A 120527-nucleotide genomic window follows, 5' to 3' on the forward strand; every position below is an offset into this window, starting at 1 on the left:
GTTTTGTTTTGAGTTTAGTTTTTTTTTGTTGTTTTTAGTTCCCTGACCAAGGACTGAACCTGGGCCCTGGCAGCGCAAGTCCGAGTCCTAACCACTGGACCACCAGGGAATTCCCCAGATTTCTATTTTGAAACGATGACTCTGGTTGCTATAATGAAAATGAATTTGAGGGGGCAAGAATGATAAAAGAGAGGCCTTCCAGTATTGTTAGAGATAGTGAAACAGTGAAGTTGGAGAGAAAAGTTGGGTATCTTTGCTATTTAGAAAGTAAAATTGATAATGGGTTGGTGGTGGGTTTTATGTAGACACAAAGCAAAGGTATCAAAGATGATGACTACATTCCTGACCTATATAACCAGATGAATTATGTATTTCCATTCACTGAAATATGAAATAATGAAAGAACCAGGGCTACGTGGTGACCCTGCATTCAGTATGTTGCATGTGAGATACCTCACAACATAGGTCTGGGCAGGAGAAACAACGATGGGTATAATTGGCCTAGAGATGGTAGGTGAATTCATGGATGTGGATAAAACTGCCAGGGAAGAAGGTATAAGTGAGGAGGAGCCCAGGAGACTTAGAGTCCAGGAGAATTAAAAGGAACAGTCAGAGATGCAGGAGGAAAACGAGATGATCATGGAGTCAATGGCAGAGTTTTTCACAGAGTATTCACAATGCTGGTTACTTAAGACATCAAGGAGAGCAATTTCAGGTAGTGGTGGGACCCGTACTGAAAAGCTTGAGGAGGTGAAGAAATAAAGACAAACTTAGATGTCTTTTTAAAAAGGTTAGGCTCTGGGGCTTCCCTGGTGGCGCAGTGGTTGAGAGTTCGCCTACTGATGCAGGAGGCACGGGTTCAGGCACGGGTTCGCGCCCCGGTCAGGGAAGATCCCACGTGCCGGGGAGTGGCTGGGCCCGTGAGCCATGGCCACTGAGCCTGCGCATCCGGAGCCTCTGCTCTGCAACGAGAGAGGCCACAACAGTGAGAGGCCCGCATACCGCAAAAAAAAAAAAAAAAAAGAAAAAAGGTTAGGCTCTGAAGAGATAAAGGATTGAGTAGAGACTGAGCAAGTGGAGTGAGAGACAGCCAACCACGTTTAAATGGATCATCCAGTTGAGAGGAGACAACAGAGAACTCACAGGAGATTCCTGAGAAGATGGGAGAAAATAGGATCCAAAATACACGTGGAGAGACTAGCTTATAGTTGGAGGAAGGCTACCTTTTGTAATTTGACAGGTGAGAGGGAGAGGAGTTACGTGGATGCAGACCAGTTATAGGTTTGGTGGTAGGAAGGTAAGGGAATTCATAGCCAAGCATATGTTTACTCATTAAGTAGACAAAAAGTTTGCAGTCCTGTGGGACACCCAAGGCCCCATCTGAGATATCCAGCCAGCAGGTGGAGTTCAGAAGAGAAGACTGGGCTGGAGATAGATAGGAGTTTGAGCATCCCATGCTGAGAGTGGGAAAAAGTCTCGGAATTAGGGGAAATCATCTGCGGTTCCTAGCAGTGGCCTTGAGGGTGCTACGTAGCTAAGTGCAGTGGGGAGGAAGGACGTTGGCAAGGTCATTTAGAACAATAGATTATTGTCCTTCAGTCTGATTTGTAATTCAGTACACAGGTGAGTGGGGCCTGAGTGACAAGGATGAGAACTGGGGTGCCCTTTGCCCACAGTGCTGGTCACATGTTTGCTGATTATGTTCCCAACATGTAGGAACCTCAACAAAGAAGGTGATGGCCGGGGGCAACAAGAGGACAGGCAGACTAAGACAGCCCACACCCCTGCCCCCACAAAAGAGCATGCAAACACACTGCTGGGCAGAGACAGGTATTAAGAATCAATTAAGTGGCCTTTCTAATAAGAATGGGGTGAGGACAAAAGGGCTCTCACGTTTAACTTTATCAGGGTTAGTTTCTGAGTCTCCCTGTGTGCTGTGTTGGTGGACAGGATTCTGGCATCATGCCTGACAGGCTTGACTTCCTCTTCAGGGGAAGAAGAGAGCCTCTGGTAACCCCAATTCAACCCCAGGACTGATCTTGATTTTTTGGTGCCACGGTGGAGAAGGTTTGGGAGCTTCGGGGTTTTTCAATACCCCAGTCCTCTTCCTTTTGCCCCACCCCCCCCCCCCCGGCCCAGCACCCCCCTCCATAGCATGAGAACAAAAAGGTGCTTTATTGCAATGTCTTTATTGTATTACTGGAGCAAGTTGGCCAGACTGTCCCCACTTGGGGAAGGTAAAAAACAAAAAGACCAAAAAGTATCTCCCCTCACCTTCCCCCCACCCTCCCCCACAACTGCACAGCAATGTCTGAACACACCTGGTGACAAGAACAATTTGCAAAAGTGGTCTAGGAACTACATTATGAATTGTCCCAACACAAGACATACAGTTGGCTTCCTTGTAAATCCGATATTTTTACGTAACTACATGAATTTTTTTGACTACACCAAAGACAACAGAAGAATAGGTTTTTCACGAGTAACAACAGGGCACCAAAGTCACATGCTGGAGTTTGTAAGGAAACAAGGTTGTCTGTCACAAGTGGCTGGAGTTAGAGCAAGGCTGAGCAGGTGACAGCAGAGGGCCCAGCCAGGCCCCCATCTGGACCCTCTGCTTTGAGGCCATTGAAGCCTCAAACAGATCTACTAAGGAGTCTTAACTGGCAAGAGACCAACTTGAAAAACCAGTAATTGCCCAGATGCAATTCTTGGCCCAAGAGGACCCATGAGGCTGGTTCCTTGCTGCAAGAGGAGACTGGTGGAAGACACCACATTGGCTCTCAGAGCTTCTGCAAAGCACTTGAGGGTCCAAAATAAGCGGGGATTTCATCGAGGCCTGGAGACAGGGTAGGGGCGGTAATCAGAAGTCCTCAACCTTGACCAAATCAGTGGTAAGGACACCACTAGCCTATACAGGCCTGAGGCATGGCCAAGGCTTAGTTAGCATCTATGGCCAGATGGAGACAGAGCATTGTTCTGTGATGAAAGCTCGACCTGGAAAAGATAGGCCTCTGACCAGTGTCCAGCCAGCCCCAAGCTGCTTCCGTGTTGGTGGCCAGCTTCTCTAGCCAGGAAAACAAGGAGCCCCTCTGGTCTTGGTCTGTCTCTTTACCCTCTGCCTCACTGAGGCTGCAGTTAAGATGCGGAGAGAGAATCCCAGGGCCCAGATCATGGGATAACACACACAGCTAGGTTCTGAGGAAGGAGGCCAAGACCTGCTGCCAAGACCATGGAGTAAAAGAGCTGCATACTACCCCTCTGAGTGGTTAGCAGACTGGTCCCTATGCCATTTCCACTGGTCAAGATCAAGCAAATCACATGGCAACTACTCAGAAAAGATACTTTCCAACTTCTCAAATGATCCCTAGGTCTTAGTTCCCACAAAGCAACAAATTCAGTAATGAAAAACAGGAAAGAAAAAAGTGAAGGAATGTATGACTTAAAAATGAGTAGCCCTTCTCCACAAGCCAGCCCAAGTGTAAACGGTAGATGGCGCTTGCGCTCTCCCTGCACACCCTTAATGCTGCCTGATAAGGAGCAACACATGGTTCATCCTCATTCTCCTTTTCGTTTAAGAGATATCCAGGACACACTAAATTTTAGTACCAGAAAGAAGGGATTCCTTGCACCCAATCTTGAGCATCTAGCTGCTTAGGCAGGTTCAACAATCTGGCAATATGGGGAAGGGATTTCAGCTGGCTATCAACTAGTTAAGGGCTTAGGTCAGAACAGTGACACTGGAGGGGGTTTCATCTGTCTGCCTCACTCAATCCTGAAACTGCAACATAACCAAGGAAAAGCCAAAGATATGCCCCTTTTCTTTCTATCTTCACTGTCAGTAACTCTGGAGGTTCTCCCCCAAATTTTTAATCTATTTCTATGTCATGGTCCATTCTAGATCCTGCCACCAAGATAGGTGCTCAGGGAAAGCAAAATTTGTTTCTTTCATCCCCAAAGCTAGAGTTTCCCTAGGTGTAAACCTTATTTATTCACCAAGACTCAGATATTGACTTCTGTAGCTCAGCCAGGATGCCTGACTGCACAGCTTTGGGCTCAAACAGCTGACTCATTCGAGCCTATTATGGCTCTAGGATTGGCTCAGAGGCAGCTGGACTCTATTTGTCAAAGGAGTGTTGACTGAGGAGGGTGGGGCATAATGGAGGTAGGAGTAGAGGCTGCCTCCAGCTCCATTTGCCCAGCTTCACTCAGCTGGAAGGCTTAAATCACATGAAGCAGAAGATTCCTGGCCTAAAATCAGGGCCACTGGAGCATGAGGACGGTCTGTGCACATCATCTTAATGGCAGGATCACAAAGAAGGCAAAGAAAAAAGCTTCCAGATGGCTTCGGCTAACAGTCTAAACTCCAAGCCATCCCTTCCTCTCCTTGCAAAAGTTTCAGAAACCACTGTATGGAAGCACATGGGTAATGTGGTATGACCCTCGCCCTGGAAACCAGAGCCCTTGGGCCTGTGATTTACTGAAGTCCCTGACCGCAGTCTGGCTCCCTTCCAGCTACAGCCTTAGCCACCTATGGTTCCCCTGGGCCCTACCCAGCAAACGACAGGAGATGACGGGAAATTAAACCATGTTGACTATTTCTGCTGGGCATTTAAACTTGGGGAAGCACATATAAGAATGTTGTTCTACATCATTATTTGGTATATCAAGCCATCTAAAAGCACTGGATTGCACCTTTTCTTTACTCATACACACAAGTTACAAAGGTTTCAAACAACAGATCATTCTTTAGGCTAAGGAAACACCACACAAGTACCAACTTCATTTTATGATTCAAAGCTCACCAGCCCACGAAAAGAACACTATTCCTCACCTCAGAGAAACAAGGGCAGGGCAAAAGGAGTTACACTGACCAATTTTAGTGTTTGCTAAAACTAACAAAGTCTCTAGTTTTACTTTCAAGTTTTGGTACAGAAGTGTGCATTCAGATACTAGTGCCGCCTTCTTCCATCAGACCTTAGTCTGGCAACAATCGTTTTGCTGGGATCAATTTGGTTTCTAAACATAATGCTTCTTTAAAGGGAGGAGCTACTGAGATGCTGACGCCTAAACGATGTTGGTTAAGTACCTTCGGTTGAAAGTTTTTTACCCATGGATTAAGATTCTTTAAATGAAATCCCAAGCCTCCCCATTTTCCTTTGGTTGTCTTTTTCACCAAATGCCATTCTACCACCAAACCAAGACCACCGCCTTGTTGGGAGGAAGAAAGAGGGGCCATGCCCCACCACACTCTCAGAGCAACATGGCCTCTCAGAAGAGGACATGGGCTCCTCAGAGGCTTCCAGATATAACCCTCACCCCCATCAGGCCTAATGTGTTCTGTTGAGGGTGCCTGGCTAAATAAAAACCCCAATGAAACAGACTTTCCAAAAAACAGCATCCGCTCCCAGCTTCCTATGTCAGTGCAGCGGTGAGTCACAGAGAACCCCAGGCCCTGTATGCCCCCATTCTGGCCGGCTGCTGCTCGGCCTCTCCACTTCACATTCACAGAATCACTTCTTGTGCAAAACAAGCAGTCTACGTAGAAAGAATGCCCTCATAGTCTAATAAAAACTGTATAAAAATCGCTAGAGAGCCACCGCTCTTCCCACTCCCTCTTTATCTGCAGAGCGAGGGCATCTGTGCGTGGACAGGGTAGGCAAGCCTGACGTTGAGGGAGTCATTGTGCTGGACGAGGGATGTATGCTGGTAATGGAGCACCAGCTCCTTCAGTGAGCTGTACAGGTTGTAGGGCTCTGCAAAGCCATAGCCCCGAGCAGTGCTGTAGATCACGCAGTGCTTCACTTCCCCATCAGCACTGCAACGATACAACACACAAACACCACAGGGAATTAAGGCAGATAGCAACAGATAAAGGGACCCTAAATGAACAGAAGTCTGAGAGCAGTTGTTCTGCAAAGGAGAGGTAGAAGCTTTTTGTCAATCAAAGCTTGTATGATATCACACCCATGTGTCCCCCCACCCCTACAGACTTGTCACAGAGATACCCTTCATTTCCCAAGACCTGGTAGCTAAAATGGATGGCTGCATTTAATCACTCAGCTCTGGACCTCCATTAGGCAAGAATGCACTGCAGGGGGCAAAACAAACCAAAAAAAAAAATTAAGTGTGCAAATCAGTGGTTTTTAGAATATTCATAAGGTTGTGCAACAATCACCACTATCTCACTCCAGAATATTTTCATCGCCCTAAAAAGAAACCATGTATCCATTAGTAGTCACTCTGTATTCCTCCCTCCCCCTAGACCCAGGCAACCACTAACCTACTGTCACTATGGATTTACCTATTCTGGACATTTCATATAAATGGAATCATACAGTATCACTCAATCTTTTTGGTCTGGCTACGTTCACTTAATACACCATTTTCAAAGTTCTGTGTGGTAGCATGTATTGATACTTCATTTCTCCTCATGGCTGAGTAATATTCTATTGTATGGATATGCCACAATTTGGTTGTCCATTCATCAATTGATGGGACACCTGGATTGTTAACACTTTTTGGCTTTAGTGAATAGTCATGTACAAGTTTTTGTATGGACATGGGTTTTCAGTTCTCTTGGATATATACCTATGAGGGGAACTGTTGAGTCATAAGTTAAACTTCTTGGGAATTCCCCAGAGGTCCAGTGGTTAGGACTCAGTGCTTTCACCACCGTGGCCCTGGATTCAATCCCTGGTCGGCGAACTAAGATCCCACAAGCTGCGTGGCATGGCACCCCCCAACCCTGCCAAAAAGAAAGTTAAACTTGAGAAACTGCCAAACTGTTTTCTGAAGTGGTTGCACTATTTTAAATTCCTGCCAGCAGTGTATGAGGGTTCTAATTTCTCCACATCCCTGTCAACATTTGTTATTGTCCATCTCTTTGATTACCATCATCCTTGTAGTATCTCATGGTGGTTTTGATTTACAGTTCCCTAATGACTAATGACATTGAGCATCTTTTCATATGCTTATTGACCATTTATATATCTTCTTTAAAGAAGTGTCTACTTGAATCCTTTGCCCATTTTTAATTGAGGCACTTGTCTTTTTATTGTTAAGAGTTCTTTATATATTAGACACTAGTTGCTTAGATATATGATTTGCAAATATTTCCTTCCATTCTGTGGGTTGTCTTTTTTACTTTCTTGATAGTGTCCTTTGATGCACAAAGTCTTTAATTACGGTGAAGTCCAATTTATCTTTTTCTTTTGTCGTCTGTGTTTTTGATGTGTAAGAGACCACTGCCTAATCCAGAGTCACAAAGATTTATACCTAATCTTTTCTCCTAAGTGTTTTATCTTTTAGCTCTTACATTTAGTTCTATGATACATTTTGGTTTTTTAAAAAAATATTTATTTATTTATTTTTGGCTGGTCGGGTCTTAGTTGCAGCACACGGGATCTTTTCGTTGCAGTGCATGGGCTTCTCTCTAATTGCAGCACGCAGACTCTAGCTGTGGTGCACGGGCTTAGTTGCCCTGCTGCATGTGGGATCTTAGTTCCCCGACCAGGGATCGAACCCACGTCCCCTGCATTGGAAGGTAGATTCTTAACCACTGGACCACCAGGGAAGTCCCTAAGATACACTTTGAGTTAATTTTTGTATATGGTGTGAGGTAGGGGTCCAACCTCATTCTTCTGCATGTGGCTCACCAGTTGTCCCAGCACCATGTGTTGAAATGACTGTTTTTTCCCCTTTGAATGGTCTTGAGACACTTGTTGAAAACCAACTGAACATAATTGTAAGGGTTTATTTCCTGGCTCTCATTTCTATTCATTGATCTACATGTTTAATCTTATGTTAGTACCTCACAATTTTGATTACTACAGCTTTGTTGTAAGTTGTCAAATTGGGAGGTGTACTTCAACTCTTTTCTATTCTTTCAGGTTATTTTAGCTGTTCTGGATCCCTTGCATTTTCATATGAATTTTAAGATCGTCTTGACATTTCTGTAAAAGGCCAGCTGGTACTGTTTATAGGGATTACACTGAACACATAGATCAATTTGGGAAGCACTGCCATCCATGAACACGGATGTTTTTCCACTTATTTAGGTTTTCTTTAAGTTCTTTCAATGATGTTTCATAGTTTTCACTGTATAGCTTTTGCATTTTTTTAAGCCTAGGCATTTTAGCATTTTTTATGCCATTATAAATAGAATGTCTTCATTTCATTTTCAGATTGTTCACTGCTAGTATATAGAAACAACTGATTTTTGGTATCCTAATCTTTTAACCTGCAACCTTGCTGAACTCATTTACTAGCTCTAATAGTTTACTTCTTCTTTTCCAATCTGGATACCTTTTATTTCTTTTCCTTGCCTAAATGCCTAGCTAGAACCTTCTGTACAATGATTAGAAGTGGTGAGAGCAGACATCCTTGTCTTCTTCCTGATCTTAAGCATTCAGTCTTTTACCACTAAGTACGATATTAGCTGTGGGTTTTTCATACCCTTTATCAGGCTGAGGAAGTGCCCTCCTGTTCCTAGTTTATTCAGTGTTTTTTAACATGTAAGAGTGTCAAATGCTTTTTCTGAGTCTACTGAAATAATCAGTAGATTATTGTCAGTTGATTTTTGTCCTTAATTCTATTAATATGGTTTATTACATTGATTTTTTAATGTTGAACCTCTTGGCATTCCTAAGATGAATTCTACTTAGTCATGGTTTATAATCCTTTTTATATGCTGCTGGAGTTACTTTGCTAGTGTTTTGTTAAAGATTTTTATGTCTATATTCATAAGGAATATGCCTTCATAAAATGAATTAGGAAGTGTTCTCTCCTATTTTTTGGAAGAGTTTGTGAAGGACTTGTGTTAATTCCTTTTACAATATTTGGTAGAATTCACCAGTGAAGCTAATTTCTTTACTTGTTATAGTTCTACTCAGAATTTCTACTTCCTCTTAAGTCATTTTTGGTAGTTTGTGTGCTTCCAGGAATTTGTCCATCTAGGTTGTTTAATTTGTTAGCATATAATTATTCATAGTATTCCATCATTTTTTTTTTATTTCTGTAAGGACTACAAGTAGCATCCCCTCTCTCATCCTGATTTTAGTAATTTGTGTCTTCTCTCTCTCCCGTGTGTGTTTGTGTGTGTGTGCGAGACTTTAACTATTTGTTCATCCCAATTTCTGGTTTCACTGATTTCCTCAATTGTTTCCTTTTTTAAAAAAATTTTATTTATTTTATGTATTTATTTTTGGCTGTGTTGGGTCTTCGTTGCTGTGTGCGGGCTTTCTCTAGTTGCGGTGAGTGGGGGCTACTCTTCGTTGTGGTGCGTCGGCTTCTCATTGCGGTGGCTTCTCTTGTTGTGGAGCATGGGTTCTAGGCGTGCGGGCTTCAGCAGTTGTGGGTCATGGGCTCTAGAGCGCAGCCTCAGTAGCTGTGGCGCACGGGCTTAGTTGCTCTGCAGCACGTGGGATCTTCCCAGACCAGGGCTTGAACCCATGTCCCCTGCATTGGCAGGCGGATTCTTAACCACTGTGCCACCAGGGAAGCCCTCCTCAATTGTTTTCTATTCTCTATTTTATTTAATTCAGTTCTAATCTTTATTATTCCCTTCCTTTTGCTTGCTTGGGTTTAGTTTGTTCTTCTTTTTTTAGTTTCTTAAGGTGAAAGAAAGGTAGGTTATTGATTTGAGAGCTTTTTTAATATAAATGCTTACAGTTATAAATTTCCCTCTTAGCACTGCTTTAGCTGCATTCCGTAAGTTTTGAATTTTGTGTTTCTCTTTTTAACTCGAAGTATTTTCTAATTTCCCTTGTTTTCCTTTTTTGATCTACTGATTATTTAGGAGTGTGTTATTTATTGTCCACATTTGTGAATTTCCCAAATTTCCTTATTTTTATTTTCTAATTTCTTTCCATTGTGGTATAGACAACATATTTTGTATGATTTCAACCCTATTTATTGAGACTTGTGGCCTAACCTAGAGTCCAGCCTGTACAATGTTTCATGTGCACTTGAGAAGAATGTGTATTCTGCTGTTGTTAGATGGAGTGTTCTAGAGATGGCTGTTAGGTCTAGTTGTTTTATAGTCTTCTGTTCCTTGTTCAAGTCTTCTGTTTCCTTGTTGATCTAATTGTTCTATCCCTAATCAAATTTCTTACCCCAAATGGCAATAACAGTAAGGATCACAAGTGCTCACTACCTAACTCCTTAACCTAGTGAAACACATATATTGTTGGCTCTAGCCTGAGAAGGCTGTAGAGTTAAGCAATTTCTTCTTAGGCTTCTTTATAATGTCATTTACAGAAATTAAAATGGAAAAACAAGTGAGTTTTATGCCTTGACTTCCTACTACATGATCATTTTTTTTTTTTTTTTTTTTTTTTTTTTTTTTTTGCTGTACGTGGGCCTCTCACTGCTGTGGCCTCTCCCGTTGCAGAGCAGGCTCAGCAGCCATGGCTCACGGGCCCAGCAGCTCCGCGGCATGTGGGAATCTTACCGGACCGGGGCACGAACCCGTGTCCCCTGCATCGGCAGGCGGACCCTCAACCACTGCGCCATCAGGGGAGCCCCTACATGATCATTTTAATTTTGCTATGAGTCTCCTTAAAAACTGAACTTATTCACATCCCTAACTTCAGCAAATGTCCTGAGTAAACTGAGAAACCACTGTAAGCAGGCTTTCTGTAGCTGGAGTGGCCAACAAACAAGTGGAAGTCTGTGATGCCAGACTCTTTTGCTTCCAATCTCTCCAAAAGTGAACCCCAATATGATATATTACTGCAGTTGGTTTTCATAGGCAACAGAAATCCACACTGCTGTGGACTTGAGTCTGATTAAGTCTGTGGCTAAAGGAAGGAGAAGGAGAAAAAGAATACAGCTCCCCAAGATAGTCAAGCTGCTCCTTGGTCTCCCAGGAATTAGCTGAGCTGCTGAGGAGCATTTTCCACCAGCCAAGTCTTTAACCCACAGGCTGCCACCCAACGACCTAGATAAGAGTGAGGGACTACTAATGCACTGGGCTTATTGTCTTCCTTCTTTTTATTGTTCTTAAAAGATCTCAGATCCTGCAAGAGCCATCTTCTCCTGCCATTTCCACTCAAATAAACTTGAGTATCTGAGCCCAGGTCAGAGAGAAATGAAACGTTTCAAGTAGCTCTATCTTTGGATAATACTAATCCAATTCCTGCCTTACTTTTTGCCCATAGATGTCCCACTATTCAATATCCTTTCAAAGTCCAGTTCAAACGCCACCTCTTCCACAAAATCTCCCAACCCTCTTTCTCCGTCAGAATTAGTTCTTCATGCACACAGCCTACTAGTGATACCTATGTCACAGTGATTTTATTTATCTTGGATATTTAACTGTGAAATGAGAAAGTGTGGTGCAAAAGAAAAATGCGGGCTTTGAAACCAGGTAAAGTTGGATTCAAACTCTGACTGCATGACAGAGACAGACCACTAAGGACAAGATGATCATGTAAAGCACCAAGCATTCTGTTAATATGAGTGTCTTTTGTCTGTCGTCATCACTTTGTCCTCTTTGAGGGCAAAATCATTTTGTCATCTTTGCCTTCTGGCATGTCCATCAGCAGCATCATTATCGTAATAATATTAGTAGATAACATTTATTTAGTGTGTTCCAGCACTGATCAAAGTATATTAAATCACACATATTAACTCGAGTAATACTTTAAAAACCCTTAAGTAGATATTATTATTATCCTTATTTTACAAATAAGGAAACTAGGCAAAGAAAGTTTAAGTAACTTACCCTAGGTCACATATCTAGTAAGTGGTAGAGTCAGGATCTGAATCCTGTATATCTGGCCCCGAAGCTTGCTCTCATGACCATCATACTGTACCTCCACTCTAGGTATGGTCTTTGTCAATGAAAACAGTTGCCTTTTTAAGGAATATATATACAACACTTTGGCAAAATCTCACTGAGGCATGATTAATTGTCCCCAGAACTTCACTTTCCATTAAAAGGAAAATAGGCTTTTCCAAACAAAGTCATAAGATCATCTTACAGAACACATCTAACATTTTCTATCACAACCTCAACAGAATACTATTTAAGTACAAATTTTAGATCGTTTTTCTTCTGAAGTAAAAACAGTTGTTTAATCAAGCCTTCCTTAATATGACAATGAAGGCCAAGTTAGGCAAGCAGGAGACTACTAAAGAATTAAGTGATCTTTTCAATTGAAAACCTCAAATTACTTTTCATAGACACCTAAAGTCCAATAGCAACAATGCAGGGCCTAGTCTGCTTACCATTTAAATTAAAATCCCCGAAATAATTTCAGATGGTATTTCTCTTAAAGCAACTAACTGTTTTCTTTGTACTAATATTAATGGTCTAAGCCATGGTTCCTCATTTTATTGTACTTCAACTAATTTGATCTGAACTTTAGGAGGGGTTGATTTTCTATTAATCAATGAGGAAGTTTTCAAAAGGTTATACCCCCAGAGAAGACTTACACCACAGAGCAAGCATAACATCCTTTCTTGCTACTCTCACGAATTAAGAATGCACCATCAGGTTTCCCATAAAGCAAGTCCTCTGCTTGTACTCGATTGATATCCTCAACAAACCAGGTTTTCTCATCATAATGGGGCAGGTTTTCATCTTCCTCATTGATAAAATAGGTCCTAAAAATTAAATGTTAAAATATTATTCTAACGATCAGTTTACTTATATCTAAAAGCAAATTCACGAATAACACTCTCTTCTAAATCTTAAACCACAAAATGACAAAGTGGAATTGCAATTAGTTGGATTTTTTTAACAGCTTTATTATTTGCTATTATGCAGAAAGCACAGAATTCACATGTTTCATCCAATAACCTGACACATGAATGTCTGAATGAGCAATGCTTAAGCATCCAGGTTTCATATGGTTCATCAGGTCTTTGAACTCAAGTGCCTATAAGGTATTCTTGAGGCAATTCAATTTAAAGAGGTGCAAAGTTCTTGATTCAAATGTCCTCAAGTAACAAAGAGAACCAGCACTCAGTATGTATTAAGAAGTCCCATGTCTTATCCTGGAAACAAAGCCCTCTGACAGAAAGGTACAGAGAGAACTTACTCAGCAGCATCCTCATTCTTGATTCCCAGCCAGGCATTTAGGCGCTTCTGTCTTACTCCTTTGTGATTGAGCCACCTGCCAGAGGGAAGACACCAGTGTCAGCGTCTATGCAAACTCTGCCTGGACAAAGTAGACACGTCCAAGCCAACCAAACTTCCAGGGTCCAGGAACTTATTTTCCCCAGTCCTACTAAGAATGGCCAGAGATTTCCCTAAACTTGTTTCTCCATTACTTTTCCTTCAACTTTTTGCAAAAAGGCAGAAACACAGAAAGCTACTTGAAATTAGGCACTTCTCTCACTTTTCACTTTCCTTTTCTAGAAGGTTATATAACCACAAGCACACATATACTTGCACTCAAACACAATGGGACACTTGTTTCTGAAATCATTAGTTAGGTAAGCATGGTGTCACATTTGCAATCTCCACTAAACCAGAGTATGCAATCCCTCACTGGCCTACTACATTGAGTTAAATTCTAAAACAGAATTTCAAGGTCTATTTTTGCACCTAAGCAAGCCACAAGAAATTCCGGGTGGCAATCTGAGTAATTAATACAAATCTACTTCGTCACCAGGTAAATCACAGTATTTCAAAATATACCAACATTTTAGACGTAAAATAAAATAAACCATTTCATCTCATTCCACTGAGATGGATGATAGCCTGAAACTTCAGTGGAGTATAAAAACTCATTCATCACCATCCTCCAACCAGGCCCCCGATCATTCAGGTGTCATCATAAACATCTCAGGGAAGACTACCCTAAATTGTCCCAACTAAGGCAGTCCACCAGTCACTCTACACTTTTCTTTATTTTATCATCTTCATAGTACTTGCCTGCAATTCATTTTTTTTAATGGTTTTTTTTTTGTTTTTTTGGCCACGCTGCGCGGCTTGTGGGATCTTAATCCCCAACCAGGGATTGAACCCGGGCCACAGTAGTGAAAGCGCTGAGTCCTAACCACTGGACCACCAGGGAACTCCCTGAAATTCATTATTTTCACTTGGTTATGTTTGTCTCCCCAGCTAAAATGTAAGCTGCTTTAAAGAAAGGGATCTGTCCTGCTCATGGCTATTCCAAATGCTGAAAACAGTGCCAGCACATGGTAGATATTCAATAAATAGTCAGTAAATATCTGTAGATGGGCCACTTTTAACAAAGTCTTCAGGGTCAACTCCAAGGTCATCTTGTATCTCCCTCTGACCCCAAGTACACTAGATAACTTGGCATCGCACCTAATTTTAAAGTTATTTTAAGACAGATTACACAGCCTTTCTCAATAAGACATGTTCTTCAGTTAACCTGGATTTCATTTTGTATGCTTAGTGAAACTGGAAAACAACTAACATATGATCTTTATAGAATTTATTTAGTAACAAACCCCATCCTACACTATCACTTCTCTTAGCAAAATATCCAGATACCCTCCTCTAAGCACTCTTAACATCCAAAGTTTTCTATCCTTGAAGAACTGATCTTTCCTTTGTTAAATAAAGAGACAAGCACACTGGGTAAAAGGCTTAAAATGAACAAACTGCACCACATTTTCTCTTGAGTCCCCATTTTCTTGTAAACCACCAACCTCTGTAAACTGAGCTTCCCTTTCTGCCACAAGGAATGTTAAGACACCCAGGAAAATCCAGGCGAAAGAGAAGAATATTTTGGTTCACGCTCCATCTATGATGGTCTCTGCCTTCTGACACAGGCAACTTTTCTAATCTCCCAAAAGTCCATTTCAAATACTACTATATAGTTCTGACTCCTTAACCATCTAATAACAATGCCAGGAACTGACTAGCTTCTAAAAATGATTTTTAAAAAGCTCAAGTAAATTTAGCATGTTAATTCATATTTAACTTACTGTTATTGAGTAATGCCACATATAAAACAGTACATTCTAGGGGAAAAACCTGAACAAAGCATCAAAGACCTAACATCCAATTCTCATTCTGTCACTAACTGTGTGGTTTTTTTCTTTGTTTATTCTAAAAAAGATATGAAGTTGAAGTTACAACATAAATTCAGTTCACATAGGATGAACTTATTTTCTTTATGTTCAATTTTATCTTCAACATAAAATCCCTCATCAAACTATCATTTTGTTTACTGTGTACTATGACATTTCATACTATGACATTTCGCCTAATTTGTATCAGTTAGGGCCTTGGCTAGAAGCAGAAGGCACAGTCAAACTGGTAGTTGAGGAGAGTTTACTATTTACAAAGGTCTTGAGATGTTTTAGAGAAACTCCCCGGGGCTAGCAGTAGTGGGAAGACATAACCTCTCCTAGAACTGAAGAATCAGTTGGAGACAGCAGTGACTTGAACCCAGAGAGTATCCTATGGAGAGTGCCACCTTTGGTAGAGAATGAGCCAACTCACTGTGATCACACAGAGAGGAAGCCAGAAAATAAATATTCTTACTTCACTCTCCTCCTGCCCTCTCATCTGCCAGTGCCTCCAAATGGCCAAAACTAATTAGAAGCCAGAGGGCAAATAGATCCGTTTTCTTAGGCACAGAGCAGGGTAGAGAAAGATGAAGAGTAGAAACTGAGAGGGCAAATGGAAAATTCCAGCACACCCTTTGAAATGGATTAGCGGTGTTTTTTTTGAAATGGATTAACTTTAAGTGGACTTTTTTTTCCAGGACCTATTATCCTCAGATAAAGAGATGGCTTCCTGTACTCAAGGAGTGTTTACCCAGCATAAGAGAATGGGACTTTTAATGGCTTATTTAGGATACATTTTAATGTAAGATTAAACTAACTTTTGTAGTCACAATGTGTACCTTTACCGAACAATTACTGACACAGTAATAATATCCTTCAGAATTCCTCATACACACAGCTGCCCCATCTTGCCTCTCCAATTTTACTTTCAGGAAGTTGACTTTTTGGAGCTATGTGTAAGATGACATTTATTCAAATTAAGTTCTATGATATTCAATTTGGATCATAGTTTCAGTCTCCTGAGATCTTTCTGGAGCCTGATATTTTATCATCTATCTGATCAGGTACTTATCCCAGCTTTTTAAAATATGATCAGCTGCTAATGACGATCCAATCACTGATAATAATGTTACTTTGGGCATAGCTGTGGATGGACTGACACACACTACACAGAGCCTACTTTAGGGTGGCAATAAGTCATAGTTTATTAGTCAGGAAGACTAAGTTGTGTTATGGCAAATTATTCTTTATTTTGCATTCAGGTTTATGAATACCAAGAAAAGTAAATGGTAATCATGAAAACTAGCTCCTGATGAAAAAGAATTGCAAATGAACTCCTTTTTTTGAAAAGGAATTTTAAAGGCTTTTAGGGAATTCCCTGGCGGTCCTGTGGTTAGGACTCGAGCTCTCACTGCCGTGGGGCCTGACTGGAGAACTAAGATCCCGCAAGCCACATGGCATGGCCAAAAACTAAAAATAAAGTAAAAATAAATAAAGGATTTTATATTTAAGAAATATTTTATTCTATATTTAAGAAATGAAAATCTGCATTTAGGCATTCAAGAATATTCTAGAAACAGTACATTGGAATCTCAGCAGAAAATCTCAAAAAATCCTTATGGGCTATACAGCGGGAAGTCAGGGAAATGTCCACACGCAAAAGGGACCTGATAAACTAATGACAGTCTCTCGTTGGATGCTGCAGAATTCCAACCTATTCCAACTTCAACACAGGACCAAAGACAGATCATATTCAGTATCATGCAGCAATACAACCAGTCTCTTTCAGGACTGACTGTACAATTTCAGCATTAGAGCAGATCAAGCCTACCAATCCTAGTATTGTCTTTGTTAGAAACATCAAAGCATGGACTATGGGACAGTGGAAGCAACACTTCCAAAAGAGGCAATGGTTTTCTGTGTCTCCCTAAATATCCTAGCAGGATACAAGCAGGTCATGGCTTATCATCCATGATAAATTCTAAATATAGAGCTAAATTCTCTTATATTTAGCTTACATAACTTGTTAAAGGAACTTTCAAGGTCTAGTTTGCCACCCTTAGTCATGCACCTAGGAATGGTAGGTTTCTTAATATCTCATCACTTTTCAGGGCAAAGAAGTGCTTCCATTCATTCCTTTGGTCCATGGCACAGCCTTCTTGGGACTTTCTTCAGCTTCATTATATGACCCAAACCATATAAGCATTCCAAGAGCAGACACATCCTGCTTTTACACAAAGGCACATCCCTGCCTTGCTTCCAAAGCTCTTCTGTATGCTATGTGTACTTCCTTGATTTTTTTGGCCACAATAGCAAACTGAAAGATCTCTAGAGAGGAGTGCTACTAAAAATTACTCAGTATAGTGTAGTTATAATTGTTTGCTCCCAAAACAATCACCTTAAATTTTCCTCTACTGAAACTCAACAGCCAATGTTCCAACCTCTAAGCTTGTATTTTATTCCCTCCCTCTTCCTGACACAAAGAAACCCTCAGAGGTCTTTACTCTGTCTCCTCCTGCCAAGAGTTTGAACTGAGTGTGTTACATGCATGAAAGTCACCCATAAACATATTACATAACAGTCTATTATTACCTAGAACTAAACCTAATATATTTTCCTTTCTCATGGATTTTCTCCTTCTATGAAGCAGTCATCTGGCCTAAACCTCTTGATCCACACATCTTGTTCTGATAATATATCTTTCAATCTATATTTAGATAATATCCCTATATCTAGCTAAATCACAGTTTTCCATCACTCCTCAGGTGTGCCATTTTTCATACCTGCTATCAACAGTAATATTTCTATTACTTAAATATAGAATCTTATTTCTTAAATATAAAAACCCTTTAATAGACTATTCTGTATACTTCTTTGTAGGCCCCCACTATTAGTGCCCTTGCCTTTGAGGGGTAATTTCTGTTTCTGTGGTTCTTCTATGTAGCCGAAGATTCTGGGTTTTGTGTTTTAGGCACACATTAAGGAATCTGTACCTTTAAAACTCAACCATTTTGCTCATTTGTATGGATTACAGTCTTACCTTCTGACTGGCCCCACACACTTGACTTCAGGTAGACTCTGATACCGCGACTACTAACAGGACTGCTTTCCTAACTTCTTACAATCTCACTGGCCAGTTCTCAATGACAAATCTCTTCTTCTACCTCTAAGGTCTCTAGCACAGTAGGAATCAGGTGGTGGTGGATCCCTCCCACATAGTCCCAGAATACTCACACAAGGTGCTGATCTCGGATCTTGCGCAGCTGGATCAGGTCAGGTTTGATACTGTTCATTTTTTTATCTATTTCCCGGTTGTCCAAAGCTTGTTTCTTCAAATCCTGCTCTAGACGCATTTTGCTATCATGAATCTCACCCAGACGTGATTTTAATTTGTCATAGTTCATCATAATTCTGTGAAAATATTTGACATATTAAGGCTAAAACATGAACCAAGCAGGAGCTTTCCACAGTATGAACACAGTCCTAACACCTGAAGTGTGGTGGACATCTGCTGTTTTTGCCTAGCACATATCCATTCCTACTCTTCTGGAAACAGCACCCTCATGTTCCCTGCCCCCTTCTCAGATTCACAGGTGAACATCCATACCACCCAGCCTGGCCAATAAGAGTGTTCCATTCCTGGTGGCGCAGTGATTAAGAATCCGCCTGCCAATGCAGAGGACATGGGTTTGAGCCCTGGTCCAGGAAGATCCCACATGCCCTGGAGCAACTAAGCCTATGTGCCACAACTACGGAATCCTGCATGCCACAACTACTGAAGCCTGCGCGCCCTCGAGCCTGTGCTCAACAAGAGAAGCCACGGCAATGAGAAGCCCGCACACCACAATGAAGAGTAGACCCTGCTCACCCAAACTAGAGAAAGCCCATGCGCAGCAATGAAGACCCAACGCAGCCAAAAATTAATTAATTAATTAATTAAAAAAGAAAAAAAAGAGTGTTCCATTCCATCCTATCCCTGCCTCAGGCCACAATGACTTGTTCAGAAATGGGAATAATACCCAAACTGACCCAATGAGAGTCAAATCTAGGACTCTTACTAGAAATATTGTAAACAGAGATTCTCTCTTTCCACTGGGACTAAGTTGTGAACATGTGATTCTAGGACTCCCAGCAGCTAATATTGCTACCTCGTAGGGAAAGCCTGCCTGAGGATGAAGCCAACACAGAGAAAAACTGAGCCAAAAGACACAGCATGAGGGGAATCCTGATGAACTTGTTTGGGCCCTGGATCCAGCCATGACTGAACAAGTAAAGCTGGGTTACTGTGTGAATTAATTGTGGTAATACATGTAAAAGGACTAAACTGTGCCTGGGACATCTTGGTAAGCACTCAGTAGATGACGGCCCTAAGCTCTTCCAGCACACAAAGTTTTGCTGTGCTCTGAATCCTAAGGCAACAACTGTCCACATTACTCACTTGTCACTCAATAATATGTAGTTTTATATTACTATTAAAACATCATCATGATACTTTAACTCCCTTTGCAACTAAACTACAAGTTCTTTTCTATTTCTTCATTATTAGTAATAACTGTCACTTACTGATACCATATGTCAAGATACACACACACACACACACCCCTACCTTTCTCTACCATAAATGTGTGTGTGTGTATCACTTAGTCCTCATAGCATTTCAACAAGGTTTTATCCACAGTTTTATGGAGGAAGAAACAGGCTCAGAGAGTTAAGTAACTCACTCAAGGTCACACAGCTAGTAAATGGTTAATATAGCATTTAAGCCCACAGTTTTATTCATTAAGCTATACTGCCTCACAGCACTTAATACTATTCTTAGGCACACAGAAGTTCACTAACACTTTGGTGCTAATATGAGAAATAATTTTGCTTTTCCCTTGCATGTGACTCATTTTTCTTTATGATCCACTTTTTCACGCCTCAACCCCATGTTATTTGGCTCATTTTCTAATACTCCACTAAATTTGCTTTGATAAAGGTTCCCAGTATTCTTTTAGTTGCCAGATCCAATACTTATGCTTCTCACTCTCTGTGTAATCTCATCCTTAGCAGCTACCATCACCTACAACACCTTGGCCTCCCAAATGCTTTCTGTACTGTGAGTTCCAAATCCAGATAACCAGCCTCTCAGACAACTCCATTTGGGTTTTCACAGGAACTTCAAAACTCATTGGTTCCAACCCTGAACTCCCCTGATGTACTTCCCATTTTGGTGAATTATACATCCCTTAGTCACTAATATCAGAAATCTAGGAATTATCTTTGGCTTCTCCCACACCTGCCAGATCTGGTCAGGCACCAAGTCCTTAGCATTTCTATTAACTACCCCTCCTTTCGTGCCATTGCTCTGGTTCAGGCCTTCACCATCTTTTAACCTGATGACCACAAAGACGCAATCAGTCACCTGCAACATGCAGGCTGGTCTTCCTGCCAATGGTCTTGCTCTGCCTTCAACTAATTGTCAGACTGCTGCCGTTGGTTTTCAGTTCAACAAATATTCCATGGGCACCACTATGTACTCTCAGGCACCATAAAACCTGCTGGAGCTATCAGGGAAAATAAGCTACCACCCTTACTCTCAACAAGCTCAAAATTCAGTGAGTGTGACTTTCAGTAAATGTTACACTAGGGATCAGGATAGATGCTGCAGGGGCAGGTATAAAAAGCCCCTAAACCAGTCTAGGGAATCAGGGAAAATTTTCCAGTAAGTTGTATCTAAACCGAGTCCTAAAGGATGAGTCGGGGTCAACAATTTTGGAGGACAGAGAAAGAATGCAGAAGAGACAAAGTTCAGCTTGGTGCCATTAGTGGGAACAGCAAGTAATTCCATATGGCAGGACTGTCAAGTTTGAGGGCGTAAAAGCAAACATGTCAGAGATTATTGGAGAAGAAAAGACGTCTCGGGTCACTGATGCACTTGTAAGTATTAGGTAGATTTACCGTTCAATTTCCTTTTCATTCCCCTCTTTCCGAAATCGCTCAATATATTCTTTGCTATGTTGTTCTTGTGTATGACACTGCTCTTCAAATATTTTAATTGTTTCATTAAAAGCTTCAATTGCAGTCCTCTTCATCTGTATTTCCTATAAAAAAAGAAAACACACACTTCATTATCTTTGTATTTTTTGTAACCTTAGGCTTAAAACAAATCTTACAATTCTTGTTACGATTCCATATAATATCAAATTAAGGGGACCAAAACAAACCCTTCTACCCATATTACTTGTATATAAAATACATCATTCAAACCCTAAAATAAAAGAAAAATAACTATTACCTGAAATATAGCTGAGAAACACAGAAAGGCCTCTGAGTTGCTAAGAGAGATTAACCCTGAACATCTTGAAGACAAGGATAAAGTTCTGCCTTTGTAACTAATGTAGTGCTGACCCCCAAAAGGTGCTGAACAAGTGAAGAGACAGAGCAGAGGAGTTCATGCACCAACATGCAAAGCCTTATTTCCAGAAGCGCCCTATAGAGTCTACTTATACTTACTTTCATTTCTAAAGCATGGCGTTTTCTAAACAGATTCATTAGTAGATTAATCTAATTAGAAGCAGAAAATGCAAAGGGGAAGAATAGCTGCTAAAACGAGATGGAGAATAATATGAAAAACTAAAAACTCCACAAAACAAAAGCCCAGGAGGCTAACAGAAGCCCAGGAGACTAAGCCGTTCACATTGTTCACCATATAGGGTAAGTGGTCCTCCGCATTCCAATGAGCTCTGAATATATTTGTACACTTTAGCTTCTGAATCATGATTCTCCTAAAGTCTTCAAAGAGGGTTAAATTTTGTTCAATTTACTTTAGAAAATCAAGAAATATGTGTAAAGGTCTAGAAAGATTGCAATCCTGAATGTTTACAATTTTAAAAGTTCTGGTGCTTATGGGATAATTCAACTATTTAGCACTGATTAATTTCAACAAATGATTATTGAGAATCCACTGTTTAGAAAGTACCACCTGGTGTTAAAGAGATTCATAAAAAAAAAAAAAAAAAAAAAAGAGATTCATAAAACATGGGGCCTGCCCTGCAGGATTCAGAATATACAGGCAAAATAGATTTCTGAACTTTTATAAGGTTTTGTTTCATGTCATGATAGAGGCAATAAAGTGGGGCAATAAAGTTACTTACTGCTTTACAGAGACTTCATGGACGAGGCAACATCTGAGCTAGGTTTTAACTGAGAAGAAAATTCAGCATTGCACATAGAAGGCATGGCATGACATATACATGAAATAATAGTGGATGTTAGGGATCAGCAATTGCTCGGTAGGGCTTGAACATAAGGGGATTAGCAGATATGGGACACTAGAACCTTGTGATGTTTCACACAGCTGAGGTTATATCATACATATCTCAAGTAGTATTGTAAACTTATTGTAATGCCCATATCTAAATATCTAGCTATAAATTCTACAACTCTCAAATTCTACAACTCTCAAATTATAGTCTTGGCTCCCTTGCAAGGTTAGAAATTACCTATTAAAAGTTCTGGCCCTGTATCTTCAAAGGAAACACCAAAAATTTGACTTTACTGACACTGTTGTGTGTGTTGGTAGGTAGGGCAGCAAAGGAAAAAGTATTTGGTGCTGCTGCCAAAGCAGCAGCTCCCCCACAAACAACGCCATTATACCTACCACCGAAACTGTAACCCTACCTTTATTTATACCTGCTCTCCTTCTCTTCTCTTTTACCTACATGTGCTCTGGGTCTCACCTCCTTTTCCTTTCTCAGGCACTTCATCTCATCACATCAACTAGCCCCTCTTACAGCATTCACTCCCCCAGTTTAAGGTTCCTTCTCATCGGCATACACACAAGTTCTAGTAACACCACTTTGAAAAAAAAAAGTTCCTTAACCTTAATTTCTCTTCCAGTCACAGTTAAGCTTCTTAAAAAAGTTGTTTATATGGGTTCTCTCTCTTTCCTCATCTCTCATTCATACTGCAACTCGCCCTATTCTGGCTTCTGTACTCACCATTCCACAGAGACTGCTCTTTCCAAGGTCACCAATGATCTCATTGCTGAATTCCTGTCTCTAATCCCAAACCATCGCTAAATCCTATCACTTTGCCTCCTAATTATATGTAATCCGGATGCCAAATATCCCCACATACAGCCTATTCTCACCCTGTGCCAACTCTGATTCAGGATACACCATCTCTTCCCATTCTCTGGGAAGAATTTGATTACATTAAAGCAATCTAGATTGTATCTAAGATTTCACAGAAAAAACAGGGAAGGTCTATAACACTTAGAAACACTATGACACAAACAGAGGTCAATTCTTTAATCTCCCTTTAACACTCATTGTCCCAGCACATCTCCTAAACTGCTAATCATTGGATCCCTTTGGATCCCGCCCTCTCTTCCTCTACCTCCCAAAGCATTAAGCCTCCAAGGCTCTTCTCTGCTCAGCCCCATCTCAGGTCTTGCTGTCAATTCTCACACGGAGGAATTAGCCCTCTTCTAGCTTTGACCTCGTGGCTTTTTTGGTTGCTCCCATCCACCCCCATTCCCAGCTCCCCAACCAGGGATTCCAATTCCAGAACCCAGTCTCTTAGCTGCTCAGAACTCATATTCTGCTGTTAAAGCCCCCATATTACTGGGCATGTGTGCAGCACGTGGAGCTTTCTCTGCTTTCTCCAGTCATGACAAGAAAGCAGAAATGCAGCTCTACACAAACCAAAGCCATATGCAATAGTGGCCATTTTTTCTTGCCTCCATTCACAGGAGGGTTAGCCCTCCCCAAGATTCCAGTCCATACCATGAGTCTGACTTCACACCCTTGACAAGGGTGGAGTGCTTTGGTTCATTATCTTGCATAAATTCATTCAACAAATAATTGAACACTAACTATACGCCAGGCATTATTTGAAGCATTTGGGATATGTAAGTAAACAAACTTAAAGATTTCTGCCCTCCTGGAACTTATAGTTTAGGGGGTTATACAGACAATAAATAATAGAACAAGTAAATAAATTACATAGTTTTTTAGAAGGTAAGAAGTATTACGGAAAAAGAAAAGTAGAGTGGGAAAGGAGAAGTGAAATGTGAGCTGGAATTTCGAATAAAGTTGTCAAGTGAGCCTCGCTGAGATGACAACATTTGAGCAAAGCCTTGAAGGAGGTGAGGTGGTTGGCCAGGTGCCTATCTCGGGGAAAGTGTTTCAGGCAAGGAAATGGCTGGTGCAAAGACTCAAAGATAGGCAGCAGGTCTAGTATATTCGCGGAGCCACAAGGAGGCTAGTGTGGCTGGAGTATAGTGGGGAAGAGACTTATAAGAAATGAGGTCAGAGAGAAAGAGGGACACAGATCATACTGGCATTGTAGAGAGAATGCTGGCTTTCACTCTATGTAAAACGTGGAACCAGAGGTGGGTCTCAAATAAAGGAGTGCTATGATCTTACCTATGTTTTACAAGTATCACCTAGCTGCTATGTTGAGAACTGACCAGGGCAAGGGGAGTATAGATAAGGGCAAGAAGACCAGTTCGGAGGTTTCTGTGGTAAATGACTGACAGTGGCTTAGATCAAGGTATTAGCAATGGATGTGGTGAGAAGGAGTAGGATTCTGGGTATATTCTAAAGGTAAAGTCAACAGGAATGCCTGATGGACTGGACGCAACATGTAAAAGAAAGAGACTTCAGGGCGTTTGACCTGAGTAAGAAGAATATTATAATTCTCAACTGAGATGGGGAAAGCAAAGGGTAGAACAGCCTTGACGTGGAATATCAGAGTTCAATTTTGGATATGTTAAGCTTGAGATATCTACTTAAACATCCAAGTGGGGCTGTTGAATAGGCAGTTGAATATATGAGTCTAGAGTTAAAAGAAGGCAGAAGAACCAGAGATAGGAATTTGGGAGTTACTGACATATAGGTGGTATGTAAAGGCCATGAGACTCTTTGAGATCACACCAGAGAGTGAATGACTATCCAGAAAGGAGAACAGAACAATGGTCAAAGAGGAGAAATCAGCAAAGAAGACTGAGAAGGAACTACCACGGAGGTCAAGCTCTCAGCTGTCTCTGCTTATTTCCAGATCCAAAAGTTCCATTTATGATTATTTATTATGGGTTTCTCTTCCACCTCTGATCTATAGAAATATTCACATTGTTTTTGCATACAGCCATGGGCTTTTAATGTTTATCATTTTTTAGCACGAGATATAACATAACAGTAAAGTACATAAAAAATACACAGCTTAACAAGTTATTATAAAATGAACATCCACTACCAGCACCCCAGAAATTCCCTGTGTATGCTTTCTGGATCACAACTCCCTGCCTTTTCCCACTCTACCTTCCCTGCCTTGGTGATAACATTATCCTGCCCTTTATGATGATCATTTCCTTGTTATTCTTTATGGTTTTACCACTTTATGCTCACAGCCAAAATTAAAAAGTTAACATTTGCTTGGTTTTGTACCTTATAGAATACACTCATATTATATATATATTCTTTTGAATCTTTTACTCAATGTTTTTGTGAGATTAAACATAGTGTTATACGTTGCCCTTTAAATAAATATACACACACAATTATAGTAACCCATCATAGTTTTATTTGATGCAGAGGAAAGGGATTAAAGTATGCTATTTTGACTAATGCACATTATATTTAACAAATATTGTCAGAGCACTTTGCACTTTTACAAAATAGGGCCTCATCTCTCCCTCTGTATTTCTAGAGTCAAATATAGTTTCATACCTAGACTAGGCATTCAATAAATGTTTTTGGATGGTTGTGCTAACCTTTTATACCTGATTCTCTCTCTCTCTGTCTCTCTCTCTCTCACAAACACACATTCACACTCAAATATAGCTGTAGTTGCCAGTATCTGCATCTTATAGATGGGAACTTGAAGCATGGACAAGTGATGTCTCTCATGGGACATCACTAGTTTTTAACATAACCAGGATTAGAAAATAAATCTCCTAAATTCCAATTCAGTCCATTTTATATTTTTTAAAAAGGTAATACATGCACAGAGAAAAAAATAAATCAAACAATACAAAAGAATAGTAAAGATTAAGTTCCCTACTCCTGCACCCTCACTGCCTTAATTACCTTCCCCAGAGAGTATGTCAGTTTTTGACCAGAGATATTCTGAGTACATATAAATATATAACATCTTCCAAATTCTTTTTTAACCATAAATGACAGTATACCACATATATTTTTCTTTTTTTTAATTAATTATTTATTTATTTATTTGGCTGCATCGGGTCTTAGTTGCCAGCGGAATTTTCATTGCAGCATGTGGGATCTTCTGTTGCAGCACACAGGCTTCTCTCTACCACATATATTTTTCTGTACCTCACTTTTTTTTTTTTTACTTAATATGTCTTAGAAACCACTAAAAATCAGTAAATGTAGACTGCCTTATTCTTTTTGATGGTTAAAGAATAATTTCATTTCATTGTTTTGTTTTTTTTAACATCTTTATTGGAGTATAATTGCTTTACAATGGTGTGTTAGTTTCTGCTTTATAACAAAGTGAATCAGTTATACATATACATATGTCCCCATATCTCTTCCCTCTTGCATCTCCCTCCCTCCCAATCTCACCCCTCTAGGTGGTCACAAAGCACCGAGCTGATCTCCCTGTGCTATGCGGCTGCTTCCCACTAGCTTTCTATTTTACGTTTGGTAGTGTTCATTTTGTTTTAAAAAGAAGAAATGCCATTTTTGTTACAGAATAATACATGCATATTATTTTTTATTATTTCCTTCTTTCTATTTTAACTGTATTTTCCCCAAATCTCTCTAATTCTATCCCCAAAACATCCCAGAATATTTTTATAAAGTCTTCTCCCTTCAGGCGAGTAGGTACACCCACAGCTGAAATCACGTACACACAATTCTAAATGCTGTCTCCTTTACCTGAAACTACATCATTAGCATTTCTCAGGTCATCAGGAATTCCTAAGAAGCACTTAATAACAGCAGTTGCCTCTGGGGAATGGGGACTTTTACATTGTGTGATATAATTCATAGAATTCAGCAACATTTATATTGAATTTAACATACATATTTACATAACTTTTTCACTTTTTAAAAATCAAGAAGTTTTAAAATAATTTCTGAAAACTATTCTAATAGCTGTATAACCTTCTATTATATGTATGATAATTTCACCATCCCTAATGTTGACCACATATGTTGATTCCTCAGTAACTTTTTCCCCATTCTAACTCAAACACCAACCTCATCACAGATAATGCACCTAGAAGAGGTAAAGGAATACAGAAAAGCTGAAATTTGCAGTGTAAAAAAAAGCATACACACACAGGCACACCACAGACACAAGTATCAGAAAAGGGAAAAAAAGTTATTAAAATCATTCTGAATAACTAATTAACTAATAAAAGAAAACCTGAAAATAAAATGAAATCAAACATCTCACATAGAAAAATGGACCATTACGGCAATTCTGGCCACTGTAATCCCACACCTTTCCCCAGTCAGCACTATATCTCATACCTAACCTATAATCCTCACAGGCCAATATTCCCTAATAAACTCCTCCAGTCCTGAGGTTCCTGGTGCAGTCTCTACCTTTACACTGCCCACCACAGACACTAGCTTAGAAATAAGATCAAGGGCTTTGGGGCTGAGAAATCAAGAACATGAATTCTAGGGTCAAAACAAGGTACCATGAAGCACAGTAATACTGGAATACCCTTCACAGTTAACAATTATAAACTATAGACATATTAAAAAACAAGTATTTCACATTATAGTCCAATTGTCAAAACACAAAGAGAGAATTTTGAAAGCAGCAAGAGAGAAGCAACCTGTCATATACAAATGACCCCCAATAAAATTAATAATTGATTTCTCATCTGAAACATAGAAGCCAGAAGGCAGTGGGTAGGCATATTTAAAGCCCTGAAAGAAAAAAAAAACCATCAACCAAAAATTCTATAACCAGCAGTACTGTCCTTCAAGAATGAAGGAGGAGAAATTAAGATATGCCCAGATAAACAAAAGTTGAAGGAGTTTGTTACCACTAGACCTGCCCTACAAGAAATGCTCAAGAGACTCCTTCAGGGTGAAATGAAAGGACACTAGACAGTAACTCAAAGCTACATGAAGAGGGACTTCCCTGATGGTCCAGTGGCTAAGACTCCAAGTTCCCAGTGCAGGGAGCCTGGGTTTGATCCCTGGTCAGGGAACTAGATCCCATGTGCTGCAACTAAGATCCCACATGAGGCAACGAAGATCCCGCGTGCCACAACTAAGACCTGGTGCAGCCAAATAAATATTAAAAAAAAAAAAAAAGCTACATGAAGAAATAAAGAATACTGGTAAAGGTAACTGGATAAGTAAATATAAAAGCCTATATGATTTAAAGGACAAATGCATAAAACAATAATTATAAATCTATGCTAACTGGCAATGTATAAAAATGTAATCAGTGGTAGTAACAATATAAAGGGGGAGGAATAAAGATGTATAGGAGCACGGTGTTTATACCCTATTGAAAACTTATTCAATAATAAGTTGGTATTATTCAAACCAGTTTATTTGATATTAAAAGATATTAATATGAAAAAGAATACGTATACATATGTATAACTGAATCACTTTGCTATACACCAGAAACTAACACAACATTGTAAATCAAGGATACTTCAATTAAAAACAAAAAGATATTAAGACAGCTTAAACAACAAGGTCCTACTGTATAGCACAGGGAACTATATTCAATATCTTGTAATAACCTATAATGGAAAAGAATCTGAAAAATAATTTTTATATATAAATATATATAAGAATTTATATATGTAAATCAACTATACATCAATAAAAAATAAATTTAAAAACTTTTTAAATTAAAAAAGATATTAAGACAGCTAAAGATTGTCAGGTGAATTATAGAAAATTTAAAAATTATAGAAAATCCGATATAACTATAATACTTATTGCATACTTATTGGCCTAAACAACAAAAATATACTAACCTGGGATGTTCTGGTATATTCTTCATATAGCCTGTCATACTCTTTACTCTTTTCCTGATACTGAGAGTGATACTCTTGCAGTTTTTTACCTACTGCATCAATGTTATCTTCTTTTACCAACTGATCCTATACAGGTAAACAAAAGAAATAAAGAATAGGAAACATAAACAGAAGTATTTTTATATAAAGTTAATAAACACATACAACAAGCTATTAAGGAGTAGTAGCCACAAAATAAGTTCTAAAAATATCTTAAATCTTAAGTATGAAATTTTAAACGTCTAAATTTCTTCTTTTTTCTAACTGATAAGCCTGGTAAGTCAGAATCAAATGATGTTGTTAAATAATGACTTGCCAATTAGCTATCAAGAGCTTGTGTAATCATGGGACTTCCCTGGCGGTCCAGTGGTTAAGACTTCACACTTCCACTGAAGGGGGCACAGGTTCGATCCCTGGTGGGGGAACTAAGATCTTGCATGCTGCACAGCACAGCCAAAAAAAAATTGTGTACTCATACCTGTTGGTATCTGGACACTGGGTACATCAGCTTCACATCAAGTTTGGGATTGTACTGAGCAAGAGATTCATGATGATAGTGGCTAATGAGCTCCACCACAGAATTAAATGTCAGAGGATCAGAAAAGCCATATTTACCATCTCGATGATATATCTTTATTAGCTTATTATTGCCTCCCTTCCTGTGAACAAGACAACAACTGTAGATTTTTTTCCCAAAAAATTCTATTGAAGTACTACTTTCACATGGAGATATGAAAGCTTGGTATTACATTATAAACAAGTTTTTACTATGTTAATGAAACTGGAATGGGTAAAAAGGCACATGTTATATGTGTAGAAGTATACATAATATCATATTTTTTTACAACTATTTCTTTTGTCTATAAAATATCTTGGTTACTAAAGGTCAGCATACTCACACAGCTTCCAGTATCAACAAATTTAGCAAAAATAATCACTAAAAAAAATCAAAACACAAGTAAATTGTACCTTTTGTTTATTTTCTGAATGAATTTTTAAATTTAAATTCTATATCAGGAAGAACAGGGACAATCTCTTTGGGATCTAAAGATACGTGGTTGTGTGTCTGTGGAGGGAAGCAGAAGCAATCTCTACATGAAGGGGGATGATAACCATTTGTCACACATACACCAACACAGCACTCAAGGTTTTATTGTTAATGCACAAACATAATTAAGCTCCTTGAATGATTTATAACTGAGCAATTAATCTAGCACCTTACTTTATTTTTTCTTTTATATTTGCTTATAATTCTTGGAAATGACTATTTATCTAGGCTATCACAATATGTAAATGATTCAACTGTCATTCAACTGTTTTACAAAGTACAGCTTTTGAAGAGTCATTTATATTAGATGGATGTAATCTGATGCTTGAATAGTTTAGACCACTTTTGCTTACTGAGTCATATCCAATGGTCCCTTAAAAGATAATTTATAACCAAAGCTTAAAATGGCAATGTTTTACAAGTCCCATAAGGTATAATCTAAAACCAGAGCAGATGTATTCATTATATCATAGCAAAATACTGCACCATTCCCACTCAACTGTTCTTATAGCAGAATGCAGACTTAATGGGGAAAAAATATGCTTCTGTATCTCTTTATGCCATGCCATTACACATGATAAATGAACCACTGGGATTTGTGAAAGGTCAAACACAATTGGTTTGAATCTATGGATTGATTTAAATTTAATGCTCAGAAGGTCAGTGTTTAGATGGATGAAGAACTATTCCTGTAAAATGTACATTAGAAGGACCACCTAATCATATGCAGTTTCTATAGGTGTATATACCCACACATATACCCACAATAAATGCAAGCTGGTCTTTCTGCTAGAGAAAAGCTAAAAAGCACTCATTCATTCAAAAAAAAAACTTATTGAACATCTACTATGTGCCAGGAACTGTATGAGGCACAGTGGACATAATGATAAGCAGGCCAGATATAGTACATGCTCTCACAGAACTTCCAGTTCAGCAGCATGAGGAATGTATCTCCATATTTATAAAGAGGATAAAGAATTTTTCATTAAGATAGAACATATAAAATATACAACTAGATATATCAACTGGTATTAAGTCCTTTGGAAAAAAAATAAAGCAGAGTAAAGGGAAGAGATCATTCTGGGGGTGGAGAGATTGCTATTTTATACATGTTAAACAAGGAAAACCACTCTGTTCAGGTGACATTTAGCAGAGTCCTAAATGAATTGAGGGAGCTAGCACAGCAGATATCTGGGGAAGAAGTTTTCCAGACAGAGGGAACGGCAAGTGCAAAGCCCCTGAGGTAGAAGCAAGCTTGGCATATTCCAGGCACAGCAATGAGGCCAGTGATGCTGGGGCTGAATGAGCAAAAAGGAGAGTAGTGGGAGACAAAGTAAAAGATATAAAATGAGCTTAGATCATTTAATAGCCTATGGGTCATCGTAATGGCTTTGGATTTTGCTGAGTAAGACAGGGAAACACAAGAGGGTCTGAGCAGAATGATATCATCTATTTCGTGTTTTAAAAGGCTCATTCTAGCTGCTAGGTTGAGGTGAGACCATTCAAAGTGGGAAGGGGTAGAGTGGAAAGATAATCTAGGCAAGACATGATGGTGTCCTGGACAAGGGTAGTAGCAGTGGAGACACTGAGAAATGGTGGGATTCTGAATATATGTTGAAGAGAGAGCTGACAGGATATGCTGTGGCCTGGATATGGATATGAGAGAAAGAGACAAGGTAAAGATGATTTCAAGGTTTTTATCTTAAGTAGCCAGAACGTAATTGTCATTTATTGGAGTGAAGAAGGATATATAAAATAACATGTTTAAAGAGGAAAAAACATTTTTGTTTTAGACATGTTACATTTGAGATGCCTAGTGAACATCCAAGAGCAGAGGATCCTGCAGCCTATGTGAAGAATCTAAAGTTCAGGAGAAAGTTCTGGGCTAGATGTATTAAATCAGGAATTGTCAGCCTATAGATGTTATTTGAAGATGAACATAGTTGAATAAGAGAAAAGGTCCGAGGTCTAAGTCCTGGGGTACACCAATGTTTAGTGGTCAGGGAGATGACAAAGGAAACCAAGAGAGGGGAATTAATAAGTAAATGGTATCCAAAAAAAGCAATTAAAAAAAAAAGCATTTCAACAAAGAGGAAATAATCAACTGGGTAAATGATCTTGGGGCTTGGCAAAGTAGAGAATCACTAAGTGATCTTGACAAAATGGTTTCAGTGGAATGGTAAGGATGGAAGCCTGACTGGAATGGATTAAAGAGAATGAAAGAAGAGATAGAAGAAATGCCTATAGAGAACTGTCTTGAGGAATACTGCTGTAAATGGGAGCAGAGAAATAAGGAAATAGCTGAAAAGAGAAAGAGGGTCAAGGGAGTATTCTTTATTTACTATTCCTAAGTGAGAGACAGTATAGCATATTTATATACCGATGGGAACGGCTCAGTAGAGAGACAAAAACTGTTGATACAAAAGAAAGGACAAGATAATTCCTAGGGTGATGTCCTTGAGTAGGTTAGAGGGATGGGATGGGATCCAGTCCACAACAGGATCTTGGACAAGGACATGAATGGAACAGGAAAAAGGCAGAGTATTTACATTCATGTTGACAGCTATAGCAACAGGAGCATGATGGAATTATGGCTTCTAACTGCTTCCATGTCCTCAGAGAAACAGGAAGCAGCTTGTTAAACGGGAAGGAGGTGGGTTGTTGATCTGAAGAGAAAAAAAAGTATATGTGAAATCATCATCTAGGTAAAGTGAGAGAGCAAATGGATTGCGGAAATGCAAATTTAGCTGGGCAGTACTAAATGCCCACTTAAGATTAGCAGTCACAAAGTTAATGTGAGACCAATCAGCATGATGTATTTTTCTCCACATTCAGCTGCCCAGGTATAAGCAAAAAATAGATGGAGAGTTGAATTTAACAAGTGTTGGTATATAGTTAGACGACTACTATGAAGGGAGAGAGGAGCAAGTTTGGAGAGAGGATATATTCACAAGGGTAACTTTAATAGTGGACCATGGACCCTAAACAGAGAAGGAGGGAAGTAAAGACATGAAGGAATTTTGGTGGTGGATTTTTAATTATGCCTCTCCCTCACTGTAATCTTCTTGAACAGAAGAATCATGCTATTCCTTCTTATATCCTAGCACCTGGCCCAATGCCTGGCATATATCAGATTCCTAAAGATTTGTTAACTATCCAGATTTTCTATAATAAATACTATTTGCTGATTTTTTAAATGGTTACTGAATTGAAAAACCACTACCTTCTCATCACCTACTCTCTGCAGTCTGACTTCACTCTCATTCCTCTCATTTGAGGGTCACCAAATTCAGACTCTGCTCACTTCCTCTATCCCAGGCTCAGATTCTTTGCAGTGACTGAAATTTCCCTACTCCCTTCCTTCCCTCCATCCCCACTTCCTTCTTAATATTTCATACTCCCATGACCTCTAGGACATTACTCTTTTCTCTCAACCTCTTAGACTGCTAAACACAGTTGTTCCCTTAAAAAATTTGCCTTCAGCCTCTACCCATTTTTTCCAAAATAAACTCTTTCTTTAAAATTCCAATTATTCTATATAGATGGTACCTGAATCTTTTTCTGGCCCTATACTCTCTCCTAAGCATTAAACCTAAATTTCTAGCCATATTCTAGATATTTTTTAACCTGGAAGTTCTGAAGCAGCTAAAAATCAACTGCTCCTGGCTCTCCTATTTCTATAAATGGCACATTCATTCTAAGCCCCGCAGGGGTCAAACCAGTCACTTTTAACTCCTCCTCAACCTCATACCTTTTCTATTATCAAATTCTTTTAGCTCTTAGCTCCACATTGCCTCTTACTTTGATTCCTCAACTCCATTCCTAGAGCCACCATCCTACGTAATAGTTCATTTAATCTTTCAATCATGTCATTTTCCTGCTTAAAACCTTTTATTAATTTTTTTTGCACTCAGAAATAAAGTTCAAATTCCCTACCATGGCTCATCAGGCTCTCTGCATTGGGCTCTTCCCCACTTTCAACTTCATCTCCTACCACTCTGGTTCACACTGGAAGCCAGGCACAGCAGTCTCTGCATTCATTGGATCCACCAAATCTTTTCAAAATCAGTGTCTTTGCATTTTCTGTTCCCTCTCCCTGGAACACTTTTCTGGCTGGCTCTTTCTAATCCTTCAGTTTTCCAAAGTCATATCCTCAGAGAGGCCCTCATGAAAACTATGTGAAATTCCCTTTCCTCATATTCTGTTATCAGATAACCTTATGTATTCCCTATATAGCACTTCATACACTGTGAAATTATCTTTTCTTTTTTTTTTATTGAACTAAGTTGATTTACAATATTGTGTTAGTTTCAGGTGTACAACAAAGTGATTCAGTCTCATTTCTTTTTTGGCTGTACCTCGCAGCTTACAGGATCTTAGTTCCCCAACCAGGGATTGAACCCAGGGCCATGCCAAGTCCTAACCACTGGACTGCCAGGGAACTCCCTCATTTCTTTTTTATGTGTTTATTTTGTCTCCCTCTCCCCCAATAATACCCCTTCCCAAATATAAACACTATAGACAAGAGACCATGTCTGACTTGTCCATCATTTCCTTTTCCTAGAACAATGTGGGCACTCAATAATATTAAATGATTAAAGAATAAATCTAATTCTGGATGATCATTCCCTCTCAATTAATAATAGCCTTTTAACTCTTTACTAGTCTCTATCCTCTTTTATTTTTTTCTATTCAAATATGGTCTGATCATATAACTTCCCTATTTAAAAAATGAAATGGGGGACTTCCCTGGTGGCACAGTGGTTAAAAACCCACCTGCCGATGCAGGGGACAGGGGTTCAAGCCCTGGTCTGGGAAGATCCCACATGCTGCGAAGCATCTAAGCCCGTGCGCCACAACTGCTGACCCTGTGCTGTAGAGCCCGCAAGCCACAACTACTGACCCCACGTGCCACACCTACTGAAGCCCACGTGCCTAGAGCCCATGCTCCGCAACAAAGAGAAGCCACTGTAATGAGAAGCCTGCTCACCGCAGCTAAGAATGGCCCTGCTGGCTGCAGCTGGAGAAAGCCCACGTGCAACAACGAAGACCCAACGCAGCCAAAAATAAATAAATTTTTTTTAAAAATGAAATGGTTCCCCCTCCTCCCTATGATAATAAACACAAACTCCAAATTTTAGAATTCAAAGCCCTCTTCAACATGACCCTTTTCCAACCTTCTATCCCCTACTGCTTTTTCCTCTTTTCAAATGTTACCCTCTAGGCAAATGGGATTGCATCTCACAGAACAGGACTCTAGTTCCTCACCTTCATATCTTTGTTCCTATTGTTACCTAATCCTGCAAATCTTCTCTCCCAACTTTCTACATATCCAAATCTGTTAGGAGGTAACTATGAAATATAAGCAAGAAGATGGTGGCTTAGATTTGGATGGTAGAGAAGTGTTAAGAGATTATGGATGTAGATTTGGAGGTAGAGTTGGCAGGGCTCGTTTAATGATGGATTGGATGTGAGGCTGAGGGAAAGGGAGGAAAAAAAAGATTTGTGGTTCTAGTAACTGTAGAGATCGTGGTTCTGCTTCTGAAAAAAGGAAAGACTAGAAGAGAAACAGTCTGGGTAGAGGAGATGCATTAGAAATCAAGAATTCTGCTTTGATTATATTAAAATTAGTATGTCCTCTAGTTATCTAAGTAGCAACTGGATATATGCATCTGGAATTCAGGAGGTCAGAGCTGGAGATAAGGTTTATGAATCATCACCATGAAGCTGTATATTAAAGCCATGGGAGAGGACAAGCTCACCTTGGGAGAATGGAGAAAAGGAGGCCCAATTCTGAGCCCTGGGATATTGAGCAAAGGAGTTAGGAAGGAAATTAGGAGAGGGTGATGTCACAACAGCCAAGACAATAAACTGTTTCTAAGAAGTGTCTATGACTAATGCTGCTAAGAGGTCAGGTAAGGTAAGAGAGAAGTGGCCATTGGTTTAGCTGTCCGTGTAGAGTAGTAGAGACAGAAGCCTGACTGGAATGGGAAAAAATTAAGCTGAATGAATCACTGTAGAACACTAATTATTCCTCAGCACAACTGAAGTCCTAAGGTATTAATGTCTTTACTAGAAACTGATATAAACCCCAAATTTCTAGCATAAAATATGGGATTATTTTTCCTAAAGATACTAGGCTGGAAAGGCAACAAAGAGATAGATAAGTCTGGATTTGAACTCATCCTCTGCCACTTATAAGCTAAGTGTCTTTAGGACAAGTTTCTTAACAAAGTTAAGCTTCAGTTACTTCATCTATAAAATGGAAATATTAATAATACCTACCTCATAAGGTTGTTTTGATAAATAAATAGATATTGAATGTAAAATGCTTAGTACAAGGAAGTTGTTATTGTCACTATTGTTATCATTATTCTTTTCTTTAGATATTCCTTTAAAAAAAAAATCACAAGACTTTATTGCCCTTAGGCTATGTTAATTGTTAAAACTGAATGTGGAAATATCTAATACAGTATTCCCAACCTATTTAAATATATATCCCATCTGGGCTTCCCTGGTGGCACAGTGGTTAAGAATCCGCCTGCCAATGCAGGAGACACAGGCTCAAGCTCTGGTCCGGGAAGATCCCACATGCCACAGAGCAAAAAAGCCCATGCATCACAACTACTAAGACTGCGCCCTAGAGGCTGCGAGCCACAACTACTAAAGCCCGTGTGCCTAGAGCCCATGCTCCATAACAAGAGAAGCCACCGCAATGAGAAGCCTGCGCACCGCAACGAAGAGTAGCCCCCACTCACCACAACTAGAGAAAGTCCGTGCACAGCAACAAAGATCCAACACAGCCAAAAATTAATTAATTAAAAATATATCTATAGGGCTTCCCTGGTGGCGCAGTAGTTGAGAGTCCGCCTGCCGATGCAGGGGACGCGGGTTCGTGTCCCGGTCCGGGAGGATCCCGCATGCCACGGGGCGGCTGGGCCCGTGAGCCATGGCCGCTGAGCCTGCGCGTCCAGAGCCTGTGCTCCACAGCGGGAGAGGCCACAACGGTGAGAGGCCCGCGTACCGCAAAAAAAAAAAAAAAATATATATATATATATAAAGTTTTTTTATAAATATATATACATCCCATCTTTGTAAATATAAAGAATGATACATCCACGTTATGAGATTCTAATACGCCCACATGGATGGCATGATATAGGCTGAGAATTGCTTTATCTTCTACATATCCTCATCAGCCTAAACTATGTTGAGTTTTACTCTCTGAAGTTTGTTATTGGAGGGGTGGATTCCCAGCACATCATTAATAACCTTAGGCTGTGCCCATGACCTCTCCTTCACTCATAAGGTCAACAGTATATTTCTTACTTATTACATTTAGGAATTTTAAGCCTTTTTGTCTTATTGCTACATAAAAATAAAAACTGTTGCCTTTTTAATATTATATTTAAATATTTAAATGTGTAGAAAAAGGACGGTTAGCCAAACTAAAAATTATGTATCTAAATTAAATAAAAATATGAAAAAATTTGTATGTAAAGATTTAAATAAAATACGGGAATCTTTGTATACCCAGAAATAAATAATCCTAGTAGAACCCTAGCCAAAATGCTGAAAAATACTCACCGCAGAGTCAAAGTGTAATCTCCCTGCATTTTTGTTGAGGCATCTCTGACCAAGAAGGTACCGTCTGGCATGTCCCGTAATTTGTCATTTACCTCCTCCCTGAAGAACAGAATTATAGGAAAAATGAAAAAAATGTAAGTGTTGGTTGTTCTTTTCACATATTATCACTAAGACTAGTTGGGAGGTAGGTACGTCTAAGGTTATTGAATCATGGGGGCTGCCAGAGGTCACTTAGTTCCTCCCCGTAGATATTTCTTTCTGTTTTGATTTTTGGTGTTATGCAATCTAAGGAAGGGTATTTGATTTTTAAACTCTTCCAGGTTTCAACTGTCTGTAGGGAATAGTGTTTCCATTAAGCCTTTAGGGCTTCCTTAGGCAGGTATGAACTTGTAGAGTTTCAGAAAAAAACAACAGCTGTTTAGAAAGAAGATTAAGTTTAAGCAACAGCGGCAGCTGGGTCAGATCAGAGTGGAGATAATTTACTTAGTTCACAGCCTTTAATATAATATTCTCCAATTTGAATTTATACTGATAACAAATTCCTTCTGCAGAGCTGGTTTAGGCCTTTAAGGAACAACACTAGAAGACTCAAAGAAAATGGCAGAGCATAAAAGAAACTTGAATTATAGAACCACATGGTCTTAAAATATAAATTAAGTAGTATTTAAATATAACAGATCCTTTTATTGTACACTGCTAAAATTTTAATTTTCTGATCAATTTGAATATGAAATATATTAAGTCTTCCTTAAAAAATTAAATAAGGAGGGGCTTCCCTGGTGGCGCAGTGGTTGAGAGTCTGCCTGCCGATGCAGGGGACATGGGTTCGTGCCCCAGTCCGGGAAGATCCCACATGTCGCGGAGCGGCTGAGCCCGTGAGCCGTGGCCGCTGAGCCTGCGCGTCCGGAGCCTGTGCTCCGCAACGGGAGAGGCCACAACAGTGAGAGGCCCGCGTACAACAACAACAAAAAAAATTAAATAAGGAATTACCATACGACCCAGAAATTCCACTTCTGGGTATACACCCAAAGAACTGAAAGCAGAAACTTGAACAAACATTGATACACCAATGTTCACAGCAACATTATTCACAATAGCCCAAAGCTGTAAACAATCCGAATATTCACCAAAGCCAAATGTCCAGATGAATGAATAAACAAAAATGTGGTATGTACATATAATGGAATAGTATTCAGCCTTAAAAAGGAAATTCTGACACACGCTGCAACATGGATGAACCTTGAAGACATTATGCTAAGTGAAATAAGCCAAACACAAAAGGACAAATGTTATATGGTTCCACTTATATAAGGTACCTAGAATAGTCAAATTCATAGAAAGAGAAGGCAGGATGGTGTTTGCCAGGGGCTGGGGAGAACAGGAGGAAAGGGGAGTTAGTGTTTAATTGGCATAGAGCTTCACTTTGGGAAGATGAGAGTTCCAGAGATGGATGGTGGTGATGGTTGAACAATAATGTGAATGTACTTTATGCCACTGAACTGTATATTTAAAGATGGTTAAAATGATAAGGAAAAAAAGAGAAATGAGTGCTACTTTGTAATGGGAGAGAACAGACAAGAGAAAGAGAAGGACAAGCATATTGAGCAATATAGAAGCAACCTGGAATCTGACTTGGCAGAAATGGATAGGACTTTTTAAAAACAAGAAAATACAATGTTCAAATTTTAAAATATATATACATATATATTTTTTCCTTCTGTAAGTTCAAAGCTTCCCAAAACCACATTTTACCCAAAAAGCAAATCTATACTAGAGTCCTGTTTCTCAAAAGGAGGTGTGTGAAGGGTGCATAAAAATCACCTGGGGAGGTTATAAATGCAGATTCCTGGACCCTACCCCATGATTCTTATGCATGCAAAGACTGTGGAACCATTGCCTTAGAAACAGAAAAGTAAGGAAAATTAAGTATAGATAAATATCTTTTATCCTAAAACACATGCACCTATCCTAAATGTATGTTTCATTTATTCAGAAGTCTATCCTCAATACAGTATTAAAAGTAATAATCACAGCCATAATTGAAAGATTTTCTTGTCACTTTTTTTTGTGGGAAGAAAAGCGTTTAGAAAATTTGAAAGGTTCTCCTAAACAATTTTTTAAATGGTAATCTTTAAATGACAACTTGTGGGGCATTAAAAATGTTTTATTTTAACTCATAATCTCAAAATTATTTTTTTTAACTTCATTCAATTATAGTACCCTTCTAGTTACCTTGAAATATCCCCCCAGTACCATTCTGCATCCTGAAGAGAAACAGAACCGTCCTTCATTCCATTTGTAATGGCTGAAGTCATTGGCTTAGGTGGCTTTGGTGGAAGAGCTAGAAGAGAAATGAATATTATTATTTTGTAGATGTAAATTATTATTTGTTTTCTAATTTCCTCAGTCAAACACAGCTCATTAACCAATGTACATTAAGATTCAAATAATTATAAATCAAATTAAGAGTTATTTTATATTAAATGTTAAACATTAGCCAAAGAAAGAGTCCTTTTAGAACTCTACCAATAATTGCCTGAAAAACTGAAATATTCGAGCTATTTGCGTTTACTTCCTTCTTATAAAGTACTAGCTTTTCGTTGGATTCCCTTCTCCTAGACCAGGGGTGGGGAAAAGAGAATGTCTGTGCCACCATTCTTTCAAGGTGGCATTGTGAATGAGCGGCACTCCTTTCCTCCATGCCAGGAATTGGTCTCAAAATCCACGTCGTTTTTTCTTTATGCAGTTTTTTTTTTTTGCCCCACCGCGCGGCCTGCGGGGATCTTAGTTCCCCAACCAGTGATTGAAACCGTGCGCCTGCAGTGGAAGCGTGGAGTCTTAACCACTAGACTGCCAAGGAAGTCCCCTCAAAATCTGTGGCATTCATGCTTCCAGGCATCCATGCTTCCAGGCATCCATTACCAGTCCATCAGAGTGAGATAAAGTCTGTTTGTCATCCCTGCCTTAGGCAGAGGAGTGAATGAATTGCATGAATAGACACCACACAAAATGGCTTCGAAAGCAGTGAGCTGATTCAGCTCAGTTCCCTGGTTCCCAGAAATACGTACTAAATGTCTATCATGTGCAAGAAAGTACTAAGAAGTGGGGATACAGACTTGCGTAAGCCACCGTCCCTGGCCTTGAAGAGTTTACAGCTTTGTGAAAATGTTTGCCATGATGGTTGTAATTAGACTGTCCATCTGGAGCATGCCCACTTTTGTCAGGCGCACTGAGGCTCCCTGGCCTTCCTGCCTCTCCAGTCCTGGCCCAATCTGCCCCCTACTTTATGATTTACTGACAGTTATCATGAACCAGCTCTTCTCTAAATTTGAACGTCACATCCTATGGTTTTGGTTTTTTGTTTTTCACAGTATGCTCTTTCTCACTACTTTCCATAGTCTTCTCTGTACTTCATTTTTCAGAAAAGGATGATATGAGATCTGCTTTATTTAAAAATACTGACTAGGCACCACAGCCTCTGTAGCTGAGGGCTCAGTAGCTTGATCCCATGAAAAAGAGGAGCAAGGCCAGGCAAGTGGTTATTGGGAGAGAAGTAAGCTGTTCACATGTGCGTTTATACCTATGCCTTTAACATATTTCCATAAAAAGCATTAATAAAGAAATGGACATTGAGACACTAGTCCTGACTAAAAATCAGTTGATTCTGCCTCTGTGATAACTATCAAAGGGTATGTTTCATTCACATAAGAGTACTTATTTTTCATTTTCTGGTGTTAACTTAAGAACACAATATAAAATACACACCAACTGACACAGACTGACTTCTGCACTTGACATAACCATTTACATCCATTCCTTACAGGAGACAGATTAAGTGTAAAAGATGGTCAATTTTGAGTTGCAAAGGTTGCAGAAATGACTTTGGTAGGGTTGGGAAGTGCTTTGTCAAATGGATGTCATAGTTTATTACTAGTAAAGAGAAGGGAAATGTAGTTTGCATTACTGTGTCATTTTTTCTAAAAAAAACTTAATAGGGGCTCTATATTTAGTGGTCATATTAGGAAAAATGATAATCTGTAGAATGAATAGTTATGTTTTGTTATAACATACTTTCTTTGTTAAAAAGGTTGTATTGGCCATAAAAAGGAACGAAATTGGGTCATTTGTAGAGACATGGAGGGATCTAAAGACTGCCATACAGAGTGAAGTGAGTCAGAAAGAGAAAAACAAATATCGTATATTAACGCATATACGTGGAACCTAGAAAAATGGTACAGATGAACCGGTTTGCAGGGCAGAAATAGAGACACAGATGTAGAGAACAAACGTATGGACACCAAGAGGGGAAAGTGGTGGGGTGTTGGTGGTGTGATGAATTGGGAGATCAGGATTGACATATACACACTAATATGTATAAAATGGATAACTAATAAGAACCTGCTATATAAAAAAATTAATTAAATTAAATTCAAAAGAAATAAAGGCTAAAAAAATGTGTATTTGTACACACACACATAATAAATTAAGTAATTTTAAAAATAATAAAAAGGTTGTATTGGGACTTCCCTGGTGGCGCAGTGGTTAAGAATCCGCCTGCCAATGCAGGGGACACGGGTTTGAGCCCTGGTCCGGGAAGATCCCACATGCCGTGGAGCAACTAAGCCCATGCACCACAACTACTGAAGCCCGCACACCTAGAGCCTGTGCCCCGCAACAAGAGAAGCCACCACAATGAGAAACCCGCGCACCACAATGAAGACTAGCCCCTGCTCGCTGCAACTAGAGAAAGCCCACGCGCAGGAACGAAGGCCCAATGTAGCCAAAAATAAATAAAAATTTTTTTAAAAAGCTTGTATTGAGTCTTCAATTTCAAGCGTGGCTTAAAATGTAAATATATCACATGATGCATTTAAATACAATGATGCCTCTGAAGCAGTCAAACAGCATTCGTTTCGTGTTTAGAACTACCGAAGAAAATCTCTTCAAATAAAATAGTTCTAAATTTAAAAAAAAATAAACTTTTAATTCTAAACAGATGTCCAAAAATCTTCTCTCTCAAAAGACAACATGAAGCCCCTTCACAAACAATTCAGTCCAAAAGACATTAAGGGAGAGCTGATCATGATGGCCAAGAGCTGGTGTCAGAGCCCAAAGCAGGTGAGGGAGGACTATGTCCATGTTTGAGGGCAGCTACACAACAAGGATCTCAGAGCTCCAGCAGGGTGAAGAGGGAATCCTCAAGAGGGCAACTTGGCGTGGGGTGTTGAAGGTGAGTGAAGAAGAAGGGCAGTGGCCTGGGAGCCGGGTGGCACAGAGTGCTGGAGACCAAGCTAACAAGGACACAGTCCTAGGAGGTGGGCATCCCAACACAGTGAGGCAAAGCCAGATTAGGATGCAAAGAATTTCTAATTGGGCAGGGGATGGGAGGGGGTAGACAGAATGTAGCAATAACTATGAAAGACTGGGTAATACAGAGAAATGGATCAAATAAGTAGAACTATTATAGATAATAGGAGCTGGGGTTCTCACAGTCTAAAAAGGAAGTTACAGATATGGAAAGGTAGAAAAATAGAATGAACCCCCTGGTTTGGACTGCAATTGCAGCTATTGATATGAACTCATGGAATTCAACAGATAGATAGATAGATAGATATAAATGTCTGTACTTATAGAAAATACAACTATTCCCTAGCTCTGTCCCCTGAGAGGTCCTGGGATCAGCAAAATCCTAATATGCACACCTAGCACCCAGATCTTGGTTTCTAATGCCATTCTCTACTAAAAGGAACCAGGGCTCTTTGGAGAAATGGCTGAGGTTGGGCAGAGCAAGTACCAAATGTACCTGGAACATTATGTTGTGCTAAAAAGTAACCAAGTACTCAAAGAATGAGGGGCCATGACAAAAGAACAAAGAAGCCAGCTTGAAGGGGCTCCCACTACCAAATCTGGGATAACTGGAGCATCAATACAAATAACAATAGTAAGGGAATATAAGCCATTAAACAAAATAGGAATCTATGTGTCCACACAGATATAAATAAATAAATGAAAAAATTGAAAGATTAATGAGGAAGACATAATTTCAAAGGCCTTCCCACAAATGCTTATTAATCACAAAAGTATTGAAAAAGACTAATAGTGGAGAAACCTGACAAATATACCTTAATCAAGGTTACTACCAACAGTAATGGTGAGATCATGGGCCCCCAACAGGATGCATCACGGACACAACATCACTTCTGCCAAATACCTGCCATATATGCATAAGCTGAATCTAATCATGAGGAAATCATACAAACCACAGACAAATCATCAGACAAACCACAACTGAAAGACATTCTACAAAATAACTGGCTTGGTGCTTCCCTGGTGGTGCGGTGGTTAAGAATCCGCCTGCCAATGCAGGGGACAGGGTTCGAGCCCTGGTCCAGGAAGATCCCACATGCCACGGAGCAACTAAGCCTGTGCACCACACACCTAGAGCCTGTGCTCCACAACAAGAGAAGCCACCGCAATGAGAAGCCCACGCACCTCAACGAAGAGTAGTCCCCGCTAGCCGCAACTAGAGAAAGCCCACACGCAGCAACGAAGACCCAACACAGCCAAAAATAAATAAAATAAATAAATTTATTTTAAAAAAAAGATTCCCTCTAAAAAAAGAAAAACAAAACTGGCTTGGAATCTTCAAAAATGTTAAGGTCATGAAAGTCAAGAAAGACTGAGGGACTGTTCCAGATTGAAGAAGACTAGAGAATCATGACAATTAAATACAATGTGTGAGTCTGGACTGGCTCCTTTTGTTATAAAAGACATTACTGGGACAATGGCAACACCTGAATGGGATCTGAGGATGAGATGGTAGTAATGCATCAATGTTAATTTTCTGATTTTGATAGTTGTATTGTGGTTACGTTGGAGAATGTTCTTATTGGTGGGAAATACACACAAACATGGTCATCATGGACTATCATGTCAGCAACCTACTCTGAATGGTTCAAGAAATCAAGTTCTTTGTATTGTACTTGCAACATTAAGTTTTAGATTGTTTCAAAAAAACTTCTTTTTTAATTAACAAAAAAGTTATAGATAATACTGTGGGGAAAGGGGAACAATGTGAATGTAAGAATGCAGTTGGTCCCCTATCTCACACCATATATGCAAAAATTAACTCAAAATGGATCAAAGACCTAAATGTTAAGAGCCAAATGATATATCTGGCAAAAAATTGTATCTAGAACACATAAAGAACCTTGCTACTTAACAGAAAAAAAAGTGACTAAAATTAAAAATGGGCAAAGGATCTGAATAGATATCTCTCCAAAGAAGATATACAAATGTCCCACAAGCACATGAAAAGATATTCAATATCATTAGGCATCACAGAAATGAAAATCAAACTGCAATGAGATACCAATTCATACCCACTAGGATGACTATAATCAAAGAGACAGATAATAACAAGTGTTGGTGAGGATGTAGAGAAATTGGAACTTTCATACACTGCTGATGAAAATGTAAAATGATGCAACTGGTTGGAAAACAGTCTAGTAGTTCCTCAAAAGGTTAAACATACAGTTACCATATAACCCAGCAATTCAATCCTAGCTGTATATTTCAAGAGAAATGAAACATACAACCATACAAAAACTTGTATATAAATGTTCATAGCTGTATTATTTATAATAGCCAAAAAGTGGAAACAACCCAAATGAATAAATAAAATGTAGTGTGTGTGTGAATACATATACATATAATTAAATATATTTAATATTTAATTATAAATTAAAAGGCAGTTAAAAGGAATAAAACATGCTGTAACATGGATAAACCATGAAAACATTAGACCAAGTGAAAAAACAGTCATGAAAGACCACATATTATATGATTCCATTGTCCAGAACATGAAAATCTATAGAAGACAAAGTAGAATAATGGTTGAGTTGAAGGGGAAAAGGGAATGACAGTTAATGTATGCAGTTATGTATGCAGGTTTCTTTGGGGGGTAATGAAAATGTTCCAAAATTGCTTGTGGTGATGGCTGCACAACTCTGTGAATATATTAAACACTACTGAATCATATACTTTTTAAGTGGATGAATTGTATGGTATGTGAATTATATCTCAATAAAGCTGTTTTTTTAAAAAAAAAAATCAGGCTTCTGAAATCACTAGATGAGGGAGAGCTTGCTATAATCCATACTTTTTTTTCTAATTGGCTACTTATTTATACTTATCTTCTTTGAAAAGGATGTGGCTTATAAAAGTAGCAACAGTTGGAACTATAATTTTTTAGAATTTAAAATTCTTCTACGTATAAGGGTTAACAGTTTAAACGTGTGCTATACAAAAGCACTTTGCTATCACTATGAAAGGTACAAAGACAAGGCACTCAAAAGAACAAATCTAGAGGGAATGACACTTAGAAACACCTAACCATAATTCTCAGCAGAATGAGGTAAATAACTATAATAAAAGTAAAGTAAGGTGCAATGAAAACCCAGCAAAAGGAACAACTGATCCCCTCCTGGGAAAACTTCAAATTCAAACACTGGGCTTCTCAAACCTAGTCCTTACTGAACTGAATGCCATGACCAGGAGGTCCCAACAAGAACCAATTCGCCTCCTTGAATCAGCAGGTAGGTTACAACCTAATCACCAAAAGGAGCCACAGAGACTTGCTGCTGTCTATATTCCTTCTCTGGGGGAGCTCTATACTGAACTGAGTTGACCAGCAGCTTGGGGAATCTGCTATTTATGGATAATGACAGTTTACTGATAGCTCCACCACCACCAAACAGATAATGACCACGTCACATGTATTACAGAGGGCTCCCATAGCCTCCTTAAAACCTGCTTTTCTCATCTGCAGAAATATAAGAAGAATGAAATGATTATAAAGCTGTTCCTACATAAAGTTGCTAAAAGAACACAATTAAGAATGAATGAAATACTGGCCTATTTCTACATTCTCATCTAATTAAACAAGTATTTATTGAATACCTTCTATGTTCTAAAAGCTGGGAATACAGCAATGAACTAGACAGACACAGTCTTTATACTTATGAACTTTATAATCCAAAAGGATAAACTTCAAGATAATTCATCATTCTTAAAATCATGAGTATGTTCAAGTTTAGTTCAACTAAACTAACATGAGTCTTCAAACTAAACGTTTTGCTTTCTCTAGCAGTTGATCTCCCTTCCATGTAAATTATAGAATTTACTGGACGAAAGTAAGTAAAAATTTACCTTACATAACCTTCTTATTACATGGAGATAAGCATATTTTTATCTATATGTCACTTCCAGATTATGATATTATAAATAAAGGGAAAAATTACAAATCACATACATTTTAAGTAGGTCAAGTGGAACACATAAAGGGAGAAGCTAATTAGGGTACATTAATTACCTTTCAACCGCTTGACAAAGTGATTCTTGCACTGAGTAAGCACTGCAGTGCTGAGTGATAAATTAAATGCACCTGAGCAAATACTGGGCTGGCCAAAAAATTTGTTCAGGTTTTTCCATAAGGTCTTACAGGAAAACCCAAAAGAACTTTTGGCCAACCCAATACCTTCCTACATAAGTATTCATAAAATACCTAGCACTTTTGTTTCTATCTAGTAGACAATGAACAGTACTTCTCTTCCCATTTTGAAAAATTATATTACAAGTTTTAAAATATTAGCCATACTTAAAGATGTTTCAAATCCAGTTTTTAATATGTAGACATAAGAACAAACATATACACATATATGTTTGTGTGTATGTATATACATGCATAAAAACATCTGGAAGAATACACAAACTGCTAATAGTGTATACAACAGGAATGTTGGGAGCAACACAGGAGAGCACTTTACCTATATATGCATGCTTTATTTATGTATGTTTAAAAAAAAACCAAAAATAGTTATGAATAATTTTTCATTTTAATTTGTTGTGTTTTCTGACTTTTTAAAAAATTTTTTCAAAAATTCACTTTGATTTTTTTAATTAAAGAAAGTGTTCAGGGGCTACAATGCTGTAAAAAATTTATTTCTTTGGTCATAATCTACAAATAATGTACAAATAGAAGATTAAAGTATTGTATCAAAGTTAAATGTACTGGGCTTCCCTGGTGGCACAGTGGTTAAGAATCTGCCTGCCAATGCAGGAGACATGGGTTCAAGCCCTGGTCTGGGAAGATCCCATGTGCTGCAGAGCAGCTAAGCCTGTGCACTACAACTACTGAGCCTGTGCTCTAGAGCCCGCGAGCCACAACTACTGAGCCCACATGCCACAACTACTGAAGCCCATGCACCTAGAGCCCATACTCCTCAACGAGAAGCCACTGCAATGAGAAACCCACACACTGCAATGAAGAATAGCCCCCGCTTGCCGCAACTAGAGAAAGCCCGTGTACAGCAACAAAGACCCAACACAGCCAAAAATAAATTAATTTTAAAAAAACTACTAGAGCTAATAAATAAGTTTGGCAAAGTTGTAGTGGTCCAAGGTCAACACATAAAAGTCAGTTATATTTCTATAAACCAGCAATGAACAATCTGAAAGAAAATTAAGAAAACAATTCCATAAATAAGTGGAAACACATCTTAGGTTCACAGATGGACAAAAGCAATCTACAGATCCAATGTAATCCCTATCAAAATTGCCATAGGCTTTTTGTAGGACTAGAAAAAGCTATGAAATTCATATGGAATTAAAAGGGACCCTGAATAACCAAAATAATCTTGAAAAAGAACAACAAGGTTAAAAGATTCACACTAACCAGTTTTAAAACTTACTATAAAGCTACAGTAATCAAAACAGGATGATACTGGCAGAAGGACAGACACACAGACTAATGGAACAGAACTGACAAATCAGAAATAAACCCTCATATGTATATGGTAAACTGATTTAGGACAAGAGTCCAAAGACCATCTTTGGGAAAGTCTTTACAACATATGGGGCTGGGGAAACCGTATATTCATATGCAAAATAATGCAGTTAAACTCCTACCTCATGCTATAAAAAAAAAAATTAATACAAACTGGATAAAGTTCTAAATGTAAGAGCCAAAACTATAAATATCTGAGAAGAAAATATATAGGGAAATCTTCACAACATTAGATTTGGTAATAATTTCTTGGATTTGACACCAAAAACACAGGCAAAAGGGAAAAAATAAACTGGAATTCATCAAAATTTAAAACTTTTAGGGACCTCCCAGGCAGTCCAATGGTTAGGAGTCCACGCTCCCACTGCAGGGGGCACAGGTTCGATCCCCGGTTAGGGAACTAGATTCTGCATACTGCAAGGTGTGGCCCAAAAATAAAGTTAAAAAAAATTTTTTTAACCTTTGTGCATCAAAGGACACCATCAAAAAAGTGAAAAAGACAACTGACAGAATGGGAGGAAGTATTTGCAAATCATATATCTACAAGGGTTTAATAACCAGAATACATAAAGAACAAATCAACCAAAAACAAACAACTGAATTTAAAAAATGGGCAAAGGGGGCTTCCCTGGTGGCGCAGTGGTTAAGAATCTGCCTGCCAATGCAGGGGACACAGGTTCGAGCCCTGGCCCGGGATAGATCCCACATGCCACGGAGCAACTAAGCCTGTGCACCACAACTACTGAGCCTGCGCTCTAGAGCCCGCAAGCCACAACTACTGAGCCCACGTGCCACAACTACTGAAGCTCGCATGCCTAGAGCCCGTGCTCCACAACAAGAGAAGCCCCTGCTCGCCACAACTAGAGAAAGCCCGCATGTAGCAATGAAGACCTAACACAGCCAAAGATAAATAAATAAACTTATTAAAAAAAAATGGGCAAAGGACTCGAATATTATTGCTCCAAAGCAGATATACGAAAGGCTAAAAGCACATGAAAAGATTATTATTAGTTATTAGAGAATTGCAAATCAAAACAACAATGAGTTATCACTTCATACCCATTAGGATGGCTATTATCAAAATAACAGAAAATAGCAAATGATGGCAAACATCTGAAGAAATTGGAACCCTGGTGCATTGGTGCTGGGAATGTAAAAATGGTACAGATGCTGTGAAAACAATTTGGTGGTTCCTTAAAAAGTTAAACATAAAATTACTAGATTATCCAGCAATTCCACTTGTAGGTATATACTAAAAGAATTAAAAGCAATGACTCAAACAGATACTTGTACACCAGTGTTCATAGCAGCATTATTCACAATAGCCAAAGGCAGAAACAAACCAGTGTCCATCAATAGAAGAACAGACAAATAAAATGTGGTATACACATATAAAGGAATATTATTCAGCCTTAAAAAAGAATGAAATTCTGATACAGGTTACAACATGAATAAATCCTGAATGCATAATGCTAATTGAAATAAGCCAGACAAAAAGGATAAATACTGTATATTTATCTCAACTTATATGAAGTACCCAGAATAGGCAAATTAATAGAGACAGAAAGTAGAATAGAGGTTACCAGGAACTGTGGGGTGGGGAGAACGGAGGAATTATTGTCTAATAGGTACTAAGTTTCTGTTAGCGATGATGAAAAATTCTGAAAATTCATATTGGTACTGGTTGCACAACATTATGAATTTACTTAAAGCCACTGAATTACACACTTAAAATGGTTAAAATTGGGCTTCCCTGGTGGCGCAGTGGTTGAGAGTCCGCCTGCCGATGCAGGGGACACAGGTTCATGCCCCGGTCCAGGAAGATCCCACGTGCCGTGGAGCGGCTAGGCCCGTGAGCCATGGCCGCTGAGCCTGTGCGTCTGGAGCCTGTGCTCCACAACGGGAGAGGCCACAACAGTGAGAGGCCTGAGTACCGCCAAAAAAAAAAAAAAAAGAATATACCACCCCAAAATATGCCACTTTGGCATGAGGATTATTTTGAGCTGAAGGCAGTTAAGAAACAGAAGACACAAGAGGAACTCTCTGCCCTCCCCTTTTCTGTCTAAAGGCAGGGCATATATTTCTATTTGCAAAGACATCTCCCTCTCCCATACCAGGAAGATGAGAATGACTCAATCACCAGAAATGACTTTTATCACAGGAGACAGCACCAACTGGAGTCTGCATAAACAAACCTTACTAAAATGACCCTTATCTTCCATTAATTTCCCCATATATTTACCTTCCCACAATTTACTACCCCTAGAATCCCAAATCCTTTTAACTTTGTCTAGTCACTTCTCCACAATTTATCACCCTTTCTTAAAATGGTATACAAGCTCTCACTGGTTTTTCAAAAAGATTTTAAAAATAGACAAATATTTAGCTAGACTTACCAAGAAAAAAAGAGAGAGGACTCAAATAAAATCAGAAATGAAAGGGAAGACATTAGCACTGATACCACAGAAATACAAAGGATCATAAGAGACTACTATGAATAATTACATGTCAAAAAACTGGACAACCCAGAAGATATGGAAACATTCCTAGAAACATACAATCTACTAAGACTGAATCATGAAGAAACAGAAAACATGAACAGACCAGTTACTAGCAAGGAGATTGAATCAGTAACAAAAATCACCCCAACAAACAGAAGTCCAGGGCCAGATGGCTCCATTAGTGAGTTCCACCAAACATTTTAAAAAGAATGAATACCAATCCTTCTCAAACTCTTACAAATAATAGAAGAGGAAGGCCAATATCTCCAATGAACATAGATGCAAAAATCATCACCAAAATATTAGCCAACTGAATTCAACAATACATTAACAGGATCATACATCATGATCAAGTGGGATTTATTCCAGGAATGCAAGGATGGTTCAACATCCATAAAGCACCATGTTGTGATATACCACATGAACAAAATGAAGGATAAAAGTTATATGATCATCTCAATAGATGCAGAAAAAGCATCTGACAAAATTGAACATCTGGGCTTCCCTGGTGGCACAGTGGTTGAGAGTCCGCCTGCCGATGCAGGGGACACGGGTTTGTGCCCCGGTCCGGGAGGATCCCACATGCTGCGGAGAGGCTGGGCCTGTGAGCCATGGTTGCTGAGCCTGCACATCTGGAGCCTGTGCTCCGCAACAGGAGAGGTCACAGCAGTGAGAGGCCTGCGTACCGCAAAAAAAAAAAAAAAAAAAAAAAGCTGAACATCTATTAATGATAAAAACTCCCAACAAGGTGGGTACAGAGTGGGGACTTCCCTGATGGTCCAGTAGCTAAGACTCTGCACTCCCAATGCAGGGGCCCCAGGTTTGATCCCTGGTCAGGGAACTAGATCCCACATGCTGCAACTAAATGTTCAATGCTGCAACTAAAAATCCTGAATGCCACAACTAAAGATCCCACATGCCACAATGAAGATCCCACATGCCACAACTAAGACCTGAGGCAGCCAAATAAATAAATGCATTTTTTTAAAAAAATGTGGGTACAAAGGGAACATACCTCAACACAATAAAGACCATATATGATAAGCCCACAGCTAACATCATATACAATAATAAAAAGCTGAAAGCTTTTTTAAGGAACAAGACTTATTTATTTATGTTTGCATTGGGTCTTGTGCTGTGCGCGGGCTTTCTCTAGTTGCGGCGAGCAGGGGCTACTCTTCGTTGAGGTGTGCGGTCTCCTCATTGTGGTGGCTTCTCTTGTTGTGGGGCACAGGCTCTAGGCGCACAGGCTTCAGTAGTTGCGGCATGCAGGTTCAGCAGTTGTGGCTCACGGGCTCTAGAGTGCAGGCTCAGTAGTTGTGGCACGTGGGCTTAGTTGCTCTGTGGCATGTGGGATCTTCCAGGACCAGGACTCGAACCCATGTCCCCTGCATTGGCAGGCGGGTTCTGCACCACTGTGCCACCAGGGAAGCCCAACAAGACAACTTTTATTCACCACTTTTATTCAAAACAGTTTTGAAAGTCCTAGCCAGGGCAATTAGGCAAAAAGAAAAAAAAAAGAAAAGGCATCCAAATTGGACAGGAAGAAGTAAAATTGTCTCTATTTGCAGATGACAATATATTACGTATAGAAAACCCTAAGGACTCCACCAAAAAAACTGTTAGAACTAATAAACAAACTCAGTATAGCTGTAAGATACAAAATCAATATATAAAAACCAATTGCATTTCTATACTAATAATGAGCCATAAGAAAGAGAAATTAAGAAAACAATCCCATTTACAACTGGATCAAAAAGAATAAAATACCTAAGAATAAATTTAACCAAGGAGGTAAAAGATCTCTACACTGAAAACTATAAGGCACTGATGAAAAAAACTGAAGAAGACACAACTAAATGGAAAGATATTCCACACTCATGGATTGGAAGAAAACTGTTAAAATGTTCACACAACCCAAAGCAATCTACAGATTCAATGCAATCCCTATCCAAATTCCAATGGCATTTTTCACAGGAATAGAAGAAACAATCCTAAAACTGGCACAGAACTACAAAAGACCCCAAAGAGTCAAAGCAATCTTGAGAAGGAATAACAAAGCGGGAGGCTTCAAACTTCCTGAACACAAACTATATTACAAAGCTAAAGCAATCAAAACAGTATGGTATTTAGCATGAAAACAGACACATGCGTCAATGGAATGAAATAGCCCAGAAATAAACCCACACACAAGGTTAATTTATGTCAAAAGAGCCAAGGATATACAAAGGGGAAAGAGCAGCCTCTTCAATAAATGGTGCGGAGAAAACTGGACAGCCACATACAAAAGAGTGAAACTGGACCGCCATCTTACACCATACACAAAAATCAACTCAAAATGGATTAAACACTCAAATATAAGAGCTGAAACCATACAGTTCCTAGAAGAAAACAGAAGGTAAGCTCCTTGACATTAGTCTTGGTGATGGTTTCCTGGATTTGACACCAAAACCAAAGGCAACAAAAGCAAAAATCAACAAGTGGGACTACATCAAACTAAAAAGCTTCTGTACAGCAAAGGAAGCCATCAACAAAATGTAAGAGCAACCTACAGAATGGGAGAAAATATTTGCAAATCATATATCTGATGAGACAGTAATACCTAAAATATATTAGGGACTTCCCTGGTGGTCCAGTGGTTAAGACTCTGCAATCCCAATGCAGGGGGCCCAGGTTCAACCCCCAGTTAGAGAACTAGATCCTGCATGTCGCAACTAAAGATCCCGTGTGCCACAACTAAAGATCCCTCATGCTGCAATGAAGATCCCACACATGGCAACAAAGATCCCTTGTGCCGCAACTAAGACCCAGGACAGCCAAATAAATAAATAAATAAATTTAAAAATAAAAAATAAATAAAATATATTTTAAAACTTATGCAACTCAATAGCAAAAAATCTGATAAAAAATGGGCAGAAGGGACTTCCCTGGTGGGACAGTGGTTAAGAATCCGCCTACCAATGCAGGGGACACGGGTTCGAGCCCTGGTCCAGGAAGATCCCACATGCTGCGGAACAACTAAGCCTGGGCGCCACAACTACTGAAGCCTGTGTGCTCTAGGGCCCACGTGCTGCAACTACTGAGCCCGTGTGCTACAACTACTGAAGCCTGCGCACCTAGGGCCCATGCTCTGTGACAAGAGAAGCCACTGCAATGAGAAGCCCGTGCACAGCAACGAAGGCCCAATGTAGCCCAAAAATAAATTAATTTTAAAAAATGGGCAGAGGAGCTGAATATCCATTTTTCCAAAAAGACATCCCAATGGCCAACTGTTACATGAAAAGGTGCTCAACATCACTAATTATCAGGAAAATCCAAATCAAAACTACGAGATATCATGTCACATCTGTTACAATGGCTATTATCAAAGACAAGAGGGAGGCTTCCCTGGTGGTGCAGTGGTTGAGAGTCCGCCTGCCGATGCAGGGGACACGGGTTCGTGTCCCGGTCCGGGAAGATCCCACATGCCACGGAGCGGCTGGGCCTGTGAGCCATGGCCGCTGAGCCTGCGCGTCCGGAGCCTGTGCTCCACAATGGGAGAGGCCACAAAAGTGAGAGGCCCGCGTACCGCAAAGGAAAGAAAGAAAGAAAAAAAAAAGACAAGAAAGACAAGAGGGGCTTCCCTGGTGGTGCAGTGGTTAAGAATCCACCTGCCAATGCAGGGGACATGGGTTTGAGCCCTGGTCCGGGAAGATGCCACATGTCTCAGAGTAACTAAGCCCGTGCATCACAACTACTGAGCCTTCGCTCTACAGCCCATGCACCACAACTACTGAGCCCGTGTGCCACAGCTACTGAAGCCTGCACACCTAGAGCCCGTGCTCCACACAAGAAGCCACCACAATGAGAAGCCCGTACAACACAACGAGGAGTAGACCCCGCTCGCCACAACTAGGGAAAGCCCACACGCAGCAACAAATACCCAACGCAGTCAAAAATTTAAAAATTTTAAAAGGACAAGAAAAAAAAAAAAAGGACAAGAAATAACAAGTGTTGGCAAGGATGTGAAGAAAAGAAAACCCTTGTGTATTGTCAGTGGGAATGTAAATTGGTACAGCAACTATGGAAAACAGCATGAATGTTCCTCAAAAAATTAAAAATAGAATTAATGTACGAACCAGCAACTCCACTTCTGGGTATTTATCCCAAAAAAATGAAAACACTAACTCAAAAAGATATATGCACCCCCATGTTCACTGCAGCATTATTTACAGTAGCCAAGATATGGAAAACAACCTAAGTGTCCACTGATGGATGAATGGATAAAGAAAATATATACAATGGAGGGAATTCCCTGGAGGTCCAGTGGTTAGGACTCGGTGCTTTCAGGCTTTCACTGCTGTGGCCCAGGTTCAATCCCTGGTCAGAAAATTAATATCCCAGCAAGCCACGCGGCTCGGCCAAAAAAAAAAAAGAAAAAAATATATATACAATGGAATATTATTCAGTCATAAAAAGAAGATAATCCTGCCATTTGTGACAACATGGATGGACCTTGAGGGCGTTATGCTAAGTGAAATAAGACAGAGAAAGACAAATACTGTATGATCTCACTTATACATAGAATCTGAAAAAAAAAGAAAAAGAATGAAAAAAACAGAACTCATAGAACAGATTGGTGATTGCCAGAGGAAAGGGATGAGAGATGGGTGAAATAGGTAAAGGTGGCAAAAAGATACAAATTTCCAGTTATAAAATTAATAAGTCCTAGGGATATAATGTACAGCATGGTGACCATAGTTAATAATACTATATTGTATATTTGAAAGTTGCTAAGAGAATATATCTTAAAAGTTCCCATCATGAGAAAAAAAATTGTAACTATATGTAATGATAGATGTTAACTAGACTTGTGATCACTTCACAATATATACATATATCAAATCATTATGTTGTACACCTGAAACTAATATAATGTTATATATCAATTATAGTCCAATTTAAAAGAAAAGAAAATTTAAAAAATATGGCATACAAGCTCTCAAGCCTAACTGCTTCTTTGGGTTTTCACTTCTTTTCTGTGACATTCCTGTGTATATATGAGGAGTAAACCTTTTCTTTTGTTAATCCGGCATTTGTCAATTTAATTAGCAATCCCCAGTAACTAAACCTATGAGGGTAGAGAAAAAGGTTTTTTTCTCCCTCAGAGGTGATATAGTGGGCACCAAAAATATTTATTAGGCATTCACAGGATATTTCAGTAATCACTAAACCAGACCTAAGTAACATATGCAGAACCAAAAGGCAAACATAAAAGCAGTCATCTCTGTACTACGGAAAAAGTCCTTAGCACCTTTGGCTTAGTCAGCTGTTACTGGTAGTTTAGTATAACTAGAGATGGCAAACTAGTAGATCAGAAATTGTTTTTAGGGCTTCCCTGGTGGCGCAGTGGTTGAGAGTCCGCCTGCTGATGCAGGGGACACGGGTTCGTGCCCCGGTCCAGGAAGATCCCACATGCCGTGGAAGCAGCTGGGCCCATGAGCCATGGCCTCTGAGCCTGCGTGTCCGGAACCTGTGCTCCGCAACGGGAGAGAGGCCACAACAGTGAGAGGCCCGTGTACCGCAAAAAAAAAAAAAAAACGAAATTGTTTTTATTTTCATAAAGAAAAAGAAAAAATAAACTACTAATTCATGTTTACTCTTTACAGTTAATTCATTTAAGCTATATTTAGATACTGGTTCTGATCAATCAACTAAAAGTAAAAAAGGAATTTGCAATGCTCTCTTAAAATCTTTCTGTATCAACCTCTTACATTTTTTTTAATTCTTAATATTTACCCTCTAAATAGTAAATCTTATCTTCTACAAATATCCTTGACATAAAAATTCTGTTTAAGAAAAGTGTTTCATTCATATAAATCTTTGCTGTATGGTACTGAGGGTACTGTGTTTAAGTACTAAGTAAATAAAGAAATTATCCTGTTAAGTGTAGTCAAAGGCAAATGATGTTATCAAGTACACATAACAAACCTGAAATATTTCATCAGATGATAAATTCTGACTACCTGAATAGAAAGTGTTATCCATGGTACTTTAAATGACCATTTTATTAAAAAAGTACTCTGAATTTCTAGAAACATCAAACTAGCTGTTACTAACCACTGCTAAGGAACCAGGGAACAAGAGAAAAATTCCCAGTACATATATTTGTGAATAATCTGAAATTATACAAGGTTTTAAACACAAAAGTTATAAAATGAAATAATTCTATTAAAATACAGTTCTAATCTCATGAACCTATTTCATTTTAGAGAAATTTTTAAAAAAGAATTAGAACTACTTTGGATGTTGATATAATCTTAGATAAAGAAAAATGCTTAGAAAAGAATGACTGGTTGATCAGGCTATCCAGAGGGAAAAAACAACTATATTCAGAGGGAAGGAAAACTTTTACTTAAATTAAATCTTCAGCTTTTTGAAAACCTAAAAATAAAATTATGGGAACATGAGGAGAGAAAGAAACAAAAACAACATTTCATCCTTCTAAAAGAAAAACAACTGACACCTTTAACCAACCTCTTTTTCAAGGATAAGGATTAAAACAAAATTTCGCCCCCAGCACCAGTGAGCTGCCACATTCAAATCCAGACTTCACAGACTATTTGGCATACAACAATGAATTACAAAACAATTTTGCTCACGTATGGACAAATGCTATTTTTCTCCACTGAAATTATTTCTCTGTAGTATACTCATTAGTAACACTGACCCTTTCCTATGTCCCAATAACCAACCTGCTTTGTGAGCTAAATCCCAATTCCAAATCAGATGTTGCTGGCAAAACTAATCTCCGAATGAAAACAGTACATAAGCCAGTCACAACACAGAATTTGGTTTGTATGTTACTGACATTGAGACAGAAAACTGCAATTTCCAGCAGGTATTTTTAGTTGAGCTTCTTGGCTCAGCAAAACTGAAGCTATGATCTTATCTTTAGAAACATATATGTTATTTTCTTAAAATTATATTGCTGATTTTTTCTTTGAAAATATATGTTTCTAAAAGACTGTCTCACAACCAAAAAAATGATTTTAACAATTGATAAAAGTAACATTTAATTAATAATTCAAGGTTAAAACACTTAGATTGAAATAGTAATGTGATTTCCCCTCCCTTTGTGCCTTTCCCCAAGCTAGAGACAGAGTTCCTTCTGATTTCAATTTTTTTTTAAGATTTATTTATTTATTTATTTATTTATTTTAGGCTGCATTGGGTCTTAGTTGTGGCATGCAGGATCTTTCATTGCGGCGTGCGGGCTTCTCTCTAGTTGTGGCGTGTGGGTTTTCTCCCTCTAGTTGTAGCGCGGGCTCCAGAGCACGTGGGCTATGTAGTTTGCGGCACGCGGGCTCTAGTTGTGGCGCGAGCTCAACAGTTGTGGTGTGTGGGCTTAGTTGCCCCATGGCATGTGGGATCTTAGTTCCCTGACCAGGGATCGAACCCACGTCCCCTGCATTGGAAGGCAGATGCTTTACCACTGGACCACCAGGGAAGTCCCTCAATTTATTTTGACACTGCCTTTTTTTGTCCACTCACATGATATAATTTAGGTAAACAACAGTTTCTTCAGTTAGTTAACTGTTTTGAAGATTCTAATAATAATAATATCATCTTCCTGATAGCAATGAATTCATTATATTTTCAAAGACTTCTCCAACTGGAAAATACGATAATTACAATATGATAAGTTTTAGACATATTTCATTCAAATAAATAGAATACTGTTCCTTAGTATTGCTCACAAACACACAGAAAACTACTGGTCTAAAATAAAATCTCCAGACTTGGCCATAATCCAGCAATGTAACTTTGAACAATCCTCTTAAACTCTCATCTTCTTATCTATAAAATGTTTGATTACGTCTAAATAGTTCCTCCTGTCCTTATATTTGGCTATCCAAAAGAGACAGTATCTTAGGCAGATTTCATTTAAAGTTTGCTGTGTACCATGAGTCATATTCCCAACTGGTAAGCTAAATGCAATTATGAAGACTATATTTCTAGGTGTTCAAAAAAGAACAACCAGAACCAAAAAAATAGCATTAATATTTTTTAAAGTGAACAACGGAACTGAAGAAAACTAGGATTAGACTTTAGGGGGAGAGAGGGATTAGCAAAACAGAGGAGGGAACTCCTTCCAACTCATTGTATGATGCCAGTATAACTCTGATACCAATACCAGAAAAAGACAACACAAGAGAAGAAAACTATAGACACAATATCCCTTAGGAACACAGAATCAAAAATCCTCTACTAAATACTAGCAAACCAAATCCAGCAACACATAAAAAGGATTATATACCATGACCAAGTGAGATTAGTTCCAGGAATGCAAGGTTGGTTCAACAAACAAAAATCAATCAATGTAATACACCACATTAACAGAATAAGAATAAAGGTTTGGTCATCACAGTAGATGCAGAAAAAGCATTTGACAATATCAAACACCCTTTCAAGATAAAAACACTCAACAAACTAGGAGTAGATGGGATTTTCCTCAACCTGATAAAGGGCATCTATGAAAAAACGCACAGCTAACATGATACTTAATGGTGAAAGACTGAATGCTTTCCCCTAAATCAGGAACAATACAAGGATGTTTTTTCTTGCCATTTCTATGTAATACTACTGGAGGTTCTCACCAGAGCAATTAGGGAAATAAAATATATAAAAGGCATCCAGATTGGAAAGGAAGAAGTAAAACTATGTCTATTTGCATACAGAAAATTACAAGAAATACACACACCAAAAAAAACACTATTAGAGCTAACAAACAAGCTCAGCAAGATTGCAGGACACAAGATCAACATACAAAAATCAATTGAGGGGACTTCCCTGGTGGTGCAGTGGTTAGGAATCCGCCTGCCAATGCAGGGACACAGGTTCGAGCCCTGGTCCGGGAAAATCCCACATGCCGCGGAGCAACTAAGCCCATGTGCCACAACTACTGAGCCTGCGTTCTAGAGCCCACGAGCCACAACTACTGAGCCCGCGTGCCACAACTACTGAAGCCCATGTGCCTAGAGCTCACGCTCTGCAACGAGAAGCCACCGCAATGAGAAGCCCACACACCGCAATAAAGAGTAGCCCCCACTAGCCGCAACTAGAGAAAGCCCGTGTGCAGCAAAAAAGACCTAATGCAGCCATAAATAAATAAATAAATAAACTTATTTTTTTAAGAAAATCTATTGAGGGACCTCCCTGGTGGTCCAGTGGTTAAGACTCCGTGCTTCCACTGCAGAAGGAGCAGGTTCGATCTCTCATCGGGGAACTAAGATCCCACATGCCGCATGGTACGGCCAAAAAAGAAAGAAAAAAAAAAAACTTGTAAGCCTCTATAATCATATCCCCAAAAAACCCACTATTAACGATTTAGCTAATAAACCTTTGCTTAAAAAAAAGTCAACTGAATTCCTATACACTAGCAATTCACAATCAAAAATGAAATTAAGAAAACAATTCTACTTACAATAGCCCCTGAAGAGAATAAAATATTGAACATACATTTCAGCAAAGAAAGTATACAAATGTCCAATAAGCACATGAAAAATGCTCAACTTCATTAGTCATTAAGGAAATACAAATCAAAACCATAATGAGATACTACTTCACATCTGCTAGGATGCCTATAATAAAAATGACAGATAACAAGTGCTGATGAGAACGTAGAAAAAGTGGAACCCTCATACACTGCTGGCAAGGATGTAAAATCATGCAGCAGCCACTGTGGGAAACAGTTTGGCAGTTTCTCAAAAAGTTTAATATAAAGGTATCATATGACCCAGCAATTCCACTCCAAGGTATATACCCATGAAAATTGAAAAATTTGCACGTGAATATTCATAGCAGCATTCTTCATAATAGCTGAAAAGTAGAAACAACCCAAATATCTATCAACTGATGAATGGATAAACAAATGTAGTATATACATAAAGTGGAATATTATTCAGCCATAAGAAGAAATACTGATAGATGCTATAAATAGATGAACCTTGAAAACATTTTGCTATGTGAAAGAAGCCAAACACAAAAGGCCATAAACTGTATCATTCCATTTACATGAAATGTCCTAACCAGGCAAATCCATAGAGATGGGAGTAGGTTAGTTGTTGCCATGGGCTGGGTTAAGCAGAATGGGGAGTGACTGCTAACAGCTACAAGGTTTACAACATTTTTTAATGTTCTGGAATTAGATGGCTGCACAACTTTATGAATATACTAAAAACCACTGAATTGTATGTTTTAAAAGGATGAATATAACAGCATGTGAATTATATCTCAATATAAAAGAGAGAAAGAAGGCAAACCAAGGTACTTTTAAAATTCCAATTTAGGGGCTTCCCTGGTGGCGCAGTGGTTGGAGGTCTGCCTGCCGGTGCAGGGGACGCGGGTTCGTGCCCCGGTCCGGGAGGGTCCCGCGTGCCGCGGAGCGGCTGGGCCCGTGGGCCGTGGCCGCTGGGCCTGTGCGTCCGGAGTCTGTGCTCTGCGACGGGGGAGGCCGCAGCGGTGAGAGTCCGCAGTGGTGAGAGGCCCCCGTACCGCCAAAAAAAAAAAAAAAAAAATTCCAATTTAAAACAGACTTTTATCAGACTTTTTCAATAGACGTTTTGTAACCTCATAACAAAGAAAGTATAAAAATACATACACATAGAGACCAATCACAGAAAGAATAATGTGTTTCAGTTCAAGGCTTACCTTCAACCCAGTACCACAATTTTGGAACCCCAGTGCACTGTTGGGGGAATGTAAAATGGCCCAACCACTATGGAAAACAGTATGGAGGTACCTCAAAAAATTAAAAATAGCGCTTCCCTGGTGGCGCAGTAGTTAAGAATCCACCTACCAATGCAGGAGACACGGGTTCAAGCCCTGGTCTGGGAAGATCCCACATGCGGCGGAGCAACTAAGCCCATGCGCAACTACTGAGCCTGTGCTCTAGAGCCCGTGAGCCACAACTACTGAGCCCGCATGCCACAACTACTGAAGCCCGCGTGCCTAGAGCCCGTGCTCCACAACAAGAGAAGCCATCGCAATGAGAAGCCCACGCACTGCAACAAAGAGTAGCCCCCACTCACCGCAACTACAGAAAGCCCGTGCACAGCAACAAAAGACCCAACGCAGCCAAAATGAATAAATAAATAAATAATAAAATAAATAAATTTATGAAAAAAATTAAAAATAGAAATATCATTTGAGGGACTTCCCTGGCAGTCCAGTGGTTAAGATTCTGTGCTTCCACTGCAGGGGGCACGGGTTCGATCCCTGGTTAGGGAACTAAGATCCTGCATGACGCACAATGTGGCCAAAAAAAATTAAAATAAAAAAAAGAAATACCATTTGATCCAACAATCCCAATTTGGATATATACTCATATATCCAAAAGAATTGAAAGCAGGGTCTCAAAGAGACACTGGATACCTATGTCCACAGCAGCATTATTCACAATAGCCACCAGTGAAAACAACCCAGATGTCCCCTGACAGATGAATGGATAAACAAAATGTGGCATATACATAGAGTGGAATATTACTCAGCCTTAAAAAGGAAGGAAAACCTGTCACAGGCTACAATATAGATGAATCTTAAGGATATTACATGAAGTGAAATAAGCAGTCACAAAAAGACAGAGACTATACGATTTTTCTTATATGAGGTATCTAAAGTAGTCAAATTCATAGAAACACAAAGTAGAATGGCGGTCACCGGGTGCTAAGGGGAGGAGGAAAAGGGAGTTGTTTAACTGGTACAGCATTTCAGATTTGCAAGATGAAAATGTTCTGGAGATATGTTCTATAACAATGTGAGTATGTTTAACTCTACTGAATTACACATTTAAAAAGGGTTAAGCTGGTAAATTTTTTTTAAATCATGATTTTTAAAACTATATGAACCTGGAATCGTTTTGGTAGGTAGATTTTTTTAATCACTAATTCAATTTCTTTTATGGTTAAAAGACTATATAAAGATTTTTAATTTCTTCTCAAGTCAGTATTGGTAAGTCATTCTTAGTTGTTTTTAAACTGTGCTTTCCCTATTGAAGCTACGTTTTCACAGCTCATTAAATTGTCTGTTTTATCCTTACTTTTTGTAGTTACCAGATGAGCCCTATTAAAAAGTATCAAGTACTCATTTGAAGCCATAATCTATTACATACGGACTTGATCTACAAATGAGACAGATTACAATGGTGACTACTTCTTGTAGAAATTTACAGATGGCAATTATAGACATCTCCAAACATAAAACCTGATAAATAACAAATCCACAAAGAGCAAACCCTACTTTATGAGTAATGTGAGATCATACTTCCTAAACTCCTTCTGATATGTTCTTGAAGATTCCTTAAGGTAAAATATTCTACATTCAAATGTTTCTTCCACTAAAACCACAGAGGAAAGTGTCAAGACTGGGGAAAAAGGAAATTTAAACTACTATCCTTAAAGAGTCCTTATTTTTGCCCGTTTCAATTCAGCATGAAAGAACTAATTTTCAGTGGCCTTTTCATTGTTGTTTCAAATGAAGTGTTTTCTTCTGTTAACCATAGTAAAAATAATACCCAAATATAAATGACTGTGTAAAGAGAAAAATAACTTAAGATCAATATACAGATAAATAGATTGATTTATATTTGAAACCTATTCTAGAAGGCCTACCAAGGAATTCATGAATCAACTAGCAAAGCTGATTGGAAGCCATTATTTCTTCCATTCCTTCCAAAGGAGTCTCAAATGTGATGCACTCAAGATCTGGATATTATGTTGAGTCCCTTATGACATCTATAGATAGCCTTGGTCTCTTCATTAAAAATAAGCAAGAATAATATTTTTTTTTAGCTGAGCAAAAGGCTCCAGAAACATGATATAGTAGACTATTATAGAGAACCTTTTTTTAACGTGGAAAATGTAAATCAAAGAGACCCACTGCAAAAAAAAATACTACCCTACCTATCCTTCATAGTCCAAGTTCAAACACCATCATTTCCAAAGTCCTTCCTTCCACTCTAGCCCGCAATCCCCCCCTTCTCTTGAATTTCTAAAAGCACTTGTTGGTATCACATTTTTATAGTTATCTATTGCTCATATTATTACTCTCTGCTGAGTCTGTTTCTTTAACTGAGAAATGAAAATTAGAGCAATATGTGAGGAAAATATTAAATAAGACTACTTAAGTAGAACAATGCTTAACTACCCAATAAGTACTATAATAGTTATTACTCTGCCATTCATCAAATCTATGACTCTGAATAGTCACCTTTGCTAAATCTCATTTTCTTCACCTGTAAAGTAGACATAATAATCCCTGTCAAATGATTGTCTGTGTGTGAACAGGGACAACCAATACTCTTTTGGTTTTGAGAGTATTTATTCATCATTAAGCCTAAGACAACCCCTAGAGTATTACAGTTGATCATTACTAAACCTTTGTACAACATACAGCACTCTTATTACCTTAATACTATAAAATAAGCATTTTATAAACATAAATTTTAATAGCTGCAAAAGAGTTTATATGAATGTGTCATAATTCACTTAACTATGCCCTCAGTGTTGAGCATCAACCACTCTCTTATTGATATATCTACCCAGCTCCTTGTTGTTCTTTTGCCACACCAGCCCAGTACATCTCTCAATCATGGGGAATTATCCAACCACCTGCTTCCTGTTTCCATACCACAAGTGCTGAGTGCTGCTGAAGAAAAGCACAACGAGCATGGAATTTGTGCCACTGCAAATTTGCAAGTCTCTAATCTTCACTGACATTAACTATCTTATTAGTAATTCATTTATATATCAGTGGCCCTTTCCATCCCACACAGCAATCACTCTACACACCTCTTCTTTCACAATTGCCCTCTACCAGAAAAAAGAAGTCTGACCTCACCCAATTTTCCAACCTACATTGTTCTTCAAATCCATCTCCCCCCTTCTAAGTGTTAGACAAAGGTATCTTTCCTCCTCCCCTGGGATAATAATTCCTCTTACTTCCAAACACATCACTTTCCTGTTCCATCAAATCACACCCCCCACCCATATATTCAACCTTATCTCTGCTTTATTATCTCCACCAAAATATAAGTTGTTCAATTTTTCTGTCTTTGAAAAAAAAAATTCTGTTTCTCAGGTCTATGTCTCTCTTTTGCTACCTCTCACTTTTCTTTCACAGCAAGTTTTCTAAGAGTGGTCTATATATTTATAGTCTATACTCTCACCTCTCATCCACTCTTCAACTTACTGTAATTTGATTTCTTCTCAATAACAAGGTCCAGCAGAAACTTTTCTATATTTATTTCACAAAATCACTTCAGGTTTTACAATGTAAGCCATTTCTAAATTTTATTTATTTATTTTTGGCTGTGTTGGGTCTTCATTGCTGTGTGCGGGCTTTCTCTAGTTGCGGCGAGTGGGGGCTACTCCTCGTAGCGGTGCGCGGACTTCTCATTGCGGTGGCTTCTCTTGTTGCAGAGCACAGGCTCTAGGGGCGCAGGCTTCGGTAGTTGTGGCACGCAGGCTTGGTAGTTGTGGCTCGTGGGCTCTAGAGCACAGGCTTAGTAGTTGTGGTGCAGGGGCTTAGTTGCTCCACAGCATGTGGGATCTTCCCGGAGCAGGACTTGAACCCGTATCCCCTGCACTGGCAGGCGGATTCTCAACCACTGCGCCACCAGGGAAGTGCCTGTAAGCCATTTTGTCCTTCTTGAAAATCTGCCCCTGAGCTTCCCAGAGACCAATCTTCTCTTCCTACCTGCCCTGCTACTTTTGAGTCTTGAATCTAATCATATTGCTTTAGCATACTATGCTTCAGGAGTTCTGTACTACCTGTAAGATAAAGTCCAAATTCTTCAGTGTGGAATATAAGGCCCTTCAGGGCCTGGCCCTGCTTACTTTCCTCCTTTTTTTTTTTTTTTTTTTGCGGTACACGGGCCTCACTGCTGCGGCCTCTCCCGTTGCGGAGCACAGGCTCCGGACACGCAGGCCCAGCAGCCATGGCTTACGGGCCCAGCCGCTCCGCAGCATGCGGGATCTTCCCAGACCGGGGCACGAACCCGCGCCCCCTGTATCGGCAGGCGGACCCTCAACCACTGCGCCACCAGGGAAGCCCTCCACTTACTTTTTTAAGACTCAGGTCATACATAGTTTTATCCATGAAACCTTACCTCACATTTTTAGGCCTAGGTAAGCACTATCTCCTCTTTGATTCCATAGAGCTTTGCTAACATTCTAATATAAAGCTTATCCATTATCGTATAGCTATTTACCTGTCTTTGTACTGAAACTGGAGCTCCTTCAGGACACACCTTTTCTTATTTATCTTCGTGTCTCCAATGCTGAGTGTCTCACTGACAGAAGGCACTTGATAAATATTTGTTGAATTAATGTATGAGATGATCAGCATTTAGGCTTACCATAGAGAAAAAGAGAAGATCCAAGAATAATTATGCCGAAAAAACAGCAGTAGACTTTTATTGCAGGCAGAAAAAGAAAAAAAGGTCAGCCTGAAGACAGAAAAACATTTTTGAAATTTCCCATAGAAAAAGGTAAAATGAAAAAAAAAAAAAAAGAAAAAGGTAAAATGAGCCATAAAAAAAGAATCATGATCAGTGACACTTGCTACAAATATTAACCCACTGTTTCTCTTGTCTCAAAAGTTTACCCATCCTGACCTTAGAGCCAAGCACACGCTAGAGTCAGGCAGCTTCTAGCAACTGAGATGTGCAGCTGCCTCTAGCAAAGCTTCCAGCACAAGCCCCTCACCTTAACCTCTCTAATATTTCCCTATCAGTATATCACAAAAGCACTGACTTTCAAGAAAAGTGAGTACCTGCTATATGCCAGATACCAAGCTAAGTATTATTTCATTATATGTATATTTGTGTATGTTTGTATATATATATTATAATTCTTATAAAAATCTTTGTGAATTAAGTACGACTACTCCCACTTCACAGATGAAGACCGTTCAATGTCACACAGTTGTTAAGCAGACCAAATTCAAACCAGTCTTCTAACAAAGCACAATCCTCTTTCTCTCAAGGCATCAACTACATGAAATGTGACTTAAAAGTTCCTAGCAATCTTTCAGGTACTCCTCACATCATGCGTAAGGCTAACTCTAAGCTATCCCTCTATGGCAGATGTTGTAGAATATTCAAAATTAAGATAAGACATTCACCAAGCTCCTTCTCTGCTAATGAGGGCCCTCTCTCTTTTATCTAAACTTCTAATTCCTCATTCATCAAACCCTAAGAAACAGGATTAAGTGAAATTTTTATTCTCAAATTTAGAGTCTGCAGTAGATAGAATAACAGCCCTCCAAGGATGTAGACATCCCTAGAACGTTCCTGGAACCTGTGAATATGTTACATTACATGGCAAAAGGGACTTTGTAGATGTGATTCTGTTAAGAATATTGCGATGGGAAGATCATCTTGGATTATCCAAGTGAGCTAAAGAAATCACAAACATCCTCATAAGAGGAAGGCAAGAATATCAGTCAGAGAAGGCGATATGACAACAGAAGCAGAGGTCAGAGAGAGAGAGAGTTTTGAAGATGCAATGCTACTGGCTTTGAAATAGAGTAAGGGGCCAGGAGTCAAGGAATGCAGGCAGCTTCTAGAAGGTGGAAAAAGCAAGAAAATGAATCCTTCTCTAGTGCCTCCAAAAGGAATACAGCCTGCCAACACCTTGATTTTAGAACTGTTGATTTCCGGAACTGCAAGATAATAATATTTTAAGCCACTAAGTTTATGGTAACTGGTTATGGTAGCAACAGGAAACTAATACAGAGTTTCTATGTATTAATGCCTGAGAGTAAGAGGCAGCTCTGAGATTATCTTTCTGAAGACTAATTTTTTTAACTTAACTGTAGTATCCACTTGCAAATCTTTTCTCTTTTTAAATGTACTTTTAACATTGTTTTTGATATATAATAACAAATCTAGGACAAAAATTATCCACAATCCCATCATTAAATTATTCTTTTCATTCTATCGTATTCTAGTTCTCTTCCTTCACCATACTCCATTTTTACATATTTGTAGTAATAGCAAGGAATGGATTTTATAGTCTACATTTTTACTAGGAACACTCCATGAGTTTTGGGGGGTTTTTTTGGTTTTTTGTTTTAATTAATTTATTTATTTATTTTGGCTGTGTTGGGTCTTTGTTGCTGCACGGGGTTTCTCTAGTTGCGGCGAGCGGGGGCTACTCTTTGTTGTGGTGCACAGGCTTCTCACTGCAGTGGCTTATCTTGTTGTGGAGCACGGGCTCTAGACATATGGGATTCAGTAGTTGTGGCTTGTGGGCTCAGTAGTTGTGGATCGCGGGCTCTAGAGCTCAGGCTCAGTAGTTGTAGTGCATGGGCTTAGTTGCTCCGCGGCATGTGGGATCTTCCCGGGCCAGGGCTTGAACCTGTGTCCCTTGCATTGGCAGGTGGATTCTTAACCACTGTGCCACCAGGGAAGCCCCATGAAATTTTTTTTTCTTTTCATTTTGCTTCATTTTTTTCTGAGATCCTCCTACCCCTCTCTCTTCCAACCTCAGGTAAGCATCCTTTGCTGCTCCTACATTTCAAAAATACTCCTGCCTCAAGGTCTTTGTATGTTATTGTTGCTCACTCTACCTGTAATACTCTTCATTCAGCTAACCCCATGGCTCATTCATTCATTTCCTTTAGGTCTCTGCTCAGAATGTCACCTTAAGAGAAAATATCTGCAATACATGTACAATAATAAACAAGGACTGACACCCATATCTATAATTCCTACAAATCTAAGAAAAAGAAAAAACAGGGGACTTCCCTGGTGACGCAGTGGATAAGACCCCATGCTCCCGATGCAGGGGGCCCGGGTTCAATCCCTGGTCAGGGAACTAGATCCCACATGCATGCCACAACTAAGGAGCCCTACAGTCACAACTAAGGAGCCCACCTGCTGCAACTAAGACCCAGTGCAACCAAATAAATAAGTAAATAAATATTTTTAAAAATAGACAATCCAACAGAAAAACAGGCAAAAGACATGAAAAGGCATTTTATAAGAAGATAACCAAATGGTCTACATACGAAAAGATTACCAACCTCATTAGGAATAAGGAAAATGCAAATGAATTTAAACCACAATGAGATACCACTACACACTTATGAGATTTACAAAAATGTAAATGTCTGACAATACCGAGGGTTAGAGTAACATATACTGTTACAAAAGGAAATAGTTCGGCATTCTCTAGAAGGGCTGAGATACACATATTCTATAAACCAGAATTCTGAATCCTAGATATATCCTACAAAAATGCATTGATGTAAAACAAGGCATGTGTGCAAAAATGTTCATAGCAGCACTGTCCATAACAGACAAAATAGAAACTGCCCAAATATCTATCAACAGTAGGAATAAACTGTGATACACAATGAAATACCATATAATAAAAAAAGAAGAAACTACAGCTAGGTCAAAACAACATAGATGACAATTCTGAACAAAAACCACAAGAGAATACATATGGTATAATTCCACATATCTGAAACTCAAAAGAAAGGCAAAACTAAAATATATCATTTAAGAACAGGGAATTCCCTGGAGGTCCAGTGGTTAGGACTCGGTGCTCTCACTGCCAGGGGCCTGGGTTCGATCCCTGGTCAGGGAGCTAAAATCTCGCAAGCCGCGCAGTGCAGACCAAAAAAAAAAAAAAAAAAAAGTCAGGTCAATGGTTACCTCTGGTGGGAAGAAGAGAAGGGGGATATTAATCGGAAAGGGGCATGCTTTTAGCTTCAGGGAAGCTATCTTCAACATCCTTAACTAAGTGGTGGTTACAAGGTTGTTCACTTTATATGAAGTCAGTAAACTGTACATTTATGTTTTATATACTTATTAATATGTATTTTATGTCACAATAAGGTTAAATCACCATATTAGTGAGGCCTTCTCTGATTACCCAAAATAAAACAGTAATTCCTTCTCTGACTTCCATCTCCCTGAGCCAGTAGCTTTTTTTTGTTTTGTTTTTTCCTTTTTTTTTGGATGTGTCACATGGCTTGTGGGATTTTAGTTCCCCCACCAGGGATTGAACCCGAGCCCTCCACAGTGACAGTGTGTAGTTACAACCACTGGACCACCAGGGAATTCCTAAGCCAGTAGTTTTTTTTCCTCTATAGCCTTTGTCTTCACCTAACATAACTATGTATTTACTTCTTAATTTGTTTACTGTCCTATCTCCTCCTGCATAAACAAGCACTTTGTTTTGTTCATTGCTATATTCCCAGCCATTAGAAGAGTACCTAGAATAAAATACACATTTACACTTCTCTCCATATGATCCAAAGCTGTCCTTCCTCTTTAAATTGTGTCTCTTAGTTTATGGTACCACCATCTCCCAAGCCAGAAAACTAAAAATCATTCTAGAGTCTTTGATTTTTCTCAAAATAGTCTCTAAGTCCCATCAATTCTACTTTTTAAATAACTCTCATATTCATTCTCTCTGCTACTACCTTACTTTAGGGGTTTTTTGGGGGGGGGTGGGGGACAGGTAATTTCCACTTATTTTTTTTAAATGATTAGAAGATAAAACAGAAACATAATCTCTAGTTACAAATATAAAGTGGGTATGTATGTAGAACTATGTGTCAGTAGTTAAGATTGGCTAAGGCAGTCTCTGTTGCTAAAACAAAATTAAATTATAGTAAAAATCTCCATGAGTCCACATGAGTTCTTATGCACAGGGTCTCCCCCCAACCTCCATATTGTTCTTATTTTTTTTTCCATTTACCTTAGGCTTTCATAACATCTTTCATCTGTACTGAAATAGCCTCCTAGAGAGTTTACTTTCTTCAATCTGGCTTTCCTCCAATCTGTTTTTCACTTTGCAGCCAATATATTCTTTTCCCTACTTGAAACCAATCAGTCAGTGGCTCCCCAACTGCCCATAGGAAAAAATCCAGCCTCTAAGTGTAGCATTCAGGGCCTTTCATCAATTGGCCCTCACCTATCTCTCCAGGTTCATTTACCACCACTTCCTACCTCACACTTGTTTCAACAAAACTGAATTAGTTACAGTTCCCAAATACACCAAGTTGTGTGCATTTACTCAGGCTGCTACCTCTCTACTACCCCACCAGTAAACCAATCATTCCCTCTTCTTTTTATACATTTTTCTATTACTATACGTAAAACATTCATTCAATCAATATTCACTGAGTACCTCTATGTGCCAGAGACAGTGCTAGGTACTGGAAACCCAGCAGTTAATTAAGGACTCAGCCCTTATCCTGATGGAACTGATAATCTAATAAGGACTAAAGATGCTAAACAACTAATTATAACTGTGGTTAAGGATTATAAAGTGGGTAATACAGTATACAATGGAAATGTATGTTAGATGATAAACATGAGAAAGGGAGGAAGTTATAAAGAGAAGTACTACATGCATTTGTTTACATGTGGGTACTCCTTAATTACAGTCTGAGCTCCTTAAGGACAAGGATTATGCCATCTTTATATCACTAGTCAGGACAGTAAATAGTAACGTATAGTAATGTGCATTGACTATATTACAAAGATCACTGCCCTGTTAACTCCTAGGCTAATTCCCCTGGCCAGGCAAATGCAGTGATCTTATTGGCCAGGCCTGGGTCATGTGCCCACCCTTAAAGCCAATGGCTTAGATCAATTCTACCTAAGCCACACTGATTGCAAATAGGGGAGGAATGGTTCCAAGACAAAAATCAGGAAGCTGTTACCCAAATAAGAGGGAAGGAAAAACAAGAAAAAAAAAGAGGGAAAGGAAGCTGGACAGGCAAAAAACAGCCAGCAGTCCTCTCTTTAGTGGACATTGTAATTATCTCCTCAAAACCTGTCTTGTTCCTTCCCCACACTGGTAAGGAGTTTATGTGGGACTGACCCCTTCCCCAGCTCCAGGAGTAGGCCCTGATTACACACAGCAGTAGTTCTCAAAGTGTGGTCTGCAGACCAGCCAAATCAGTAACATCTGGATAAACTTGTTACAAATACAAATTTTTAGAACCCAAACCTACTGAATCAGAAACTCTGGGGGTAAGGCCTAGCGATCTGTGTTTTTACAAGTCCTCCAGGTGGTTCTGATGCACTCTCAAGTTTACCAGACAGAGAAAGCTACAATTAATAGTTCAAGGAATCCAGATTTTAAGACAGTGATCCTTTGAGACACAGGAATAGTCTAAATAGTGACAAACTCAGGATTTCTGTGTTATATTTGTGGGAAGCATCCTTTTTTCCCACCCAGAACTGAGGAAACATGTATTCCCAGGAGCCACAGGCAATCATCTTGTACTACCAGGGAAGCCAGCCTGAGAAAAAAACTGATATAGGGGAGAGCCAAGAGAAATGCAGAAAAACAGGGCCAAAGCCTGACAGCCTTAATCAAACCCAGCCAGGGACCCCCATTCCCTTTTTTTTTTTTTTTAACTGAAGTATAGTTGATTTACAATGTTGTGCTAATTTCTGCTGTACAGCAAAGTGACTCAGTTATACACATATATACATTCTTTTTTTATATTCTTTTCCATTATGGTTTACCCCAGGAGATTGGATATAGTTCCCTGTGCTATACAGTACAACCCTGTTTATTCCCTCATCCCCTTTCAACTTTTCAACTACACAGACCCATAAATTCTCTTTGTTACACCAATTTGAGTTGGACTTTTTGCTACTGAAACTAAAAAATCCTGATATCCATTACAACAAGTTACATGTCTATCCCTACACATCTATCTCCATGGGGAGAATGTACTAGGAAATAGTGTCTATTCAACTGTCTAGCCTCTCTCTAAATTAGGCTTGGCAAATTTAGCAAATAAAAACACAAGACAACCAGTTAAATTTGAATTCCAGATAAACAATGAATAACTTTCTAGTATAAATATGTCCCAAATATTGCATGGGACATACTGAATGTATTTTATCTGGCAACTCTACTCTAAATGCCCATTGTTGATCCCTAGGAATCAAAAGAGAGGCCCACGTCAATCTCCGTCAGACAGAAGTGATAACTTCTCTTACATAGTTCATGACTACTAGGAAAAAGACTAAACTCCCAAGTCCTGAGCTAACATCCTACAACAGGTCTGAACTACCTGATTGTCTTAAGCAAACTTCTTTCTAAAAGTCAAACATGTTATACCCTCTATGGCAGAGAAGTGTGACAAAATGAAATATGTTGCTATATGAGTATTCATAGTTTCTTTTCTTTACTCCCTTGGTTCCTGGCCCTTATTATACAGATCAGAGTAATGAAATAGGCAAAGGAGAGAGCTGAAAGGGAAACAGGTACTCCTGGAAGAGAAACTAATAAGTTTGAGAAAGGGAGGAAAGAAACAAAAACAATGAGACTGTTCAAGTTGCTATAGAGTTTGGCAAGTTTTAAAAGAGAGAAGGAAGTCTGGGATTAACCGTGCAAAGACACTGATCAAAAATGGAGAAATCAGGGACTTCCCTGGTGGTCCAGTGGTTGAGACTCCGAGCTCCCAATGCAGGGGGCCTGGGTTCGATCCCTGGTTGGGGAACTAGGATCCCACATACCACAACTAAGCCCATGTGCCACAACTACTGAGCCCACGCACTGCAACTAGAGAGCCCACATGCCACAACTACTGGGCCCACGCACTCTAGAACCCACATGCTGCAACTAGCAAAGCCCACATGCTGCAACTAGAGAGCCCGTGCATTACACCTAGAGAAGCCCACGCGCTGCAACTACTGAGCCCGCACGCTCTAGAGCCTGCGCACAACTAGAGAAGCCCACGTGCCGCAACTAGAGAAGCCCATGTGCCACGATGAAGACCCAGTGCAGACAAAATTAATTATTTTTAAAAAGATACTCTTAAAAAAAATGGGGAAATCAGATTTTAAGTGGTAATGCAATATGGTATGAATGTAATCCCCTTTGGCATTTTTGAGAAGATGGAATAAAGATTTAAATTACTTTTCAATTCAATTTAAATGTTAGGCTGGTGCTTCATCTGAATGGAACAGAGGAGATATGTCACAAAGCATCCCAGCTTAATAATAAAAATAATAACAACAACAGATACCTGCTCTAGGTGTCTAACATGTACTGATTCATGTAATTCTCACAACAACCCTACAATGGGGTTAATATTCTTCTCCCTGCTATATAGATTAGGAAACTGTCCAGGGTCACAAACCAGAAGTAGACAGGGCTAGAACTGGAAATCCAAGCAGCCCGAGTTCAGAGCTCCTAAACACTGAGCAACACTTCCCTATTTCAAAGCAATGTCTATACTCAAGCACTTAAGCATTCCACTAATAAGCAAAAACACATAAATATAGTTTAATTATTCTAAAACACTAACAACTTTAGCACATAAAGTAAAATGAAACATATATGGCATGGCTTCCTTCTCTTTAATTTCTTCTCCCCTTCAAAGCCCACCACAGAAACTTAGAACTTTAAGATAATTTTCTTTTCAAAGTTACTTTTGAAAGTAAATTATAGTACAGTCTAGATTTATACAGTAATGTTTATCAAAGCAACTTATGAGTAAGCCTTCATCAAATAACTAAGGCCACATATTATGCTGCTTTGCACTCAGATGGCAGAGATTAGAAATTATAACACTTCAAAAAAGAGAAAAATCCATCCAAAATATATAGTTTTGACATAATTTTAAAAGCTAAATCTTTTCATTACTAAAGCATACTTAAAGCTAAGAAATTAGAAAATAATTAAGTCAGTTTAGAAATGACAAGCTACATAACTGGTCATAATATTCAGAATCCAACTACTTTCACCACCTCCTCAGCGTCCACCCTTATCCAAGCCACCACCATCCCTCAGCTTGCTTATTGCAGTAGCTTCCTAACTAGTTTCTCCACTTCCACCAGCAGCCAGAATCATCCTTTTAAGCCAGGAATCATAATACATCACTGCTTAATATCTTGGATGGCTTCTCACCACAGTTAAGTTTTTTTTTTATTGAAGTATAAGTTGATGTACAAGTTACAGGTGTACAGAATAGTGATCCACAATTTTTAAAGGTTATATTCCATTTATAGTTATAAAATATTGGCTATATTCCTCAGTCAAGTTTTAAAAGCCAAAGTTCTTACAATGTCCTACATGGTCTTCCCCACCATCCACACCATTACTTGTCTTTAAATCTTACTACTTTCCCCTCATTCCACTAGCCTCGTAGACGATCCCTGAATACATGACACACACGCTCCTGCCTCAGAGTAAGTCATATGGTATCCCCTCTACCAGGCACACTCCCCCGCCCTCTCAGCTCCCATATATCTACCTGGCTAGCCCCCTCATTTCCTTTAGGTCAGGCCCTCCCTGTCCTATTATTTAAAATAGCAGGTCCCCCACCCAGCACTCTCTTTTTGTTCTCTGCTTTTTCTCCATATCATTTATCACCACCACTATGTATTTCACTTATGAATTTGTTTATTCTTTGTTCTCTCCCCTCCCTTAAAAACGTATACTCCAAAAAAAAAAATGTATACTCCATGAATACAGGGAGCTTTGCTGTTCTGTTCACTGCTATACCTAGAACACTATCTGGCAATCAAATATTTGTTGAAAAACATGAATTAATCAATACACATGAACAAAAACATTTTTGGATGCTTAATATGGTCTGGGCGTGTTAGCTGCTTTACAGTTGTTAATTCTCACAACAATCCTACTGAAGTAGGGACCATCATCATCCCCATTTTTTAGGTGAGGAAACCAAAACACAGAAAACATAAGTAAATTGCTCAATGACATATGCTACGAAGTGGCAGAGGCACAATCTGAACTCAGGCAATCTGATTCCAGAACCCTCTCTCTTAACAGCCCCACTATATTGCCTCTAAATTTCTAACTAGCTAATACATTTTAATTGACATGTATGGGTTGATCTATGGGTTACTTTAAGTGTCCTAATTTTTTTTTTTTTAAACATCTTTATTGGGGTATAATTGCTTTACAATGGTGTGTTAGTTTCTGCTTTATAACAAAGTGAATCAGCTATACATATACATATGTTCCCATATGTCTTCCCTCTTGCGTCTCCCTCCCTCCTACTTAAGTGTCCTAATTTTTAACATCAGTCATTCAAATCATAAATCATTCTACAAGTCCAAGGTTTCATATACCAAACTTACTTAATTTACTAAACTTTGAAATTTGGCATTTACAGTTTTACAAGATTCTCTCTTCACACTCATTTACTTAATATACTAATATACTCTATTCCAACACCTACATGACTCAAGTAAGGAAACTGTCAACCAGAGAAGTTAGCTTCCTCATCTTCTAGAAAGCAACTGGTAAGATAGGAAAAGGCCTGTCTTATATTTAACTCTCAGTACTATGTATGGGAAAGTGTTCATGACAAATTAAATGAAAAAAAAGCAGGTGTTGGGCTTCCCGGGTGGTGCAGTGGTTAAGCACCCACCTGCCAATGCAGGGGACACAGGTTCAATCCCTGGTCCGGGAAGATCCCACATGCCGCAGAACAACTAAGCCTGTGTGCCACACTACTGGCCTGCGCTCTAGAGTCCATGAGCCACAACCACTGAGCCCATGCACCACAGCTACTGAACCCCACGCGCCTAGAGCCCATGCTCTGCAACAGGAGAGGTCACCACAATGAGAAGCCCTTGTACCGCAACGAAGAGAAGCCCCAGCTCACCGCAACTAGAGAAAGCCCGTGCGCAGCAATGAAGACCCAATACAGTCAAAAATAAAAATAAATTAAATAAAATTTTTTTTAAAGCAGGTATTTAACAGGGTGAAAGGTATATGGGAATTCTCTGTGCATCTTTTCTGTAAATCTAAAACTATTCTCAAATGTAAAAGTTTGTATAAATACCTTAAAAAGCAGATATTTACAGTACTGTCTCATTTGAATTTGAAATGAGAAATACACACGTGAAAGAATATATCTAAAGGTGATCACAGTGGTTATTCTGTGTGGTAGGATCGGGAGCTCTTACTTTCTTCTTTTTACTTATCTGTATTTTTTATCTTTTCCACAATGACTATGTAGTATTTTTGTAGTGCTTTAAATAAGAAAAATAAAATTTATCTTAAACTATCTTTAAAAAAAGGTTTGTAGCTAATTCTACAAATGCATATTAGAAGTTCAACAGGAATTATACCATACTGAGTGACTCAGCTGTAGAGTTAGAAAGTTAAAAAGGATACATGTGAAAGAACGAACTCTAAAGCAGTATTCTTCTAGCACAATCATTTCAATAAGGCCTTCTCCAAAACAATTTATACACAAATTTTAAATTTTTACTCATGATTGAATTTATTTTTTCTTAAGTTTTAAAAAAAAGAAACTAGGGAATTCCCTGGTGGTCCAGTGATTAGTACTCAGCGCTTTCACTGCCATGGCCCGGGTTCAATCCCTGGTCGGGGAACTAAAATCCTGCAAGCCACATGGCATAGCCAAAAAAAAAAAAGAAACTATAACAATAGGTATTTAAGATTACATAGCTACGTGCTCTGGATTTGTTGCCCTATACCCTTACACACGGGGAGACAACTAATCTGGTCCACAAACAGAACATCAGACAGGAAATCCAAGGCTGGATAATGGCGGATGGTATGACATCATGGTGTTGACTTTGGCTTTGTGTTGGCTCATATTCACAGGGCACAGGGCAGTTTTTATATTAACGTGGGACATGCAAAATGGTAATGATCTGGCAGGCTGGACCTAGCCTACTGACTCTTTTATTAAAAAAATTAGATAACCCTCTTACTTTATAGTAACTTACAAATAATACACAAGAAACAAAAAATATACCATATATGGGCAAACAATTTGGAAACTGATTTATAAGGCTCTATGCTTGACCTTACCTTGCTATCCCAAGTCAGGTCCTACACAATCTAAATTTAATTGGGATAGTAACACATTAAGTAAATTAAATCTACATTTGACCCAATACTGTGTTAAAACTAGCCTAACAAACTTTCAGAAACTTACTACTCACTTTAATTATTCCAAATTTCAAATGTGAGTTTTACATGAAACCATAAAATTTTGCTGATAACATTAAGTATTGGAATTTTTCATTATTTCTTTTGTTAGAATAAATTACCTTTATAAGTTTAAAGGTCACATGTTGATAATAAATAATATCAATATTTTGAAACAAGTCACAAATGAAGCTGGTTGGGTCCACAGGTCTAAGATTTAACAAAATATTTGGACACTGGGTATTTAGAGAAAAAAAATAGACACAAAAGAAATATGACAGCTTGACCTCAAGCAGCTTACCTTGTTGGGGAGATAAATTATATTCACAAAATAATTAGTGCTATAATATAACATGATTTTGTGTCAAAATAACAGACCTTAGCCCTAGATAATTAAGGGGTTCAGTGCTAGAATTTTCAGAGGAAGAAAAAAAGGAAGAAGGACTTGCAAAGGATCCTGATTTGAAGATGGGGTGGGATGGGCATAATCTAACACAAGAAGCGGCATAACCAAAAGGCTGGAGGTGGAAATAAGCAAGGTATATTGAGGGGATAAGCAAGGTATATTGAGGGGATAAGCAAGGAATTGGGCAAGATGAGAAATGAGAATAGAGGATTAGTATTTAAGTTGGAAATGTAAATTGGTACCATATTACTAAAGACTATGTAAGCCAAGTTTAAGAATATAGCCTCTGCTTAAAGGAAATGGAGAGCTGCTCATTATTTCTAAATAGAGCAGTAAGACGATGAAAATAACATTTCTGTAGGATTAACCTGGCTGAAGAATTCAGGATGAATTTATGGGGGAGGGGAAAAAATTAGAAAAAAAGCAATCACTTAGGAGGCACTGATTAAGAACTTGGGCATTAGAGTCAGGCAGACAGACCTGCTCTGCTACTTGCTGGCTGTGAGGCACTGAATAATTTACTAAACACATTTATGCCTCAGTTTCCTGTCTGTAAAGTGGGATACTAATAGTGCTTATTTTATAAGGTTGTGGTATGGCTAAAGGAAATACTACATATGAAAGCATTTACATAGTGCTTGTTCTGTAATAACTACTCAACAAATGTTGGCAACAATTACCGTATTACAAACCATTTCAAATGCTAGGTGATGAGGAACAAGGGCAATAGAAACTAAAAAGAAAGGATGACTTGGGTCGTATTTCCATAGACTCATGAGATGTTATAACTAGAAAGGACCCTAGAGAATTCTTCCAAAAACAAAACGGCCCCAGTTTAAATGTCAAGGATGAGACAAGAATGGAGCAAGATAGCTCAAGAGGTTTTGACTGCAAGAGTGTCCAAAGCAGTAGAGTTAAGATAATTAAATATTATCAATATGCTTTAAGAGGGACTTCCCTGGCGGTCCAGTGGTTGAGACTTCGCCTTCTGGTGCAGGGGGTGAGGGAGCTAGGATCCCTCATGCCCCACAGCCAGAAAACCAAAACATAAAAACATTGTAACAAATTCAATAGAGACTTTGAAGGTGGTCCACATCAAAAAAAAAATCTTTAAACAAAAATATGCTTTAAAATATAAGCTACAATGAACTGAGTATATAACATGTGCCAAACACTGTGCTATATTATGATATAGTACTTCTAATTCCCAGAACAACTGTGAAAGGTACATATTAGTTCAATTTTACAAAAGAGAAAATGGATGCTCACAGAGGTTAAGCACTAGGCACGTAACCTTGGGCAGAGTAAGAAGCAAAGCTAGGTATGGAACCCATACCATCTGTTTCCAAAGCCTGTGTTCTTCCTACTACATTCAGACTACATCCCCCTTTAATATCAATAAAAATTATATCATATCACACAGACATATTTGTAATTATTTTTCTATCTACTTTGTTAAATATGGTGACCATAAACATGTCCAATCTTTTCTACGTTCTAAGATAAATATAAAAAATGAGAATAAATTTTAAAAGCATTATAAAATGAAGACTTACCATATTTCTAATGAAACATAGTTGGATATACTATAAACTATAATATATTAAATGAAAGCAATGGCTAATCTTTTTCAATAAGAACATGCAGAAAAAGTTGGCATGGCTTTTTACATCATTTGATGATATTAACATTTGTCCCATACTACAGCATCATTAAAAAGTGACATGTAGCTCATAAAAGAAATACCTTACTACACATAGGAGAAGCATTTTACATAAGATGAATCCATCAAATGTTCAGAGTTATAAAGAAAAATTACAGAGAAGCAGAATGCTCAGTCTGCTAATAGTAAGGACCACATGGTGGCAGGTGACCTATTTCTTCAGTGTTGCTTCTCAGCAGATATTTCCTTCAACCACAGGGCCAGTATGCTAGTTCTCCACCAGAATGTCACTTAATCTAAATTTTACCAGGATGAAAATACCAAGTATGCCAAAGCAAGAAAGTTTCCTGAAACAACCTTTTCATTTGGCTTCAAAAAAGTCAGAAGATACTTTACTGGGTTGGCCATCAAACTATGTAGTCAAGTAACTACTAAACCAGTACTTCTCAAAGTGTAGTCCAGAGACCAATGAGAGTCCCCAAGACCTTTTCAGAGGGTCCAACAGATCAAAAATACTTTCAGAATGTCACTAAGACATTACTTGCCTTCTGTACTCTCATTCATTCACAAACTGTGTAGTGGAGTTTTCCAGAGGCTATGACCTGTGGTATCTCAACAGACTGAATAGAGGAGCAGACTTAGGAATTTACATGTCTTCCATTTAAGCCAGACATTAAAGTTATTTGCAAAAACATAAAATGATGCCACTCTTCCCATTTTTTTGTTTGTTTTTTGGGAAATATAGCTATTTTCTCATTTTAAAGTTATGTTAACATGTAATGCTTTATTATTTCTAAATGAATTAAATATTTTTAACTTCTCAGTTTTATTCTAAAATAGTAAATTTCAATAGATACAACCCACTTAAACAGAAACTCTTTGGGATCCTCAATAATTTTTAAGAGTATAAAAGGGGTACTGAGGGCTTCCCTGGTGGCGCAGTGGTTGAGAGTATGCCTGCCAATGCAGGGGACACTGGTTCGTGCCCTGGTCCGGGAAGATCCCACATACCGCGGAGCGGCTGGGCCCGTGAGCCATGGCCGCTGAGTCTGCGCGGCCGGAGCCTGTGCTCCGCAATGGGAGAGGCCACAACAGTGAGAGGTCCACGTACCGAAAAAAAAAAAAAATAGGGTACTGAGATTAAAAAAAAAAAAATGAGAACCACTTTTCTAGACCTTCCTGTATTTATGTTTTGCCAAGCAATTAAATTTTTAATTTTCTAGTGACCACTGAGGAGATGTTGCTGCCGTACAGATTATTTCAGAAATTAGTCTTGATAAGAACAAAAAAGTCTACAGACAATCTTAAAAAGAACTGTATCCATTAGTTTAAAAAATAAATCATTTATTACATCTCCTCAAAATAAATACAATAACAATGTCAAAACTAAAGTGCAAGCTAATAGACCACTATCTATAAGCTCTGGGCATGAGTTTATGATCAGTTATGTACTGGTAATCCTCCAATAGCTCCTATACCAAAACAGGGCTCTCTGAGAGGCCTATCCAGCAACTGTTCTGTTATGGAATAATCCTGATTCCCAAATCACAACAGGACTAACTGAGATGCTTAAAAGCAATTCTCTGTACCATAATCTTAACATCTCCAAAATAAAAAGTTTTGTTTCATCTAAACAGTCCAGTATTTCCCAGTATTTCTGGGAACTACATAAACATTAAGACATCAAAGTCCCATCTGGATCCAATCCTTACGTTGTCAATAAATTGTAATAGATGTAGCAATCCGTGCAGTTATTAGAAACCTTCAGGATGCATGGTAATGGTAGTTTTTGAAAATACAGGCTGGAGGGAAACACCTTTCAATACTAGTTTTTGAGGCTGCTGGAAGCAATAACAGATAAAAACTTCACATTTATGCTTCAGTCTAAAATTAAAATGAAAGCCATACTTTGAAAACTGTAATATTAATATTATAGTTAAGGAACCTAAGTCAACAACTGTTTAATTTGAAAGTTACTTAACCCTAGGCTATTGCAATAGCCAAGAAATGAGGTGACCAAAGACCTTAAGTAGAAAAGCACTTAAAGGCTAGAAAGAAATGATGCTCCTTAGGTATTCATTAATTCACATATTTATTAAATTGTCTACTACTTGCAAGACCTTGAGCAAGCTAAGAAGCTCATAAGCTGGTGGGAAGACAATTCCAAAGGGGGAAGTATACATAAATAAATGCAGAAGCTACTCTAGACAGAATGGAAGAAGTTCTATCTGAGAAGTGCTAGAAGAGTGAGGGAAGGATGTCTCCTAACAGAAGGGATCATGGAACATACATTCTGGCATAGAAGGCATCTCACCAGGGCCCTTAACATATACAAGATTCCAACCCAAAGTGAAAGGCATCCGAGGATGAGGAAAACACACACAGTAAGGAACAGCAAGTATAAAATAGCTTCCACAGAACTTGTGATGGACTCCAGGAGGAGAAAAGACTGGAATATTAGGCTGGAAGCAAAAATAAAGGGACTTACGTGACAGGATAAGCAAGAAAGGGCTTTTTTTCAGTAGGCAAAGGGAAGCCATTGGACGGTTTTTAAAGTCATCGGAAGATTTACCATTGGAAGGTAAATCATCAGATGATATTTTAATAATACTGTGGATTGGACAGAGTAGAAATGGGGAGAACAGTCAGTGCACTATCACACCAGTCCACGCAGGAAATAAGAGCTTGATCTGGGACAGGAACTAGGAAAAAGGCAGATACAAGACATGCTGCAACCTCTTCACTAAAAATCAACTTAGTTTTAAATGTTTCGAAACTTAATGTACCACACAAAACAAGGTTGCTCACATTATTTACATTACACTTTTACTTCACTTCATAGGCAATACTTCAGCATACTCAAGTGTGCTTCCTTTTTAAAAAGCTGTTAGGAATAACTAACTGTATTCTACATTAAGACTATAAAATGGGTAATAAAGAGCAGCATAACCATACTTTCAATATTCTGACTAGAATCACAGTATGCAAAATTTCTTTTAACGATGAACATTTTAAACTCAAAAGTTTATTTCCATGGAATACACAAAGTTTGGATCAGAATTTTCTATACAATCTTGTAAGACCCACACTACTACATAATTATAATAGTTCACTTTTCTTAAAATCATTTCTGGACAACTCAACTCAACTCGGTCTACACTTCTACCAGGCCCATATTTTTCAAATATTAGTGCCTTCTTCATTTTCTCCCCTCCTCCCCACTCACCTCTCCGCCCAACAAATTCCCTTTGTATGTCTGCAAGGCAAGATACTATGTGATACAGTATGATTCTAAGGCAGTTCGAATATATAATTCTTATAGTAACAGAAATCTAGAATTATTAACCTTACTTTTTACAGGAGAGGAACCAATGATGTACTAAATTTCCATTTATGTGAATGATAAATGCATCTAATAGAAATGATGCTTTACCATTGGGGGGAAACAAAGGGGGAAATACACACAATAGATGGGTGGCAAATCTCACAAACTTTGCAAAATACAAAAAAAGCTGCATCTGGATTGCAGTCACAATTATAAAAGCAAATAAAGAAGGCTCCAAAATGAAGGGAAACGAAAAAATTCTAAGTGATCATTAAGAGTGAAAAAGGTTGATTCAATATTAGTACTAGTTTTTAATGTAACATCATTTAACACTCTATCTCTCAAAAAAAAACAAAGAGGATAATTCACTGTTCACAAGGACACAGGAAATAATTTCTACATACATCCTATAAGACAGTTATACTTCATTACACTTTCATGGGCTCAAATCCTTTCAAAGGCTTCCAAAAACACATAGTCTTATGATAACTGAGATTCCCCAATGACACACAATTTATTCTATAGGCTTAGCTATAACACATTTTTTAAAGACATAACGAATTCATCCTCAACAAAAATAGTCACAAAGGCCCTCTACTTATTCAAAAATCATTACATAAAGCGCTGTCTATAACTGCAAACAGGGTTTGAAAATCTGACAGCTAATAATCATAAAATGGGGTAGACTTTAAAGAAAAAAAATTACCCAACTTTTCCATTTTTCCTTCCTTTTCCTTTCCTACCAGATACACAAAATGTCTGTAAGGATCTCAGACAAAGCTCTAAAGTAAAAATACAGTGTATGTATACTTTACATTATGTATACTCAAACCTATCTCATATATGTACACATCACATATATTCACACAAAAAAGGTTTCTCCTTTTTTTACGCTAAGAATTGAAGTTACGTTAAATTCTATCCCATAAATGAAGTTAAATCACCATAAATTAAAGAGTAATAAAATAGGGCACGTAGATCTGAGTGACTATATTCTGAAAAGAAAAACCTCAGACTAAGGCCTTGACTGAATAAAAACGCCCAATCCCTGAAAATCACTAACCGGCATTCGGTTTCCGTGAGAGAAAAAGGGGGTCTTAAAACGAATCATCACATAGGTAACCCAGTTTCAGAAGTTAACCAACGTAAAACACAGCGAACCAAAGAAGACAAACGTACGAAATGACAAGCTTTAAAGAATTTCCCCAAAGGCAAAGACTGACTTCAAGACTCGGATATAAAGCATCCTTTGCAGGTAGAAGAATCTTTAATTGAAAAAGAAAAAAAAGGGGGTGGCGGTGGTGAAGGGTACGACAAAAAACCGAACGACAAGCAAAGGCAAAGAAGTAAAAGAAACGGGTCTCTCCTCCCATCCCCCACCCCAGCCCCCACCCCCACTCTCACAGGACAATAGGATCGGGGTCCTAACTGAAAACTTTAAACGTGTAAACCAGAAGCAGTTTTACTGCAGCTCTAACTGCAAATCTGCCCCTCATCCCGAACCTAGTTCACCCAAGAATACTTCTGCCCTGAAAACATCACCAAGGTTTTGTTAAACACAAATCAGACCCATCACAAGATTCTCTCTTTTTTCTCCCAAGTACCTGGAGGATCCATTTCAATATAAAATATCAGTTCTGTCGAATAGGGCATCATCACCTCCCTCCAGTCTGCGTCATCGCGGTCCATACTCCACACCGTATTGTACATCGCGCTGTCAGGGGCAGGTCGTCAGGAAATATATAGAAAGCATATATTTTTTTTATCTGCTATTTAAAAATCTAAAAATATATATCTGTAAAAGTCCCACTCGGAAATGTACTTCGGGGTTTCCGACGGCCGGTACAAGTCCAGCCAACTACCAGGACAAGGACGGGGTCCTCTTCCCCGCTCCTGCTTTGGCAGCCAGCAAAATGCCCCCCGAACGTTCAATCTACGGGCTCTTCTCCTCGAAGGGGTACAGAAAGGCTTGGGGGGCGGAGGGCAGAAGTGTTAAAAAGCGGCTTCCCCAAAATCCCTCCTACACGGTCGTTCTCCAAAGAGAAAAAGCTCCCACCGCCTTCAAATCTTTCCGCGGAAGCCACTTTTGTGTCCTTCGAAAGAGGGAGAATAGAGAGGGGGGGGAAAAGAACGCGCTGGGAGAAAGGTGGGTAAGTGACAAAGGAAGGCATAAAAAGGAGGTTGGGTATTGCGTTCAAGTTTCGGGGTCCCACTGGTCTGCGGGGAGAAATCCCCTCAGGGGCCAGGACTCGGGCTCCGTTCCGGTCGGGCTCGGAACCGAAGCCGCTGCAGCCTGGGGATGGGGGCCCGTCCGAGTGTCCAGTTATCTCTGCTTGGCCGTGCGCTCCCGCCCGGCTGCAAGCAAGCTCGCCAGCGCCGGCTCCCCTCACGCTCTGCCCTGACTCAAGCCACTAGAGTTTCATTTTAACGGCGCGGAGGGGGGACACCCTCCCCCGCCCCCACGCTCTCCCGCTGAGGCGCCACCTAACCGCGCCGAGCAGGGGGGATGGCCAGCATCGCTACTGCCCCTTCCACTCTATTCTGCCTCGAAGTGTTGGGGCTTCTGTCAGGTGCCTGAGAGACTCTTTAAGAAGCTGTCCTCCGCCTCGGCTATCAACTCTCCCCACCGCTCCCTAGGCCTCGGCTCCTTAACCCTCCAACCTTTCTCCCCCCAGCCTCAATCAGAATGGTAGGGCCCGGGCGCTGGCCACTCGCCAGGAGTCAGTGCCGGGAGCACGCGAGCCGCGCGGGGAGGGAGAGGCGAGAGGGGAGGGGGGGGGGAAATGAGAGGATGAAGTGGCTGGTGATTGGCTGAGCCTGGTTGCCGGAGCCCGGAGCCTGCGTCTTTTGTCTGCCTTGCTCCAGCTGAGGAGCGGGAGACGGCTGCGCGCCCCAAGCGAGCCAATCAGGAGCCAGCCGGCGCCGGCCGGTGAGGCGGCGATTGGTCGCAGCCCAGTTACTAAGCGGGACAAAGGCAGAAGGGGGAAAGAAAAGAGGAGGAAAAAAAAAAGAAGAAAGAAAGAAAGCGCAAACGGCGGTTACTGACAGGCTCGGCGAGCGCTCAGGGGCTCAAGCTGCCGGGAGACAGGCGGGGCTCCCGCTGAGGCTCGGTCCGCCCGGACGAGTAGGAGAGGGGGAGGACGGGCTGGCGCGAGACACCTCTGCCCGGAGACTGGCCGCGGGGGAGGGGAGCGGACAGAGAGGGCGCGTGCTGTCACTTGGCGGGACGCGCGCTCTTCTGGTGCTTAGGAGGTCCCCGGTTAGAGTCCCTCCCCACGGACCTCTTATCCGAGCTGAGACAGTCCGCCCCACCCCCCACGATAAGTTGTCAAATAAAGCAAAGGTCCACAAACCCACTTGCAGGACCGTGCTGCTAAGTGAGAGGTTGTTCCCATGGGCCCCGTGCAGCCGTCCGCGGCCGCTACCTGAGCCCAGCCACGACTTCTCCCCTTGAGCAGTGAGGCATTTCTTAAGCAGGTATTTCGCGGTTACCCTGCGCTTTCCACCCCAGGATTTTTGAACCCAGAGGGAACTGCCCACACCTGACATAAATGGTGGAGCGCCACAGCAGGCCCCTCGGCTCTAGTGCTCAAGCCGGAAAAAAATGCCTTGCAATTACAGCGCGTGTGTGATTTTTGAGATAAATCACAGGTGTTGGAATCCCTCGCCAAAAGGGCTCTATTCTGTGTCCCCGACAGATGCCTTTCCACATACACCCAATCCCTACACCCATTCTTAAAATGCTGAATATTTCCACGCATTTCAGAAACTGCTAATTCACTTGCTGGGGGGACACGGAACAGCCAAAAGCAGATTTGTGTCTCGTGAAGCTTGTGCCTGGAATTGCCATTCTGCATACCCTGCAATACAGTCTGGGGAGGCCAAAAACTGGTCTCTTTCCTCTTTTCACAGGAGTAACGAAGCCCATTGTGTTTGGGTTGACAACCTGATTAAAGCCCTAGCAAAACCTCCTACCATGAGTGGCTCTGCTGTATTGACATGCCTGTGGAAAAGTTGCCACGTTTCATCCTCAACCTCCTAAAGTGGTTCTGCCTTCCTTAAAGGTGCTCTGAGTTGAGACAGTTCCTGGGAGCAGTCAAAATGTGTATGGACTGAGTATAAAGTCATGGGTTAAAAAGAGCCAGGAAGAATGAATGGACAGGGTTGAGCTGAGAAAACATACCAGTATTCTCATATGCTTGCTTGCTTACATTTCTGAAATCCAAATGTGATTCTGGAGCCAAATCAACCTAGGACAGGTCACATTAATTTGAATGTCCTGAACCATTCCTCCAGGTAGAAGATACTGGAAGATCAACCCTAATTTGTGGCTGGTTTCCCAGCAGGCTCTTTACTTCACTGTATCTGGGAGCCAGAAGTACTCACATTTGATAACTCAAAAAGCAGAACAATCAGTCAGGGGCAAGTTGGTTTATTTTTGTTCACGGGTGTCCCTGTGCATTCCCAAACAAAATGAAGGTGAAGAGAGGAAGTGTGGAAAAGATAATAGCTTTCAGATTTCCATAGCAGCTTTTGCCTGGACCACTTCTCATGATTTAGTGGCGGGGATTCAATTTCCAATGCACAGAGCAATCACCCAGGCCTTCCCCACAGCTAAGGCTTTGGGAAACGTAGTGAAGAAACAGCACAGTATATAATGTGTGCTCAATACTGACACATTGAGTAAAGCTGTGTGATTCAACCTTGCCACCTAAAATCATATGACCCAACTGTCCAACAAATAAAGGAGGCCTCCAAAGAATAACAGTGATGCAAGAGGCAACGATGAATCAAGGGGAAGCACACTTCCTTCAGATGGGCTTGAACCAGTGCCCTGCCATGGTGGGAAGTGCCTGTCATATGATGTTGGCTTTACTTTCTTTCAGTTGAGAAATAGAAGTGAGGTTCTGACTACTTGTCACCAAACCGCCTCAGGCTCTTTGGCAAAGGTAGACAATGTTAGCTCTGGTGCCCTGGATCATTTCCATCCTGGAGAATTATATTTGGCCTGGGTGTGGAGTAAATTCAGCTGTAAGAGCTCAAACTCCTGGGTCACAACCTGCTACTTTGGGAGTTGTTTTTTCCCCTTTGCCTCCTGCCTTTTTAAAATTTAAAGTAGTCTTAGGTAAATCACAAAATCTGCCTTCATTTATATATCTGTGAAATTGGAGATTACCTTCAGATTTATGCAAGCTACTTAGTTTATTGTGAAACACTCTGAGAATGAAAAAAAATGCCACTTAAGTACTTAGAATTAATAGTACCTTTCTGTAACTCCAAACAGACAGAGTGTCCTTCACTTTTCACCCTGCTCTTGTCTTGCTATGAAACAGTTCAAATATGCTCCGTTTCCCCCTCTTTATTTCAGAGATGGGTGAAATATTTCTTCTGTGCACTGAATATAGGGTATGATCTCAGACCTCTCTGTGCCAGCAGAATCAGCCTGGAACGCAGCCAAAAGTTCTTCGTGATTAAAGGTGCCATCTGAGCACAAGATTTTTTTTTAAAGCCTTGCAAAACGGAAACATACTTTTATTATTTTTTTAAGGTCACTGGCTTTAACACAGAACTGGCTTTAGGCTTTGGGGAGGATCACTGGACTCAATCCCCCTCTTTTTTCCCTTTCTCATTGTCTTCCCTTCGCCACTTGTCTTGTGATAAGGCCAAGTCCGTGCAGCTAAATAAACTCATTTAATATGAGTTATATCATAAATAATCCCATTTAATAAATGGGATTCCAAGAAAACTCTACAAATTATCAGTTGCAGATTTTAGGACCTCCCCAGCCACATGCCTTATAAATTGGAGGTATATCAAGTTTTTATGGAAAAGTTTGCCTTTACAATGTAAAAAAAAGCAATGCTAGTAGATCTTCTAGAAAGACATCTCCCCTGGGGATGGATAGTCATCTCTTGAGATACCAATGTCTAACATCTTGGTTTTCCATTTTTTCAGAATGATACCCCTTTTATTTGGCATTTGTAATTTTTTATTTCTCCTCTACATCTTTCTTGAAACTTGGAAAACCATGGTAGTGTTAATCCTATCAGCCCAAGGCACTGAGAAATTATGACATGAGATGAATGAGCAGTTTTCATAGGAGTGGCATTTCTCCAGATGCTGCTAAATTCCTGGGCTTATAGGGCTCTGTTTGAGGGCTTCCTCAGACCCTTCAGCACATGATATAGATCTTCTCCCCACTTTGGGTCCTCCTTCAGCTTTGGAGATGACCAAAAAAGCAGGTCTCTCTCTCTCTAGCCTAACATGTTCCCCTCTTTTTGGTGTCTGCCCTTTTAGCAACACAAGGGCCACCTGGATGGTATGTTATGCAAACTTCCCCTCCATCAAGGCAACAGCTTTCAACTCAGCTCTCACCGGGAGAGAGAGGGAGCAAATGAGATCCAAATGACAGGAACAATAGTCCAGGCTGTTTCACAAGGGCAGGGCACAAACAGGGCAGCTGGTGAGCTCTGCTACCTCATTTAATCTCCATAACCCTGAGGACGTTTGTATTTTTATTCTCCTTTTACAGATGAGGAAATTGAGACCCAGAGCAGTGAGGAGACTTGTTCAAAGTCACGCAGCCACTCAGTAGCACAGCCAGCATTAGAGCCCCAGGTCCTGATGTCTTTCCCACTACACCACACAGCTTCCCACCCCTTCATTCACTTAGCAAATGTTTATTGATGCTCCAAACACTGGGGATACAAAAATGAATATGACAGGGGCTTCCCTGGTGGCGCAGTGGTTGAGGGTCCGCCTGCCGATGCAGGGGACGCGGGTTCGTGCCCCGGTCCGGGAAGATCCCACATGCTGCGGAGCGGCTGGACCCGTGAGCCATGGCCGCTGAGCCTGCGCGTCCAGAGCCTGTGCTCCGCAACGGGAGAGGCCACAATGGTGAGAGGCCCGCGCACCGCAAAAAAAAAAAATGAGTATGACAAAGTGCCTAACATTGAGTCCAGAGTCCATAGAGAAGGAGTCCAATTATATGCCTGTATTTATAGAAGTATGCTATAATAGAGAAACTGACAGAGTGCTATATAAACCCCCAAAACAGTAATGATCTCTGCCCGCAGTGCAGCTGAGTAAAGGCTTCCTTGAGGAGGTGATATTTGGCCGGCCCCAAACTTATATGCACCTGCTTTAAACATGTGGTCTCTTTACTCCTCAGTTTGTCCAATCCATATGATTAGCTCCAAGCCTGAAAAAGGTTCACTGAAATCTGACCCAAAGATCAGATCACCAGAGTCTTTCATTATCTTTAATCAGGCTGCAACAGCCTCCTCATAATCTCCCTGCCTTGTTTCTTCCAGTTCATACTCTACAAAGTTAGAGTGATGCCTCTAAATAAAAAATCTGGGCATGTCACTCCCTTGCAGAAACTGCACGGTAATCCCATTTGCCCTCAGGATAAGGTTTCAGTCTCTTAGCCTGGCATTCAAGGCTTTGATGGTCTAACCCTTGCCTCCCTCTCCAGTCTTTTCTCACACATTTCTTCCTGTCACTCCTAAGAACTAGCTATACTGAAGTACTGCATTTCTCAGAAAATTTCTCCTCCACGCAATACCCTCCACTAGAAACTTGCAAACTCTCACTTATGTGCATCCTATTTCGAAGATTGTGCTCACCCAGCCCCCTGCACTGGCCTCTGTACAGCCCTTAGCACACCGTGTTCAAAGTGTCTGTTTCCAGGTCTAACTGTTCCCTCCTGCTCTTGGAGCTCTTCATGGGTGGAAAGCATGTCCTCAGACCATCAGTGCCCAGCATCAGGCCTGGTGCACAGTGGGTAGCCGATGAATATTCTTTGAGTGAATAAACAAAAGTCACAAGAAGAAATGACTCTCCAAGAAAGTTCTGGGGCAGTCTAAGTTCAGGTTACCCTGATAATCCTTTCTGTAGTTCCTCAGCTGATTCCCATTTATTTAAAAGGACAAAAAGAAAAATTTTTAACTGTACAGTTTTTGGTTACAGAAGTGCGAGGGGCAGACAGTGACACTTCTCTCCTGCTGGGTGCCTCTAGGGTCTTCACCGCAGACACTCAGTTCCACTACCCTTTTATTTTATCAGCTGTGAATTGTTAGCAAAATTCCAAGCAGCTTGTAGAAAATTCAGAAAAACTCAGCAGTGAGAAGAGAAGCTGGTTTCATTTTCCAGGCCAGCTCATTTCTGAAATGTAACACCATATAGAGCTTTAAAGCACGCTTACTTCCTGTGGTCATTATTTCAATAGTTTGGAACAATTTGTAGTTCATGCCCGCTTTCTGGAATGTACAATAATCTCCCTGTAATTCCAGGGTCTCAAATCTAAAAACTGTCTTATATGTTTCATTGTAGAGGGCAAAATCAGTCCAGTTCCCATATTGGACAATTTTGGTTTAAAAAAAAAACTAATAGCATTTTTCATTGCTTCTATGAATAATAAAATCACAAACATCCTTTAGAAATATTCTATAAAATCTATGCATTAAAAGAAAAGTCGGGACTTCCCTGGTGGTCCAGCGGTTAAGACTCCCTGCGCTTCCACTACAGGGGGCACGGGGTTCGATCCCTGGTGGGGGAACTAAGATCCTGCAGGGTGCAGGGAAGGAGGGAAGGAGGGAAGGAAGGAAGGGAGGGAGGGAGGGAGAGAGGGCGAGCCTCTTGCAGCCTCCCCAGACACCTCTGCATGGGCATCCTTGAAATCTGGGAAAATGATCCAACCTCTAGGGCTTAAAGATCACCATTTGAGTAAGAAAACTACAGGCATGGAATGTAAAAGGCTTGATCTTCAGATCTGAGAATTTGATTGAAAAAAGTGATACACCCACAGTGACTTTTTTTTTAATTCAAAGGTAGAGACTACCTTGTGTTCTGCTCATCTTATGCTTCTTGCAAAGGAAACGCTCTGCAAAGATCACTATTATTCCCCAAACTTCATCCAGGATCCTGTTGCTTCCCTCTCAGTACCAATATGTGAAATTCTAAATTATGCAATGTTAGGGCTAAGTAAGGTCCTTATAGTAGAAGTAAAACACCTTAAGTACTCCTAGCATAAGGAACTGGGAGTTCTAAGGCAATATATTTTCATATAGTGAACAAAAAAAATTTAACTGGTCATCACATATATCAAAAATGTAATATGATAATTGCACCTAAAGTAGATTTATTAAATGTTAAAGGTGGAAGGGAAGAACAATCCAAAATGACAAGCTCTTTCAGTTCAACTGAACCCCTTTCACGATCTATAGTTTATGCTGAGTACTCAGTAAGATGCTATTTCTGTCCTTGTTGAGCCCATCATCTAGTAAGGGAGACTCACGTGAACAAGCAATAAGAGTTTCACTGACCTTTGTGCTTTTTTTTTTTTTTAAATTGAAGTATAGTTGATTTACAATGTTTCAGCTGTACTGCAAAGTGATTCAGTTATACATTCTTTTTCAGATTCTTTTCTACCATAGGTTATTACAGGATATTGAGTATAGTCCCCTGTGCTATACAGTAGGTCCTTGTTGTTTACCTATTTTATATACAGTAGTGTGTATCTGTTAATCCCAAACACCCAATTTATCCCTCCCCCACAGCCCTTGTGCTTTTAAACTGGCTAACTCTCTTGAGACCAAAAGATCAGGGGGCAAGACAGCCTCTATTTACCCTCTCCATCTTCTTCTCCAATAGCTCTACTGTTCCTTAGCCTCTTTCTCATCTCCTCGACTGTTATCTTAATGTCACACTCCTCAGTGATTCTGTTCTTGCAGCACTGACTTCTGGCTGTGTTCCCTAACCACAGCTCAAATGTGTCCCTTGCCTTCTTTTTCAGGGCAATGGAGGAATATAGTTCTGTATCCTACCCTGATATAGGGCCTTGTGGTTGGTGTTTCTCCTGAGTTTTCCCAGGACCCTGCAAACAAGAACCAGGCAATATTATACCCATGAATTGCTCCTTCTCTGAAATCTCAACTCAAACAGATAACTCTCTCCAACCCTCCCTGACCTTTTTTTTTTTTTTTGCCAAGCATAGGCATTGGAGGAAAATGATTACCATCTCATACCACTGTAGTAAATAGTGGTCCCCAAAAAAGATCTGTCTAAGTCCTAACCCTTCAGAAGCTCTGAATGTGATCTTATTTGGAAAAAGGGTCTTTGCAGTTATAAAGATCTTAAAATGAGATCATCCTGGATTTAGGGTGAGTCCTAGATCCAAAGGCAGGTGTCCCTATGGAAAAAGGCAGAGGGGATTTGAGACACAGACAGAGGGGAAGGCAATGTGAAGCAGACGCAGAAATTGGAGTAATGCATGTCCAAGCCAAGGAACACCAAGAATTGCCTACAACCACAAAAAGCTAGAGGAGAGGCATAGAACAGATTCTCCTTTGGAGTCTTTAGAAAGAATCAGTCCTGCCAACAACTTGATCTCAGACGTCTAACCTCCAAAATTGTGAGAGAATAAATTTTTGTTGTTTTAATTCACCCAGTTTGTGGTAGTTCATTATGCTAGCCCTACAAAACTAATACATTGCCTGACAACTTAATAATTAAAGACATTTTAATATCAAGACATAGAAAGAAAGAAAGAAAAAAGATATAGAAAGAATATAACTTCAAACTAAAGGATCATCCTTCCCAAGAAATGACCTTAAGTCACTTTAAATATAGTGTTCAAACTGATGAAACGTTGTTACAGACTAGCCACAGTATTGGAACCTCAGGCCTAACCCAAGGTGTACCTTTTTAACAATTTTCTCACAATACCTTCAACTTTGTCTCCCCTGTGTCCTTCCAAAAAAGTCACCCTGCTGAAGCCAAATCCCAGACCAAAACAAGAGTCCTGCTTCTGCTTTTACACTCAGGCAGCTGGGGCTTAGAGAAAGAAAAACCAAGTTTACCAAGTTCGCTCTGGGCTGGTCTCTGGTCATAATTGGGCTTCCTTTTACTTAATCCTCAATGTGCTCTCTCCGACGTTCCAAACCTTCACCGCTTATCTCAAATGACTACACCCCACCCTCAGATCAGTAAATATAACCTGGCCTTTTACTTCACAGAGACCATCAGGCATAATGGCCCCCCTGCTTACATCCCCTCCAGAGCCTATAAACTTCTACCATCCTTGCTTCCTTTCCTCCCTCTGAGGCAGCATGCCTTTCCTCCAACTGAAAGCCGATCACCCATTCTGACCTCTGGTAGCACCCTCATCAACCTCCTAAAGCATCCCTTCTCCTGTCTACCCAAATGCCTACTAGATAGCCCCAAAACACCTCAAAATCATCATATCTAAGCTGGTTCCTTTTCTAGTTGGGTGACAGGGCCAGATGGGAATACAGGCCCACAAGGAAAAGAGCATGTGCAGATGCCCAGAGGAGAGCATGTGTCTCTTGGGAGCACTGGAAATAGTGCCATAAAGGATGTAGAGGATGGTGAGGGATGAAGCTGCAGGGTGAAGAGCCTTGTAAACCAAGGTAAAGAATGCATTCTCTTTTTTTTTTTTTGGCCGCACCGCTCGGCTTGCAGGATCTTAGTTCCCCGACCAGGGATTGAACCTGGGCCCTCAGCAGTGAAAGCGCAGAGTACTAACCACTGGACCGCCGGGGAATTCCCAGGAATGCATTCTTTTTGCTCAGAGCAATGAGGGCAGGTCTGTATTTGAGAATCATTACATATTGCAGAGTGAACTGAAGGGACAAACTGAAGACAAAACATTGTTAAAACAATGTAGACAAAAGATGGAGAGCCCTGGGTAGATTTAAGAAATGTTTAAGAGGTAGGAAAGGCAACACTTGGTGGTATTAGGTAACCAGCACATCCCCAACCTAAAAAATGGCTCACTGCAAAATGAGATTACAACTTTTCTGGTTGAGAATCTTTCTCTTTATTGGTAGTATTTTCCTCCTCTGCTTTTCTAGGTGATACACTCACTTCTGGGACCTCACTGGGTGGATTAACTAGCCCCGAGAATACTGTTTATGGGTTAAGGCTTGAGGGTGTGAGTGGATTGATGACCCAGACTGGTTGGTCAGTTGCCCCATTGTAGTAGACACCTTTTAATACCTCTGGCCAGTTCACCATGACATTTCTCTCCTCAGTTTGTACATGACCTTGCTGCTGGCCATAGTTGATGGGACACAGATTGAGTTACATTTTCTGTCAAATATTTGCAAACAGTAGCCAACACAAGAACTGGTCTCTCCAGGGGTTTGGACGTGTAGCATGGAATCGCTGGAGCTGGCCAGTGTTCAGAAAGCCAAAGAAGGATGAAGAAAATGCTCTGAAAGGAGCAGGGATGAAGAATGGAAAGGACCTAAGCAGTAGTCAACTTCTTTTTTTTTTTTTGGCCACTCAGCATGGTATACAGGATCTTAGTTCCCTGACCAGGGATCGAACTTGTGCCCCCTGCAGTGGAAGTGCAGAGTCTTAACCACTGAACTGCCAGGGAAGTCCCCCAGTAGTCAATTTCTTCAGTCTGTAGTCTCCTAATGCCCAGCTTTGTCCCTGTTCTAAGGTCAGGCCCACCTCTAACATTTGCAGAGCCCAGGATGATAATATAAATAGAAGCACACATACCATATGTCAAAATACTTAAAAGTTATAAATCAAAGGAACAAACCATTAAGTAAAATATATTCAATCCTCCTATCTTGCCAAATATACCTTCATGTAAACCTGGAAGACTAGGTTCAAATCTAGAATTCATGGATTCTTAGAGTTCTGACTCCCATCTCTTTTCACCCCTGGCTTCATCCTGAACTGTGAAGGGGATCCTTGTGCACATGTCCAAGCCCCTTCCATCCATTCTGCTACAAATAGCGGTCGCTTGACCACCCCTTGGGTCTAAAGGTACTGGCATTGACAATGTTGTCTGTCCTTAGGAGAACAGATCCAGGGAAAAGGCCCAGTGCAGTCCTGGAAACAGGCTTGGGGCCATTTGGGTGAAGAACTCCAAAAGCATGGTCTAGAAGAAGGAACCGAAGCCTCTGGGTCGCTAAGTTCCCTTGGCCCTACTGATTTCTCATCCTATGAGGAGAGGTGGGCTCGGGACCCTCTAGACCCTGTCCTGGGCCCCTCTTTCTCAGATCTAACAGGGGCTGCTTATATGAATTCTTTGTTTATTTAAGTAGGCTCCAACTAGATTCTTTTATTTGCAACCCAAGAATCCTAAATAAGACTGATGTCTTTACCCTCTCAACCACTGTCCAATTTTCTCTCTCTGTTCCCCATGGGGCCTCTAGTAGTGCCTGGGGGAGGGTTTCCTCATGAACCCTAATGCCTACCAAGTGGGCCAGAAAAAAGGAGGGTTCCCCCATCAGTGGTAAGTTATTTTGGTCAAGCACTGTGACTGTCCTCTCCCACTCTCAGGCTATGTCATACCTCCAATTAGCTATTTTGAGCTTAAGGGCAGCCCCACATCCTAAAATAGCATTTTATTTCTTTCTTGCATCTTTTGGCACCATACTCAACATCATATCAGAGTTTATGGACCCCGCCTCCCACCTGATTTGGGAGTCCTCCAAAACGGAAGGGCGTTCAGATGCCAGGCGGCCAAAAATGTCAAATGTTCGGTACTATGCTATTAATCAGGTCTAGAAGCCATCTCTATTGGAGGATGCTCTGGTCCTATTCCTTGGGAAGTTTTGAGTATTTTCTTTGGAAAGAACCCCCACACACACTCGGCTTGGGTTCTGCCTATCATTCCTCTCTCCAACTCTACACTCACATTGAAGATAGTAATGGTCTGCCCTGGACCACACAGTCAAATGCCACTGTGATCACGGTATCCAAGGTCTGTGTCAAAGCCTGATTCTCAGTGGCCCGTGAGTATAGACAGTGAAGAAAAACCACCAGCATGCTTACAGATCGATAATAGTCAGGTACCAGAAGAAGCCAACTTAGCACTGGGAAGCACATGGGCAAATGAGATATAGTCTAGCACCTGACACATCCGCTCTCTCTCTCGGAATTTACCTGTGATTTCCCACTTTTGATCCAGGAACTCTATTTTTTAAATAGTGTTGCACCTCACTCTCAGACAGACTTGACAAAAAAAATTATAAACCTTCTCTCTTCTTCATTTTTTTAACATAATACTTACTTAGATGCCCTCAAAACTGACATCAGCGTGGGTCAGCAATTGTTAGGACAATCCTGAACTAAGGAGCTCAGCAAACTTACCAAGGCCTTGAACTCTCACAAGGGAGTGAGGGATTTGACTCCCTTCTGGATCTTAAGCTGACTTATGAATTGGTGAGCTGGGTCTGTCCTGATAATGCCACGTTAGAATACAGGTGAATTCTGCAATCTTGGAAGAGCTTTTCATAAACATTATGAATATTTCTAGTTTTTCATAGTTGATGGGGCAGAGCTAGTTGTTAATAGAGATCTTCTCGTGACCTGTTCTTACCCCTGTGTGACATTACATGTCATCCTCTTTTACTGAGATCAAGCAAAATTACTTGAGTTGTAAAGTCTCCCAAGTGGTCTAGTATCACTATTGTATTAGTATGACTTTTTCGGATGTAAATGACAGAAAACTAGCTTAATCCAAATAAATATACCTAAGTAGAGGTGCTCAAATAATGCTAGCAGGAACTAGATTCATTCTCAGTTCTCCTTCCCTCTGATGTTCCCCTAAATGGTGACAAGGAAAGCTTCCAGCAGCCCTAGGCCTACATTCCACATGCTTAGCAACTCCATCTTGCAAAGTGCATTTCTCCATATAGTTACAGAAAAATTCTGAGGGTTAAGTTTCATTGGCCTACCTTGGATCACATGCTCACCCCTGAACCAATCACTGAGCCTAGTTAGATGGAATGTTCTAATTGGACACTTCTAGGTCATGTGGCACTCCTGGAAGCAGAGTATGGGGTCAGCTGCACCTACCATACATGGATTGAGAATTGGGGAGAGCAGTTTCTCAAAGAAAATCTGGGCAGACCAAAAAAAAAAATGTTTACTACTCTTTTTTTTTTTTTGGCTGTGTTGGGTCTTATTTGCGGCATGCGGGATCTTTGTTGTGGCATGCGGAATCTTTCATTGAGGCGCGCGGGCTTCTCTCTAGTTGTGGTGCTCGGGCTGTAGAGTGCCCGAGCTCAGTAGTTGTGGCACGCGGGCCCAGTTGCCCTGCAGCATGTGAGATCCTAGTTCCCTGACCAGGGATCAAACCTGCATCTCCTGCATTGGAAGGTGGACTCCCAACCACTGGACCACCAGGGAAGTCCCCATGTTCACTACTCTTGAAGAGCCATTCTTCATGCTTTTCCAAGGTTTTGGAGAACATGAATATATGTGTATATATATATATAAATAATGAATATAAAAATAATGAATATATAAATATTACATATAAATGCATAAATAAACACTTCCAGATAAATTCAAATGACCAATCACTTTCTCCAGTAACCTCTGAACAGTAATGGGGGTTCCTGAAACCCCAATCCCTTCATATTGGTAGACCTACACAAGACAGATAAAATCTACCCTGTTAACGGCCTCTGCAGTCATAGGGATTTTATAATACTTGCTCTGACATCCAATTCTGGAAACAACTGACTCCATAGGAAGTGGCTAAGCCACTGTATAAGGAACACAGTATGATAGACTATTTCAGACTGTCTATTCAGAGCCAGGAAATCCAGACAAACCCAGAATTTACTTGATTTTTTTCTCTTCACTATCACAAAAGGTAACCTGTGGGATATGGAACCCAGAGATGATGCAGTTAATCAGTAGGTCTTTAAGGTGATCTAAAAGATCATCCCTTTCAGACAATATAGACTTCCTACACTATTTTCTAAAGAGTCTGGGTTTCCAACTTCAAGCTTATGCTACTTCCCCTAAGCCCAGTCACAGTCCATTCTTAAATAGAGAAAACTATTCTTGGTTTGGGCCTTCCATGACACCTTCTATTTCCTCCTTTTGAATTTTAGGAATCCCCCAAATTAAAGCTTAACATAGAGGACCCAGAATGGAAAAAGGGAGGATGGGAATTTGGGGCTCTTCCTTTTGATTTTGCTGTGGCTTCCATTCCTGCATGAGGGTTGAATACCACTGCAAGTTTTTGTTAGACACTTTAAAGAGTCTGGACTTGATCCCTATAAGGTACCTACCTTCCTTGAGCACTTCCAGGGTCCAACATATAAGCACAGATTTTTCACTCCTTCCATCATCTCCACAAGTCCTGCAAGAAACTCAAGCTTCACAATCAGTACTAAAACAAAACCACATCTGACCCATTCTTTTTTTTTTTTAATAGATTTTAAAGAGTTATTTTATTTGTTTTATTTTTGGCTGCATTGGGTCTTCGTTGCTGCATTCAGGCATTCTCTAGTTGCAGTGAGTGCACAGACTTCTCATTGTGGTGGCTTCTGTTGTTGTGGAGCACAGGCTCTAGGCACATGGGCTCAGTAGTTGTGGCACGCAGGCTCAGTAGTTGTGGCACATGGACTTAGTTTCTCCGCGGCATGTGGGATCTTCCCGGACCAGGGGTCGAACCCGTGTCCCCTGCATTGGCAGGCGGATTCTTAACCACTGTACCACAAGGGAAGCCCACACCCATTCTATTTTCATCATGGGGAATGGCTTGCGTGCTTGCTACTTGTGAATTCACCATCAAGCCGTGCTTAGTACTTGGTGCTTTTCTTGGCTGCTCCTCTTCCTAGTATTTTTCCCTCCACAAGACAAAAATGGGCTCTTCACTAGCAGGGGATCCTCTTGTGAGGGTTGAAGACAGCTCAAACTCCAGGCCCATCTCCACTTCCTTTCCCTGATGCTCTTCAACCTTAGGAATGCTATAGTGTCTCACCCCTCCAGTGTTTTGCCTTTTAGGGGCTCTGAAGTGTCCACCGTCATAGCTCTTTCCCCAAACCTAGAAGGCCATCATTAGGGCTCTCATCTGTACTGTGAAGTCCTTCTGTATAGTAGTCATTGGGGTCCTTGCTGCATATCTACAATCACCTCAATTGATGGAGTTTCCTTCATTCCATGACTTGAGCTGCCTCCCTTCCTCCTTTTCCTGTGTTAATTTCAATAATTGGAAGAACCTAAAGGACTACTATGGGTCTGGCAGCTGAAATTTTCCCCAAAGCCTTAATTTAGGATAGCCCTAGTCCTTGCCTGTTACACAGGGGACTTGATTCACACTGTTTAGAACTTTGGCTCCTGTTTCCTCTGCCTCCTATAAGTGTGTCTCCAGGCCCAATTCAAAAGTAGGCATCTTTTCAACATCACTAATTATTAGAGAAATGCGAATCAAAACTACAATGAGGTATCACCTCACACGGGTCAGAATGGCCATCATCAAGAAATCTACAAACACGGACTTCCCTGGTGGCGTAGTGGTCAAGAATCCACCTGCCAGTGCAGGGGACACAGGTTCGATCCCTGGTCTGGGAAGATCCCACATGCTGCGGAGCAGCTAAGCCCATGTGCCACAACTACTGAAGCCTGCGTGCCTAGAGCCCTTGCTCCGCAACAAGAGAAGCCACTTCAATGAGAAGCCTGCGCACTGCAGTGAAGAGTAGACCCCGCTCACCGCAACTAGAGAAAGACCCAATGCAGCCAAAAAAAAAAAAAAAAATCTACAAACAATAAATGCTGGAAAGGATGTGGAGAAAAGGGAACCCTCCTACACTGTTGGTGAGAATGTAAATTGGTACAGCCACTATGGAGAACAGTATGGAAGTTCCTCAAAAAACTAAAAATAGAACTACCATATGACCCAGCACTCCCACTCCTGGCCATATACCCAGAGAAAACCATAATTCAAAAAGATACATGCACCCCAATGTTCATTGTAGCATGATTTATAATAGCCAGGACATGGAAGCAACCTAAATGTCCATTGATAGAGAAATGGATAAAGAAGATGTGGTACATATATACAATGGAACATTACTCAGCCATAAAAGGGAGCAAAATAGTGCCATTTGCAGAGACATGGATAGACCTAGAGTCTGTCATACAGAGTGATGTCAGTCAGAAGGAGAAAAACAGATATTGTATAACATTGCTTGTATGTAGAATCTAGAAAAATAGTACAGATGAATTTATTTGCAAAGCAGAAATAGAGACACAGATGTAGAGAACAAACTTATGGATACCAAGGGGGGTGGGGGGATGGGATTAATTGGGAGTTTGGGATTGACATATATACACTCCTATGTATAAAATAGATAACTAATGAAAACCTACTGTAGAGCACAGGGACCTCTGCTCAGTGCTCTGTGGTGACCTAAATGGGAAGAAAATCTAAAAAAGAGGGGATATATGTATATGTATAACTGATTCACTTTGCTGTACAGCAGAAACTAACACAACATTGTAAAGCAACTATACTCCAATACAAATTTAAAACAAACAAACAAAAAGTAGGCATCTTTAAAAAATAAAGTAGGCATCTTTTCTCACACCCTCCAATAGAGCAGAGAAAAATATCTGAACAACCCTATGGTTATAAACCCTCCCAACTGCTAAAGTGGTCAGAGTATTTGGCACTCAGGCAACTGAAGCTGAGACCTTGATAGCCTTGAAAACTCCCTTTGTCAGACTCAGAGGTTCTGCTCTCACTTCTCCACTACTGGTATCCATTTGTAGTATCTCAGTAGAATGCCCAAGCAAAAGCACACTTTCCTCATACCAGGGGTGGCCTTCCCCCCAAATACTCTCAACTTTGGATCTCATAAATCTCTAACTGGAAGGCCTTTCCTTCCCCCTGTCCCCAGTAACTAGGCCAGTGATTCTGGTGGCAGTTGAAACGGTCTATTTTCATGTAGGAGAAATTCTAACCATATCCAACACTGAAACTCTGTTCCCTGGTATCTCCCTGGGACTGCAGACTAGTTAACATCTTTAGAAACTTGAGTAAGGCTGTGTTCTCTCCTCTCCTGAAGACCTTGCTGGGCCCAGGGACCTAACAGAAGTTTGCACACCTGTTCAATTTCAGGTTTTCCATAGTTCTTTTGAATCCCACAAGTCATAGAGATTTCTGGAAGTCTACATCTACCACCATGCACAAATTTTCTAATGTTTTCTTGGCCATTATCCTAAACATTTATTGGCTTTATTTCTAGAAGTAGTGGTGAGTTCATGGTACGGATATAAACTTTTGGTACAGATATAGACGTCAATAAGATTCATAAAAATTCCAGGTAGAACCCCCTCCAAAATATAACCCACATATCCTCAGCCTCATTTGCCTCCAACTGCCAAATGATATTATATTATTTAATAACCTTTTATACCTAAGTTATTCTAGCATGAACACACACTTCCCTATTTGTAGGAATTAACCCCATGTCAGCTATTTCGGTGACTCTCTCCAGGGCCTCTTGAGTCCTCAAGAATAAGTTCTTCAGTGGCTGGTCATCTTGCCACCATACTACTCTTTCAGCTTGTGTCAGATGACTCCCAGGAGCTTTAATTGGGCTATGGGATTTGCCCAAAACCACAGATGTTTCAGTGTTCTTTCAGCACCTTCACACTATCTGAGTTGTCAACTCTGTCACCCTCCAACTTTCATCCAAGATTTTCACCAAAATATTAACTTTGGGTTTTAAATATTTCACAATTCTGAATGTGTTCAACATGACAGAACACTCATTAGACACATAACTGTTTCAAAAGAATTCACCTTTAGGAATTTTATTTAAAATGTGAGATTGAACAGTGTGATGTTAGCAAAAAGGTAGACACATAGATCAATGGAACAGAACAGAGAGTCCAGAAACAGTCCCACACATATATCCTCAGCTGACTTTTGACAAAAGTGCAAAGGCAGTTCAATGGAGAAAGGATAGTCTTTTCAACAAATAGTGCTGAAACAATTAGATACCCAACATGCAAAAAAAAAAACCAAAAACACACAACATACCTCACATCTTATACAAAAATTAATTCAAAATGGATCATAGACCTAAATGTAAAACCTAAAACTATAAAACTTCTAAAAGAAAACACAGGAAAAAATCTTTGTGAGCTTGGGTTAGGCAAAGATTTCTTAGATATGACATAACAGAGCAATCCATAAAAGAAAAAAATTGATAAACTGGACTTCCTCAAAATTAAAAACATCTGCTTGCAAAAGATCCTGTTAAGAGAATAAAAGAAAGGTACAGACTGAGAGAAAATATTTGCAAATCACAGATCCAACAAAGGACCTGTATCCAGAATATACAAAGAACTTAGTAACAAATCACCTAATAAAAAATGGGCAAGAGATATGAACACTTCAGCAACAAAGATATACAGATAGCACATTAAAATGTGCTTAACACCACTAATCAGTAGGGAAATGCAAATTAAAACCACAATGAAACACCACTATGCACCTATTAGAATGGCTTTAAAAAACATACCCTGACAATACCAAGTGCTAGTGAGAATGTGGAACAAATGGAATGCTCATACATAGCTGGTGGGAATTTAAAATCGTACGGCCACTTTGGAAAACAATTTGGCAGTTTATTATAAAATTAAACATACAATTACCATATGATCCCTAAATTCCACTCCTAGGTACTTACCTAAGAAAACTGAAGGTTTTTTTAAAAGTATTTATTTATTTTACTTTGGCTGCACTGGGTCTTAGTTGTGGCACACAGGATCTTCGTTGTGGCATGCATGATCTTTAGTTGTGGCATCAGACTTCTTAGTTGCGGCATGCGTGCGGGAGCTAATTCCTCGACCAAGGATCGAACCCAGGCCCCCTGTATTGGGAGCCCAGAGTCTTACCCACTGGACCACCAGGGAAGTCCCAGAAAAATGAAGATTTACATTCAGACAAAAACCTGCACACAAATGTTCAAAGCAATTTCATCCATAATCACAAAAAACTGGAAACAACACAAATATCTTTTAACTGGTGAACAGATAAACTATGATATGTGCATAAATTTGAATATTACTCAGCAATAAGAAGGAATGAATTACTGATACACTCAACAACATGAATGAATCTCAAATGCATTATGCTAAGCAAAAGAAGTCAAACTCATGCCTTATGATTCTATGTATGTATTATTCTGGAAAAGACAAAATTATAGAAACAGAAAACAGTGACTGCCAGGGATTGGGATGGAGTGGGGTGTTGACTACAGAGGTGCAGTATGAGGGACTTTTTTAGGATAATAGAACTATTCTGTCTCTTGATGGTTGTGGTAGTGAACTGACTGTATGCATTTGTCTAAACCAGTGGTGCTCAACAGGAGGCGATTCTGCTCCCTAGAGGGTATTAGACAATGTCTGGAGACATTTTTGGTTGTCACAACATAGAGGAGGGGGTGCCATTGGCATCTAGCGGGTAGAGACCAAGGATGCTGCTAAACATTTTACAGCGCAGCAGGACAGTATCCACAGCAAAGAATTATCTGCCCTGAAATGTCAATATTGCCAAGGTTGAGAAATCCTGGTCTGAACCAGAGGTCAGAAAACTACAGCCCAAGGGCCAAATTCAGCTCATCACCTATCTTTGTATTGCCCACAAGCTAAGATTGTTCTTTAGATTTTTTTCACGATTGCAGAAAAACATCAAAAGAAAAAGAATAGTTCATGAAAATTACATGAATCAAATTTCAGTGTTCATAAATAAAGTCATGCTCATTCATTTATGTATTATCTGTAGATGTTCTGGTGCTCCCAAGGCAGAGTTGAGTATTTATGACAGACTGTATGTCCACAAAGCCTAAAATATTTCCTATGCGGCTCTTTACAGTTAAGTCTAAACCCATAGAAATGTACACAAAAAATAGTATATTTTACTTACATAAAAATGTTAAGGTGAATTTTATTTTATTTTACTTTGGCCGCCCCTCAAGGCATGCAGGATCTTAGTTCCCTCACCAAGGATCGAACCCATGTCCCCTGCAGTGGAAGCACAGAGTCTTAACCACTGAACCACCAGGGAAGCCCCTAAGGTGAATTTTAAAATGTGAAATTATAGATGTCTACACTGAATTACTATAAGCTATGCTAAAACACACTCATTTCTGTAAATGTGCTTGTCTTTTCTGGTTTTCCTTATAGAAAATAAATAGTAAATAATAGGAACTATCACTGGCTGGGCTCTGATGTGAAAGTTTCCTATTTAAAAAATCATATGCGACATCTCTGACCGTGAAGAATTTCATTCAGTCTCCTGGACACAGAGACAGTTCTCCAGAGCAGTCATCTGTGGTGAAGCAGCTAATATGCCGTGCACTTGTCATCAGATCAGTAACAGGGTCTGACTGGGTTTCTCTGACTGTGACTGCCCCTGGACTGAATGGGGCATTTAGCACACTGTCCCGGATAAACCAGCTGACCATCACTCGCATGGGCCCAAGAGCCTGTCAATTATCTCCTGTCCATTAGTCCCTGTCCAAACACTCAAACGCCCTGGCCCTATTACTGCAGTCATGTTATCAGTCCCCTCCAGACCCTGAAAGCGTGATCAGGCACGAGCTCCCTGTCTCCTACCATCCCTCATTTCTACTTGGACAAGCTGTCAGTTAATTAGCTAACGTGGGTAAAAATGCTTGAAGCTTAAAAATGCTCAGCGGGGGGCTTCCCTGGTGGCGCAGTAGTTGAGAGTCCGCCTGCCGATGCAGGGGACACAGGTTCGTGCCCCGGTCCGGGAAGATCCCACATGCCACGAAGCGGCTAGATCCGTGAGCTTGGCCGCTGAGCCTGCGCGTCCGGAGCCTGTGCTCCGCAACAGTGAGGGGCCCGCATACCGCAAAAAAAATTAAAAAAATTTAAAAATTTAAGAAATGCTCAGCTGGGCTATTATGATAATCATCTGCTGGGCCCCCTCCCTCCAATTCCCTCCACTCCAGAGTCAGCCCACAGGACTCCTTGCTGCCCGTCAATGGGAAAGCTCCACAGGAGGTGGCTGAGTGGTCATTCATGTTCAAGGACAGAGCCTCCCCAGTCTCCTAATATTGATGCTATGGATTCAGCCAACTAGTATCATAAATCCTGAAGCTCAGGGACTGGATTGGCTTTCTTCTTTTAGAGGAACTGGCAGCATGGCAGATCTGGGTTCCCCCAAATTATCAAATTTTAGTTATCTTTGATTTCTTTCTTCAGCTAGATAGACCATTTAGAAAGTCAAAACAGCCTTTGAAAAGATTATGTGGAAATCACAGCATTATTTGCTCCAAGATTACAGAGCTTTATACCTGACATTTCCAGGGCCAAAACTCAATTCTCCATCTCTCAGTTCAAGCCGCTCTGGGAGCCAGGAGAAATCCCTGTTCAGAAAGTTGATCCCTACAGGACAGAGTGATGGCTAGAGTACCCCCAAGCTGCTGAAGTTTCGTGCAGTTTTCAAATGCCAAAACAGGAAGGCTCCCAGGGCAGACACATGTTACTCCTGTCCATCTCCCTTTCCTGAAAGGTATTTCCGTGGAGTGGGACTGAAAATAGTTGACCTCAATCTCCCAAAGCACAATTTCAGAAGAGTTGAGAGCACAGTTTCATTGTAGTCATATCTGGGCAATTCCTATATGTTCCCTGATGATCCTAAGAGAGGAGTTAGAGCATCTTGTTTCACCCTGAATTTCTATCATCTTTCCTCTCCATCTCCATTCCAAAGGCCTCATCGGTACTCATCAGTGCAGTTGTTACAGCCTCCTCGTTTGGTATTCCCATCACCCGCTTTGTCCCTGCTGACCCTCAGCTCTCCTCCTCTGCAGCCAGACAGATCATTCAAAAACACAATTGTGACTATATCATTCCCTAAAAGTATTTGATGGCTCTCTACAATTTACAGAGTAAGTCCAAAATCCGCAACTTGACAATCAAGTCCCTTCAAAATCTTGTCCCCACTTCCAACACATTATGCTTGTCCCATATCAGGCAATTTCCCCTCCCCCACCTGAGACTTGAGCATGCCAGTCTCTTTGCCCATTCTCACACCTTTTTTTTTTCCTCATGGAATGGCCTCTCCACCTCATCTCCATTCGTGAAAAGTCTTTCCTCAAAATCAGCCTAAATGCTCCCTCTCCAGGAAGCTTACCTTCGAACTCCCAGAGCACTTTGCTAGTTATTCTCTTGGGCCTGCTTTTTTTTTGCAGTACACGGGCCTCTCACTGTTGTGGCCTCTCCCGTTGCGGAGCACAGGCTCCGGACGCGCAGGTTCAGCGGCCATGGCTCACAGGCCCAGCCGCTCCGCGGCACGTGGGATCTTCCCAGAACGGGGCACGAACCAGTATCTCTTGCATCGGCAGGCAGACTCTCAACCACTGCGCCACCAGGGAAGCCCCGGGCCTGCTTTTTATGATGGCTGTTAATGTACAAATGCACTCTCTGTACATTATGTATTATCTGTAGATGTTCTGGTGCTCCAAAGGCAGAGTTGAGTATTTATGACAGACTGTCCACAAAGCCTATAGTATTTCCTAACCAGCTCTTTATAGTTAAATCTAAACCCATAGAAATGTACACAAAAAATAGTGTATTTTACTTACATAAAAATTTTAAGGTGAATTTTATTTTATTTTGGCTGCCCCTCAAGGCATGCAGGATCTTAGTTCCCCCACCAAGGATTGAACCCGTGTTCTATCCCCCATGGGACAGTAGACATCTTAAGAAAATCCTGTAACCAAGTGTGCAGCATATAGTAGGTGCTCTTAATTATTAGTGGCTGATGAACCAACTGCAGCAGAAAGATGATAGGCTAATGAGAGCATGAATCAGAGGAAGAGAACTGGGATGGAGGGAGAAGCACACATCATTATCAAAAAAGAATGGTCAACAAGGTCAAAGACTTAGCTGTCATCTTAATGACAAAAGCTTACAAGGCCTGGGCCTTGTGCTAAGCATTATCACGTTTACTCATCATATCTACTCTGTGATATAGGTACTATTATCATCTGTATTATTAATTTTATTTATTTTTTAAATTTATTTATTTATTTTTGGCTGCTTTGGGTCTTTTGCTGCACGCAGGATTTCTCTAGTTGGGGCGAGTGTGGGCTACTCTTCGTCGTGGTGAGTGGGCTTCTCATTGTGGTGGCTTCTCTTGTTGCGGAGCACAGGCACTAGGTGCGAGGGCTTCAGTAGTTGTGGCGCACGGGCTTAGTTGCTCCGCAGCACATGGGATCTTCCCAGACCAGGGCTCGAACCCGTGTCCCTTGCATTGGCAGGCAGATTCTTAACCACTGTGCCACCGGGGAAGCCCTATATTATTTAGATGGGAAATTGAGGCTCGGAGACGGCAGATTCGTTGTTTCAGCCACCGGCCTCCTTGTTGGTCTATAAACACATCTCACATACTCCCACCTCAGAGCCTTTACACTTGCTCTACCCTCACCTGAAACATTCTTCCCCCAAGTATAGGCAGGGCTTGTTGCCTCTCTTCTTGTAGGTCTCTGATCAAATATCACATTATCAATTAGGTCTCCTCTGTCCACCTTATAAAATGTGGCAAAAAACTAACCCCCTGGCATTGCATCTCCCTCTCACTTGCTTTATCTCCATACCACTTATCTCTATCCATCATACTACATTTTATTTTATTTTATTTTTTTTGGCTGTACCACATGGCATGTGGGATCTTAGTTCCCCAACCAGGGATCAAACCCATGCCCCGTGCAGTGGAAGTGTGGAGTCTTAACCACTAGACCACCAGGGAAGTCCCTACATATTTTATTTATTTGTTTATTTTCAATTTCTTCCCACTAGATTATAAATTTCACAGTCACAAAGCTGGTCAGGGGCAAAGCCCAGATTCAAACCCAGTTCTGACTCCAAAGCCAGATGACAAAGTTATAGTCTGGTGGGACAAAGGAAGTAGCCTTGGTCTTCAGGGCTCCCAAAGGCAAATGCCTTTGATCATGGGGGAAGCATTAAGGAGGCTGATTTCATCTTAATATGAGTACAATAGAGTTGTTAGCTGGCGATCTCTCTGCCTCTTAAGAACCAGATAAGGGAATTCCCTGGTGGTCCAGTGGTTAGGACTGCTGAGGGCCTGGGTTGGATCCCTGGTCAGGGAACTAAGAAGCCACACAGTGCAGCCAAAACAGAGCAAAACAAAACAAAAAACAGATAATATTGGTCAAACCCCCATTCCCAAAACTTGCCAGGAACATTCCCAAAGATTATTGAAAATCCCCAGGGCAATTATACACACATTGTCATAATAACCTCTGTCTCTGCCTCCCTGCTTCCCCTATCTGAATTTAGCTTATGGATTGCCTCACATCCCCTGTGTGTTATACCTGTCCTGTACCTGGTCCTCAATCCTTTGTCATCAAAAACGGTCGCTTAGGGCTTCCCTGGTGGCGCAGTAGTTGAGAGTCTGCCTGCCGATGCAGGGGACACGGGTTTGTGCCCCGGTCCGGGAAGATCCCACAGGCCACGGAGCAGCTGGGCCCGTGAGCCATGGCCGCCGAACCTGCGCGTCCGGAGCCTGTGCTCTGCAACGGGAGAGGCCACAACAGTGAGAGGCCCACGTACCGCAAAAAAAAAAAAAAAAAAAAAAAATGGTCGCTTACCCAGAAGCTTTGTTACCAAACTTGGGACAGAGAGAACTTAGCATAACCACGGAAAACCTCCGAAATTTAGTATTAGACATTATTGTTCTTCAAAGCCTTTCTGCTACTATGCCATATTATTTGACTTTCCTTTCTCTTCTTCTTTCTCTCCAGCCCCCGCTTCCGGGCCCCCTAATTCTCAAAAGCAAAAACAAACAAAACACCCATTATCTTATTCAAACCATTTAACCTCTTTCCTGCCCAAACTCAGCTCTCTTTAACCTCTTCCTTTCTAAAGCCAAGGATTTGGCCAAAATACTTGGGTCATCGGATTAGATCCTTCCCATCTTTTGTCTTAGTTTCAGTCATGGGGAGTAATTTAGTTCTTCCAGTTCATGAGAAAAATAACTTTCCTTCGATGTTGACTTTCCAATGATGGTGACCTCGGGTGGCCTCGACCTGCAGCGGCTTGATGTAGGATCTCAGTTCCCCAGCCAGAGATTGACGTCAGGCCACGGCAGTGACAGCACTGAATCCTAGCCACTAGACCACAAGGGCCAGTGGCCAGTGACAAGGCCCTGGCTTGTCTTCTTTGTAGAAATAAATTTCAACAAAGAGACGAAAAGTAGTGAAACAAGCAAAGGGTGTATTAGAAGGAAAAAAGTACGTATGAATAGACACACACGGTTGGGCTCAGAGAGAGTCGTGCCATCGTGGTAGTTTAAATCACTTATATGGGGCATTTCTTCTGGGTTTCTTCTGGCCAGTCATCTTGCTTACCTGGCTCTGAGTCTGTATTTGGTATAATTCAAGGTGCTCCTCTGTGTGCGCGTGCATCTCTTAGCCAAGATGGATTCTAGCACAGAGGCCTATGGAAAGGTTGACATCACCTGCTATGGAGTGGTGCCCCCTCCCTTTTTGGCCCCTGAGGAGTCTTTCTGCGCACACACGTGTAGTCAGGAAGGTTTCCTTGACCTTGAGAATGAGAAATATATGGTTCCTTTATCTTTTATCTGGGCAGGGCTCAGCTCCTCCCTGCTCCTGCCATTATCTTATCCTGGAGTATCTTGGCAGGGGTCGGGGGGTGGGGGGGTTGGGGGGGGTGGGCACAGACTTCAGCTGCTCAGCCTGGGGACCATTTATCTCCTGACTCAATGGGACAGATTACCTTTGAAGGTAGTGAGTACCCCATCCTTGGAATTATGCAAGCAGAGGCTGGACTAATAATACCTGACTAAAACACTTGGAGATATGCATATAGAACATGAATGAAGAACACAGTGAAGATCCTTCAACCTTCAGAACCTATGATTCTGTAACAATTTAGGCACCTTTGCCTTTTCTGAACACCATGCAAAAACCATAGAACTTTTTCAATTGCATATAACAGAAACCTAGTTCAAACTGCCTTTAAGGGGGAGGGGAGATTGTGTTTGTTGCCTCACGTAAATGAAACGCCAGACAGCTGAATCCAGGGGCTCAGAAAAAGTCTCCAGGTATATCTTCTCCATTTCTGGGCACCACTTATCTAGTATTAGCTTCTGTCTTAGGCGGGCTCTCCCCTTGAGTAGCAAAGTCAGCCACCAGCCAGTTCCAGGCCTGCATTCTTTTATATATATATATATATATATATATTTGTATTTGGTCAGTTTCGATTATGTATACACACATACATCCATTGCTTCAGGAACTTATAAAATTGCTTTGTTAAAAATTATAATATTCCCTTTGCTAAAAGAGGAATAGTGACACTAGGAGAGTTGGAGGAAAGAATGAAGGAAATGAATCATTTGAATATATAAATTATCTGGAAATGCAGGCCTGCATTCTTTAGCTTCACTCTCTCTACCCCCAATCCCCTAATAGGAGAGATGGCCTCTGTCCCCCAGGTGTTCCAGCAAAAGGCCATAATTGCCCCAGTTGTGTGAAATGTCCATTACTAAACCAATCACCGTGATGACTGGCCAGGCCAGGGTCTCAATGCCCATCCCTGGAATTTGGGGGGTGGAGAAGGCCCACTTGAATCACATGGACCAAAATGGAGGAGGAAATTTCCCAAAGGAAAACTGGGAGACTGTAACCACAAGGAGGAGAGAACTCCAGGCAGGTAAAAACAACAGATATCCACAACAATGGCCAAACCCCACAAATTTAGTGAAGGAGACAGTCTGACCTGTAGAAGAATTTACCGGTCAGACTGGACCAAATCTTTTTTTTTTTTTTTTTTTTTTTGGCAGTACGCAGGCCTCTCACTGTTGTGGCCTCTCCTGTTGCAGAGCACAGGCTCTGGACTCGCAGGCTCAGCAGCCATGGCTCACGGGCCCAGCCGCTCCGCAGCATGTGGGATCTTCCCGGACTGGGGCACGAACCCATGTCCCCTGCATCGGCAGGCGGACTCTCAACCACTGCGCCACCAAGGAAGCCCTGGACCAAATCTTTAACCTAGTAGACCCCTGCCACTTTGGCCTCCAAGAAACTATTCAGCAACGACAACAAAAATGAGATTCCAGTTTGATACTTATCAACTTAGAAGAATGTTTTTATGGTAATACTCAGTATTATACCATAAGACAGGTACATTTATATCAGGGTGATGGGGTGTAACTGGCACAACCTTTCTGGAAAGCATTTTGGCAATTCATATCAAGATCCTTAGTATAGCACAGGGAACTATATTCTGTAATAAACCATAATGGAAAAAGAACATGAAAAAGAATACATATATACATATGTATAACTGAATCACTTTGCTGTACACCAGAAACTAGCACAACACTGTAAATCACCTATACTTCAATTTTAAAAAGATCCTTAGGGACTGCCCTGGTGGCTCAGTGGTTATGAACCCGCCTGCCAAAGCAGGGGACACGGGTTCGAGCCCTGGTCCGGGAAGATCCCACGTGCCGCAGAGCAACTAAGCCCATGCGCCACAACTACTGAGCCTGCACTCTAGAACCCACGAGCCACAACTACTGAGCCCACATGCCACAACTACTGAACCCGCATGCCTAGAGCCCGTGCTCTGCAACAAGAGAATCCACCACAATGAGAAGCCCGTGCACCGCAACGAACAGTAGCCCCCACTTGCCGCAACTAGAGAAAGCCCGCGCGCAGCAATGAAGACCCAACGCAGCCATTAATAAATATATTAATTTTTAAAAAATAAAAACATCCTTAAAATTTTTTTTTTTTTTTTTTTTTTTTTTTTTTGCGGTACGCAGGCCTCTCACTGTTGTGGCCTCTCGCATTGCAGAGCACAGGCTCCGGACGCTCAGGCCCAGCGGCCATGGCTCACGGGCCTAGCCGTTCTGCAGCATGTGGGATCCTCCCGGACCGGGGCATGAACCCGAGTCCCCTGCATCAGCAAGCGGACTCTCAACCACTGCGCCACCAGGGAAGCCCCTTAAAAATATTTTGACCCTCTGACCCAGTAATTCCACTTCCAGAAAAAAATTATAAGAAAATAACCCAAAATATGGACAAAGATATATATATACAAAGATTTTCATCATGGCATTTTTATAACAGAAAGAAAGAAGTAAAGGAAGGAAGGAAGGAAGGAAGAAAGAGGGAAAGAAAGAAAGGGTCTATACGTCTAAGGATGGGGGAGTGGTAAAATGAAATATGGTAACTCCATATACTAGAAGATTATGTAATCATTAAAACATTTTTTTAACAGTTTTAAATCATATGAGATAGTTCTTGTAATTTTGTTGAATAAGAAATCAAGACACGGGATTTCCCTGGTGGCACAGTTGTGAAGAATCCGCCTGCCAATGCAGGGGACATGGGTTCAAGCCCTGGTCTGGGAAGATCCCACATGCCATGGAGCAACTAAGCCCATGCACCACACACTTAGAGTCTGTGCTCCGCAACAAGAGAAGCCACCACAATGAGAAGCCCAAGCACCACAACAAAGAGTAGCCCCTGCTGGCTGCAACTAGAGGAAGACTGCGCACAGCAATGAAGACCCAACGCGGGCATAAATAAATAAATAAAAGAAAGCAAGACACAAAATTATCTATGCAGTATATTAACCATGTAAAAGAAAACCAGAAATGCCCAGAAATGAAAAGAAAGGAAATACTTTAAAATGTTAGCAGTATTTCTCTCTTAATGGATGCTTTATTTTTTTATTTTCTTTTTACTTGTATTTTCTACAATGATCAAATATTACTTAAACATTGTTTGGGAAAGTTACCCCTTCTCAGCTCCTAAAATGCAGCTACCCCCTTACCATGCCAGTTATTTGGACACCTGGAAAAAAACACTTAATGAGTGACAGATGAAAGTTAGCAATGTTTTTTTGTATCTTAAAACTTTTCCCCAATCATCCACAGAAAGATTAGCTTTTCTTGTAATTGTCAGTCATCCCTTAGAAATAACCCATCACATGATTTTTTTTTTTTAAGTAAAACAAAACCTGGGAACAGAACAGAAACCTGTGTTGAACCCTGATATGAAAATGAATAGGCAGTGGGATTCCAGCTGCCAGTGAAGTGCCTGTGCAGAAGGGATGCTCAGGTTGACGGATGCCAGAGAACGAGGTAGAAGTGCCTCCATTTCAGGCCTGAAATGCCTGCAGGAACTCCAGCCTGCCACTTTTTGGGCTCTGTGGACACATTCTACCTAGAGGTCCCTCAGATGACAAGGTCTCCCTCACGGCAGGCAACGGCTGATTGTCAATGATCGCTGGCTGGGAAGACAGAAAACAAGATTGCGCTTCTATGACCTCACAAATTGCACCACCTCCAGGAAGCTTTCCCTACCTCCTCCCCCAATCCCCCTTACCCCCTCTAGATCGCATTTCTCCCCCAAGGAGCCATGGCTCTCGTGGTTTCCCTGCCCCTCTTAGAACAAATGTCACCATTGATGATGCGGCAGCTGGAACTGTGAGAAGACATCACACAGACCTTTGCTCACTTCCAGTGACCTTTGTTCTGCCACTCAATTTCTGAGCCTGTTTCCTGAGCTATAAAATTGACACTGTAATCTCCACAGCACAGAGCACTGGCCCCCTCCAGGGACTCTCTCTGGGAACGATCGACAACTCAGTCCTTGAGCTCCTATAACATGACTGTGCCCAAAGAAACTGCCTAGCAATCCAGAACCACAAAGGAACGCTCGCCAGACCCGGCCCAGTGGTAGCAGCACCCCCAGCCCAGCCTCCCCACCCAGACCTCCAGCCAGCCGCAGCCAGGGAACAGCCAGCCAGCAGTGCTAATGATAACCCTCCCATCTTATGGACAGAGGAATTGCCAGGTGGGACGAAAGGACCCCAATTATTGAGGGTCTGTCCAGGGGTGTGGTCAAAGGCATGTCCAACACTGAACTCAGCTTCCCCTCAAATGTTTTACTCTTCCTGATCCCTGTCTCAGAGAATAGCAGCACCCTGGGAACCCAAGTTAGAAATCAAGATATGCCTCTTATTCAATCTATCACCAAGTCCTGTCGCTCCTACCTCTCCCAAATCCATCCACTTCTTTCCACCCCAGGGCTGCCGCATAGTTCGTGCCATTATCCTCCTCCTCACAGGTCTCTTTGTGCCCACACTGCCCCAGTGGGAGCCTATCTCCTCCTGCCTCCGATGAAAACTCAACAGCTCCCAGAAGGGAAACCGGCCTCTGTAACTTTGAGCCCCACCTTGCCCCAGTCTGGTCCCAGCTCACCTTTCCACTGCCTGCCTCGTGCCTCCCCGTTTCCCGCAAATTCACGGTCCTGTTTCTCCCCGCCTGTTTTTACTCATGCTGTCCCCTCTGTCATTAACATTCTTCTCTTCTCCCTCTTCCACTGACAAGCTGCTACTCATATTCTAAGACTCAGCTCCGATTTCCAATCTTCCAGAAGACTTTTTGCTCCCCATGCCCACCCTCACCTCCAAACTAGGCTGAGTAGCTTTCATTGTTACCACTTGCTGAACACTGTTCTAAGCACCTTTGCTGTCCTAACTCATTTAATCCTCAAACAAATCCACAAACCCTGGGCCTAGGTTCTCCTATTATTATTTTACAGATAAGAAAAGGTTTGTGGAAGTTAAAGCAAATTTTCCAAGGCCAAACAGTAAGTGGCTTAGCAGGGCTGAAAACTAGGTCTATTTACTTTTTTTTTTTTTTTTTTAAATAAAAAGAGCTGTCGTGTCCTTTTCTGGTTATAAAAGTAACAAGAAAAAAGTGAGGACGCACTCCTCTTTTTGTCACTTTGTTGAACATCCTTGCTGTGGCATGCAGTATGCACTCAATAGATACCATCTCCCTATGCCTATACATACATCCTGATTTGGCTAGCGTTTCCTTATAAGGTGCCCACACCATTCCTGCAGGTCTGCTTCCTGAAGCTGGAGCCCCAGCACCCAGCACCCTTACTCCCGCCTGTCCTCTCCTCCACCCTCCTCCCAGTAGTGTCAGGCTCTCAGGCCTCCGAGGTGTAACTCCAGCTTTGGCTTCCCTGCCAGGCTTGGGGCGGCCCATCACAGGCCCGGGTATTCCCCCTCGTCTTCCACCCCACAATCTCCAGCGCTATACACGCTCCCCAGCCCTAAACCTTCATACCTCTCCACCAAAAACCTCAGGCCCGGACCTGAGTTCAGCCTGCCCAAGCTGCTCCCCATTCCCTACACTCTTAGTCGGGTTCTTGCTGGTCTTCCAGACCACCGCTTCCGGCTCCACACCGGGCGTTGGCGTTCCGGCGGGTTAATTACAGCCCCGCCCCCAGGCCGGAGCCGCCGCTGCCCAGCACCCGTACTCCCAACACCACTCCTATCCCCGGGCTAGCGGGGAAGGCACCCCCGCCCAGTTCTAGGCCCTGGCGCCCTTGGGTCAGGGCCGGGGGAGGCACGTCCAGCCAAGCTCTGGCGCCGGGCGCGTCCCGCTTTACGAAAGAACGTCCGGGAATAAATCCGGAGCGGATTTGCATCACAGCAGCACTGGGAGGGCTCACAGCGGCCAAAGCCCTAAAGCCGAGGACGTCCCTCTCCCGTCCACCACCCCGCCCGCAGTGGCGGGATCGGGAAGGTGCTGAAGGGAGGAGGTGTGCGCAGTGGCCCGGAAAACCTGGGGCGGGAAGGCAGCTACCGGGGTGTAATCTTCTCCCCTTACCTGGGCCCGACCTCACGCTGGGCCTGGGTCCTGTCGAGGGAGGTCAGGGCAGAGCCTAGGATTGGAGGAAACAGACCGGGCCCTGGGGTGGTGAGAGTCCAGCAGACCCCACCCCTGCTGCTAAGACTCTCCCAGCCCTGGTCTTCCTCAGACTGCCGTACCAACCGCCTCGGGGCCCTGGATCCCTGCGGCCTCCATCTCTGTGACTACTCACAGAGCACAGACAGTCCTGACCTCAAGTTCTGACCCTGGCTTACACTATTGCCCATCAGACTTCTATTCCAACCACATGGGCCAGCCTTGTAGGGCAATTTATTCATCCCACATAGCCAATCAGTGTCCCCTCTGGGCCATTGCTCATGGTGTTTCTCAGCCAGGAAAAGTCTTTTATCCCTTTGCATCAGCTAAAAGGTTGTCCTTTCTTTAAGCCCAGCTTTAAAACCACGTATACATTTTTGATGAAGCTTTTAGGGGTCTGTGCCTCTGCCTTTCTAAGCTCCCAGTATACAAAGTCTGAACCTCTCTTTTAGCCCTGACATCTCTCTTGGTGTGTCTACCAAGCAATCTTTGGCAAGTCCTGTTCTCTTTCTGGACCTCAAACTCTTTCTTCACCCTTACAGTGAAGGATCTGGAAGAGATGACTGCCCTCCCCCGGCCCCCCACCGGGGTGCCTCCAGTCCTGACCCTGTGAGACAGTGACTTCCTAATTTCCCAGCCCCCTGTGATGACCCAACCTTGGACAGGGCAGGGGTTAGGTGTCCACCTGAAATCCTTCCACTTCCTTTGAGCCAGTTAACTGAGGCAGCTGTGCAAGGTTGCTGAGTCTCAGGGATACAAAAGGTGCTGGGACCCTCAAGGCAGTGAGACTAGTGCCAACACACCATGCTATCCCAGCTGGAAAGTCCCCTGCCCCAGGCCCCAAAGGCCTGTCAATCAGCTCCAGCTTCAGGTGGCAGAGCCTAGCCCATCCCAGAAAGTGAAGAAGCCCACATTCACAGACCCTCCCCAACATGCACACACTATCTCCAGGAACAGTGACAGCAGCCTCTCAACACCCTAAAGATCAGACCAGGACCACCCCACTCTCCAAGCCAACCTCCTCACACTCAGCCCAGCCATCTCCAGTCTGAGCTCAGGCTACCCAGGGGTTCCCAAGAGGAGCCTCAGTTCAGCTTTTTTCACAGCGTGAGCTGTCAGTCCTTACTGCAAACTTTTCTTCTTTTTTTTTAATAAATTTATTTATTTATTGATTTTTGCCTGTGTTGGGTCTTCGTTGCTGCTTGCAGGCTTTTGTGGCGAGCGGGGGATACTCTTCGTTGCGGTGCGTGGGCTTCTCATTGCGGTGGCTTCTCTTGTTGCGGAGCACAGGCTCCAGGCGCGTGGGCTCAGTAGTTGTGGCGCGTGGGCTTAGCCACTCTGCAGCATGTGGGATCTTCCTGGACCAGGGCTCAAACCTGTGTCCCCTGCCTTGGCAGGCAGATTCTTAACCACTGCACCATGAGGGAAGCCCTGCAAACTTTTCTAAGTGCAACTCATCACCTTTCAGGTCCAGCCAGAGAGACCACTTCTCCCTGAAACTCCCATCCATGGGCTTTCCTTTTACCTATTGAAGCCGCATGAAATCTGAAACCACAGCACTCAGAATTAAGACAGACCTGTTGCGATTCCGCTTCTGTTGCTCCCTACTGAATGATGTGAAGCATGTTATTCACCCTCCCTGAACCTCAGTTCCTTCATCTATAAAATGGGAGCAATGATTTATATACACAGGGTGGTTGCAGGCATTGTATAAGATTTATAAAAACACTCATCATGGGCAGTGACACATATAGCACGTCAAATGTGAGCATTATTTCTATTCCCTATTCCCTGCATTCTCCCCTGACGCTTCCAGACACTTTCTCTGGAAGCTGAGAATGGAGATATCTGAAGTTGAAACTGATCTGGACAAAAGCGGGACTATAAAGTACTAAAATCTTCACTTAGGACCCAATTATAGACTTCAAAAAAAAGCAAAGGAGGTTTGGGGCCTAGAGAGGGAACAGCATTTGCCAAAGGTCACACAGCAGGTATAGGTAGGTAGAACAGAAGGCAGGCAGGGAGAAGGAGGCAAATGGGGGTGTGGGTAGAGGTCGAGGCTGAGGTTTTGAGCTGAATCCAAGGACAGGCAGCCGAGCAAGAGGATCTCCAGCTGACATTGCCCCATTTCCCATGCGCAGCAGGTCCTGGAATTTGCCTTTCTCTGGAGCTGCTCCTTCTGGGTTCCTGAGTTTGCAGTAGTTTCCCAGAAATGCTAAGTAAATATCCCTGTTGTTTACTGAGTAACCAACCCCATAATCAGACAAGAGTCCCCATACAAAGTGCTGCTTCAAACTTGGCTCCTTCCATAGAGATGCCCGCCCCCAACAGACACCACCCCAGACAGATGCCCTCCACAAGGTCCCCTACCAGGGCCTTGCTGGGGGCTCTGAACCCCACCCCACAAGCTGGCTTTGGTGTACACCATGTTGCTCCAGATTCAGCATCCCTTCAGAGAGAGGCTGCTCCTGCCAGCAGCCCCAAGAAAAGTGTAGTATATAGACTTTTTTCTGTTTGGTAACTTTCTGATTAAAAAAAAAAAAAAAAAAAAAAGCCAGCCATGGGCCACCATTCTAATGTGATAAAGAGTCTTACTAACCTACTAACCTTTGAAAATGTCCTGTGCTGATGTTAACCCCAATCCTGTGGAAGTTGGACGCATTAGGGCCAGTGTATTGTGCTACTTGATGAATTTTTCTTCAGGTTACACTTTATTTGTTTATATAATTCCCCTTCTCTCCTCACTGCCACTCCACTCCCCTCATCCTCAGGAACCAGGAATGTGTCCTTATGAAAGAGATCTGTCTTCTGTCTGGTTTACTGCAGGTGTGTTACCTCACCCAAGCTCATGTGTCCCAGGCTCTGCCTCCTCCTTCCTGTTCATGTGAGAACTCCTGTGCGCATCCCCAGTGGGGAATCCCCTGGTTTAGACATCCACCCTTTACTAATTGACTTCTCAAGACTTCCTTCTCAAGGCTATGCTAACCTTGTCATCTGGGACTCAGTGATGCCAGAATTCTGTATTTCTAAGATTCTGTAACTCAGATTGCACCATGCTAGAATTCTGTGATGCTAAGATTCTGCGACTATGGATTCTATGCATCCAGAATTTTATGATTTTTGTGTTTCATGAATTTGTCATTGACATGGTGACAATAGTCAGGATTCACTTGGCCTGGATTTCTGTGTTTGTTCTCCAGAGAATGCAAGTCTCAGCTCTAGGCTCTTTTCTATGAATTCACTGAAGGCAGAGGAAAAAGATGGCTGGATAGGTGAAGGGTAGCACTCCTACCTCCCCTGGGGCTGCCCGGGGTGGGATATGCCCAAGGCAGCCCAGTCTTACGCCCATGTATTCAGTCCACCTGCCTCCCCAAAGCCCCTTATTTAGGCTCCAGTATCTGAGGGTAGCAGGAAAAGCAGCCTCCTTTACAGCCCTCCCACCCAGCTTCCTGTACTCCCTGGACTGCCTGCGGGTCCAGGAAAAGAAAGTTGACTGGGAGACTGGCCTGGCCAAATGGGCAGAGGGGGAGGGTTAAGCACAGGGCAGGGAGCCAGTGGAGGAGATATGGGAGATTC

General features: G+C 40.8%; 1 protein-coding gene across 1 annotated transcript; it reads right to left on the minus strand.

The window, feature by feature from the left end:
- Window positions 1-2173: 2173 nt before the first annotated feature.
- Window positions 2174-85830, minus strand: LOC116742613 (phosphatidylinositol 3-kinase regulatory subunit gamma). Its single transcript, XM_032610364.1, has 10 exons — window positions 84964-85830; window positions 39882-39990; window positions 37650-37748; window positions 29493-29673; window positions 28976-29101; window positions 20941-21083; window positions 18235-18411; window positions 13050-13124; window positions 12442-12612; window positions 2174-5818 (listed from the first exon to the last, which is right to left on the minus strand). Exons 1-10 carry the CDS (start codon window positions 85067-85069, stop codon window positions 5620-5622), a joined length of 1386 nt encoding a protein of 461 aa, XP_032466255.1. The 5' UTR covers window positions 85070-85830; the 3' UTR covers window positions 2174-5619.
- Between the last annotated feature and the right edge of the window lie 34697 nt (window positions 85831-120527).

Source organism: Phocoena sinus, chromosome 1 (genome assembly GCF_008692025.1).
Source record: "Phocoena sinus isolate mPhoSin1 chromosome 1, mPhoSin1.pri, whole genome shotgun sequence".
Taxonomy (NCBI): domain Eukaryota; kingdom Metazoa; phylum Chordata; class Mammalia; order Artiodactyla; family Phocoenidae; genus Phocoena; species Phocoena sinus.

What these genes read in the sequence shown, in the direction of transcription:
- LOC116742613 (XM_032610364.1), bottom strand. Translation starts at nt 85,069, where the DNA reads ATGTACAATACGGTGTGGAGTATGGACCGCGATGACGCAGACTGGAGG. An exon ending in TACTGGGGGGATATTTCAAG is followed by an intron (nt 37,749 to 39,881) that starts GTAACTAGAAGG and finishes TCTGTTCTTCAG; the next exon opens with GGAGGAGGTAAATGACAAAT. An exon ending in TGTTATGCTTGCTCTGTGGT is followed by an intron (nt 5,819 to 12,441) that starts GTAAGTCTTCTC and finishes GTATCGTTGCAG; the next exon opens with TGCTGATGGGGAAGTGAAGC.